The sequence below is a fragment of the Zootoca vivipara genome, chromosome 12, assembly GCF_965207765.1.
Source record: "Zootoca vivipara chromosome 12, rZooViv2.hap1.1, whole genome shotgun sequence".
Classification (NCBI taxonomy): Eukaryota; Metazoa; Chordata; class Lepidosauria; order Squamata; family Lacertidae; genus Zootoca; species Zootoca vivipara.
This window is the reverse complement of record NC_142595.1, coordinates 8480014-8594891: the sequence shown is the minus strand read 5'-3', so window position 1 is coordinate 8594891 and position 114878 is coordinate 8480014. Positions and strand designations below refer to the sequence as shown.

The following is a 114878-nucleotide window of genomic DNA, read 5'->3' as shown; positions in this document are numbered from 1 at the left end:
GTGCACTTTCGCTTTTGCAAGAGGGAATATTTGGCTGCACTTGAGGGTCGATTCCAAAAAATTCCGCTTGAAAAACACTTATGTCCCTGTGGAGATGACAGTATTGGGTCAGTGTCTCATCTTTTACCTTGGAAAATGTTTAAATACTTGCCATTTTCTTTTTTCTTTTGCTTGAGATAATGTGCTCTAGATGCTACATTTGCAGTAAATTCTAATTCTGTACTGTACATTTAGCAACTTAATGGACTGGATTTACCTTTTTCCATAGAGTTTTGTGGCAGTGTAGTTGGTGTCAGTGAAATCTCATGGAATGCACCTTAGCCTGCTAGACAACTATTGCTGCGCCATACTCTTGCTGAACAAATCCTGAATTGAGATTATATTCACATACTGTATTACTGCTTAGTCTAGACCTGCTGCTAATTTTTGTAGTCACATTGACACGTTTGCATCAGTCCTGTAGTTTCTTGACAAATACCGCTGTTTCATGCCTTTTCCCTCAAACCTACTTCAATCAAACTAGAAAACTGGGCAGTTGGATGCTGTGTGAATAACTTGTATTAGAAAGATAAAGTGATGACTGCTTAAGACAAAATGTAGAAATCCAGGACCAGGTCATTAACAGTGATTTTGGCAGTGTTGTCCCCGTTCCCTGATTCATTTCAGTAAGACTGATTCATTTCAGTAAGACAGAGAAGCGGACACGGAGCAATGGATTCAAACTACTGTACAAGAAAGAAGGTACCACCTAAACATTGGGAAGAACTTCCTGACAGTAAGAGCTCTTCGGCAGTAGAATTTGCTACCAAGGAGTGTGGTGGAGTCTCCTTCTTTGGAGGTCTTTAAGCAGAGGCTTGACAGGCATATGTCAAGAATGCTTTGATGGTGTTTCCTGCTCGGCAGGGGGTTGGACTGGATGGCCCTTGTGGTATCTTCCAACTCTATGATTCTATGATTCTAAGTTACTGTCATTGTGTTATGTATTTGGGTGGCCAGGGCCTGAGACTTGCAGACATAACTCTAAAGTCTTTTAAGAACAATCACTTGGGGTGCTTCTAGACAGAGGCCTTATCTGTGCTGTAAGCTGGCAAGAGTGGCTGGGATAACCCAGTCAGACGGGCAAGGTATAAAAAATAAATTTATTATTGTTGATGTTATAATAATATTGTGAGTGGACCATTCAGATCCTATTTGTGTGTTTTTGGCACATTGGCTTCCACACATTCCCCTTTTTTCAGTCTTGGTTATTAATTGCTAATCCACTGTTCACACTCCCACACTCTCCACTGTCTTTTGCTTTTCTGGAAATTGCATGCAGATGTTTCTCTGTGTGTTCCTTTTTTAAAAAAAATGCCAAAATGCCCAGGAAGTGTACATGTTTACATGGGACAAAACAGAAGCTTGTTTTTTATTCTTCCTTCCTTCTTGGAGGTCGAGGGACATTATTCATTTCCATTAAAAAAAAAAAAGAAGCTTGGTTTTTTTATTCTTCCTTCCTTCTTGCAGGTCCAGGGACATTATTCATTTCCATAAAAAAAGAAGCTTGTTTTTTCTTTCTTTCTTCCTTCTTGCAGGTCCAGGGACATTATTCATTTCCATAAAAAAAGAAGCTTGTTTTTTTATTCTTCCTTCCTTCTTGCAGGTCCAGGGACATTATTCATTTCCTTTATAAAACAAATACTAAGGTCTTGCACAAGTGTTATATTTGCCTGAGTAAGACTTGCGAAAGAATGATAGAAAGGTATTGCGTAAGACGTCTCTATTTTTCCCCCAGAGCCAGATGTATGTACTGTACAATACTGAATTTACAGTTTCCAAGTTGCTGAGATTCCAACATGCCTTTGACAGTTGTTGTAAATGGGCAGACTTGTATCATTTGGGCCACTGGCAGAAACAAAATGCCTAAGTTGTGCTCAAGTGAGAAGCAAATTGAAGTAGAAGTCTGGCAGAAGCCACATGTATCAGAATGTCGCCACACATGACAATCTCCCTGCCAAATACATAGCTGCCAAGTTTTCCCTTTTCTCGCGAGGAAGCCTATTCAGCATAAGGGAAAATCCCTTTAAAAAAGGGATAACTTGGCAGCTATGCAAATAAAGAAATGTGCCAAAGAGATTCCACAGCAGCAGAAACTGCAGATTTATAAAAGTATGAGCAGGCATTTTGATGATGTCGTGTGAGTGCTGCAAAAAACGTGCATGAGCAGAAACAATTTCACAATAAGCAAACACCTGGAAGTGCACTGATTTGATCTTTATTGGCAAAATAAAGGGCTGCATATGCGCATTTCCTCTGTGGTGCAATGGATCCGTATGCCTTGCTGCTAACCAGGAGGTTGATGGTTCAATCACACCCAGGGATGTCTGTGGGCAGGATTCCATTGCAGGGGGCTGGTTTAGATGACCCTCGGGGTCCCTTTCAACTTTACAATTCTGTGACTCTATGGTTCTAATACTATGCAGGCTGCAGAAAACTGTCAATAAAACAAAACACAGTTGAATGTCAAATGAATCCATTTCACATGCACTGCTCACATGCTACCAGAATGCAATAAACTGGTGACTGGGAGCGGTCGCCGGGACCACATAACACCAGTCCTGAGAGATCTCCCAGTATGTTTCCAAGCACAATTCAAAGTGTTGGTGTTGACCTTTAAAGCCCTAAACGGCCTTGGCCCAGTATACCTGAAGGAGCGTCTCCAACCCCTTCGTTCAGCCTGGACACTGAGATCCAGCGCCAAGGGCCTTCTGGCAGTTCCTTTATTGCAAGAAGTGAGGTTACAGAGAACCAGACAGAGGGCCTTCTCGGTAGTGGCACCCGCCCTGTGGAACGCCCTTCCATCAGATGTCAAGGAAATAAGCAGCTATCTTAATTTTAAAAGCCATCTGAAGGGAGCCCTTCAGATTTAGGGAAGCTTTTAATATTTAATGCTGTATTGTTTCAATACTCTATTGGGAGCCGCCCAGAGTGGCTGGGGAGACTCAGCCAGATGGGCGGGGTATAAATAAATAAATAAATAAATAAATATTTATTATTGCTTCCAGAAATCAAGCAAAAGACACTTAATTCAAAGCACACTTCATCCTGCAGCCAATGTAAACCTGGTTATTTCCCTCACTGTTCCCCTAACATCAGTAGCAATTGTTAAATGCAAGCACGATTTCTTCCCCATTCAAATCATCACGTTTAGCTTTGCCCCTTCCCGAGGCTGCGAAATGCCAATTCCAAATTCAACTCTACCCTCTTATCTCTATGTGCAAAACAGGAAAGGCGTCACGTGACTCGTGTCAGGTGGTGTCGGCACTGTCATGGCGGCTGCCAGCTGATGAGAGTAATGCACAATAGTTCAGGGTAAGGTAAGCGTCGTTCGTTTGAGCAGCAAGCTGCAGAGTTAGGCGCCGCCGAGGTTGTTGCTGGATAGCAAAAGTTATTGCGAGGTGATGCTGAGATCTTGAAACGATTTTCAGTCTTTTTCTCCTGGCTGGATCTACTGCTTCCTCTTTGTTTGGAAGTATATACAGTGCGACTCTCTGCCTAGAATTGTAACCTTATTCCAGGCATTGGCAAACTCCGGCCCTCCAGATGTTTGGGACTACAGTTCCCATCATCCCTGACCACTGGTCCTGTTAGCTAGGGATGATGGGAATTGTAGTCTCAAAATCTCGAGGGCCGGAGTTTGCCTATGCCTGCTAATCGCTCTACAAGAAGACGGGCTTCCTATAATCAAGACATGAATGAAAAAGCCTGCAATACTTTAAACAAATTTTCAGTTGTTGTTATACATTTATTTATACCCCACCTTTTCCCCTAACAGATTCAAGGCGGCTTGCAGATAAAAATAAGAACAGTTAAAAACAGGTGGGGGGGAATCATTAAAAACAATTAAACACTGGTAGAATAAGGTAAAAACTATATATAAAAGTATACAGATAATGACCAAAAAAACTCAGTATGGCACCAGCCCTTTCATTCAAAGTGTCAGTTCCCAAAAGCTTGTTAAAACACTTAACTAGAAAATCTGAAAATACATTTCTTGTGTTTTACTGTTTCTGTTAGTTTAAGGCTGTGACCTTTTTGCCATGCTACATGGCTGAAAATCTAGCTAGAACACTCAGGCAAATTTTTAGGCTGCTGGGATAAATTCAGGACTTACACACTTGCTTGCACATTTTGAGGTGAAAGGCTATGTCTAATATTAGAAAACATAAGATATAATTGTGGGAGTTAATTTATGCCTCCTTTAGTTTTGTTATTTCAGTATCAAGCATAATGTATCACATATTACACATAAGTGGAGAATAAGGAGAAAGCAAAACAGTCTTTGATGTGGAAAAGGGAAATTTATCAGAAGAGTATTGTGGAATTTTTTAATATTCATTTTAAAAATTATATTATAAATACTTTCTTATTTAGTAGTTATTCTGTATTAAATTGATTATCATACATGATACATTAAAGGTAAAGGTAAAGGGGCCCCTGACCATCAGGTCCAGTCGTGTCTCATCTCGCTCTATAGGCCGAGGGCATAGCTGCCAAGTTTTCCCTTTTCTCGCGAGGAAGCCTATTCAGCATAAGGGAAAATCCCTGTAAAAAAGGGATAACTTGGCAGCTATGGCCGAGGGAGCCGGCGTTTGTCCACAGACAGCTTCCGGGTCATGTGGCCAGCATGACAAAGCTGCTTCTGGTGAACCAGAGCAGCGCACGGAAACGCCGTTTACCTTCCCGCCGGAGCGGTCCCTATTTATCTACTTGCACTTTGATGTGCTTTCGAACTGCTAGGTGGGCAGGAGCTGGGACCAAGCAACGGGAGCTCACCCCGTCGCAGGGATTCGAACCGCCGACCTTCTGAGCCCTAGACTCTGTGATTTAACTCACAGCACCACCTGGGTCCCTACATGATACATTACTTGTGTTTAAATATGAGATCTCTCTCACACACATAACTATATACACACAGTAAAATTTAAGAATTAAAATTGGTGTATGGTTTTTCTTTATAGCTTTTACTTTTTTAAAAATTCTAATACAGTATCTCATATTTAAACATGATACATTACTTGTGTTTAAATATGAGATACTGTATTAGAATTTTTTAAAAAGTAAAAGCTATAAAGAAAAACCATACACAAATTTTAATTCTTAAATTTAACTGTGTGTTATGTGTGTGAGAGAGATCTTTGGGGGGACTAGGTTAGCAAAAAGTACAATGCTTCATCATAACTGAGGCATTTAGTTCAATTTGAACCAACCCAGACCCTGTGATCATAATCTGAGGTCCTGAGTCTAATAACAAGAGAACAAGCTTCCCATTTGTGGAATGCTCTCCCCAGGGAGGCTCGCCTGGTGCCTTCATTACATATCTTTAGGCGCCAGGTGAAAATTTTTCTCCTTAACCAGGCCGATTTAACATTGGCTGATGTAACATTCTATATCATTTTAAATGTGTTTGTGGGATAAGAATTATTGGTTTCTTTTTGTTTTTAGTATGTATTTTGGGTTCTCCTTTTGTATTTTTAAATTGTGAACTGCCCTATGAATTTTGGATGAAGGGTGTTATAAAAATTAATAAATAACAGTAGTAGTAGTAGTAATAAACAGATACTATGTTGTGTTCATTTTATAGATGTTTTGCGTTCCACCTATAAGTTTTCCCTACAATTGCTGTATACCAATTTTTTTAAAAAAATTCTAAATCTCTTTATTTTCAGAGGGAGAGTTAGTTACATGCTTAAGGCTGCAGTTCTCTGCAAACTTACTAGAAATAATCCCTGCTGAACTCCATTGATCTTCCTTCTGAGTATACATGTGTGGTATATGATTGCCCTGTAGAGATCTCCCATTGAAATTAATGGATGGTATCCACGATGAGTAACTGGTTTTTATCAGGGGCCCACAAAATTGTCTTATTACCAAGTGCTTTTGTGAAAACAAGTGATTCTTAAATTACTAGTATTTCTGGTCCAAAAACTTACTGGTCCTAATGGCAACCCCTGAAAAGACTAGACTTCTTTCCTATATATCCAAATAATATTGGCCATTGCATGCTTTCTCTCTCCATGTCTGTAAAGCTATTTGCTGGATCTCAGTCTATGGTAGGAAACCATCAAAATGGTTAGCAGAGCTATTAATCTGCTAGTAGCATGTTTCATGTTTAATGCCTGTTTGTGGCATTGCTATGTAAAGTTAGGAGAGTTTGACTGTGTTGGAATCTCCGCCCCGCCCCCCCCAAAAGAAGTGTATCTCAACTACCCCTCCCCCAGAATTGCTAAATTAAAGTAACAATTTATAACTCTAATGTCTTGCAGAAAATCTGAAAGATGACTGTTACAACATGGAGAAAAAATTGTATGAAACGAAAACTGATCTTATGCAAAGGCTGATCCCTCCCGTCTTGTATCTGATTTTGGCTGTGCTGCTTGTGAACTTGCTGCTCTATCAATATTTCAGCTACGTATATCCTTCCTATGGACAGGCCGATGTTGAACATGACTCTTGTCAGCACGGTTACTTCAGATTAGGAACAGAGAAGAACTGTTCACCATGGTTGTCTTGTGAAGCGCTGAAAAGAGAAGTCCGCAAACTGAAACTCATTGGTGAAGGAGCTGTGAAAAGGGTTGGTTTACCATCATGAATCTTGAATATAATAAAAATGTTGCTCTGTAATTTTGCCTTCAGTAGCACCTTAAAGACCAACTAAGTTTTTATTTTGGTATGAGCTTTTGTGTGCACACTTCATCAGATACACTGTATACACTTTTTTTGTTCGTAATCCAAAAAAATGGGTTGTAATCCAAAAAAGGTTGCAAACCGGGACACACACTTCTGGGTTTGACGTGTTTGTAATCCAAAACGTATGCAAACCAAGACGTATGCAAACCAAGGTACCACTGTATTTCCTCATGTTGCGGGAGCACAACACCAAGTGAATGCTCACAGTTAAGTTTGAGTGACTGTACATATTCACCTCTCTATTTCCATACACTCTGGGATTTGTAAACATTACCAATTTTCAGATATTTGCTGTGACATAACTTGTTTTGTTGTGGCATAGACTTTGTATCTATTCATCTCTCTCTCTCTCTCTCTCTCTCTCTCTCTCTCTGTGTGTGTGTGTGTGTGTGTTTAACACATAGGTATGGGTTTGCATTTGTCAAGACTAAACTGTTGTCCCCCATATTGAAAAACAACTTGGCTTTTACAAACTGCATTTCAGAGTTTGGATCTCAAAGTTTTTTAACATTGTTCTCCTTGTTCTAGGTTTTCCTTTCTGAGTGGAAGGAAAACAAAGTTGCCCTTTCCCAGTTAACTGTGCCGGAGCTTCAAGAGGACTTCATCCATGGCTTACAGATGCTGAAATCTCTACAAAGCAGGCACGTGGTCAAGCTGATTGGATATTGTGAGGAGGAGTTCACCGTTCTTACGGAGTACCATCCATTCGGCTCTCTGAAGAATCTGAACGAGATATTGAACCTTCCAAAGTACAAGAGCTTCAACACATGGAACATCAGGTTCCTGCTTGCCATCGATTACGTGAGCATCCTCCATTACTTGCACAACAGTCCCCTGGGCACCCTTGTGATGTGTGACTCCAGCGACTTGGATAAAGTTCTTTCTCAGTACTTGCTGACTAGCAGCTTCCATGTTATTGTGAATGACTTGGATGCTTTGCCTCTTGTAGACAAGAATGCTGGCGAACTGATCAGATGTGGCCATCAGGAACTTTGGGGTGACTTTGTTGCTCCAGAACAGCTTTGGCCTCATGGAAACGAAATGGCTTTTGAAGACAGCCTCATGCCTCCTTATGATGAAATGACAGATATATGGAAAATCCCCGATGTTTCCAATTTTATCTTGGGGGATGTTGATGGGAGTGACCTCGTCAGGTTCCACCTCTTTGACATCCACGGGGCGTGCAAAAAGAGCCCAGCTGAAAGACCTTCTGCTCAGACTGTTTTGGATACATACAAGAAAGTGCTAGCGTCGCTTGCGAGAGAAACAGTTATGTCAAGGACTAGGGACATATTATAAAAAACACCAAAAAAAAAAACCCCTCATGGACATGCCTTGGTACATATTTAGCACATTTGACTCTTCCTGATCTGAGAAGTACAATACAGTGGAACCTCGGTTTATTAACACCTCGGTTTACGAATTTTCGGTTTACGAACGCCGCGGACCCATCTGGAATGGATTAATTCACTTTCCATTACTTTCAATGGGAAAGTTCGCTTCAGTTTATGAACGCTTCAGTTTATGAACAGACTTCCGGAACCAATTACACCCATGCTTCGGCTTAAGTACGCTTCAGGTTGAGTACTCCACGGACCCGTCTGGAACAGATTAATCCACTTTCCATTACTTTCAATGGGAAGGTTCGCTTCAGTTTATGAATGCTTCAGTTTAAGTACTCCGCGGACCGTCTGGAACGGATTAATCCACTTTCCATTACTTTCAATGGGAAAGTTCGCTTCAGTTTATGAACAGACTTCCGGAACCAATTGTGTTCATAAACCGAGGTACCACTGTAGTGCTGGTGGAAACATAAGCATAATTAGAAAAACTCTAAAATGGCTTCTTAAAAATGACTCCCAATTGCACCTTCTGTGACAAATTGTTGAGAAAAGGGGGGGGAGGGATAGTATGTGTTGTGTGTGGTACATTTCTGAATGAGCATTTCTTCCTAAATCAAGTTGGCATAGGCAGGATAGATGTAGCTATATGATAGGAGATATAATAGAAGTGTTAGTATTTCACGCCTCCGATGATGCAGATGAGATTGGTGTAATTCACATGCCTGTCTGGAAAGAGTGTGGGAACGGGAAGACAGTCTTATCTCTTAAGCTGTATGTACTGTTGTACTGTACTTTTGCTTTCACTTGTTCCTTTTTTTCTCTCAGCTGGAGAGAGAAGACGGCATGAATCTTTTGTCTGTACATAGTGTGTAAATAAATACGTAGATTAGCTCTACGATGTCTCACGCTTCTTGCTGTGTTATGCTAGAAGATTAGTGTGCATATATCATTTGATATACGTCGCTGAAGCGCACTGGAGAAGAAGGGGAATGCCTTTTCCAGAGCTGCGCATACCGGAGGACGCTTGGGAGTTAAGGGCTGCAGGCGTTCCAAGGCGTTTCCCAACAGTTCTTGTTCTCTTTGAATTATTGCCTACTGTGTTTTTCTTTTCCCCTCCCTTACAGCATTTCTCGACTCCTATTTACCCCATCTCCTCCAGCATAATAAAATTGCTCCTTGGAACCTAATTCCATCCAACCTAACATTAAGCTGGTCCTGAGTACAGCTTCTACAGTTTCTTCTTATCAATAGACATAGTCAAATAGATTTTGAAGAGTGGCAGACAAAAATGATTGACTATGCGGAACTAGCAAGACTGACTAGCAGGATCCGGAACCAGGGGGAAACAAGGTTCCAAAAAGACTGGAGTAAATTTGTGGACTATATGGAAAAGAACTGTAGAAGTTTAAAGACACTTGCAGGACTGAAATAAATCCTACGAATTGACTTTAAATGGTTGGAATAAAGGAACTGCGAGATAAGAGTTGAAAAGAAAACCAAATGAGGGGAGGGAGGGAAGTCAAGCTCGGCAGAGCATTGAGAAGGAGAAATGTAGAAATAATGGTTAAAAAGATATTTTTGTGTGTTGTATTTGTTTTTGAATGTTTGTTTGTTTTGTTTATTGTCTTAAATGTGTTTATTTGGAAAATTTAATAAAATGCTTTTTAAAAAAAGACATAGTCAAATACAGTGGTACCTCTACTTACGAATTTAATGCGTTCCGAACGCACATTTGTAAGTAAAAAAAAATTGTAAGTCAAATCCCATATTAATGCATTGGGAGAAAAAATTCGTAAGTCGAAGCAACCCTATCTAAAAATTCATAAGTAGAAAAAATCCTATCTAAACCGCATCCAAGATGGTGGACGGAGCTCTGTTCGTAAGTAGAAACATTCGTAAGTAGAGTTATTTGTAAGTAGAGGTACCACTGTAGATTATATAGAGCTAGAAGAATCAGGAAGTGAGGTGAACTTGTACTTTTGTATCTAGTTGGGGTTACTGCAGGAGTAAGTTATGGGTTCAGAGATGACTGCCGTGTCCCGAGCAAGCAGTGCTCTTCACACAGGGAAGGCATGTTAGATGCTCCAAAGCAAACACCAGGTTCCCAGTCCCTTGTAACGCTAATGTAAAGGAAAAGGGACCCCTGACCATTAGGTCCAGTCGCGGATGACTCTGGGGTTGCGGCGCTCATCTCGCTTTACTGGCCAAGGGAGCCGGCATACAGCTTATGGGTCATGTGGCTAGCATGACAAAGCTGCTTCGGGCGAACCAGAGCAGCGCACGGAAACACCATTTACCTTCCCACCGGAGCGGTACCTATTTATCTACTTGCACTTTGATGTGCTTTCGAACTGCTAGGTTGGCAGGAGTTGGGACCGAGCAATGGGAGCTCGCCCTGTCGCGGGGATTCGAACCGCCAACCTTCTGATTGGCAAGCCCTAGGCTCTGTGGTTTAAACCACAGTGCCACCCACGTCCCCAACGCTAATGTACAAGTGAGGAATTGTTGGCTGTGCTTTCTTGAAAAGGACCCCCTCCTTCAAAGACATACTGTGTTCTGTAACTTTGAATGAGCCCACTAGGGGTGATGATGGGCGAGGAATCCATTTGCAGGGGAGAACTGGTGGGTGTGGAGGAGGTTTAGCAAGCACCCCCCCCACCTGATCTGACAGATATCTGCACTTCATCCCCATCCTTGAAGCAAATGCAAGTTTGGAGGCATCCTATGGGCAGACACATACATTTGCCAGAATGATAGAAAGTTTCACCTTATGCAAATGGAAGAAATGAGCCAAATTTTGGGTCTAAAGGCAGGGGGGTCCTTTATAGCTGTCTGCCCCCCCCATGGGAATATCTGGATGGAGCAACAGGCCAGGAGAATTCCATGCAGTCAGCTTCTTTCATACTGTCATCCAAACCCCCAGACCCCCTCTGGGGTGTTACCTACGTGTTCGAAGTTTGACATACACAAAATAGGTCAGATGTCCTTTCTTCTGGGACCATTGTTTCTAGGTATGGGAATGCAGAGTTTTGAGTCCTGAGTAACTTCAAAGCTTGTGGCAAAATAAACGCCCTTGTGAACGCCCTTGCCAAACTAAAGCTTTTAAACGCTGATCATTTTGGCATCTGCTGTTGGCATCCACCTGTTTCAAGAGACATGGAGCGTGGGGGGTGAACTCAGATCCTTGTGTTCGGTAAAGGTAAAGGGACCCCTGACCATTAGGTCCAGTCGTGACCGACTCTGGGGTTGCGCGCTCATCTCGCATTATTGGCCGAGGGAGCCGGCGTATAGCTTCCAGGTCATGTGGCCAGCATGACAAAGCTGCTTCTGGCAAACCAGAGCAGCACATGGAAACGCCGTTTTCCTTCCCGCCGGAGCGGTTCCTATTTATCTACTTGCATTTTGACGTGCTTTCGAACTGCTAGGTTGGCAGGAGCTGGGACCAAGCAACGGGAGCTCACCCCGTCGCAGGGATTTGAACCGCCGACCTTCTGATCGGCAAGCCCTAGGCTCAGTGGTTTAACCCACAGCGCCACCCGCGTCCCTCACTAGAGATTAAGTCTGATAAATAATTCTTAACGTGCCAGCTTATAAAATAAAAAAATGTGCATCCTTGTAAGAAATAAATTTTAAAACTTACATGCATGTTACTCATAAAAATGCTGTTAGTTCAGGAAAAATAAGTGACCTCCCTGGGGCGCAAGCTTGGGGAGTGTGTGTGGAGGTCTTGAGCTGCCCAGACAACAGACTCTCAGCCTTGTTGATGTGGTCCAAAGGAAAAGAAAGCAATATGTTTGGCACCAGCTTGGCTGCAGGAGTTGACGGAGGGAGGCGTGCAAGACGCCATCCAACCGTTTTAGGGACTCCACTCTGGATTTGGGTAGGGTTCACTCTTCTTCCGAAGATGTCCCGCAAGGCAGCAGAGGTTTCGGATCAGAGTTTTCCTTCTCCTAGACGGGATAGAGATGATGGAAATCAAATTCAATAACATCTGGAGAGAAACCTGTTGGCCTCCACCCCGGTCCATTTTTTACTTTACAGAAGCTGAATGGGAGTTGTTTCTCCATGGGTTCATATCATGTTGCTGCTGTAAAGTGCGGATCAGTCATGTGGGTGCTTTACATGTGATTGTTAGCTGGCTGGGATTGGGGATGGCAATCAGGTGGTAGGGATCAGCACAATTGGTCCCGCCCATCTAGTGGCAGTGAGAGATTTTACTTTCTTGGGCTCCTTGATCACTGCAGATGGTGACAGCAGTCACGAAATTAAAAGACGCCTGCTTCTTGGGAGAAAAGCAATGACAAACCTAGACAGCATCTTAAAAAGCAGAGACATCACCTTGCCTACAAAGGTCCGTATAGTTAAAGCTATGGTTTTCCCAGTAGTGATGTATGGAAGTGAGAGCTGGACTATAAAGAAGGCTGATTGCCGAAGAATTGATGCTTTTGAATTATGGTGCTGGAGGAGACTCTTGAGAGTCCCATGGACTGCAAGAAGATCAAACCTGTCCATTCTTCAGGAGGTCAGCCCTGGGTGCTCACTGGAAGGACAGATCGTGAAGCTGAGGCTCCAATACTTTGGCCACCGCATGAGAAGAGAAGGCTCCCTGGAAAAGACCCTGATGTTGGGAAAGATTGAGGGCACTAGGAGAAGGGAACGACAGAGGACGAGATGTTTGGACAGTGTTCTCGAAGCTACGAACATGAGTTTGACCAAACTGCAGGAGGCAGTGGAAGACAGGAGTGCCTGGCGTGCTATGGTCCATGGGGTCACGAAGAGTCGGACATGACTAAACGACTAAACAACAACAACAAACATCTAGTGGCAGACTTCTTAATGTTTCAGCAACCCAATGAGATGAACCTATCAAAATGACTAAAGGCACATTGCCCTAGCTCTGATTTGCAGAATTGCCTGAGATACCCTGCAGGAACACTAGATGACAGTAGACAGTAGAACATATGCAAACCTCCTGTGGTTTCTAACTCCAAAATCCCTTTATCCATTCCCTGGTGAAGCGAAACCTGAACATGAGTAGGGTATCAATGGTCACAGAGCATAAACTGTAAAATACACTTTACTATCAAACAATGACTTAAAGGCGGGTGTGTTTGTATGTGTGTGGTGGCTGAGAGAATAAACAGCATTTCCCACCAGTGTTACCAGTGAAGTTGGCTTACTGGAAAAAGAAGTCATTGAAGGGCTCTGACCACATGGGTAAGTGATAAATATTGTTTACGATAGCTTGGTCCTACCGGGTATTGTTGCAGACACTGGGGCACAATGTACAGAATAGCAGTGTGCTGGGAGAGGGAGAGAAAGTGAGAAGAGTTCTGCTGGATCATCCCAAAGGTTTTATCTACTCCAGCATCTTTCAGCGGTGGCCATTTAGATGCCTCTCGAAAGGCCATAAGCAGGGTGTGAAGATGGTGACCCTTTCCCATTGTTTGCCCCACATCAACTGGTTTTCATAGGATTTCTGCCTCTCATTCAGAAAGTTCTCTTTAGCTATTTGATGAATAGTCATTGATAGATCTTATATCTATAGAGGCTCCCTGTATGTTTTGGAAACAAAACGTCAGCCGTAACCCTGATACCCAAATGGACACACACACCATTTCCCCATACAGTACTTCCATTCCTCAAAGGCAGGTGAAACGGTCAAAGAAGCAACTCATACGAACCCTTCCAACCACCTGTTGGTTCGCTTCATAGAATCTGAAAAGGGGAACTCGTGTCTTGATGCAAGTTCCTTTGTAGGGCCGCAGTGAATACGTCGCATGAAACTCTCCAATGGTGCCTACTGCTTTTGCCCATAGATTTCAGAACATGGGGTTCTGTCTGCCAATAAGGACATATGCAGCTTTATTATGGTGGGTGTTGAGGTCTAGCTTTTCCTTCTGACCCAGGGTGAACTTATTCCACAGGATACAGGAGTTAATTCTCATTATATTAATAAACTATGGTTTATGGAGCCATGGACTAGTGCCATGGCCGCACACTCCTTCCTAAGGAGGTGTAAGGGTAAAGGGGATGGCCAAATAATTTCACTGGGCTTCTAGAACCTCAGGGATGAAAGGGAGCTGGGTTGAATTGAAAGGCTGCCCGTAGAGCTTTCAAGGATCATCATAAGTAAGAAGAAGGCATGAATTTAGTTGGAAGACTGAAGACCACGTCCGTCAGGTTCAGGGTTGTCTTAAGCAACCAGGATGCAAATATCCACCCGGCGCCCCCCCATTGTTGACCTTTTTTTTAAGGAAAGGTTCCCCAGAGTTGTCGGGCACCTGGGGGATGGGCAACCAACGCAAGCAGCAGAGGAGCCCAGCGCAACAAACCAGCCCGAGGTGTTGGTGTCGGCAGCGGAGCGAAGCCGGGCGCCTCGTGGTGTAAGCAGCTTGTGCTGGGTGGGACTCTCCACGGCCCTACGCCAATCCCAGGCGCGCAGGAGGGCAAAGCTGGCCAGCCGTCTCAGAGCCTTGCTGGCATGCTCGCCCCTGAGCTCGCGGCGCAGAGCCACCCGCAGCAGAAGAGCCTGCCACAGCACTCCGACAGACGGGCGGGCTCTTCCCTGGACTCAACTCTTGGGCCCCTGACTCTCGGCCTGGCGCCCCTGAGAGCCCAGCGCCCGGGTGCCCCGCACCCCAAGCACCTATGGGTAAGACGGCCCTGGTCAGGTTGTTTTGACCATCTTCTTTAGTAATTATCCAGTGGGGAGAAAAATATTTGATTTTTAATGTACGGAGCTGTCTCCATTCAGCAATGCAGATTCGACAGGCTGTGTAGAAGGGAAAGGGGCGGGGGGAAGGACCAAGCCTCATGGCTGCATCCCATTTTATTGCTGCATGAAATGAAAGAGGGGAATAAGTAGCCACAGCACTTGTCCATGGTTTATGAAGCTATGGATGAATGCCAGAGGCAGCCATTATATCCTTGGGAGAAGGAAGCTCTAGGAAACAGAAGACAGCCTGTTTCCCACAAATTCAATCAGAAAGAGGGGACTGCATTCTCAATGACATAAGTGAGATAATTTTGTTGGGTTGAGTTCCTGTGTTTTATTCTTTAATGGACCAGCAGTTATAAGGGTTAACATCACCATTAAAAAATAACATAGTTAAAGCTTAGAAATTGGTTTCCTCTGGCATCTCAAATTAAGCAGGCTATTATTACGCACTTTATCCAGCGGAAGCAGCTGTTTCAAGATGCTGCAATTACTGTTTAGCAGAATTTCCTGCTCTGCTCGAAACCTATGGTTATAGACTCGGCATCCAATCGAAAGTGAGGAGACAGTGGGAAAGGAAAGCTTAAAACACATGCATCCTTATTTTTTAAGTATGAATTAGAGGTTTTCCTCACATTTTTCAACAAGTGGAAGCTATTGGAAAATTGCCATCTAAATGGAAATACTATATAGCAGTAATAACAACATAAATGTCAGGCAACAAACCTGTACACACTTACCTGGTACTGAGTCCCATTGCCATAGAGGATTCCATAGTAATTTGGGCATGTAGGTACACCAAAGAGTATGTCTCTCTCCCCCCCCCTTTGTTGCTTTATTTGGTTTTTCCAGTTCCATAATACACAAATATATATAAAAACCCAATAAACTAAGTCTTTAGCTTCCTGCTTTATATTGCTTTATATTGGTTCAAAAGCATCAAAAATAGGAACCTTTTCCCCCCTGAAATAAATCTCCACCAAATGAAGCTATCCCCTAACTCCTTAGGGCTTGCTTTTTTATCCATAAGAGATTTTCCTCTCCCCAAGATCTGCTGTTGGTACAATATCCACTTTTCACATCTGAGCTATTAAAAGCCAAGCAGGTATCAACATATGAGAGACCAAAGAACTTGGAGGAATCTGCTGTTTTGTATATTGCCCAACGTCTCCAAGGGGCCTGAAATGTCAATTGGCGCCTGCTATTTTGCTGATTTCCTCAATGATTCTCATTTAGAAATATTAAATCTTAACACAGTTCCACTATATATGTGCAAAGGTACCTCTAGAGAATTCCCCCCCCCCAAAAAAGCTGCTACATTTCTGGCCATATCCACCTTTCTCAACATGGTTTGTATATAATGTTTTATTTGTAAATGTTGAAAGAAGGGCAGTGCCTTGTGACTAAAGACTGAGTCATATTAGATCATGGGTAGGCAAACTAAGGCCTGGGGGCCAGATCCGGCCCAATCGCCTTGTAAATCCGGCACACAGACGCTGTGGGAATCAGTGTGTTTTTACACGAGTAGAATGTGTCCTTTTATTTTAAAATAACCTCTGGGTTATTTATGGGGCCTGCCTAGTGTTTTTACATGAGTAGAATATGTGCTTTTATTTAAAATGCATCTCTGGGTTATTTGTGGGGCATAGGAATTCATTCCCCCCCCCCAAAAAAAATAGTTTGCCTGCTGAAAAAGTTTGCCGACCCCTGTATTAGATCCTCAGATCAAAGGTCCATGGAGGTACGGGTAGCCAGTGTGGTACTCTCCAGATCAATACTCTGATCAGTCCCAGACAGCATAGACCCCCCCCTGAGACCTCCAGGTATAGGGCGATATATAAATTCATATATTCAGTAGCTTAGGTTTGATGAGGCCCTAAGCTACTGAAGGTAATGGGGCCCTTTATATGTCCAGCTGTTGTTTGTCAACAACAAATAACCTTCTGGGTCAGTAGCCACACCAGGATTTTGTGGCAGCAAATGCCATATGATAAGCATGTGCTGTGTGAGGAATGTCATTTTGGATGGCACAACCCCATGAATGGTAATGTCTGAGTGAATTTAGAAAGCTTCTTTGTTGTTACTGCTTCGATTCCTTTTTTAGTTTCCAGAGATTTCATTTTTCTCACCCTTCTTTTGCCTCTTAGGGCTTTCCCCCTGGAAGAACAAAACACAGTTCTTTAGTGCTCATTGGAACAAATGGTCATTCGGGTTTTATCCAGATGGATGTTTGCTCCAGTTTACAGCTAAAGAGCTCCCTAGAAAGGAAGAGGGCAAGGGGAAAAGCAGAAAACTGCTTGCCGAGAAAGCATGGGGCAAACAGAAGTGTGGAAAGCCCCTTAGCTGGCAGTGTGTGTGTCACACATAATCCCTCAGAGGGACAGAGTTGTTCAGGGGGACCCTTATTGATTCCTGCAACAGTCTATCACATGCCACATTGCTTGGTCATATCTCTAATTCCCACAGGTCCCACATCCTTAATTTTAAACTCCATTAGTATATTGCATTTGCTATACTTAAGAACTAATCTCATGTAGACATTCTCAGTGCTGCAGAAAGGAAAGAGGCTCCGGACTATGACTCCACAAGGGAGGTTTGTTTATTCCTCCCTGGATCTCCCTTGAGAACAGGGATGTTCTTTTGGCAAAATGATCTCTGTAACCTTGCTAAAAGAAAATTAAGCCCTATTCTACTCTAATTTACTCGAGTAGGTCAAGTTTCAATTCACCGTTTCAAACAGTGTGTGTGAAAGAAATAGGGAACTTTGTTTAGTGATTCCCATAACATTATGGTGTTTCCTTGGTGTGCTTTAATGAAGTATTATTATGCCTAACTGATATTTATAGTTTCCTTGCATCATTTAACTCTCCCCACCCCTTAAGGAAAGGAAACACAGGTATAGCAATTGGAAGCAAGTGTATGTTATTGTAAATCTGTCCCTGAGAACTTTCCAGTTGAAGACCGCAGGAAAGTCATGAGTCAGTGTTTAATTTGCTGTTTACAATTTTGCTTGTTTACGGTTTTCCAAAAGTAGATTAAGCAATACCCTTAAGTATATGCTATTATGGATGAATGAAGCATAATTACATATAATATGTATTTATTAATTCCTACCTCTAATCTACATAATTAGATCAATGTAATTTATTCCACACAACAAATGCCCAGAGCTGTTCACCCATCATCCAGAAAAAAAAGAGATCATGTCTCCACAACTCTTATAACTTCCTCACTTTTGAGAGATAGGAGGAACATACTGTGGAAAGAATTGATGGAACCTCAAAAACTGGAAAATTTTACTGGAAGCTGATATAGTAGGAGGCATTAAAAAAAAGGCTAAGGACCCTTGGATGATTAAGTGCAATCAAAGGTGACTATGGGGTTGCAGCGCTCATCTTGCTTTCAGGCCAAGTGAGCCAGCGTTTGTCCACAGACAATATAAAAAAAATCCTTCAGTAGCACCTTAAAGACCAACTAAGTTTTTATTTTGGTATGATAAAATAAAAACTTAGTTGGTCTTTAAGGTGCTACTGAAGGATTTTTTTTTATTTTGCTTCGACTCAGACCAACACGGCTACCTACCTGTAACTGTCCACAGACAGTCTTCCAGGTCATGTGGCCAGCAGGACTAAATCGCTTCTGGCGCAATGGGACACCGTGACGGAAACCAAATCGCATGGAAATGCCATTTACCTTCCCACCGCAGTGGTACCCATTTATCTACTTGCACTGACATGCTTTCGAACTGCCAGGTTGGCAGGAGCTGGGACAGAGCAATGGAAGCTCCCTCCATCGCGGGGATTCGAACTGCTGGCCTTCTGATCGGCAAGCCCAGGAGGCTCAGTGGCTTAGATGACAGCGCTACCTGTGTCAGTAGGGGGCATAGAACCAAAATGAGACATGTCTCCTTAAAAAATCAAACTAGATTTGAGGCGACACCAATATTGGGAGCCGTTTAAAGATTTCCATCGTTTTTGCAACACACACATGCATGCAGTGGAGATTTAAAACCAGGGTTTTTCTTCTCTGAGATGGGCTGCCTTCCCAGGCTGAAAAGCCCCATCTGCCCCTCACTTCCCTACAGCACCTGCAGACCCATGGAACCCCTATTGGTCGTGTCTGTTTGGTCGTGTCTGTCTCTGTATTAATTTTCTGAGGGTTTGAGAGCCATTGGCTACCCTCACCTGCTTTACCTGGCTGGTCAAAGTCTTTCCTAGGGTGTGGCTGCTGTTACATCCTGACGGCTTTTACAGACCCTCCAAGTGTCCCTATTTTCCAGGCACATCCCTAATTTGGAGAAGCCATCTCGGTTTCTGATTTGATCCCAGAATGCCCCCCTTTTCCTTAGGATGTCCCTATTTTCATTGGAGAGATGTTGGCGGGTATGGAGTTATCCAACTCCTGAGCTGTCTGAAGACAATCCTGTACATATAGGGAAGGGTGTTTTTTTTAAAGAAGTTTAATGTTTTATTATGTTTTTATATATGTTGGAAGCTGCCCAGTGTGGCTGGGGCAACCCAGTCAGATGGGTAGAGTATAAATAGTAAAATTATCATTATGGAATGGGACATCCCTATTCTCATTGGAGAAATGTTGGAGGGTCTGCTTTTAAGAGCCACAGATGACACTCACAAGACATTTGTACTGACAGTAAACACAGAACAAAAGTAATATATTTAAGCATTTAATGTACCTTTTTTCATCAAAGTCAGTAAGAGATTGTGTATCAAAATAAGTGCGATACAACTACAGTTAAATTTGGTTTACTTGCACATAAAGGGACACAGGTAAGAAACATTTTCATGAACAGAAGGATGGAGTATGTGTGCATTATAATAAACCAAGTTTGTGTTCAACCAAAAGATGAGGATCTCCCATTACTTCACTCCAGGGAAAAGTTAGAACTAGGAAGGAAAGAAGATGCTGGACCTGCTTCACTGCTTGGAATTCCACTTGCAGCTTCAGCGGTCCATGCAGCCTCTGAATATTTCTCAAAGTAGAAAAATTCGTCTTATCTTGATTTAACAACAACAAAATTATCTGGTATCTCCAAAGGATGAACAGGGAAAAGTTCGCTCTTCACATTTGTAAAGCCTCTGTTCATCACATCACAGCTTTCAAATGCTTCAGCAGCTGAAAAATCAGAATCTGGAATACTGTCCTTCAGCAGGAGGGTGGGGAACAAGGGAAGGGGCATGTCCCCCTACCTGATCTTATCAGTGCTCCCCACTTGGCCCCCGTACAGGCGTCTTCCGGCCGGCCTAGCACAGAAGCAGCAGTCAAAGTTTCCTCCCTCTCTGAAATAACTTCAGATGATGTTTTAATGGGAGGAAACTTAGGCTGCTGCTTCTGTGCCAAACCAGGCCGGGAAGGAGCCATGCCCGTACGGAGAGGGGGCAGTGGGGCAGCACTGCGAGGGATCACAGCCGGTAACCGCCAGGATGTTGTCTGCTTCTTCATCCCGGGAGCTAGATCTGGAGCCTCATACAGTTCTTCAGCTGAGATCCAGACGATCTGAAATTCATCTTTGCACCGTCACCCAATGCCTCTTCCTTCCGCCAGCTGGCATCACTGGGGAAACATCAAGCTGTTTTTTTATATAAAAAAGAAGGGGGGAAAGGACAGTGGTCAAGGACAATGGGAGTTATAGTCAAACAACACCTGTAGGAAGGCTTTCAGTTCCCAAACCCGCCTTATTAGTGTAACCTTTTTTCTCAGAAATTCACTGAGAGCATGAACACGTACGCTCAACTTGTAGGGTGTTCTCCCCTCCCCAGGCAAAATTCCCCATCCTCTTACCTGCTCTCTTTGGGGGAGGCTTGGGCAGCAGCCACAGTGGTGCCGACAGGAGACCCTGCAAGAAAGAAGGGATCATTGAAGCAGGGGAGAACGGGACGCTAGGCACTGCTTCTTGGGCTCAGATCCTGTTTGCTGCTTTCCCAGTGGCATTTGGGTTGCCCCTGGGAGAAGAGGAGGCTGGACCAGGTGAGCCCTTGGCCTGATCCTGAATGCCCTTCTGGTGTGTTCCCTAAGGCTCCCCTCCTCCCCCCTGTCCCCGTACCTCACAGGCGAGAGGCCGTTGTCTGGGCTCCAGTCCCTCCCGGAATGTGACGGCTCCCCAGCTGAATTTTTCCCTCGCTGCAAAGGAAACGGAGACATCAGCCGGCGCCTGGCTCCCAGCCACGTTAGCCCCAGTCTGGGGCAGGAGGGTGGGGGACAAGGGAAGGGCATGTCCTCCTACCTGATCTTATTAATGCTCCCAACTTGGCCTCCGTACGGGCGTCTTCCGGCCGGCCTAGCACAGAAGCAGCAGTCAAAGTTTCCTCCCTCTCTGAAATAACTTCAGATGATGTTTTAATGGGAGGAAACTTTGGCTGCTGCTTCTGCGCCAAACCTGGCCGGGAAGGAGCCATGCCCGTACGGAGAATGGGCAGTGGGGCAGGACTGCGAGGGATCACAGCTGGGAACCGCCGGGATGTTGTCTGCTTCTTCATCCAGGGAGCTGGACCTGGAGCCTCATCCCTGGAGGCGTGGCCCTGTGGAGGAAGAAGGACATCATATAAGAATGGGGGCACATTCAGCTGTCTTAGCCACACCAAAGATTGAAAGGCTTCTCTCTCCACTTTCAACGGCCCTCCCTAAAAAAGCTCAACAACCTGAACCCCCCAAAATGGGTTAGATCCCTGCCTGTTTTTAACTCTGTGAGTAGATTGCAGTCTCTTGGGAGTTGGCCACCCCTGTCTTATGGGTTTCCACGTTCTCACCTTTGGAAAACTCAGTCATAGTTGTAGAAAGAAAACAGTTGTACAGCAGTCCTTTCAGGCTTTGAAAGCGAGTTTGAATGTTGGGCGGGGGGCAGTTGAGAGTTTGTTGAGAGTGGTGGGTTCTAGAAGGGGGGGCCAAGGAGCGGCTTCTGATTGGCTGCAGGAGCTTCCTTCACTCAATCAGAAGCCGTGTCGGACCTTCGGCGTCCAAAAAACGTTCGCAAGCCGGAGCACTCACTCCTAATTATTTTATTTGTTGAATTTATATTGCACTCTTTCTCCCGAAGGAGGCCAGAAAGACATGGGATGTGGGTCTATTCTTGGCAGTTTCCCGTAGATATGACACAGCTGAGGCGCAACTGGAAACATTGTGTGAATAAAAACCACCGACTTAAAACTGCTGAAACTTACCTGCTTCTTTAGATATGTGTCAGCAATGCGGACCATAGTAGCTAGCTTTCTTATTCTGTTGGGTTGCTGCTAGATTTTGGCCTCCTCATACATAAATGTGGCAGAGACACTTAAAGAACAAATACTGTTGCTTCCATCATGCCTACTTGGACCCATCAACCCTTACATCCGGGCCCTATTTTGCATGCTTAAATAATTCAATAAATAAACTAAATCAATAACAACAACAACTTTGGGGCTGTGAAAAATTCACTCTGTGTGTTTTGCTCTCTTTTTGTTGGTTATTCCCATTGTAGAAGAAGAAGAGGGTAGGGCTCTTTCTCTCGCTCCCCATCCCTTTCCCCACAGTTGCAGCCTTCCACTTTCCTTTCACTTGGCTGAATCAGGCCCCACAGGTTTAATCAGATGTGCATCCAAGGGCCAATTCTGACTATCTGTACTATCTGCACCCCGTTTACCGTACGGCCCTCTAAGGAGGCCTTTCCCATCCACTGTCCTGTTTTCCAAAGAACGTTGTTGGTAGCGATGGATTTGGCTATCCATGCCAATGAGCCTTTGATAGTATGTCCACCGCATAGGAGTCCCAACAAAAGCATAATGGAAGGGATGATGCTGCCGCTATGAAGTTCATGGTAGGGCTAAGCCTCTTAACTCTTCCTTTAGCACCATAGGATTGTAGAGCTTGGAGGGACCACAAGGATAATCCACCCCCTGCAATGCAGGAATCTTTCAACCAAAGTGGGGCTCGGACCCACAACCCTGAGCCATGATTGGTGGTCAGCATTTAATCTCGGCCCCTCTGGCAGTGAGCAGCATAGCACCCCTTTGCCACATTTGGGGGTGTTTTGGGAAGAAGCCAGAGGTCACCACTGTATAGTCTCCCATATTACATATTTAAGGTTGCATGTTATCTTATGATCTCCCGTTATAAATCCGAGCTTCCCAATTTTAAACACAATATATGCGGAAGAAGGTCTTGGGGCTTAGTGCCATATGAAAAGATTTTAACCCTAAGATATTGGAAGTAATAGCTTGTGTATATATAATAACTACCCTCTAATAACTTAATAATCCACCTTCCCTTTTTCTTCTTCATTAGGATTCTTCTGGAGACTGGAGGGGTTCTACCTCAGAACATACAGGATGATTCTGTAACAGACCAGAACCAAAATGTAAGTGTCTATGTTGTTTCTATATTGCACACTACTTGGATTTTTTTTTAATTAAGAAGTTCATAAATGCTTTTAAATATATTTAAATAAATAAATAAATATGTGGCATAAATGCTACAGAAAACTCTTTTGGCGCTTAGTGTTTAGGTAAAGTTTGTGAGTTGTTTTTTACAACTGTGATCAGTATTCCTTGTCTGTCTGTGCTAGCACTGTGTTGTGTTTGTGTGTGTGTTGTGAATACACTGCACACAGTCCAGTACTGTATTATTATATTCAGTCAGCTCCACAATTATGTTTTTTCCTGACATTATTATTTATCGTTTCCAACTGCTTAAGCAGCCACCAGCCAGCAAGCAAGCGATACAACAACCTAGTTGTGTGGTACACAATTTTATTCTCTACTCATTGTAAAAAAAACACCAACACTATTATTGCCACCCAAACCTTGTGGGCGTATTAGCAAGCCTTCTGACTGATGCAAAAATTGGGGTTCGGCTTTTACTGCCCATCTCCGCATAAGACTCTGAGACCCCTAAGTCCATGATGCAATGCAATCATAACTCTGCTACATGTGTGTGCCCAGGGCCAGATTTAGGTTTGACAAGGCCCTAAGCTACTGATGGTAATGGGGCCCTTTATATGTCCAGGTGTCCTTTCTGAACAGCAAATTGTCGCTGTTTTTTATGTTGAATATGTACTATATGGTAATTTATGGCGCTAATAGGTATCTAAAGCCATTTGTACATAACAAAATATGTATTTTATCAGAGTAATTGTTGAACTGAAATACAATTAAGAAGTGATATTTTAGGGAGCAAGCTAGCAGGCGGGGCCCATTACTTACATCATAGGAGCCTACACAACACAAAACACTGTTGCTGTATGTAGGTTTTATTTTATTTGTTTTTTTATCTTATATTTTGGAAATGTACATCCAGTTGTTTTTTCCTTTAAAATTTTTGCCCCCCCCCAATGTTTTGAAGAATACATGGATAAACACGGTTCAAAAAAGAACATGACGATATGCTTAGACTAAAGGAGTGAAGTGGGAAAGACAACATGAATAAGGCACGTTATAAAGAGATTAAATCAAAAGCCTAATGATTGCAACGATAGCATTGACTATAATATATGAGAAAGTCGAGTTGTGGAGGGGAGTCGTGGTGGGTGTGGTGATGGGAAGGATCTTTGTGTAAATACAGTGGTTTATTTTTGTTTGTCTATGTATTGGTATTGTGTCCCCCCCCCTTTTGTATTATCAAATCTCAATAAAAAAATTAAAATATTTTTGGAGGTCCTCTAGAGCCTGGGGCCCTAAGCTATAAGTTGTTTAGCTTATACTAGTTACAGGTAGGTAGCCGTGTTGGTCTGATGCAGTCAAAAAAAAAATTCCTTCCAGTAGCACTAGCACCTTAGAGACCAACCAAGTTTGTCATAGGTATGAGCTTTCGTGTGCATGCACACTTCTTCAGATACACTGAAAGCTTATACTGTACGTCAGGCGTGGCCAACTCCCAAGAGACTGTGATCTACTCAGAGTGTTAAAAACTGGCAGTGATCTACCCCTTTTGGGGGTTCAGGACAAGGTTGTTGAACTTTTTCTATGAAGGAAAGCCCTGTTTTTTTGGGTTCAGGTCAAAGTTGTTGAGCTTTTTAAAGAGGAGGAAAGCCCTGTTTTGGGGGGTTCAGGTCAAAGTTGTTGAGCTTATTTTAGGGAGGAGGAAAGCCACATTTTTGGGGGATGCAGGGCAAAAATGTTCAGCTTTTTTTTAAGGGGAGCTAAAGTTGTTGAGCTGCTTTGAGGGGAGCCAGTGATCTACCAGTGATCTACCACAGACGTCCAGCGATCTACTGGTAGATCTACCTGTTGGACGTGCCTGCTGTACGTAAATCCGGCACCGCGTGTGCCTATTTGCGTTTGCAAACCTACCGGTACGTCCAAAGCCACCCGGAAGCCAGCAGCGGCGCGCGATGGCATTGCATTTGCATTTCTTTGCAAATCCAGGGCTCTTTCCGCAGGATGTGACATCAGGCGCCGGCCTCTTCCTCCCTGTTTCCCTGCATCCTTTCCGCGGTGCGGTGCGCGCGGGATTCCCACCCATGGCCGGTGCGCGCGTGCTGGGCGAGAGCGGGGGCGGTGGGGGCGCCGCCGCCGCCGCGGCCCCCATGGACTACTCGGTGCACGAGGCTTGGAACGAGGCCACCAACGTCTACCTGCTGGCGGTGCTGGCTAGCCTGGCCCTGCTGGTGTACGCGCGCAGGTGGGCTCCCCCCATCTCTCTCCGTGCTAATGTAGATCGGCATCGCAGAGACGCCCGCTGCGCATTGTTGGGAAACTTTAGCGTGGCGGCGCCTGCCCTTTGGAACTCCCTGCCACTCGGGATCCAGCAGGGCGCCTGCCAAAAGGAAGCCCGCTCAGGCGCGGTGGAAGTCGAGGTGGCTTGAATCTGCTTTAGTGTTTCATTTTTTGCTTTGCATGTTTTCGAAGTAGGGGGTGTGGATGTTTCTGGATCTTGCGGTTTTGAGTCATTTTGTGAGGTTTTTTTTCTCCTTCTTTTAACAATCAAGCGGTGGAGACATTTTGTGGAACAGGTGAATAATGTATAAAAAGGCAGGTGTGGATCATGGCATGAAGTGCATGGAAGGATGGGGTGGAGCAAACAGGAAGTGCGACGTTCAGAGTGGGGTTCAGCCTGTGTGGTCTTACAATATAGTCCAGGCACCCCCAAACTGCGGCCCTCCAGATTTTTTGGCCTACAACTCCCATGATCCCTAGCTAACAGGACCAGTGGTCGGGGAAGATGGGAATTGTAGTCCAAAACATCTGGAGGGCTGAAGTTTGGGGATGCCTGAATAGTCTCTGAATGGGATAGTGGTGGTATCCTGCAGTGGTGGTAAGACTTGCCGCCTAAAGGAACGGGCTAATTCTTGTGCTATGGCCGTCTAATAAATGTCCCAAGCAAGCACAAATTTCATGGTTCTGCAGATTGCTTCCCCCCCCACCCCCATTGGTGGCTAATCTTGCCACTTACAACTGGAGGAGACATGATATGGCACTTTATTATTTATTACTTTGTTGCTTACATGTTGCTTGTCCTCTTGGATTTTAGAAATAAAAGGAAGATCATGAGGATTTTTACGCTACCTCCTGCTGTAGAAGTACCACCTGAGCCAAACTTTTATGATAGTGTGAAAAAAATTCGTCTGCGACAGCAGCTAGAGATGTACTCTATCGGTAGGTATACTTTATCGGTAGGCTCCCAGTACGTTTCTGAGCACAATTCAAAGCATTAAAGCCGTAAAACGGCCTTGGTTCAGTATACCCGAAGGAGCGTCTCCACCCCCATCATTCAGCCCGGGCACTGAGATCCAGCTCCGAAGGCCTGGCGGTTCCCTTTAAAAATGTGTTGGGGGGGGGGTTATTGGGTTGCTGTTTTAGTTTATGTATTTTGTGGTTTTATATTCTGATTTTATTCTGTGAGCCGCCCTGACACCTGCGAGTATAGGGTGGTATATAAATTCAATAAATAATAATAATAAATAACAATAATAATAAAAGTTGCAGGGAACCAGGCAGAGGGCCTTCCCAGCAGTGGCACCCTCCCTGTGGAACACCCTCCCATCAGGTGTCAAGGAGATAAAGAACTACACAACTTTTATAGGACACCTGAAGGCAGCGCTGTACTGTATTGGGAATTTTTTAATGTTTGAAGTTTTATTATGTTTTTATCTTTTGCTGGAAGCCACCCAGAGTGGCTGGGGAAACCTAGACAGGGTGTTGTTGTTGTTGTAGTAGTATATTTAAAGATACAGAGCTTCTAAAGATACAGAGCTTCTATTCTTTATTGCAATTCATAACTGAATATATGTCAAAAGGAGACTCAAAATAGAAATAAACATTCAGGATATTTCAAAATTCTTAATAGAAAGATGTTTCAAAAGTTTCCAAGCTTACGAGAGTACAGCTCTCTTCCTGCATGTTATACAGAGAGGTGCAAGGGGAAAGCCAAAACTATAGTATTGTGGGATGTCAGTATACAGAACGCAGCATAGCTTGTGAAAAAGGGGAGTCACAAATCCCAATGGATGTTCCAGGATTTGCAGTTGGTTAGCAGCTATGCTGGTGAATCTTGTCACATTACTGCCTACCGTAGATGGGCAGTAGGCTGTTATGACCATGTGGTCATAAGAGGGCATACAACTGTTCATATGTTTCTCCTTCTATTTACTGTTAATGAGAGGGGAGTAGCCTTCATTTTAGTTATGATGTCCTGGTAAATGGATGTTCAGCCAGCCTAGATCAGAAACAAGTAGGTGGGACTTGCAAGTAAATGTTGCAGTGTGTTCAGGGTGCCAGCCAGCCATGCTTTTTGCTAGGATAATTCCTCCATGGGATTTCCATGTGTCCAGCCACCCCACCCCACCTCTGCCCTAACAGATGCTCGGTGTTCTGTAGTAGCTTCATTGGGCTTTTGCGAGAAAAAGGCTTTTTTGGGGGTACTTCTGCAGACTTGATACCTCTCTGTTTTGGTGTTGCTTTGGTTTGATGTTAGTATATAGGATGACAGTATTTATCCTTTGAAATCATGGTCCAGGTACTCTCCAAAGGAGGTTCTCCTTTCAGTATAATGGAAACAAAAAGAATACCTGCTAGACTGATGTGCACAAAGGTTTGCTCAAAGCCAAACACAGAATACAAAACAAGAAGTTGCCAGTGTCCAGGTTCCCCTGTGATAGAGAGCAACATGTGGGTTTTTTTTGGGGGGGGTACTCTTGGCCTTTTTTCAAGCTTCCCATTTTTTATTCTAGGGATGTAAAACCAGTTTACAGAATCTAAGTTGCAGAATTACAATACGTTTCTCATTTGCGAGTGATTTTTCTTACTTGCAGTGTCCATTACATCTCCCACTTTTCCTTCCAAGCAAACCCTCTGAAAAACAGCACATCATTCCATGCATAACCTTAGTATCAAACTTTGTTAGCAGGTTTGGGGTGTGATTCTGCAACTTCTTACTGCCTGCCATTGTTGGGCATGTGCTTATATCTATTGCTTCTATGATGGTAAATCGAAAAATGATGTGCCAGTAACAATTACTATTAAATGTGGCCATTTTGCACTTGTGACAGAAGGCAAATTTTTATCCTAAAATGTGTGCATTGGAATTTGCTGAATGTGTATCGTGCTAAATATGTGCTGACTTAGTTTGTTAGCTAACAGATAAACAATGGATTTGAAGTAACTACACGTTGTTGCTGTTTTTTGGGGGGGAGGGAAAGAATCTTATAATAGGAATTTAACAATTTCCTGTATGTTTACGTGGAAGCAAGTCCCACTGTGTTCAGTAGGGCTTAGTTTCTAGTAACATGTTTAGGATTGCAGTCTAATATATCTAAATGTGTTTATTTTTCTAGCAAGGAAATATGATCACCAGCAGCAACCTCAGAAGCAGACTGATAGTGTACAGCTATTGGTGGAATGAAGTCTTTAAACTCTGAAGCTGAGAGGATGACGGAAAGTTTGGGATATAGTCTTTTTCAATGCGACTTGAATAGTATATCAATTTGTATTCGTAATTATTGCCTTGAGAAGACGTATGTAAATGTACAACGAGCATTTTCTGAAATCGGGAAAATTAACATGGCTGATACATATTGGTCCTGTTTTCCAGTTTGCATTACAAATGATTTCCAGTAAGAGTTGATAAAGTGAAAGCAGGACTGCTGGGACGTTCAGTGTGGGTATCACAGCTATTCCCATTCAAAAGGGATGAGAAAGGCACATGACATTTGATGTGCCTCAGTGCAGTTAATAAAGTAGTTGGTGCTGGCAGAGAACAGAATATATATTGAGAGGCTCACAATAAATACCAAATGTCCTGTTTGGGTTATAGAATATAGATCAAGAGATAAAAATATTAGAATGTACAAATTTTCCTTTTTGAACTGGTAAACAGTGGTAGATAAAACAAGTAGTTAAGAAAGTCACTTATTTTCAGGTGGAGGCTCCGCAGGGCATGGATATTTTTTTTACCTGTTTTAATTGTCTTCCTGGTGTTTTTTTTTTAAATCTTGTTAAGTTCCATTGTTGTTGCATCTGTTGTTGTTTTTAAGCCAGGATACTCGCAGTTAAAATGGCTTAGGACCATTGAACTCAATGGAATTAAGCTGTTTGAAGTTTAGGCAGTTGTGGCTAATTAGGTGGTCCTAATTAGAACTAAAATAAACTTAAAATGTTTTTGGGAAAATGCCTATTTGACTAAGTCAGTAGCAAAGCTGCAATTCTTTATGGGCTGGGGGAGCATGTTTTCTTCTTGGGTTGTTAAATGGCACTTTAATGAGGCACTATTACAAAGAGGGTTACATAGCTGGAGCACAAGGTAATAAAAACGTTCTTAGCGATTACAAGCTAGAACTGCTTGGAATCCAGATCCACCTTTAATGGTCAGTTATAAATGTATTTGCAAATATGTCAGACATAACTGATTATGGTGGAATTATGGAGTGATTAGGTGATGCAAATAATTTATATGTAGGTGCTCATAAATACTTGAAGAAATGTGAGATAATTGTTCTAGGCACATTTGAAAACATAAACGTGATGAATTAAACAATGAATTCCATCCCTAAGTAGGCGGCGACTTTCCAATTTTGGTTAAAAATAAAAAGAGAAGATTAACAAATTTCTGTCTAATGTTAAATAGCCATTTCTGTCTAGTGTTAAATATACAACTACATGGTATTATTGTAATATAATATATCACTTCAATTGGACTGTCTGGTACTCTTGTGCCCTGGGTAGCAGCTGTAAACTTGCCCTTGCAAAATGCTTCTGTACTTTCAGTGTATAAAATGTTTTTGTATTTTATTTTTAACAGTAAAATGCATTTAAAGTTGGGTCTGTGTGAAGCTTATTTTTCCTGAACTGACAGCATTTTTATGAGTAACATGCATGTAAGTTTTAAAATTTATTTCTTACAAGGATGCACATTTTTTTATTTTTTTAGCTGGCACGTTAAGAATTATTTATCAGACTTAATCTCTAGTGAGGGACGCCGGTGGCACTGTGGTCTAAACCACAGAGTCTAGGGCTTGTCGATCAGAAGGTCGGCAGTTCGAATCCCTGCGATGGGGTGAGCTCCTGTTGCTCGGTCCCTGCTCCCGCCAACCTAGCAGTTCGAAAGCACATCAAAGTGCAGATAGATAAATAGGTACTGCTCCGGTGGGAAGGTAAACGACGTTTCTGTGCACTGCTCTGGTTTCGCCAGAAGTGGCTTAGTCATGCTGGCCACATGACCTGGAAAAACTGTCTGCAGACAAACATCTGCTCCCTCGGCCAATAAAGTGAGATGAGTGCCACAACCCCAGTCGTTCGTGACTGGACTTAACGGTCAGGCATCCCTTTACCTTTTTAATCTCTAGTGAAATCTGTACTTTGTAAAAGTTTCTCAACTCTTTTTGGCAGTGATAAAGGTTTTCTGGGGGGGAGGGGAATGAACAAGGGAGAATCGTGGAAGCGCTGCCTTAGCTTGGTAGGCTTTTCTCAGGTGGCAATTCCTGAAGCAATTCCTCTGAAAGCAAAACAGGGCTACCAGCTCACCACAGAGACGGTGCTCCTTGCTCAGGGGAAACTTTCCAACTCTGCAGCAAACTGCAGCAGCAGCCCGAGTTTGCTCCCTAAGGAACCAGCTTGGGACCACCTGTTGAGCATCAGCAGTACATCACTTGGGAAGACAGGTGAACTCATACCAGTGTACTACCAGTAGAAGAAGCAAAGGTCACCAGTGCCGAAGCAATGATTTTTCAACAGGGTGGATAAAAATCAATGATTTTTTTAAAAAAATCAAAAAAATCGGATTTTTTGATTTAAATCAGATTTTTTTGATTTAAATCGATTTTTTTTGATTTAAATCGATTTTTTTTAAATAAAATGCTTTTTGAGGAAAATATTTTACCATCCAAAGGTTATTCCATCATGAAATAAAGATTAGTTTTTTAATTATGTAGAATAAGGTTGTATATGTTTAATTTTTGGGTAAATTAATTCCATTAATCCATTCACAATGTCATGCTCTTCCAGAGGTTTTTGTAAGATTATTGGGCAGTTTCTCTGCCTACAAGATATTATCACAGATGCTTGGTTTACTTTTGCAGTTCTCAAAACTGAATTTGACTCAACAGAGATCACATGCCTCTTCTTCACAGCAAAAATGTTATAACATGAACAGAGTTGACAAAAAGACCTTAATCCTATTGTTCTACAAACCTATGAATACAGAAACAACCCCTTCAGTGCTAAGTTTCAAGAAGTTCAGTGAATAGAATAGAAACAATATTTTTCTGATTGTTTGGAGTGGACAGTATTTAAGTTTTTCATGTGTAGGCTGGGCTGACAGTCTAAGTTTCTTAAAATATATATATTTTGTGTTTGTTTAGCCAAATTAGTTAACAAACATGGATGTTTGTTTAAGCAAATAACATATGCTGTAATGTTATTGTTTCAGTTGAATAAATCTATTTAAATTGTTATTATTAAGGTAATGATTATTTTTCTCCTTCCTAAGTACAACAGTAAAGTTGTCCAAATATGAATGATTAACTTATTAAACTGGGGATAAAAAACTAATATGAAAAGTTGTTATTCTAAAAATCTTCATCTACTTGCATATTAAAGTTATACCAGCAAGAATTAGTCTTTATGTAGAAAACTATGATTTAAATCAAGCCTTACTGATTAGTGATTTAAATCGTGATTTAAATCAGTTTGATTTAAATCAAATCCACCCTGTTTTTCAACGTCAGCTTCGTTGGACTGGTCATGTTGTGCGGATGCCTGATGATCATCTTCCAAAGCAACTACTCTATTCCGAACTTAAAAATGGAAAGTGTAATAATTGTGGTCAACAAAAGACTCGAGGCAAATTTTAAAAAAATGTAGTATAAACGCTGACAACTGGGTAACACTGGCCTGCGAGCGCTCCAGTGGGAGAACAGCCTTTACCAAAGGTGCCATGGGCTTTGAAGTCACTCGAAATCAGTACGCAAGGGAGAAACGAGCTAAGAGGAAGGCACACTTGGCAAAGCCACACCGTAATCAACTCCCGCCTGGAAACCTACGTCCCCACTGTGGAAGGACGTGTGGATCCAGAATTGGCCTCCACAGTCACGGGCTCATTGTGAAAACCATGTCTATGGAAGACAATCTTACTCGGCTATGAGGAATCGCCAAAGAAGAAGACTTTTAGAAAAAGCATGGACCACACCACATGTCGGTGGTGCCCAGTCCCAGCGATGGCAGGAGGAGCCTGGATCTCTTGGGGCAGCTCTCACTTCTGGCCCAAGGGCAGCGTGGGCCCAACACAGGAGGTGCCAGTCACACATGCCTAGAGGCACAATAAATAATAATGTTGTTGTTCAGTCGTTTAATTGTGTCCGACTCTTCGTGACCCCATGGACCAGAGCACGCCAGGCACTCCTGTCTTCCACTGCCTCCTGCAGTTTGGTCAGACTCATGTTGGTAGCTTCAAGAACACTGTCCAACCATCTCATCCTCTGTCGTCCCCTTCTCCTTGTGCCCTCAATCTTTCCCAACATCAGGGTCTTTTCCAGGGAGTCTTCTCTTCTCATGAGGTGGCCAAAGTATTGGAGCCTCAGCTTCAGGATCTGTCCTTCCAGTTGAGCACTCAGGGCTGATTTCCTTCAGAATGGACAGGTTGGATGGATATAAAAATAAAATAAAAATAATGCCATTTTATTATTTCATTTATTCAAATAAACCACCCCCAAGCTCTTATCCGCGCGAAACCTGCCCGTCCCCCACAAAACCAGAAGCACCCAGGGGGCGGTGTTACCCTATTCGTCTTCCGCGGTTGTTCCGCTTCCGGCGGCGCTTTCCTATTCCCCCCCTCCGCGATCTTATTTTCCTGGTGCACATCCGGGTCCTGCCGGCGTGCCTGGCGCCCGTTGTGTAGGAGCGCGCGCGCGTGACACAGAGAGGCTGAGAGAGGAGGCGGGCAGGCAGGCAGGCAGGCGAGGCGCCGGGTCTGCAGAGCGCGTGGCTGGACGGTGAGTGAAGAGAGCGGGCGGGCGCGCGCGCGTGTGTGGAGATGGCGGTGTGTGGAGACGCGGTGGGTCGGGCCGCGTTCCCCCCTCGGAGGCTCCGCCGACCCGGTCACGGTGACCCGAAGAAGTCGCGCGGGCTTTGGGACCGGCCGTCCCCGCCGCAGCCGCCGCGGCCTTCCCGACCCCCGCCAGCCGCTTTCCTTTCCCCCTCACGAGTTGAGGCTGAGCCCGCGGGTCGTGTGACAGCGAGCGGCGCGGGAAGAAGGCGGCGAGGGGACCGGGGAGCGGTGGGGATGGGGTGGGGTGGGGAGAGGAAATCACCACCACCGAATAAAAACGGAATATAATAACGCCTTACCTGTCCCGTTGAAGCCAGGTGCACCTCCTCTCCGCTTCCCCCTCCATGAAGGTTCGCGTGACGCTTCTCTCCCTTCTTCGGTTTAAGAGAACTTTTTCATGTCAGTTGCCTCGCCGGCCAGGATGCACATGCAGCCCCCCCCATCCCAAAAGTTCAACTGTTATCACTGTTTTTTATTACCATTTGGTAAAATGTCCCCTGGTTGTCCGGTCTGGCTGGGACGAAGTCCCTTCTTCAGTCAGCTCATACCCAGCGTCGAGGTTGTATCGACTGTTCTCTCTGTGTTTGTTTGTTTGTTTGTTTCCCCTTTGTTTGTTTGATTCCCCTTTTCGTCTTGAAGGAGAGGGTGAGCAGCAGCAGCAGAGATAATCTCATTTATGTTTGTTTCATTTCTCAAGTTCGTATGCCAAAGGTTTCAGGGCCGTTTGTAGTATAAAATGAGAGGGGGAAAAAAGATGCTAAGGTGGGAACTGCGTGGTAGGGTGAAGGGGGGTTTTCTGGTCAGAAAACCTTGGAAGGCTGCTTAGCTAAACATCCCTGCACTAGTAAAAAATTCCTTCAGTAGCACCTTAAAGACCAATTAAGTTTTTATTTTGGTATGAGCTTTCGTGTGCATGCACACTTCTTCAGATACACACTAAGTGACTCATTTTCTTTTAATCTTATGTATGATCTTAAGTATGTTTGTTTAAAAATAAGGGCACGTTACTTCATCCAGGATCGTAGCTGTCAAGTTCTCCCTTTTTTAAAGGGATATTCCCTTGTGCTGAATAGGCTTCCTCGTGAGAAAAGGGGAAACTTGACAGCTATGTCCAGGATTTAAAATGCCTGCAGTCTAGGGATTATAGCCCTGCTCCCCCCTCCCTTTCTCCATAAGGCAGTCAGGCCAAGATTTGCTTTAAAAAGGTACCTAAATTGTTGAGGAAGTGGTACACTGCTGTATCTGGGAGGGGTTGTTACACATAAAGTAGAAAGTGGGCATGCCTGAACTATTCCTGTGCTGCTTTGTAAAGATAATATTTTTTTATTTTATTTTAAGCATTGTTGCCATGTTATGAGACTGGACGGGCCAGACTAGGCTTGATGTCAGTTATTTGGCATGCATGAGTTTTAATACATAAATATGCACCAATGGGAACTTTTCTCCCCATGCCATTGTTCCAATCTGATTTAGCCCTGCACTGATTATTTATGTCAAACTATGCACAACATTACTAACCACTAACATATCTAAAGGTAAAGGTAAAGGGACCCCTGACCATTAGGTCCAGTCGTGACCGACTCTGGGGTTGCTCGCTAATCTCGCATTATTGGCCGAGGGAGCCGGCGTACAGCTTCCAGGTCATGTGGCCAGCATGACAAAGCCACTTCTGGTGAACCAGAGCAGCACACGGAAACGCCGTTTACCTTCCCGCTGTAGTGGTTCCTATTTATCTACTTGCATTTTGATGTGCTTTCGAACTGCTAGGTTGGCAGGAGCTGGGACCAAGCAACGGGAGCTCACCCCGTAACAGGGATTCGAACCGCTGACCTTCTGATCAGCAAGCCCTAGGCTCAGTGGTTTAACCCACAGCGCCACCTGGGTCCCTCACTAACATATCTAGTTAGGCCCTAAAATATATTTACAAAGAGGTTCAGAAGTGCAGTTATTACTCTGTTCCCCTTTAAGGTTAATGCCTTATTTGAAGGACACACAAAATAATACTGCATTCCTAAGTCCTATTTAATTAAGTAGGACTTCTGAGTAGGATTGCACTGTAAGGAAAGTTTGTAGGCAGTTCTTCCTTTGAAGACCTATTTTACGTGTCATGGCCAAGTCTTTTATAGACAAGTTTCAGCTAATATTTTTGGGTGGGTCCTGAAAGTACTTTTGTAGGCATGTTCGCACATAAGGGAAATGAATAATGTCTAAAGTACAATACTTTGCAATACTTGTAGTTATCTATGCTGAATCAAATATCTTGGTTGAAGAGGGCAAAAGAGCAACAGGTTACATCTAAGACAAACTGGAGTGGCTGTTTAACAGACATTTTGGGAATGTTAAGCATGTAACAAAAGTAATATGGAAGATATGTGGTCATTCACATCCATTAAAAGCTGATGGCAACATTTTATTGATGGCTCTGTGTTGCCTTGCAGCTAGGCACATGACTATGAGAAGAGCAACTGACCATTGTTAAATAAATATGCAAGTGGTGATGGGTGTGGTAAGTCCTCATTGACCTCAAATTAAAGAAGGTGCTTGTGTGAAGTAGGGAGCCTCCTGAATCTGTCGAGGCTGCCTGCATGTTCTTCAGCCTTTATTTTCCAAACAGGTTCAGAATGCCCCTTGTTTTTGATCAGTCATTAAATTTCCATCTGTTCACACCATGAACACCACTCTTAGTGTGATTCCAGTGCATTCCAGGATGACTTAACTTTGTACTACAGTACTGTGAGGATACTGCTTTTTTGTAGGCTGGGAGGAAATGGGATAGCAGTAGTAAATAATATCTTAATAGGTAACCCACTCCTGTCTCTTGCACTGCTGGTACAGGCATTGTTTCACAGTTGGCCCTTTGGCTTGTGCCAAGGGTGCTTCCTTTATCTAGCGGGGAGAAGAGATAGAGCAACCTCACTGAAGATCCACAGGCAGCTATGGGTATGCAGACATTGTCCGCAGAAGAGGATAAGAGTACATATTTGCATTATCTATTTGAAATTTCACAATCTTTTAACTTTAGGGTGGTAATGGCTTCATATTTCACCGGATATAACTTTTAAAGACACACAACTTTGTCTTCAAATTCCTGCTACTGAGTTGCTAAGATCTTGCTGCCAACCCCAACCCCTGTGCTTTGGATATACTGTATCAAGTGGGAAGTATTATTGGCAGAGACAAAGCTGCCCAAAAGGCAGTCCTGACTCTGCTTGGTCCTGGCTTTAAGGTTTTGTTGCTGACTTAATAAAACACTGAATAATTTTGGACCTGGTTTTCTGTGCATATAAAATAGTATTTGTTCACCCAGGCCTTAGCTGGTCATTGAAACCAGTGCCATTAAGAATTTTCTAGTGGCTGTGATTGTTATTGGTTTTAATGTATTTATTGGATTTTAACATCTTGCTTTTATTGTTGTGTTTTAAATTTTCCTGGAAGTGTGTGGTATTACCTGCCAATAATAAGATAGTGTGGTTGCAGATAATCCAGACGCCATCTGTGAGGAGATGAGGGAAAATGTTTGCTGAATGGTGTTCTTTGCCCATTTCTGTGTGTGATGTTGGTGCTAGAGTAGTATGATGATTTGGGCATGAATTCTGTTCTTTTCTCTCTCCACCCAACATACCTCCACAAGTCAGTTGTGAGGAGAAAATGGCGAGAGGGGTGCTCTATGCATGTTTTTCTGAAATCCTTTGAGCACAAGCTTGTTTTAAATGTAAAAAACAACAACAGATTAGTGACTGGTTTTGGGTGCTTCTTGCTGTGCTGGATTGCAACATGGGTCACCATTAGTTCCTATAATTCTCGATTACATTTAGAAAAGCAGTGGCTGAATCCTGAAAGAGACCAATGTATAAGGGGATGTTGTAAAATTGAATATCTCATTAAGAGATTTAATTTTCAGGTGAGATACATACAAGATGTTAGTTAGACATATCCTTAACTGGGTTTGTTACTTGCCTCACTGGTAAAAGAGAATGTGGCAAACGTTTGTGATTTAATGAAAATTCAGGCAGAATGCAAAAGCATGGGTTGCTTCTCAGTTCTGCACACATAAAAGGATGGATAAAGCAAGCACTAATTTCAGGTGCAGTATTATTCCAGTCATATCACAAGGTTCAGGCCATACTGTTGGGCTTCTAGTAATAGGCTATTATTCTTTGGATAGCTCCTGCACAGAGTTTCCTTTTTAGGGCAAATACTGAAAGACATTATAGCTGCAGTGGGTGGAAGGAAATGTTCGGATAGAAGTGCGGTAGGAAGTCTGATAGTTTGTGATTGTTCAGTTGCTTCCAGTTAATGTATACACATATGAATGACTGATATAAGTACAGTAGACAGAAGCTTTGCTACTGCCTTAGTGAATATGTTGAACTATGGTAGATTTACCAGCATGCTCTGCATCTATCACTGTTTATGTCTTGTTTACCAAGGTAGTTGTGGTGATCTAACAATGTTTTGCATACAGATCTAACAATGTTTTGCATACATGGGAAACATTTTCCCATTTAATGTACCAGAAAAGCTCTGAAGTTTTAATTAGCTCCATGTATCCTTTCCCATTTATAAGAATTTACCTTACTAAAGCTATGTTCTTTATCTCTAGGGCTGTTATAGTGACAGCCTTTCATCTCTTGAATGCCATTATTATTTATTTATTTAATTTCTATACCACTTTGTATTTTTAAGAAAAATCTCAACGCGGTTTACAGCATACTGTATTAAATTGATAAAACATAAATAAAACAATCTTAAGAAAGTCAAATATAAAATATACAGTCAAAGCAACATAACAGAAAACTAAAATATTATCTTGAAGATTTCAAAATAAAACAAATGCAGTGGTGGCGATGTAGAGAGGAAGGGATTTTGCCTCATCACTAATGTTAATTAATTTTGTTCTTTATAATTATTGTGCTTCGAGGGCTGTTGAAAGAGAAGGCAAATGAGGGGCAATGCTAGTGAATGAGAGACCATTTGCTGAAATGCACCAAAATTGGATAAGCAGTTCTTGGCACTGCTGAAAATGTTAATTTGAAAACTGAATAGTTCAGTTCAGATGAGCTGAAAACACAATAACTAATCTCTGTAGCTGATTATCATCCCCTCAGTGCACACCTGATGGTTGGAGCATCCTGTTCTATGGGGTCCTGCTGATAGTGATCAAAGGCTATGCCCATACGCAAGAGGCAAATGTGTACACCAAATTCTTTTGGGGGTGTTGACCTCCAGTGAGCCATATTCAGAAGTTTTACTTGGCTAGGCATGCTATAGATGCAGATCTGGGATCGCATTATAAGGAGATGAGGATCAGACTGGGCCCCGACCAAAGGTCTGGCAGAACAGCTCTGTCTTGCAGGCTCTGGAAGGTTGTCAAATTCTGTAGGGCCCTGGTCTCTTGCGGCAGAGCGTTCCACCAGGCCGGGGCCAAGGCCAAAAAGAGACCAGTCTAACCTCCTTGAGGCCTGGTACTTCCAAGATGTTATTGTTTGTGGACCGTAAGGTCCTCCGCGGGGCATACCAGGAGAGGCGGTCCCATAAATACTATGGCTGTATAGGGCTTTAAAGGTTTAAACAAGCACCTTAAACCTGACCCAGTACACCACTGGGAGCAAGTGCAGATGGTATAGCACTGGATGAATGTGATCCCACGGTGAGGACCCCGTAAGGAGCTTGCCGTGGTGTTCTGCACCCGCTGGAATTTCTCCGTCAGCTTCAAGGGCAGCCCCTCGTAGAGAGAATTACAATAATCGAGCCTAGAGGTGACCATTGCATGCATCACTGTGGCAAGATCAGGGCAGGAAAGGTAAGGGACCAACTGTTTAGCACAGTGGAGGTGGAAAAATGCCGCCTTTGCTGTAGCAGCAACCTGCACCTCCTTAGAAAGGGAGGCATTGAACGTTACACCCAGACTCATGACAGAAGGCTGTGGCACCAATTGAGCCCCCGTAAGAGATGGGAGTTGGCCCCCCAACCCCATGTCATCCTGACCCAGCCAGAGGACCTCTGTCTTTGAAGGCTTTAACTTCAAACGGCTCCCACACAACCATCCAGCCACAGCTTCCAAACATCTGGTCAATGTGTCTGGGGCTGAGTCAGGGTGGCCGTCCATCAACAGATAAAGTTGGGTGTCATCAGCGTATTGATGACAGCCCAGCCTGAAACTCCAGACAAGCTGGGCAAGGGGGCGCATAAAGATGTTAAAAAGAATTGGGGAGAGGATTGTGCCATGTGGCACTCCACAACACCAAGGGGTGCCGGGACATCAACTCCTCCCCTAGCGCCACCCTCTGTCCCTGACCTGAAAGGAAAGAGTGCAGTCATTGTAAGACTGTGCCCTGAATCCCCACGTTGGCAAGGCGGTGGTCCAAAGGTTTGTGGTCGACCATGTCGAAGGCTGTTGACAGATCTAAAATAATCAGCAGTCCTGACCAAACTCAATCCAGCTGCCTACGGAGGTCGTCTGTTAGGGCGACCAGAGCCATCTTGGTACCATAACCAGGGCGAAAGCCGGACTGAAATGGATCCATTATGAAGTAGTCAGTAAGCTGTGGCATATTTGATTCCTGCATTGCCTGTAATATTTGCAGAAAAATAATGCAAGCTCTCAAACTGACACACACATATTCAATAAATAGTCCCCTGAACCCCCCCCCCTTTGAGCTGCTGTTTCCCTATAACGTGAAGCTCATACAAGTAACTGCAGGATAAAATGGTGGGGCAAGATGTTACATAAGGAATGGAATGAGTTGAAGGATCAACCATTTCTGAAGCATGTCTATAAATTGCCAAAAGTGATGTGGGACTTTTATTTTTCTGTAGAAAGTTTTCCAGTTTCAGAACTTCATTGTTAGATAACATTAATTAGTAACATGATGAACATTAATTAGTAACATGTTGAACACAAGGTCAACTTGGGAAGCTGGAATGGATGCAGGACATACCAACCTGAAATCAATGTTACAGAGTTGTGTCCAACTAAGTTTTACTAAGAGTAGACCCATTAAAATTAATCGGCACCAGTTATTTATGTTATTATTTTCAGTGGGAAAGCAGGTGGCACCTGTGGTCTAAACCACTGAGCCTCTTGGGCTTGCTGATTGTAAGGTCGGCGGTGCGAATCCGCACAATGAGATGAACTCTTGTTGCTTTGTCCCAGCTCCTGCCAACCTAGCAGTTTGAAACCATACCAGTGTAAGTGTAAGTAGATAAATAGGTAAAGGGACCCCTGACTGTTAAGTCCAGTCACGAACGACTCTGCGGTTGCGGGGCTCATCTCGCTTTACTGCCCGAGGGAGCCGGCGTACAGCTTCCGGGTCATGACTAGGCTGCTTCTGGCAAACCAGAGCAGCGCATGGAAATGCCGTTTACCTTCCCGCTGTAGCGGTACCTATTTATCTACTTGCACTTTGACGTGCTTTTGAACTGCTAGGTTGGCAGGAGCAGGGACTGAGCAACGGGAGCTCACCCCGTCACAGGGATTTGAACCGCCGACCTTCTGATTGGCAAGCCCTAGGCTCTGTGGTTTAACCCACAGCGCCACCCGTGTCCCATAAGTCGATAAATAGGTTTAGTCATGCTGGCCACGTGACTTGGAAAGTTGTCTGCGGACAAATGGTGGCTCCCTTGGCCTGAAAAGCGGAGATGAGTGCTGCACCCCATAGTGGACTTCAAATGGAAATAACCACCCAGGGGACCTTACCTTTACCTTTGCCTTACTCAGGGCTAGCACTGATAGAATCCATAATGTTTCCTCTCTCCCCCTCCCATGACTATTCTTAGGAAAAACATATTTATGTGCACACCTCTTCTAGCATGCGAAAATTAGTATGTTAATAGTTCCTCGGTCCTTAAAATTGAAGGCTCCAAACCTGTGCTCGCTTAACTGGGAGCAATCCCCAATTAACTTGCAAGTAGACATGTATAGCATTGCACTGCAACTAATATATGAAATGGTATGCTATTAGGTTGTCATATCCTAAAATACTTGCAGGTGTTCTAACTATTTTTAACTCAGTACCATATTTGCTGTATTGTAAGCTATTTTATAAACATGTGTAGCCTTGTAAAGCTGGCTATGAATACATTAATAAATTTCCAAGCTTTGAACTTGTGAACATAAGCATAATGGATCAGTTTTGCATTTTGTGAATGGTGATTTTTGCCAGTTTCTCTCAGCACCACCTTTCACACAGTTCTGGAGGAACCACTGCCCTTTCTGAAGATGAAAAGGGCTGCAGGAAGAAGGATGAAATAACTAAAATTGCTCTTCCTTCTTCTCTCTTTGTGGAGGTGTCTGCTGGATCACAATGTACAATTGATTTTACAATTAATGGAGTTGTGCTGATAAGGGAACTTGAAAAAGTATGATTTCTCCATCCCTGTTCAATATACTGTATGTTATGCCTTTTAGACTGGAAGCAGTGCTTTTTCTGGGGGTAGTCAAGGGTATGCAGGGTACTGGCACCTTTTCCCCCCAGTACAGGGGTGTCCAAACTTTTTTCAAAGAGGGCCAGATTTGATGAAGCAAACATGTGTGAGGGCCGGCCAAAGTTGTTGAGCTTTTTAAAGGATTTTGCCCCAAAGAAGTTCTTGAGCTTTATTTTACTAAAGGAAGTAAACTGCCACAGGGCCCGGATTTAACCGACTGGCTTTGGACATGCCTGTTCTAGAAGAAAGGCACTGGTTAAAGGTGTGGCACTTACTGTAACAACTTCAGCACCATTTTTTCTAGAAGAAAAGCACTGATTGTAAGCATGCCTTGTAAGGGTTATCTTAACTTGATCTTTGTAAGCAGTTCTGGGAACTTTTATAGCTGGGTAATTTTTTTAAATAATTGGCTAACATAAATATATAAAAAAACTTTCTAATCTTCATGTTCCTTTCTTTTTATTGGATGAATGATTCTCATTTGGAAAATAAAGTTTATATATAGGTAAAGGTAAAGGGGCCCCTGACCATCACGTCCAGTCGTGTCCGACTCTGGGGTTGCGGCGCTCATATCTCTCTCTCTCTCTCTCTCTCTCTCTCTCTCTCTCTCTCTCTCTCTCTCTCTATATATATATATATATATAAAACTTTCACACCAGATTTTCTGGAATAATTTGTTGCAGAGTGGTGCAGGGGATGGATCATTATTTTCCTGGAAGGCTGCCTAGACCTTCAAAAATGATAGCATGAAATCTCAGTATAAGTAAATTATAAGTAATAGCCTAAAACCTATGAAGAACAGCTTTTCTAATCATGACTTTGTCATCGATCATAAATTTATGTTTCAGGGTTATGATTTCAAAAGATAAAATTGTTTCATAATTGGGCAATAAGAAACAAAAATATACCCTAACATGGAGTTAGAAGCTTAAATTAGAACTATAAATAGTGTTATCCTCAACACTTTTAAACTAGTAATGAACTGCTGTGCCACCTTATTAAAATGATATAGTTTCCATCACTGGCTGCTGAACAAAGGTGCTGGTGTGTGGGGGACTTTTGGGTGTTGGGTATTACCGGTTAGGTGACACAGTGAATGAATGTGTCTTGAACTGAACTCTTGTAATCTGAACTAAGGAGTTGCTGTAAATCTTGTGAGAACTTGGGGTATCGGACGGCCCATATCTTAAAAGGCATTTTGCTCATTCCATGACATGTCCCCTTAATTCCACTTTTATGTTTCCATAAAATGCATTGTAGTGTATTCGGTTAGGTCCAGTTGATCCAAAATGGTCCTTTCATTTTGAATGGTCATCATTATATCTATGACATACCGTAAGTTTTGCCTGGTAGGCCACTGGAGGAACTTGCCCTTTAGGACTGCAGTGGAGCTAACCCTGCACCTCTAACGTTAGTGTGGTTGCTTTAAAGCAGGGGTCCCCAGACTTACCGCGCAGCAGGCCGGTGCCCGCCATGCCGACCGCGCGGCGGGCCGGAGGGCGGGGGAGTGCGCGCCCGTGCGCATGCGCACACGCAAACGGTCGGGGAAAAATCGCCGAAAATCGCTTGTGCGCATGCGTATGGGCCTCCCCCGACCCGGAAGTGCATCGGAAATGACCTCTTCTGGGTCAGGAGAGGCCCATACGCATGCGCACAAAGGATTTTCGGCAATTTTTTGCCGATTTTAAAGATCGTCGCCGTGCCCTGCGCCGTAAGAGCGGGCGGCGGCAGCGGGCGGCGGGGGTCGTTGCGGGCCGGATTGGGAGGCCAATTGGGCCGCATCCGGCCCGGGGGCCGTAGTTTGGGGACCCCTGCTTTAAAGACAGAGGATGAAGAAGAGCCATTGTTACAATAATGATAGTCTTGCAGGAGAGGGAAATGATAGCTACTTCTTTATGGGGAGTTGCTTGAGGAGGGACACAGCACTGATTGATTGATTGGTGTTATAGTCTATTTCATACCAAGGGTTTGGGTTGGGCAAGGAAACAGTGTATTTAATCTAACAAAAAATTGACTAGGAAAGGTCTTCTGAAAGATACGTCAAGTCTCAAGGAGGAGAGTATTCTTAAGTTGCATGACAGCCACCGAGGTTTCTTCATTATGCACTAGAACTCATCTGCAAGTGCCTATAAAAGTTTAAAAACAGAAGAAGAGCCCTGCTGGTTCAGACCAAAGGCCCAGTTAGTTCTGGCATCCTCTGGGAAGCTCCTTTATTGGTCCCCAGCAGCTGGTATTCAGTGGCTTATACTGAATGGGTGTTGTGTATAGCCAGCATGATTAATGGGGACACTGATGCACCCTTCTTTCAGAAACCTTAAAGCCAACTTAAGCTGTTGGCCATTACCACATAGTGTGTTAGTGACTCATATAAATTCCATATTTATATGAAGCTGCATTTGCCTTTGTCCAGCAGGTTCTGATTAGACATTTTTTTTGGATGCACATGAGTTCTAGGATTATGAGAGAGAACTCTTCCTCATATACTCCATACTCTGCTGATCAGAAGAATATTTCACATGATTAACTGGTCATGATTAACTGGTCATGATTAACTGTGCTTTGGTAGCCCCTAGGCTAAACAATGCAGTTAGTTGACTCTCAACTTGTGCAGGGGTTATGTTCCAAGTTAGCACTTAAAGCTATTACTGCGTGTGGCCGATACAACCATTAAAAAACAAAAGCACAGCTCTGCACATACTTACTACTTTCTTACTACAGACTTGACCTGCACTCTCCCAGGGTGAGTGTAATGGTGGGTGGGATTGCCAGTGGTTTACCCCTGCTCTACCGCTCCTTATTTATTTTTGTGTTTTCAGCCAAGCGCGTAAAGATATGATCGTGCAAGCACATAAAACGATATGATCGCGCAAGCACATTAAATGTGTGTAATTTGTGAGTCTGTCTTATTTGTATTTGGAGTTACCTTTTGAACTTTCTTCAGGAACATGCAAGGCTGGGGAAATAGGACATACCAGTTTAGCATGGTGCACAAATTGGGCCAATGCGTGCCAAGGATTTTGAACACTTTCAATATAAAGACAACATATAAATACTATGTCTTGTTGCTCACACTAAGCTACCTGGTGGGCATCCATTGAAGTTGTGCCATGATCCCTTCATTATTGCTTAGTGCCGCTGGTTACAATCTCTGCAGTCTACATTTGTAACATAATGATGGGAAGAGAATAAAATGCTACAGGGTCATAGTGCTGATTGAAATGTCACCTGTGTGATCCCCAAAATAGAGATTGCAATGGGCTTTTGACTGTGAGTGTAGGGTGTCAATTCTGAGTTCCTGTGTAAGAACGATGCATGGTGTTGTGTAAGGGTTCCATGTGATGTTATTTATAGAACTTGTCTCAGATGTCTTTCCATGGATAAATCAGCTGTCAAGAACTTTATACAGCTGATAGCAACAAGCGTAAGAATCCTGTACTACTTGGTCTGGTAAGCTATATGTAATTTACAAAGCACAAATACTTGGCTTTTTTTGTTTCGTTTCCCCTCATGAAAAATGCATGTTAGAAGTCTACACATTGTTTACTCTAAAGCAGTTGCTACTGATTTCCTGAAAATTTCCAAAGGAAAGAACTTGGAGTTTAGTAAGGCATTCATATATGCAGATAAACCATGCAAAAATTTCAGACCCACCACCTATCATATCTAAGCATGTGTTCTTATTGGATTTAGCTGTTAAGGAAAGGAGATACATAACTATGCATTTTGGAAGTTAACATACCATTGCGTCATCAATTGTTGAGGCTAAAGTTAAAATAAGCAGAGAAAGCTGTAGATATCACCCATTTACAGGCTTAAAAGTAGCAATTTTAAAATAGGGATTTTAAGCAGCAAAAGACCCAAAATGAAATAACTTTATCGGTTCCTAATAAGTTTCCAAGTCAGGGTGGATAAAAATAAATATTTCTAAGGATAGTTTTCCATTTAAGTTACATTATAGTGCAAAGGCTCTTCATCAGGAAATAAGGATTTGTTTTAAGTTTTTCATGTGTGCTAAAACTCAGTCTGGTTTATTTATTAAAAAAACACGTTCAACCACATCAGTTAAACAAACATGGATACATATGCTCTAATGTTATTGTTTTAGTTAAATAAATTGTTTAAATTGTTATTAAGGAAATGATTCTTTTTCTCCTTCCAATAGAGTACAGCAAATAAAGTTGTCCAAATATAAACAGTTAACTTATTAAACCTCAAAATAATTTCATAATTATCTGTCTATGTATTTCTAATACTGTAGTATAACCAAATCAGTAATTTTTGATATAACTGTAAAAACTACTCTGAAAATTTATTATTCCAAAAACGAAACCTTCATCTGGTTGTAAATGTTAAGATTATACCAGCAAGAATGAGTCTTTTTGTAAAAATAAAATAAAATGATTTGAATCAAGTCTTACTGACTAGTGATTTAAATCGTGATTTAAATCAATTTGATTTAAATGATTTAAATCAAATGAACCCTGTTCCAAGATAAATTCAGAGTGCTGGTCTGAATGTTCAAAACCCTTTGTGGTTTAGGATCCGGGTATTAGAACTACCTTCTCCTGTTTCAATTTGTCTGTCCCCTGAAATTCTCGCCTGAGGCCTTTCTCTGAAGTGTGGGGTGGTGACCTCACTTTTGGAGTGCCCTTCCTCAGGAAGGTCTGCCTAGAGCAGGGGTCAGCAAACCTTTTCAGCAGGGGGCCGGTCCACGGTCCCTCAGACCTTGTGGGGGCCGGACTATATTTTGAAAAAAATATGAGTGAATTCCTATGCCCCACAAATAACCCATAGATGCATTTTAAATAAAAGAACACATTCTACTCATGCTGATTCCCGGACCGTCCGTGGGCCGGATTTAGAAGGCAATTGGGCCGCATCCGGCCCACGGGCCTTAGTTTGGGGATCCCTGGCCTAGAGGTCTTGTTACTATCATTTAGCCACCATGCAAAAACGTTTCTGTTTTCCCAGGATTTTAAGAACTGGTAATGTAAACCTTTTAAACTTGGAGTAATTTGATTTTTCGGCCTATTGGACTATTGCTACTTAGTTTATTTTCTTTTCCTCTCTTAGTTTGTATGCTTTTTATTTATTTTAAAATTGTCTTTTTGTTTCTTACTACGTACAGTGGAACCTCGGTTTACGAACACCTCGGTTTACGAATTTTCGGTTTACGAACGATTGTAAACCGGAAATAAGTAAACTGAGGTTTCCGAGGTTTCCGATGCCTCCCGGAGGCCGGGCCTTTGCGGAGCCATGGGAGTGCTTCGCAAGCTTGCCTGGGCCCAGCCCAGGAGCTCCCCCTCTTCCCTGCTCGCTTTCCTGCAGCTGCGATGGGGACGGCGGGGTGGACTGCTCCGGGAAAGGGCTTGCCGCCGTGCCTGAGGCGCTGAGTCTCTCAGGCACGGCGGCGAGCCCTTTCCCGGAGCAGTCCACCCCGCCGTCCCCATCGCAGCTGTGGGAAAGGGCTCGCCGCCCTGCCCGAGAGACTGAGCGCAAGGCGCTGAGTCTCTTAGGCACGGCGGCGAGCCCTTTCCCAGAGCAGTCCACCCCACCGTCCGCATTGCAGCTGCAGGAAAGCGGGCAGAGAGGAGGGGAAGCCCCAGGCGAAGAAGAATCATCTCTCTTCCCGGAGCCATGGGAGCGCTTCCGTGGCTGTGCCCCAGTTGCGGAAGCACTCCCATGATGGCTCCGCGAGTTCAAGTAAGAAAAAGAAAATTAATTTTAATTTTTTTTTTACAATACTGTACCATCTTATTTATTTTATATTACAGTACATTAATTATTGCCACTTTATGGATCAATGGTCTTGTTAGACTGTAAAATTGCTGCTTTAGGGGGTGTTTTTCATCGTCTGGAACGGATTAATTCACTTCCCATTACTTTCAATGGGAAAGTTCGCTTCGGTTTATGAACGCTTCGGTTTATGAACAGACTTCCGGAACCAATTGTGTTCATAAACCGAGGTATCACTGTATTCTGTTGGCTACCTTGTGGAGAAAAAGATACGTTGCAGGTGTGGTATATAAATTATGTAAATAAAGTTTCCACATGGTACAAATGTTGCAAGAAAAATTCAAAACTTTATTTTAGTATCTTATATGAAAACTGTCTTAACATTATCTTGGGATGAGTCATATTGTGGAAACAATACCTATTTGAGCTAATGTTCTCTGGGACAAATTCAGATCCATGTCTAGTTATTTGATAAATTTATTTCAAATAAAAGCCTATTTTGCTACTACAGTGTGTTGGTGTAATTTTATCTTGGGGTGTGTTGGTGTAATTTTATCTTGGGGTGAGGGTCCAATGCTAATAGGTTGTTTCTGTTCAGCCATCACAGTGCCAAATACGCAAAGCATACCATTAGGTTTCTGTCTTTATAACTTCATGAACAAAAGGAAATAAAATTTGTTTGTAGTTATACTGCAAAACAAGACCATGATGGTTAAGAGTAAGTAATTGATCCTTGACCCTCTATTTTTATTATCATCAAAGACCAAACCAACATAAGGGAACATGCCAAACCACCCTGAATTCAAAAGCAGCATCTATTTGTTTTGAGACAGCTGTCTGTTTATTTAAGGTTTTGCTCTTTACATTTTTTTTTATTTCTTTAACTAAATTCCCCCCCCCCCCCGCTCTTCAGTGGGCAAGGGACCCTCCCAGAGTGCCTTCTAAGTAAGACAGTTCATGCCCTTAAGGGTTATCATTTGAAAGGCCTGACACCATAGGAAAAGAGATTGGGAGGAGGAGGGGGGAAAGCACATTGGGACACTAGTTCTTAGTCACATAAATTCCATAATGACCAGTTGGACTGGGGAAAGTTCAAGGAGAGGAGGAGCCAAATGTTGCAGATCTCACAGCTAAGCGGATGATGAGACCTTGCAGTTCCAACTCTGCCTCTAACCTGTTGGAATGGCTATAGAAAGCTATGTAATGTGATACTAGTTGTGAGCTGGGGAGGACTGTACTCTTGTATTTTGGCACATCATTCAATACTGCAGGCTTAAAGAAAGACAACCTTATAGTGGATCAAAATGTGGTTGTTTTATATTGAAGATTCTTAACCAAATTGTAGTAATCTCACTGCATGCAGTGATAACCATCCAGAGAGCTGGTTCCCTATAGTTCTCCATTACAAGGGAAGCAAATGTCATCCATTCCTCTGCATGTAATATTCTAAGTGTCAGCCATATAGCAAGTGGTTGCCATAACTTAAGCTCTTAAAGATACCTCCTAAATTTACCTTCAACTACGTTCAGTAGTTGTCATATAGCTTGATTTGTTTCCTCCCTTAGCATGCAAGAAACTTCTGCTGAGTTAGGAGGACATTCTTCAGCACCTGTGGGAAGGGGTAACATCAACTGCAATTCTGTTCATAGAAACTCTGAGAACAGAAACTCGGGCTGGGAAGCTATATATGTGCACAATTATGTGGGGTTCACTGTATTTCCCCCTAAAAATGTCAAAAGATTGTTGCAAGACTCAGAGACAAGAACCATCCTTCTTTCTGGTGATGCTTCCTGTTTTGCTTCTTGAGATACAGGTATCATGAAGGGGAGCGCCTCTGGAACAAGTTGGAATGGAGAAGCACAAAACCAAGAAGCTGATTCAAGCGGTCATTAAACGCACTGGATATTTTGGGGATCACACTGAGAGGAAATCGGCAAAGTGGAGACATAGAACTCCAGCTATTGAGCAGGGACTTCAGAATCTGTAACACACTGCACTTTTTAAAGTTGACTCTTCATCTTTTATGAATGGTGGCATTTTCCTTTGCTCTCTGGAAATTCCATTTATGCCTTCTGCACTGTTGTGTATTATCTGCCATTGCTTCAGGGGGGAAAACAGCTGTTACTCTTGTACCTCGGACAACTTGGTCACTGCAGTTGGCAAATCTCATTTTTATGAACATGCAAAATCCAGAGAAATCAATGCATCCCAAGTACAGATGGAATATGGACTTGTGCACAAATAAAGCATGTTGTGATCCGAATGATTAAATATACACCAAGAGTTGACAGAACAGCCAATTGGCAATATTTTGCAAATGCAGTGCATGTCCTTCACAAATAGGTTTCATCCAAAATTCTAGGGTGCATTTAAAACACTAGAAAAATGGCATTCATAAACTGACCAGAAATCACCGAATGAATATTCCCCCCTCTTGTTATTTAAAAAGCTTGGAGGTAGTGAGTGCTCTCCATTGACTGTAACTTTGGATGGTGCCTTTCTTACATTGAACTAAAGGAGCAAAATATTATGTTGTTGGGGATATCCAAATGATAACAGTTTTGCAGTGTATAGGAAACAGTAAGGTTCTGTTGGAAGCTGAGAGTCATGCAAGGTTTGTTACACATGCAAGCCTCCGTAATCTGTTAACGCTCTGATCTAATGGCATTTTTGTGAAAGAAAGTTCTGTATTTCTTTGGAACTTTGAAGCAATGTGTGTTTGATAATTCTGCAAGTTGGAGTCTAGAGGGGGAGTTCTGTTAACACAATACAGTGCTCTTGTTTTATCTTAAATACTAAAAAAATCATTGTGGCATAGGCTTTTGTGCACCAGACACCATACTGTCAAAAGCTTGAAGGATTGTGCTCAGTGGCAGATCTGTCTTTTCATCTGTTTGATGATAGACTTGAGTCCGCACAAATTTTTGCCACAATAAATCTTGCAAGACTATGTGTGAGCCAAGTTAGCAGGAGATAACTTTATTTTTGCTGATTAATGTCTGCATTTACTAGTTCTATGAGAACTTTTACCCTGCACTTCCAATAGACATGCATCACTCAGGGCAGCTTCCAACAATTAAAATCACAGCATCAAGGAAAATACAATGGAGGCAGGAAGAACGGATAAAAGCATTATCTGTTTGGTATGGAAAAGGCTGGCTTTACTATCCAGGTTGCAAGGGCAATACTGAGGTGTGTCGTGTTGGTCCCCAGAGCATAGTCCAATTTCCTGGACCAGTTTGTGTTGCCACGTATGTGGCAAGTACTGCATTATAGTACAAAACCTGCATCAGTTAAACAGACTTTGGGCTAAGAAGGTATGCTCTGCTTTCTCTTTTCCTTTAATAGGTTAGGTTAAGTAAGCAATGTTAAAAAGTTAAGGCTATCAAGCCCAGGAACTGCTGCTGCTTTTAACAGCTCCGTAGAAGAAAAATACTCCGCCTTCCCTTGCCTTGAAAGTAACCTGCTTAAATAATCTGTCATCTTATTTAAATGTTACATTTATATCCCATGTTTCCTTCTAGGAGCTCGAGGTGTATATGATCCTCTTATCCCAATTTTGTTTTCCAAAAAAACACGATAAGGTTGGTTAGGCTGAGAGAGGGAGACTGCACCAAGGTCACCTAGTGAACGCCATAACTGAATTGGAGATTTGAACATGGATCTCTACTGTCCATTACCATCTGTAGCAGGTGTAAAGGAATCTTTGACCCTCTGGTGTTTCTCAGCAACAAATCCCAGGATCTCTAGCCATTGGCCATACTTGGTGGGCTGGGGATCCTTCAAGTTTTAGTCTAGCAGTATCTGGAGAGCCAATGGTTCCCCACACCTGATCAATAGGCTTGATGCTAAAATGGCCCATGTCACCTGTCATCATGCATACCTGTTCTGCCGTACTTTAGGAGAAGTGCAATTTTCTGACCTTATCCTGTACTCCCTCTTTGTGTGCCAAAGAACCAAGAGTCTTTGCTGGTCAATAGCCCTACATTGAATTGGATCCCCCTGGTTCAGTTTAAGGAACATTGTTGGGCGATCCACTTTAGTGGATTATCTAGAACTGAAATTGTACCTCTGCTGAATGTACTGTACCTGCTTCCAATGTAGGTTGTTGCAGTGACTCTGGAAAATGTAGTTGTGCCTGTTATAAATGTAGTAAAAGGTAAAGGTAAAGGGACCCCTGACCATTAGGTCCAGTCGTGACCGACTCTGGGGTTGCGCGCTCATCTCGCATTATTGGCCGAGGGAGCCGGCGTATAGCTTCCAGGTCATGTGGCCAGCATGACAAAGCCGCTTCTGGCAAACCAGAGCAGCACATGGAAACGCCATTTACCTTCCCGCTGTAGCAGTTCCTATTTATCTACTTGCATTTTGACGTGCTTTCGAACTGCTAGGTTGGCAGTAGTAGGATCCCAGAATAGATGAGTCTGCCATAGGGATAGCAGCTGGATGCCATGGGACCAAATCTAGTCCTCTGAATTCCAGTACCTGAAACCCTAGTTGCCAAACCAGCATGAAGAGATGTATTCCCTGGCTCTGTCAGTAGTGTGTGTTGGGGGGCGGGGCGGGTGAATGGTTTGGCTGACCATTCCCTCGTCAAAGATGCACTCCTACAAGTTGATAGGTGACTTAGGATATGGCTTTAAGCAGAGTGGCAGGATCCCTGCTGAAGGTTATCGGGGCCACATTTTAAATTATTCCACCACAAAACCCTGTTCTACATCCTCCACTACCTAAATGTTCTTATATGTATTTCCAAAATTCACACACTGTCTGTTGAATCATTCCTCATTATACTACCTTGAATATTTTTTTCTAGAAATGCACAATAATAATGGAATATTTTTAATGAGAAAATAACACATGTTTATTTTAGGTATGTATTGAAATAAATATATATTTTCTGTAAATGTTGGTTGCTGTATTTGCTGTAGATTGGCATCAGTTTTTGAGTTCTACATTTTGGCAGTTTCTTCCTTGAGAAACCTGTTTTATGCTGCATTATCAGAATATGCCTTCCTGATGTACTTTCCCATGTCTTGGGGTCTGATAATTACAAACTTCTGAAATATTTTCATTCCCTGTTTGCTCTTTGATATAAACGTTTGTTTTTATTTTGATGTACATGTAGTAATTTTAGGGATAAAACTAAACCTTGATATCTGTTGTCTGTGGGAACTTTTTAGAGTCTTCCCACAATACTGCTATTAAAGGACTAAGTGGGTTCATGTGGCTGAAGTTTGTCTTGATTGGTTAGAATTAAACACATTCTTTTAAATCAAACAAATGTTCTTTTCTAGCAACATAGTCTCCTTTGATTGTTGGTTCTGTCATTGGATTTAATGACCAGATGGACGAGTTGAAGCTTGTGGGAATTTAGAGCCTGAATAGGGCTTTCTCACTCTTTAAAAGGGAGGATGACTTCATTTAGGGATTTAATGTTGGTAGTGGAAGGTTGAAAAATTGTTTTGAACTCTTGGCAGGCTGAAGCCGAAGATCTGTAGAAGACTATAGTAAACTACACCTGTGTCAAAAATACCATTATTTATGCACTGTCCTTCCAAGTGCTGGGTTGCAGCATTGCCTGAAGTTTGATGTGGAATCATTGCTGCTGCTTCCTTTTCAAAGAGGCAGTATTTGTGTTATAATTCAGTCACAAAGGTGTGCCTCGGTACCACCTTGCAACACTAACGTATAGAGTCCGTCCCTTAGCTGAGACTCTTGTGTGTCCTCCAGGATGGGATACAGTAGGGGGTTATTCCACTATATATTGCAGAATTTCATGTGGTGGTGCAGAGTAAGGCTACTGATCCATGATAACTTGTACACAGTTTGCAGCCTGATTTAACTGTAAGAGAGAGAATCTGCAGAAGTCACAGACAGTCCTGGGGCAGGGAGAAGAAAAAAGGAAACAGAGCCACATGTGTGAGGATTCAGATCCTATGTTATGGGTAGGGTTGCAAGTGTGTCTCAGGTCTTGAAGCCCGCTGCCTGAAAATAATGTATTGGTTGTAGAGCTGAGCAGCAATACTATACAAATTCTCATGCACACACAAAAACTATGAATTTCGGTTTCCTCAAGGAATATATTGGAATGAGATATAAACCTCCTAGTGAAGAGAAGACATTTTCACATGCAGGAATGTGTCTTTGGTTGGATACTAAAAGAACAAATTGCCTTTTTGTTGCTTCTGTTTCTGCTATAGATGTGCTCCAACTTGCAGTATGTGTGCTTTGGATTTATTATCCTAATTCTGTATACAGAATGTGGTACAGTTAAAACATGTCAAGGAATGTAGTATTTTTTGTCAAAATATTCAGTTCAATTTTGATGCACTAATTGTGTCGAGTAGACCCTGGTCCATGACAGTTTATGCTGCAAACATATTTGTTGGTGTTTTTTTTTTGCTGTGAGAGACTAGCATGGTTACCCCTCTGCAAATATGTACCTGATTATGATGCCAAGTTAACCCAGGAGCAATCAGTTCGTCTTGAAATGGCCACATGATGCTTGTGAACCTCAAATGGTTAACCAGGATTTCAACTGGCATGATGTGTGTTAGGCCTACATATTCTTCATTGGCAATTTGAAAATGTCAGTTGTCATGCGCATTTTAATAGTATCATGTTGTTGTTTAGTCGTTTAGTCGTGTCCGACTCTTCGTGACCCCATGGACCATAGCACGCCAGGCACTCCTGTCTTCCACTGCCTCCCGCAGTTTGGTCAAACTCATGTTCGTAGCTTCGAGAACACTGTCCAATCATCTCGTCCTCTGTCGTCCCCTTCTCCTAGTGCCCTCCATCTTTCCCAACATCAAGGTCTTTTCCAAGGATTCTTCTCTTCTCATGAGGTGGCCAAAGTATTGGAGCCTCAGCTTCACGATCTGTCCTTCCAGTGAGCACTCAGGGCTGATTTCCTTAAGAATGGATAGGTTTGATCTTCTTGCAGTCCATGGGACTCTCAAGTCTCCTCCAGCACCATAATTCAGAAGCATCAATTCTTCAGCGATCAGCCTTCTTTATGGTCCAGCTCTCACTTCCATACATCACTACTGGGAAAACCATAGCTTTAACTATACGGACCTTTGTCGGCAAGGTGATGTCTCTGCTTTTTAAGATGCTGTCTAGGTTTGTCATTGCTTTTCTCCCAAGAAGCAGGCGTCTTTTAATTTTGTGACTGCTGTCACCATCTGCAGTGATCAAGGAGCCCAAGAAAGTAAAATCTCTCACTGCCTCCATTTCTTCCCCTTCTATTTGCCAGGAGGTGATGGGACCAGTGGCCATGATCTTGGTTTTTTTGATGTTGAGCTTCAGACCATATTTTGCGCTCTCCTCTTTCACCCTCATTAAAAGGTTCTTTAATTCCTCCTCACTTTCTGCCATCAAGGTTGTGCCATCTGCATATCTGAGGTTGTTGATATTTCTTCCGGCAATCTTAATTCCTGCTTGGGATTCATCTAGTCCAGCCTTTCGCATGATGAATTCTGCATATAAGTTAAATAAGCAGGGAGACAATATACAACCTTGTCGTACTCCTTTTCCAATTTTGAACCAATCAGTTGTTCCATATCCAGTTCTAACTGTAGCTTCTTGTCCCACATAGATATTTAGATTTCAAAATCTAAAAATGTGTAAAAGTGTTCACTCACTAGAATTCCCCTTTGTGCCCCCAAAGCATTGAGACAGCTATGATGCTCATGAAACTTTTATTTTATTATTGCATTTATTGCCCGCCTTTCCTCCAAGGAGCTCAAGGTGACACATTTTATCCTCACAGCAACCCTGTGAGGTAGGTTTGGCTGAGTGACTGACTCATCCAGGGTCACCCAGTGAGCCTCATGGCCATTGTATCACACTAGGATTTGCTACCACTGTGACTTAGCAAGAACTTTAAAGACAAAGGCAGGTTTTTTTTAATAATCTGTGTTTGCATGTGCATTCTAAACATTTTCCTTTTATTAAATTAGAATAATTCTGACTGTTAAATACTAATGTACTGTAATGTTTGCAACTGCATGTCTGGACAAAATGTAAAAATGTGCATTTTCCTAGCCTTTTATTTTGTGCAATCCAATTCAAGCACTGAATTATTTTTCTGCATATGTAGTTTCAGTATACAACACTTGGTAAGTATTGCTAGTCTGTGTGAACTGATTTTTTTTCTTAAAGAAACCCTAAACTGAGAGGCACAATCAATTGTCCCTTTTGTATTCATGCTTTGTGGGGTGGAGGTGGGGTGGATTGACAGGAGTTCTCTTTAAATGAGCTTCATTTGGATTGGCTTAACTCAAGCAATCATGACGCTGTGCTGTGTTTCAGGAACCACCCTCAACAGAGTGTCCTGTTAAGAGGAGGCATGTTTTCATCTTGAGTAGAAACTCTTGGTTGATGCTTATGAGTGTTGCCTTGTTTTGCAGTTCTCTCGGGAGTTTTATCTGGAGCTCGCTCTGTAAGTTGTAGAACAGTTCACTTTGCTTGAGATCTCTGCTCTTGAGGTGTGAATATGATAGGGTATCTATTTTAGACATAAGGAATGCATTTGTGACTAGCAAGGCAGAGTTACTTGAAGAATTAACTTTGCTTCTCTTTGAAACAGCTTCAAAGCATTGAGTAAGTTTTTAATGGTTTCCCTCCCCTTGATAAACTTTTATGGAATTTCGTACACCTCCCGTGGAAGTAGAAAAGAATGAGAGGCAGTTCTATGACACTTTTGTGATTCATGATGGGGTGGAATCTCCCCTTTGTAAAAATATTTCATAACATCTATTAGCAAGAAATAAATAGAGCTGAAAGGAGGCAGATGTGATCTTCTGTTTTCAATTGTTGAAAACTACCTTAACCTCAAGCAGCACTGTCTTCTTATTGGAGGTAAACTTTACTCTATCAGAATTCAAATATGTGTAGTATGTATCTGAAATATATACTGTAGCCTATAGTATGTATAGTAAATTTGTTTGTATAGTAAATGAAATGGGTTTTATTCAGGGAAGATAGTTTTTACTGCCAGGTTTTTCCTTATAAATGATAGTGTTTCTGTAGCTGAAGGTAACAGACGCCAGCATGAGTTTTTGAAATGCAACATACCAGTGCTTGTCGTGCAAGATGGCTTGCAATTAAGCAAGCTATATAAGGATGTGTAGGGAAAGTTGGAATTGGTTGGTGAAGTAACCCTTTTATATAACTGATATTTATTAGGCATTATTTCCTTCCTGGAGTATAAAACTTTCATCCTCCTTGGTCTTATTGCAAGCTTTGTGCATGTAATTTTAGAACCATGTAGGGATGTAATTTGCCCAGAACTATTTTAATTATCCTGCCTGCCATAACAGGGTATGTTAAATTTTAAATACTTCCATGACTTTAACCTCTGGGAGGGAAAAAGCCATTTTATCCAACTTGCCTGTACCTGGCATTACAAGCCAGATTTGATAGTTAATTCTACAATACTTAATAAAATATGCTATGTAAGAGGGGTGTGTGTGTGTATGTGTATACACCCCCGCAAACAAACAAAAAGAATTGCTTGCAGGTTGCTGTGAAATAATCTGTTGTTGTAAACGAAACCCCAAAACCCATGTTATTATCAATTAGAAACAAACTTTGTCTTTATGGCTCTATTTGATTGTTTTGTAGGAAACTATATGGTTGTGGTTAGTAGTACAGTACAATCCCGCTGGGCTTCCTTTTTTGAAGGTGTGTGTGTGTGTGTGTACAAATTTTGTAACATTTGCCTCTTTGCTTTTAAGCAGCAAAAGAAAAATTACCAATTTTAGATGGATTCCCATGGGTAAGGTGAGGTCCATATTAAGGAAAACTAATATTTGCTGGTTGGCTTTCCTTGTTCCTCTATCACTAGTCCATAATAAATGTCCAAGTGATCTGATGCCGCTTAGGTTTACATGGGCTAAAGTTCAGAGTTCTTTCAGGGCAAGTGCCTTCTGACCTATATTGTACGGGTTGAGTTGCATCTGAGACTTTCTTAAATGCTGGCAAAGTACTGGCAGTAATTAATCTGCCACATGTAAACAAGCTCCGTAAGTCAGCAGGGTTTGCCCTGGATTCTATCACAGAGGAAATTTAAGGATAACCCATTAGAATTCCCTTTAAAGTTCCTTATTTCCATTTGTGTACACTATTCTGCTGTTGGCTGGGAATAAATTGCAGTTTCCTTGGAGTTTGAACTTGACTCTGCAAGTGTCCTGCTTGACCCCTCACCTTTGTTTTCTGTGATAGTCTTTCCTTTGGATATACTATTTGGCTGGTTAGAAGGGTATAAAGTATTTTTACAAGCCTCTACTACAAATCTGCTTTTGGGGATTGGGCGTTTCACTGTATAATAAAGGGCCTACTCGGCTTCTGTTTGTAAAGCCATCAAGGCTTGGCACCTGCTTAATGTTTTCTGATTTTGGAGATTATTATTTATTTGAGTAGTGTTTTGAGTAGAGCGCTTTACAAAATATTAGTTTAGTCTCTACCCAAAGATTTCTAATCTAACACAAACAGAAAGCAAACAGATTAGTTTGAACGGTATACAGAGGAAGCCGTTGCTAATTGATGGAAACTCATCCTTTCTTTAGTTCGGTAAATCTGCAAACGGGTGTGTTAAATCTGGACTAGGAGGTGGGATGGAATGATGGCACCAGCCCAATACTACCCTTTCCATTGACCTACATAGCAATATATTGGCTGAAGAAAGCTGCAAAGAATTTCCATAAAACCAAATTTAGTTTTCTATTTCATAAACTCTATTGAGGAACCCTGTTATTCAGTAGGAAAAGAGATTTTGAGTCCTGTAGGTAATACCACTAGTGCCTTTGTATGAGTGTGAAGAATAGTCCCCCTGAAAAAGATTTGACACAGTCTTTCAAATAATTTATGTAGTGTCTTAATGAGATGTTGATGTGAAGTTGGTATTTAAAGTCAAGAAATTTGGGACATTTATTGTAGTTTATTCTCAAGACTTATGTCTTTTGTGAAGATATGCCTGGAACAACAACAACAACATAAATAAATAAATAAATAAATAAAATATTTTATAGCACGATCATAGTGCATTTTTAAGTAACAAGAGAGATCCCTGGAGTGAAAAGCTTTCAGTAAGAAATTTGAAGTGATAGATAAACATTTGGAATCAGGTGGAGAAGAGGGTAAATGTGCTGAAGACTATGGATAACATGGGCACTTAGAATGGGTTTGAAAGAAGACAGAAGGCATCATCTAGAAATTCAAGAAAGCCATTCTAGCCAAAAGGGGCAAGAGGGAGAAACTGTAGGCATCTAAGGATGTTTGGAGACCTTCAGATGGCTGAGGGTGGCAGAGGTGGAGGAGAAAAGGAAATTGTTTGGGATGGGGAAAAATTAGTTATTGTAATAAATCAGAGTCAAAGACCAGGATACAAGAGCAAAGAGAATGGGATTACAGTAGGGGCATAGCTATGGAGGTTTTTGAAGCCAAGAATGAGGAGTTTATCCTGGGTTTGGAGCAGACATGGACCTGCTGAAGACGGATCATGTGATCAGAACAATGAGTGAGCTAAATGGTTTTGGTGGCAAAGTTCTGGATAGAAGTGAAGAGGCTGAAGTGTGACAGTGGAAGACAAGATGAGAAGTTACTCGTGTGAGAACTAGAGTTTTTGTTGAGACAAAGAGAAAGGGGTTTATTTTTGTGTTTGTTGTAAAGTGACATGTTATGGTGCTGAGCTGAATGTGAATGCCAAAGGAGAGGGATGATAGTGAATAGTGATGCTGTTGGTGGTTATAGAAAATATGGAGTGGAGGTCTTGGAAGGAAAGACGACGGAGGTTAATTCTCAACCCTCACTGTGCTTCACACCATGATTAAATATTAAGCAGAAATAGCAGACAGGTAGGCCGGGTTCTGAGATGCAGGAGGGAGTTCTGATGTGGAGGTTAGGTGTCATAAGCACATAGGTCTGGAGTGCTTATTTCAGACCAGTGGCCACATTCTCATCTGGGCAACTTTCCAGGAGTCACATGGCAATGGTGGGTGGCACCAAAGCCAAAAAGTGTAAATTTTAGCATTGTACCATAGGTTAGTCTTTAGCCTCCATCCGGGCAACCAAGAAGCATTGTCAAAGTTCAAGGACACATTTCAGCCAGGAAAAAACACTTAAGGGGTAGGTGAAGCAGGGCTGGTGAGGGATGTAGCCTGGGGAGAATGGGTGTGGCTGAGAAAGGGGAGTGACCTAGGCAGAGTCCTGAGGGTAGGTTCCCCACCCCTGATATGGTTGATATTGAAAGTTTTGGTATGTGATGAGGTCACCCAGGGAGAGTATATGCGGAGGTCACAACAGACCATGATGGAGAGGGGGAAAGCAAAGGAAGAGCTTCCCTTCCCTGTGGAAAAGTTGAATGAGCAATTGCGTCAACAGGAAGAGAAGCAGCTGAGGGGAGTCATGGGCACGAAGTGAGTCATGCAGGGGAGAATCATCAGTTCCAGAGATAGTTGCCAGTGAGGAGATCATCAGTAAAGGGCTGATCTACTGGTATGCTGAGGGCAGAAGTCAGATGTTATGGGGTCAAGAGAAGCTGTGGTAGAGAGAGTTGACAGTAGGTGTGAGTGACACACCCCAGGAGTTTAGAGATAAAGAAGACAAGAGAAGTTGAGCAGTAGCTGCAGAGGCAGGATGGGTCAAGGCGGTGTCCTTTTTGGAGAGGGTGGAAAGTGTTAGTGTGTCTAAATGCAGAAGGGAAGGAATGTGCTGATGAAATGGGGGAGGTGGAGAAAAGTGGTTTATTTATTTATTTATTTATTTATTTATTTATTTATTTATTATTTATCTCAGGACAGTTTACAGTGTATTTGATTGAGGAGGAATAATGGGAGGAGGTAGATAGAATCTAAACCACAGAGCCTAGGGCTTGCCGATCAGAAGGTTGGCGGTTCGAATCCCTGCGACGGGGTGAGCACCTGTTGTTCAGTCCCAGCTCCTGCCAACCTAGCAGTTCGAAAGCACGTCAAAGTGCAAGTAGATAAATAGGTACCGCTCCAGCGGAAGGTAAACGGCATTTCTGTGCCCTGCTCTGGTTCACCAGAAGTGGCTTAGTCATGCTGGCCACATGACCTGGAAACTGTCTACGGACAAATGCCGGCTCCCTCAGCCTATAGAGCGAGATGAGCGCGCAACTCCAGAGTCGTTCACGACTGGACCTAACAGGGGTACCTTTACCTTTTTTAGATAGAATCAAAGGGGAGGATAACAGTGGAATAATGAACTAGATGGGAGAAAAGAGAAAAGGATTCAGGGAGGTGTGGACTTCAAGGAAAGAGAGTTAGAAAGGGGGTTATTTTATTTTTATCAGGCAAACTCTTCAATGTGGAGGGAGAGCATGAAGGGGGTTCCTAGTAGGACGTCAAAGAGGTGCTGGAGATTCCTAGAGTTGGTGTGGATCATAACAGTATTCTTGATGAGTTATATGGCAAGCAGAAAGGAGAGGATGACTTTTACAATGGACAAAACAGCTCAGCTGTTTGATTCTCTCCCAGAGGCATTCAGCTGCATGAGAGCAGGAACACCGGACCTGAAGAGAGGCAAAAGGGCTGAGGATTTGAGGCGTGAATACTTCATTAGTGGAGAAGTACAAATGAGCCAAGAGAGGGAGACAGGCGCAAGTTGGGTGAGTGAGTGAAAATTGCAGGTTCTGAGGAGCAGATAGAAGAGAGCGAGGACTAGATCTGAGAGGGCTCTGAATGAATAGACTGCAGGCTGGGGGGAAAGTAAGGATGGAAATGTGGTTTGGGAAGAGACTGTACAGTGTTAAGGGTGCTGTGGTCAGACTGAGAATTCCACAGCTGAGGGATAGATTGAGAACTGTTCTTGGTGAGGACAAAGTAGCATTTTTAATGTTAAAACGTCTCAGAAAGAGACTGTAAGTGGAAACTCAGATTTTGAAGTGTCGTGGCTTAAGTGGCTGATCATAAACTCAAATGTTAGAAAACCTCATAGAAGTGAAAAAATATGTCTACTTTTCACAGTCCTGGCATCTGTTACGGTAATGCAAACACCAGATATTGTTTGCCAAATACATGCTGATTAGGCTGCAAAGCCCCACCTTGTGTTTCAGTGTATTTCTTTGTGTAGAATATTTTGCCTCTTGAATTTTGGGTTGCCTTTGTTTTGAATATAATTCCTGGAGGTCTCTCCCCCCCCCCTATTAGTTGCCAAATTGTATGTCAAGTTCTGGCAATCATAACTGTCAAGCACAGAATAATTATGGCTTTTATGTTTTTGATTTAAAAAGTGAAATAAAATTTGATTTTTAGCAGTGTCTTCTTATATTATTGCCTTTTTGAAAGCACTCATGGTACTTCATAGAACTGCTTCAACAATATAAACTATCTAGCCATTTGGTCATTAGGTGAATTGTCACTTATTAGATACTGTCCTCGCTCGGGAGCTATAGATGTAAGCTATGAATGGATAGCAGTTTCCAGTGAAACTGTGAGCATACACTTGTGTAATGAAGACGATAATTTGTTCCGTAAGCTTTTCCATTAAGGCAAATTCCCCTTGATACCATTGATTCATGTCAGATAAACTTCCATTCACAACTCCAGGAGAGTGTGCTCTGTGACATGGAAGTGAATTGTGTATGATCCAGCACTTTGCGTGGATGCAAGGCACTGTCAGTGGTGTGAACTTAAGCCGACAACAGGGAAATACGTTTTTTAAAAGGAGGATTAGGGGTGTGCGCCTTAGGCATGTTTTGTGACTGCCACAGGTCCAATTCCGACCACATGGAGATCTCTGGATGCCAGGTTGGTGGCTGACATCTGCATCTGGCTGGCCCCTCTAGCTTTCTTAAGCAGGTAAACAGAAGAGCTTATTTATTGCATTTATATCTCACCTTTTTCTTCAAGGAGTAAATGGTTCACCTCAGTTAATCCCTACAGCGACCCTGTGAGGTAGATTAAGAGGCTGTGACTGGCTCAAGGTCAACCAGTGAACTTCATTCATGACTGAGTAGGGATTTGAACCCTCATTTCCCAGGTCCTAGCCCAACACTCTAAAAACACAACACTGCCTTTCTAGAGTCCTTTTCCTATGAGGCAGCTATATAAATTAAGTACCGTAGCTAGCTAGCTAGCTAAATAAATAAATAAACAAACAAATAAATATGGAGCAAGCCAAATGTCACTTAGAGAAGAATCTGAAATATTTTCCTTGAAGCTTAAATTTGTTTTATTCTGGATTGTTTTATTTGATGTTTTAATGTGCTGTAAACCACTTTGAGGTTTTTTCTTTAAAATATAGAAAGGAAATCAACAGCAATAATAAAATCCACTGGGGAAAAATTGGCACCTAGACATTTTATTGTGGTGACCATAACCCAGGTTTACAGTGCCATTTGCCAATTAGCTTATATATCTGAGTTTCCAACACTGAATGTGTACCTCCACAGGAATCCTTGGGCCACCTCAAACCATACATTCACACCCCCAGGAGAGTGTTTGTGCATATTTTTGTAATTATTGGTGTGGGCCCATTTACTTGTTAGCCTTTTGCACTCAAAAGAAAGTACTGTATATTCCTGCATATAAGACTACTTTTTAACCCAGGAAAATCTTCTCAAAAGTTGGGGGTCGTCTTATACGCCGGGTCGTATTTCTTACACGGCGAGTATATCCCAAACTCTAAATTTTAATTGGAAAAGTTGGGGGTCGTCTTATACGCCCAGTCGTCTCATACGCCGGAATATACGTATTGGGTTGGTCTTAAATTGATGCCACCTCATCCTGGATATATGGTTTGTGATAGGCCTAAGTTTACTGTGACTATGTGAGGTGCACACCCCAGTTCCTAGTTCTTTTTGACATACTAGAACTATACAGTATTTTGCTCCCAAAGCATTGGACCAGGCACAATTCACTCCTATCTCTCTCTCTCTCTCTCTCTCTCTCTCTCTCTCTCTCTCTCTCTCTCTCTCTCTCTCTCTCGGAGGTGAGGGTATGTAATTTGGGAGGCTTAATGATTATTTTGGAAAATGGCTCTCACAGACTTATCTGCAATTTGTTGCAAGGAATTTCAGTTCTTGGCAGGAATTCTCTAAATATATCTTACTCAGGATTATTAAAGGTAGATCTTATGTAATGTAAGGTAAATGACCATTTGTACTATGATTTTCTGACCTCAGAGCAAAAATTTGGTTTTTGTGCCACCATGTCACAGATTTTATTGGGTTGCTCTGAAGTGTGTTTACCTCTTGTATTAATCAGAGGATACATTTTAATTGTTGCTTAGCACTCATTATACCTTTGGTCTCTTTTTTTCTGCATTACATTACATGGTTCATATTTGTGGCCCATATTGGAATTGAGCAAGTGGATTTGGGGTTATGGAAATGGGTCTTACTGTGGATGCTTCCCTAGAAGGTGGGGTTGTTTACTGTACAGGCAGCTTACTCACTGGGAAATAGAAAAAGAATGTGCTCTGTTCATCAGTGTTCTGGAATTGAGAGCAGTAAATAATGCAAAGACATACAGTTAACTGCAGGCAATTCCACCAGCAGATTATTAGAGTAGATGAAAGTGAATACTATACACCACAGTGCAGGGAAGTGATAGTGATTGATTGACGTATCATCCTGAGGGAAGTGACTTTGTGACATCTGGTTGACCCATTCCGGTTCTTTTTTGTTAAGTCATCCTGGGGTGAAGTCTGTGCATTAGAAAGGATGTTTCTTCAGTGCTTGTGTGTGCAACAGTGTTGTAATTTAACAAGCAAATTGAACCTTCCTTTCATGTGCCTAAACCCTGTAGTTTGATCTGAATCCCAAGTACATTCTGTAGACATGATAAGAATTCTAGAATATAACCACTATGGAGTAGTGGTTAGGGAACATTAGTGGGAGATCAAGGTTCAAATCCACACTTGGCAATGAGCCCCTCTCTGTGTCCATCCTTACCTCACAGAGCTGTTGGAGGAAGGGGGGTGGGATATAAATTAAATAAACACATGTATAAATATGTCATCCATCCCCAAGCATCCATTGTGCCTACTGACTCTGTTTCTTTTCTATCTCTCCATTGGGATGAACATATGTCTCCTGCACTTGCATTACTGAGTAAAGATCAGCTGACTACTTAGCAAATCTTCTAACACTCCGGGTAACTTTGTCCCCAGCAGCTGAATAGATGACAGACATAGAATCATAAAATCACAGAGTTGGAAGAGACCACAAGGGCCATCCAGTCCAACCCCCTGCCAAGCAGGAAACACCACCAAAGCATTCCTGACAGATGGCTGTCAATCCTCTGCTTAAATACCTCCAAAGAAGGAGACTCCACCACACTCCTTGGCAGCAAATTCCACTGCCGAACAGCTCTTACTGTCAGGAAGTTCTTCCTAATGTTTAGGTGGAATCTTCTTTCTTGTAGGTTGAATCCATTGCTCTGTGTCCGCTTCTCTGGAGCAGCAGAAAACAATCTTTCACCCTCTTCTATATGACATCATTTTTATATATTTGAACATGACTATCATATCACCCCTTAACCTTCTCTTCTCCAGGCTAAACATACCCAGCTCCCTAAGCCGTTCCTCATAAGGCATTGTTTCCAGGCCTTTGACCATTTTGGTTGCCGCCCTCTGGACCCGTTCCAGCTTGTCAATATCCTTCTTGAACTGTGGTGCCCAGACATGAGAGAAACAGTGAAAGGTCTCAGTCTTATGACTGTTGCTACTCACATCAAGGTATCCTGTGCCATTCAGTAGGAATGCCTCCCTGTATCAATAATATGCTTCAATAATTATGACTGCCCATATAGCCAGTGTTAAGCAACTAAGATATGAAAGGTAGGAGCCAAATGGCACCTTAAACCTAGGTTATAGGCGCAACAACGAAATGTCTAGGCACACTTTTTTAATAACAAGAATACAAAGCTGAAAATGAATGAACTGCAGCTAAAATATTATGTTCATTTTTTTACATGGTCTAGTCCTTCCCCTGCCCACTCCCCTAATATTCTCAAGAGGCTCTCTTCTCCATTCTTCTGAGAGTAGCTGGAAGTGGGGAGACAGAAAAAGTCCTCCTTTCCTTCCACTCTGCAGTTTTAATCTGAAATCTCAGGCGCAGTACTGCACCCAGAGCTCAGAAACTGCTCACGCTAATAGAATTCCCTGTCGCAAAATGCGCCTAGAACAATGGGATTTTCGAACACTGCATATAGTATCCAATATATCTGCCAAGTTTCACCATCCAGGGGTCCTTTACTTTTTCACCTTTACCTTTTACTATCCTTCATTTGAGGATCGCAGGGCAGTTTGCAGTACATGAACACCAAAATATACAACATAATAACAAAACAATAATTTCCCCAAAGTCATAGCTTTCAAGGGTCATAGATTGTTTAATTAGCCAAAGGCCTGGGAGAAAAGGGATGTTTTTGTCTGGTGCCTAAATAGCTGTAATGTAGGCTCCAGGCGAGCCTCTCTGGGGAGAGTACATTCCACAAACAGAGAGCCACTGCAGAAAAGACACATACCTGTACTTGTGTTGCTTCCCTTCAGACCACTCATGGATACACAGAGAAGGACCTCAGATTATCACATGGTCTGGGACAGTTCATATGGGGAAAGGCAGTCCTTGAGGTATTGCGGCTCTGAGCTGTTCCAGGCTTTATAGGTCACAACCAGCATATTGAATTGGGCCTGGGAACTAATTGGCAGACAGGGCAGTTGGGCCAAGATTAGTGTTGTGTGTTCAAACCATCTTGTGCCGGTGAGCAAACTGGCTGCTTAATTCTGCACCAGCTGAAGTTTCCAAACTTTCAGAGGCAGCCATCCACATATAACATGTTGCAACAATGCATTAATGTCTGTTTCAGTGCTGCTACCTTAGATAACAGGAATTTTAACTAGGAGATCTTTGCATCACCACCATCAAGCTTTCTTAGTTGCTTTACATAAGCACCTCAGAGCAATTTACAAATATAGTAAAATATGCAGTGCCACTCATGACAAGCAAAGGAAAAAGTAGAGCACAGTAATCAAATCATAAAACAATCATTCCAGCCTCTAATATAGGCCTTACCGTAGCAGATGACCAAAGGTAGATGGAGCGATGGAAAGAGATAACCAACTGCTTCAAAGAAAAGTTTAACACTTGGGAGAAGAAAATGTTGGTGCAGAGTGAATTTCCCTGGGAAGACCGTTCTGTGGATGGAGGCTAGTTCCTCATGATCACCCTCCAGACAACTGCCTGCCTCTCATTCTCACTTCAGGACATGGGCAGGCTCATATAAGGGCCGGGAAGGTATTGAGGTCCTGAGTCATCTAAGGCTTTATAGGTGAATACTACCAGATTGAATTAGGCTGGGAAACAAACTGGCAGTCCAGAACAGTTGTTATATATTTGGACTGTGCTGTCCCAGTTAATAATCTGACTTCTGAATTTTGGACCAACTGCAGTTTCTGAACCATATTCAAAGCCAGTCCTATATGTAACATTGCAGTAATCCAGCTGTGAGGTTACTTGGTCATAGAGCTCTGAAGCCAGGCTATGCCCATCCATATTGGACCACCAACTGAAGCTGGTGGAAGGTGCTCCATGCCGTTTAGACCACTTGTGCCTCCATTGACAGTGATGGATCAAAGGGTATATCTGTGCACCTGATCTTTCATGGGCAAATGCAATCCTAAAGTAGGCTGCATGCCACCTGTCCAGATCAAGGAACTCTTCTCTAACCATCTGTCTTGTCTGGATTGTGCCTCAGTTTTTGGCTGTCATCCAGTTCATTGCCACAACCAGACACCTGTTCAGCACGTGCTCTGCTACACCTGCTGAATATTAAAGTGGAGCCGTGTGTCACCAGCTTACTGATGACAACACCCTCAAAAAGACTGGATGATCTCACTCAGCAGTTTCATGTATATTTAAATAGCATGGGGGATAAGACTTGAACCCTGTGGAACGCCATACTGAAGGCTCCATAAGACCAGGCAAAAATCACACAGGATCACCTTCTGAAGCCCAAGTAGGAGCAGAGCAACCACTCCCTCTGTCTCTCTCCTAACAAAGGTGGTCTCAGTATAGCTTGAACCCTAGTTGAAATGGATCAGGGTGAATAAAACTCAATGATTTAAAAATATATATATATCAGATTTTTTTAAAATCAGATTTTTTAAAATAAAATGCTTTTGGAGGAAAAATCTTTATTAAGTTAGTTTTCTATTTAAGTTACTGTACTTTTCCGTGTATAAGATGCCCCCGTGTATAAGACGCCCCCTATTTCGGCGGGACTCAAAATTAAGAAACTGGGGGGGGGGGAGAGAATTGCCCAGAGTTGTTGAGCTTTTTTTGCCGGGGAGGGATTACTCACCCACCTGGCCAACGCTGCCAGTAGCACATGTCACAGAAGCCGCTAATAGCCGCAACAACAGCCAATCGACAGCAGCCCTTGCTGCGCCACCAATCAGCCAAACAATCACCACTGACAATCTCCTACTAGCTAAGTGTGAAGCAGTAAAAATGAAAGTGCAACCTTGTGAGCAGAATACTCCACAAGTATTGGGATCTTTGTGTAACAATTGTGCAAGTCAGTTGGGTGTCTCTGCAACTCAGATTTCAGACAAGTGCTGAAGGCTGGCAACCTCTTCCCAATCCCACTGGATTCCAATAAGTGCACTAACACTTAACTTTACAGAATAGGCACCTGAATGTGGAAGCAAATCCAAAGGGGGGTGGGTGGAAATAGTAACTGGGATCTGTAAGTCCTTGCCAGTCAACTAAAAAGAGTTCACTGGTTCCAGGCCCTTCTTCCCAGTTGTAAATATTAAGATTATACCAGTCTTTCTGTAAAAAAAAATATTTAAATCAAGTCTTACTGACTAGTGATTTAAATCACACTTTGAAGCTTATATTGTCTGACAGCAGCCACTGTGGTGCCATGGGTAGTGTTGTCAGACTAGGACCTGGGAGACCAGGGTTCAAATCTCCACTTGGCCAGTCACTGCCAGCCTAACCTACCTCTCAGGGTTGTTGTGAAGATAAGGTGAGAACAGGATTCGTGAGGAAAGAGGTTTAAATCAAATCCACCCTGAAATGGATCCAGAAATTTGATATGTGTTCCAGTAGCCCATCCCCTTCATAACTGGAGGCTAGACTGATTGGGACAAGGAACAGGGCATTTCCATTGATGGTGCTTTTCTTTAGATGATCCTCGCCAAGGTCATCTTTTCCCTTACTTTACAGTTATGAGGTTTCAGATGGTGAGATATAATTCTGTTTTAATAGAAGTGGGAGATAGTTTTTGTACCTGGTTCATTTTTTAAATTGGGGATTTCATGGTAACTGCATTTTTGTAAGCTGCTGGGGCGCCCCATAGGCCATTTTGGCAGGGCATAAATGCAAAAATATGCCTGCTGGTGCTTTGTGACTAGCATCTGGGGCTAGTCCCAGTTGTATTGCTCAGTCTGCCTGGTTTACGGCAAGAGTGTTGGCCCAAGGGATATGGGGTGGGTATAGTGGTGGGTCTTGCATCCCTCATTTTTCCAAGTGGAACCCTGTATACTCACAATGGTGGTTTCTTCCCTGGAATTGTGGACACTTCTTCATCTCTCCCACACACAATGCTCTCTTATTTGTCCTCTTCTGCTATGCCTTGCATGTGGGTTATTGGTGCCTCCTGTCTAAACACGGTGAAACTGTTTAGGGAGGCTTTTAATGTTTAATAGATTATATTATTTCATTTTTCTGTTGGAAGCTGCCCAGAGTGACTGGGGAAACCCAGCCAGATGGGCGGGGTATAAATAATAAATTATTATTATTATTATTATTATTATTATTATTATTATTATTATTATAGTAACGTGGTGCTGCTTCATGCTTGCTGATTGAACGTAGCACAGCAGCTACCTATATTGCATGAGCAGAAGGAGGCTTAGCTTGTTCACGTGCCACATTGCTAACATAATCCTATTCCCTGCTATCTGAAAAGCTATTGTGCAAACAGCACTGCAGATTTCTGCAAAGCTGTGTTCCAATGACTAGCTGTTTAGAGGTACCTCAAACTTTGGATATAATTTTTGCTTCGGTATCTCGATTTCTTCCTTATTTGCTGGAACCTTGGGTGCAATGTGTAGAAAAACAAGAAGAATAAGCTCTACTTGCTCACTTTTGTCACACCAGATTCTAACCCAAGTTAAAAACACACACAGCTTTCAGATGTTGGGGCTTTGCTGAAGCTCCAAAAGAAAGGATCAACTCCTGAGAAGAATGCTAGGAGGAGGGAAGCCAGGTAAAGGGGAAAGGGTGGGGAATGAAGGTTCTCTAGAACTTGTTGCTTCCTCTGCCCACATACCAATCTTTCTTCAAGGCTGGTTGCTTTTAGGGAATCATTAGATTCTGAAGCATGTAAAACTCTCCCTTTGATTGCTGGGTTCAGCAAAGAATGTGAACAGTTGGGAAGGGATGTTCTTGTCATAGCTTCCATGACTTACTGCAAGACATCATATGGAGGCCTGACATGGAAATGTCTCTGAGAGGTTGAAGTGGTGCAGAGTATGGTGGTCAGGTTGTTAACCCATACCCACAATAGTGGGTAGTATATCTCCTATGACCTTAAAATATTTCCACTGATGTCTAGCTTGTTTTCAGGCACAGTTCAGGGTTTGATCCCAGGGTTTATCAGATCCCACACCATTTATTGTAAGAACTGCTTTTTAAAAATTAAAATTAAAAAACAAGAAGCTGCCTGTTAGGGACAATATTAATTGGAGAGCTTCCTCTGATCGTCCTCTGCTTTGCAAAATTAGGCAGGTTGCTACCAAAGAGAAGGACCCCTTTCTGTGCTTTCCACATGACTTTGGAGCACCTGTCTTTTAGGTGACAGGGAAAATCCTTCATGCTTGCCCAAGCTTCTGGTAGGCTGCTAGTTTTTATTGCTGCTTTGACTACTGTATTGCTAGCTTGGTTTTACATCTTGAACGGTATGCTTTTTCCTGACAGCTCATATGTCTTCAGCAGTGATTTGAATGCTGTTTAAGGTGTTATTATGAATTTTGTGAGCTGTCCGAAATCCTGTAGCAGTAGCTGTAGAAAAGGGGTAATTAAAAGAAATTGATAAAGTATGATAAAGTGCATTGACACAAGATTTATGTGAACTTCTGTGGCACGCAACACTTTGTGACTTTCTAGATTGAATTAATTCTTTGAAGAAGGCTATGTCCTTTGCTTTGTTAAGGCCATGGTACTAATCTTTGTTGCTGATGCATTTATTTTTCTTCCTTATGGGGTTGCAAACTTGTGCCATATTCTTTCTTTAAAAGAAACTCTAGTTTCACTCAGTTACAGCAGACGCCCTAAAATATGCTCCGACTTTGCAGTTGGCAAGGAAAGGTATTGTCACACTGTGGACTAGCTGGGCCTGAGAGAGATTGCAGCCAGGGGCCCCTTTTCTCTGAAAATAAAATACGGTAAATGAGCACAAGGATTTGGCACGGTGTCAAATAGTTCACTTATTTATGAGATTCTTATCCCTCCTTTCATGTTAAGGTCCTAGGGGGAGGTTACAACAATATAATCAAACAATTAGAATGGTGTATACAGTTATAAAAACAAACCAATTCCAAGCGAAAAGTAACACAGTATAGGTTAAACAACACAGCAGAGGTTGCCTCCACCAAAAAATGCTGTTAAAGATCAGGGGATAAAGGGTTGCATTTCCATCATATGGTGGAAGCTAGACAACAAGCTTAAAGATTTTAGTACCCCTTCACTAGGGCATTACGTTCCATGTGAAACAACCCATCAAGAAGAACAGAATGCAAAATGTGTGACTTATATGAGTTCTTTCTGCTCTTTGCTGTGACAATGTGTAATTATGAGCTGGTTACAAATGTCTAGCTTGCTGAGTTCACCTCATCCAGGACAGTTGGTTCTCCCATATTTGGAAGTATATATTGGCTGCTGATCGCTTAGCCATCCCAGCTTCAGCTCCAACTATTGATTGCCAGTCTCTCTTCATTGTTAAATTTGGTATGGTTTTTGAGGAAAGCCCTTGGTAACTTGGGAGAAGGGTGGAAAACAAGGTGCCTGGCATGTGACAGGCACAGCGTCACGTCAGCCAGCCATCCCAAGACAGTATCTTGTGCCTGCCTTGTCATACTGAAGGTCTACCACCTCATTGTGAACCCTTTACATCAGCCTTTCTCAACCATGGGTCTCTAGATGTTGTTGGACGACAACTCCCATCATTCCTAGCCAGCAGGGCCAGTGGTCAGGGATGATGGGAGTTGTAGTTCAAGAACATCTGGGGATCCAGGGTTGAGAAAGGCTGCTTTACACTTAACAGTACAGTATTTTAAACAATGGTAACAGGGGAGCATGACCAGAATGCCGTAGCATAGTATCTCTGAAGCAGGCATATATATTTTTCGCCAGCAAGTACTGCGATTAAGATACTGCTCTGCCATATTCTTATTTCGTTCTTGGTTAATCTTTGCCAATGGATTCAATTGGCTGCTCCTGTGGCAGAGCAACATCCTGTCCTTTCCCTTGCACACTGTTTTGCAGGGTCAGTTCACCATCAGTTCAGGACAGCAGCATCTGTCATCAGTTTTCTTGGCTTTTCTAAGGCTTGCCGCTGGGCCTCTGTTTCAGTTCTCTTTTGTCACTAGACAGGCTGACACTATTTCCACTGAATGAGGACAAAACCTAGATGGAAGCTTTATTCTTACTACCGGGGTGGATACACACACACAAACACGCATTATTATTATTTTGCAATTTTAGTGATCCCATGTGTCAGTCTTTAAAAGTAACTGAAATGTCAATATAATATAAACATACTTCATTTTATACTTACCGGTAATTCTTAAAGCTTAATTTACAACTCTGTCAAACGTGCCTTTATCATTCAGTGTGTGAGTAAGAGAAGCATTTATTTATTATATTTTAAAGCATTGATCATTAGGAACATAGGTAGTTGAGTGTGAGCGTGCAGACTAGCAGGGTGAATTGTCTGCCTGGCATGAAGATTGCGCATGTTGCCAGTCGCCAAGTTAGCAAGGGAGATTGTGCTGGGGCAAAGTCAGAACTTGGGGGCACATTCACACCCATGCTAAGGGCAAATGTAGTTCCGAGGTCCAGGAAGCCAAATTTAGGTTGGTAGGTAGAATGCTGAAAACCAGAATCTCCAAGGTATGCATGGATGAGACAGTGGTGCTGGGAGGAGGGGTTTGGATTTATTAGTCACTGGGGTACATTCTGGGGCAGGACAGGCCTGTACAAAAGGAATAGGCTCCATTTGAACTGGGCTGGGAGCAGACTGTTGGCATTTAAAATCAAAAAGGTGGCAAAGCAACGTTTAAACTGATTCGCAGCAAAAGGCAATGGGACCTGAGGGATGAAGATGATAAACGGGTGAATATTTAAATTGGGTGGCAGCAAACTCAGCACTGTGAGTGCTGGGGCACAGGATAGCAATTCAGAGAAGCCAAAGCGCCACAAATCAAAATGCAAGCACCAAAGACACTTCAAGAGAGAGACTGTGCAAGTGTTTATATGCCAATGCTAGAAGCGCCCAAGCCAAGATGGGTGAACTGTAGTGCTTGGTTTTAAAAGGTGGCATTGATATAGTTGATGTTACAGAACCCTGGTGGGGCAGAGAGAACCAGTGGGAGACGGTTATCTCTGGATGTAAACTCTACAGGAAGGGCAGAGAAGGACGTGTTGCTCTGTACATCCTGATCCTCAGGAGAGACATTTTGGGGACTGTTGAAAGACAGTAGGTGTGAGCTTTTCTCTGGATCCAACTCAACATCTTTTCAACAACTTTTTCAATTGTGCTTTGACTGATTGTGACCAGGTATTCTTGCTTTAAAAAACCAAAACCAAATAAAACAAAGCGTGAGTGCTTTGGTTGACTGGTGCAAGGATTTCTCTTTAAATGTTCTTGCAGCATTTCTTGAAAGCATCCCAGTAACCAACAGGCAGAAGGACTGTCGGTCTACTTTCTGCCATCCCTGATTCTGAGTTACTTTTAAACTGACTCTGATAGTCTTGTGTGCATTTATTGTTGTGAGTGTCATTCCGCAATATCATCAGTTGATTTTAACCACTTGTAAATCTGTTGTGTTTTACCCTCAAAAATTGTTCTTTTACAGGAGAGGTCATCGCAGCTTTAACACTACTGAAGCAAAATATGGAATGTGTTTCACTGGTGACTGAATCCAGCCAAACAAACAGTATTGACAGTAGCTTGAAAATCACCAGTTAGCAGTTTCTTCACGCTCCAACACTGCACAGCACTTTCCAGAGAGAACTCATTGTGTGCAAGAAATCTGCTTTACAAATCTGTCCTGGTACCCTACAGCTTTGTCTGGTTAAACACTTACAAAAGGCGAAACCTATCTTTAAGAGCACCCGGAGAAACATGGAGGAATACCTGTGGATGGTCATTGTTGGTTTTATAATTGCTTTTATTTTGGCATTCTCGGTTGGGGCAAACGATGTTGCCAATTCTTTTGGTACTGCCGTGGGCTCTGGTGTGGTTACTTTGCGCCAGGCCTGCATTCTCGCTTCAATTTTTGAAACTACTGGCTCAGTGTTACTAGGAGCAAAAGTAGGTGAAACAATTCGTAAAGGTATCATTGATGTGAACCTATACAACAGCACTGTGGAACTACTGATGGCAGGAGAAGTCAGCGCAATGGTTGGTGAGTAACTTTTGTTTTATATTCAATGTCAGTTTCTTCAAGCAGTTTTGTGGTTTTCCAATCCTGTTAAGAAATGTGATCAAAGCCTTTTTGACAAACAGTAACACAGCAGCTTGAGTCTTGGAGACTAATATTTCTGAATGCGCAAATTTGCTTTTCGCTATTGTTAGGAACTGCCAGGGTTGGTGTAGATTCTACCCTATATAGATGTTTAACTGCTGAACTCTCAACCATGCTTAAGAATCTGGGGCCTGGTGCTCCCTCTCACCCCCTGTACAAATTCAACCAGCTCCCCCCCCCCTCGTTGGTACCACGATTGATTGAAGATTATTCCAACCAGGTTCATCTTAAACAGAATACAGTGGTACCTCGGTTTATGAACACAATTGGTTCCAGAAGTCTGTTCATAAACTGAAGCGTTCATAAACTGAAGTGAACTTTCCCATTGTAAGTAATGGAAAGTGGATTAATCTGTTCCAGACGGTCCGTGGAGTACTTAAACTGAAGTGTTCATAAACTGAAGCAAACTTTCCCATTGAAAGTTATGGAAAGTGGATTAATCCGTTCCAGATGGGTCAGCGGAGTACTCAACCTGAAGCGTACTTAACCTGAAGCATGGGTGTAATTGGTTCCGGAAGTCTGTTCATAAACTGAAGCGTTCATAAACTGAAGCAAACTTTCCCATTGAAAGTAATGGAAAGTGAATTAATTCGTTCCAGATGGGTTCGCGGCGTTCGTAAACCGAAAATTCGTAAACCGAGGTGTTCATAAACCGAGGTTCTACTGTATCAAACGAGGGTTTAGAGATAACTCAAAGAATCTGGTTAGTGTTGGCTACAGATAAAATCAGTGCTGTCATGGTGAGAGGGAACTTTCATGCCCTTTGCTGCTTCTTTATTAACCAAGTTTAAAGGATTGGAAATGCTAACATCTGTTTCAGTTCTTATTAAGGCTGCTAGCCTTTTATTACTTCAGTAGAAATATACCATGTGCATTGTAATGCATATAACACCAAACTGCTAAAATAAATGCTTGTGCTTATTTTGACACGGGTGTTAAAATTGTGTGCAAGAACAGAGAAAGATGACCATACTTGCCAAGTTGCTGTCAGAGAAATAAGGGACTGGGCTGGAAATAGCAGACCGGAAGTAGCGCTGCCGCCATTTTGGAACTGGGCGGAGCATGCTCAGAAGTGACTTTTGATGCTGCTTTGCCCAGTTCCAAAATGGCCGCCACGCCAGAAGTCGCACTGCAGCCATTTTGGAACTGGGCAGAGCAGCATCAAAAGTCGGTTCTGAGCATGCTCCGCCCAGTTCCAAAATGGCCGCCGTGCCAGAATAAACCGGGGAAAAACAAAAAAAAATCCGTTTTTTCAGCTAGGATCAGCTGGAAAAACGGGGATTTCCCGGGGGAAACGGGAAACTTGGCAGCTATGAAGATGACACAATTGTGCAGTTTTAAAAAGGATGATCTTACTAGGATGACATAACAGGTTTTTGGGTAGCGCCCCCCCAATCCAAAATAAAGCTTAGGAGCAAAAGAATTTCCATAGCTTGTGGTCTCACTAGCTAATGCCAGTTTGGAGATATGTGATGTTCCAACAAAATACATGAAGGGAAAGGGTGAAGAATAGAAGGAGTTGGATAAGTCCAACCATCATCTCTCTGGGCTGGCTAAATAAAAAATAAAAAGGTTCCCACTTCCACAGAAAAAAATCTCATCTGCTCTGAAGAAATAAGATGATTGATCAGTGTCCTGCAGCTTCCTTTGTTCTTTAAACTTCTAGCTGTTTTGTTTGCATTTATAACCAGACAGTATGGCAAGTTTGTATGTTAATTACCGGTATGCATACTTGATTGAAAAGTCCATTAGATCCTACTCTTAGTCCCTGGGATCTAGCGTCAGTGCTTGTAAACACTCTAGAAACCAAAGGCCTAACTATTATCGGATGATCATATATCAGCTTATTAAGCTGAGATATGTGTGGGCTTTTTGCCCACACAGGCAGCCCCTTTGCTCAAACTGCAGAAAAATCAAGAAGCCTCTTTAATCCAGAGTTTGCTGTTTTGTCTGAAATGAGAATCTTTGGTTACCAGTTTCAGAACACGTCAAGATAAACCACTGTTTGAAGTTGGTTTTACTATCCTGGCTTGTTCTGAAGCTGGGACCTGTATTTTCCCAGGTCAGATGAAATGAGGAGCTATTGCTACTAAAATACTTGTGTACATTTCTGCTTAATAAGCTGAAGAAATATTCTTCGGAACTGGCTCATTGGTTTGCATACGTTCTGGGGTTTGTAAATCCTTATCAGGATTGGTTCCCACTGTGCCTGGGATCACAGCTTCACCGGTTATTATTAGGATGTTCTCACCTTCCCTTCTGCTAGTCAGATGTCACATCCTCTTGACTCCTTGCTGTGCACAAAGGATGCCAAAATGAACACCCGGATATAGTTATTGAGAGCTGTGTCACACGGGATGATACACTTTCTCTCTCTCAAATTGCAAGTCCTAGATTCTTCTGTACAAGTGAATTTTCTCTTCCTGTTTATAGAGAAGACCTTGTGCTGGCAGCTAACTGTCAATATTGCTTGCTCTGCTTCTGATTGGCTCCACCAAATATCACAAGATTATGGACACCCGACATAGATGCAGGGAAAGAACATTGCTTAAGCCGCCCAGAGTGGCTAGGGCAGCCCAGTCAGATGGATGGGGTACAAGTAATAAATTATTATTATTCTAGAAAAAGAGGTGCCTCTCTTGTTCTCTTATAATGGCAGTGGCGCCCACATGAGAGCTGAGTTCTGACTGAAAACAAGCCCTGGCTACACCACACTCAATAGCACATGCACATAATAACTAGTGAAACTGTGGTCCTGGGCAGTGTGAATGGAGGTCCTGGGCTGCCCAGACAACAAGACCCCCCTCTCAGCCTTGCTGATGTGGTCCAAAGGAAAGCAGAGCAATACGTTTTTGACACCTGCTTGGCTGCAGGAGTTGCCGGAATGAGGCGTACAAGGTGCCATCCAACCATCTTAGGGACTCCTGATTGTGTAGGGTTTACTCCTTAGCCTTTTCTTCTCCTGAAGATATCCCACAAGGCAGTGGAAGTTGAGGATCAGATTTTTGCTTCTCCTAGATGGGCTCCTAGGTTGATGAGCCCCATCTGCCCCTCACTTCCCTCTACAGCATGTGCAGAAACCACCTTCTTGACCTTTGGGCCTGTTATTGGTCTCGTCTGCTCAATCCACCAGAGCCTGTCTTTACATGCAGGGGAAGTCCCTAACTCACCAAGGGTTTAAGACCCATCAGTTATCCTCACCTGGTTTGCAGGCCAGTTGAAGCCATCCCAGGGTGTGGCCGCTGTCACATACATCTTCTAAGAGCCACAGGTGAGAGGTGAGTGCAGGGTGGGGACCAAAGCAGGACAAACCCAGAAGAAGCACAATGTGTCCCTCACCTGAGGGTACCACCCTTTGCCAGAAAAACGAAGTGTGGTTTTCGGAAAAGTGAGTTTCTGTCCTATTGTTCGGATTCCCTTTCCCTGCACTTTCCATTGGGAGAATCCTGCACATTTTACTGGTAGGCTGAGGGGGCAGGGCATATGACCACACCATTTTCTGTCCCCTTCTCAGTATCAAGTTGATTGTGTCTCCCTCTCCTTGATCCATGTGCAAAGCTACTCCCCTCATTGAGCCTCTTTTGCACCCTTCCCCAACTTCACCGCCCCCTGGAACTTGGCAGCAGTAGCTTTAAGAGCCTTTGAAACTGCAGTCTCCAGCCCTGACCCTACAAATACATTCCAAATACCAACTAGTCGGCCAGCTTCTGCAGATTTTCAAGGAACAAGTTTTGTTTTGTGAAATGATTAGGTAGAAATGCTGGAATGGATTTTTGTGTGGAGTGACAGCTATGGTATTGAAAACAAATAAAAAAGAAAAAACAAATTCCTAGACTGAGCACGGGTTCATAAGCACCACATTCCTCCATCCTAAGTGTGTAGCAAGAAAACAGGGTGGAGTGGGTGGAGAAAGAATTGTGGGAAAAAATTGCATAGTTTCTAAGAAGGTTGAAAGGGCCTGTGTCTAGTTTCAACATAGAATTTTGGGGCTTGTGTGTACGCAAGAAGTACAGTCACCTACTAGTCAGCCCTTAATTTCAAACGTGAACGGCTGTTGGAGAGCAGTTTCTCATTAATGAGCAGTTTCTCATTAATATTTGGAGGGAAATGCAATCTGCACATGCTCAGAGCCTGAGTTCAGCTCATTTCTGATGGTCACCTGTTGGTCACCATAGGCAACCAAATGAGTGATTACTTACATATTTTCTTTACTTTTTTATTATGGTGGAGTAACTGGGGCAATCCAGTCAGGTGGGCTAGGTGTAAGTAATTTATTATTGTATTATTATTATTATTACAGTGGTACCTCGGTTTAAGTACACAATTGGTTCCAGAAGTCTGTACTTAACCTGAAGCGTACTTAACCTGAAGCAAACTTTCCCATTGAAAGTAATGGAAAGTAGATTATTCCGTTCCAGACGGGTCCGCGGAGTACTTAAACTGAAAGTACTCAAACCAAAGCGTACTTAAACCGAGGTGTGACTGTATTATTATTAAGCATGCTGGTGTACACTGTTGAAATTGTGGACACTTTGCTTTATTCCTGCTGCTGCTGCACTGCTAATAAACAAGTAATGGTACGACTTGTGCTGTCTAAACCTGGTACGTTTCTCTCCAGATAAACCACAAAGAACAAATCCTGACTTATGCTCAAGGTTTGAAGAAAAATGAACCATGAGATTGAGTTTGGATTACATAACATGCTAGACCATAGCTTTTTTTACATTAAACCACAGTTTATTTTAACTATGGCATATTGTGATGTACAAACCAGGTCTATGTGTATATTTGGTCTCAGATATTATGTGAATACAAGAATGCTCCTTTTCATTATTTCACAACCTTGTAAAAGGCAATGAGTGCACACATGCAGGTATATTCTGCCCCCTCCCTCCCTCCGCACAATGATCATTCAAATGCCCAACACAAGCATCCCTAACTGGAAATACAGAGGAGTCTGAATGCTAGAGGCATGCAGTTTGTTTATGGTTAACTTGTGCATTAGTAATATTGAAAACACTTTCTGTCATTCTGGCCAGGTGACAATTTAAGGTGCACTTGTGTATGTCATTGTCCTGTGCTCGTGAAGAGAACATGTGGATTATTTGAAAGAAAGGCAGAGCTGAGTTAATGTTGGATAGCTGAGCAAATCCGCACTCATAACAGCTGCATGTATGAGATCCACAATTTTTTAGCACCTACTTCATTGAAGAATCTAAGATCTGTGGCTTCCAAGGGGAACTTTTAAACCAGTCCATCCACGTGTCTTCCCTTTCGGAATGCATTCCTCTTGTAGGGCTCAAGGTTGCTTAGTTAGGCTATTCTTAGCCTAAAACAAGTCAATCAGAGGCCTAAATTACGCAGCAGGTGGCTTCACTTTGTGGCTTGGAGGGTAGGCCTCAGCTAGGAATAGAAAAGTCAGTAGTTTAGGAATGGAGCGCCAGGAAAGAATTAGTTTTATTCATTGGCTTCCTAAAGGAAGTTGTATGTGGTTCTAATGGCTCGCTCTTAAAAGCAGAATAGATAGGCTCTTCTGGAAGGGAAATTGGGTAAGAGCTTTACCGCTTAGAAAGTAATAAATCTTGCTCTGCGCTGTACATATAATGGCAACTTGCACTGTGCCACTTTGTGGAGAATTAATTTGGCAAGCCTCAGCGGGAACTTCATTAGGAACCGGATGCTGAGGGCCTCACACTTTGAAGTTCGCACCTACGTCTGCAGGGGCTTGACGGTCCTGCCTATTCTGTTAAAGCACAACTTCAGATTCCGCTTCCCATACATATATTTTAGCTTGCCTAGTGCTTGACAAACAACCTGTTCTAACAGTCCTGGGCATGCAGCAAAACAAAAGCTTCACCATCCTAGCTGATGGGATGTGTTCATCTTGGTAGGTCATAAACTGTGAAGGTTTTTTTTATAAACCATTTGCATCTACTGTTATTAATGTATGAGGGGCATGTGTATGTTTTTCAATATATTGTGGCATTCTATGATTTTTTGGGGTGGGCGTGCTATAGATCTTAAATTATATATTATAAAAATACAATCCCCCAGGGAGCTAACACCTGGACCAATATTCTCTTGTTTAAAGAGCACGACTCCAGCATACATTCGTGCCCTTTTAACATACTTAAATTTTCCACTCCAGGTTTTATGCACTCTGATGCTCTTGACAGGGATGATGCAGAGCTAGTACTGAGAGGAGTGGATAAATCTTATTAATAAAGCTGTTTTCCTGGCTAAATTTCTGAAAAGTTCAGTTATATAGTCCGAATTATTAACATCTCTCCAGCTAAAGGTACTTTGGTGCCAAAGGAGAACTTGAGACGTTTAAAAATTCCCCAAAAACTTTGGTTTGAATCTAATGGGGAATGTAAATTTTGTGTTCTTTTAAAAATTAAATACGGTAGCAAGTGAAAATATAAAATTACATGAAATCGTTTTCCATTTTCTTTTTCTGTGCATATTGTTCAAAACAGAACAAAGAAGGATTGTTAAGATTGTAGAAGGCAGTTGGCAACTTCACCAGTTTTGATAGCTTGCTCTTTTTCTAAAGGACTTGTGCGTATTCCTTCCCTTGCAAGACTATCCAGGCACCTTAGAATTCTACGAGTCCAGGTTTCTAAATTGCTATTCCTTGTCCTGTTTTGGAGATTGAAAGCTTAGAATGTAGTGAAGGGGAGGTGAATGGTTAGGCTGCAATGACAGTGTAGCAAAAAACCATTATTCTACCTCAGTACTGGGCTAACATGCGTTAAATAGGGCAGAGGTTCATTAAGGCGAAAGAAGCATTGTGGCCTTTATACAGTTTAAATCTATTAGGAGTACGATTTGTAATGCAAAATAAATAGAAGCAGTGTTGGATAAAGCTTGTACTTGAGTTCTGTAATCCTTTCCAGAAATGTTTTGTGACAGTCTATGAGCAAAAATATGCCGAAAGACTGGGTTGGTGTGCCCTCAAACAAGAATGCTAACGTAAGTGTTTGGCCATTAATGTTTATACTAATTTTTTTGTCCCCGCTTTAACTTTTAGGCTCTGCTGTTTGGCAGCTGATAGCATCATTCTTGAGGCTCCCGATATCTGGAACTCACTGCATTGTCGGTGCCACTATTGGATTCTCATTAGTTGCAATCGGCACAAAAGGAGTTCAATGGATGGAACTTGTCAAGATTGGTAATTGACATTTCCTTTTATTTGTGAAGGTTTGTGCACAAACATGCATTGACTGAAAATAGCATTATAGAAACACAATCTTACAATTTTGCTATACTTTGGGAGCTATAGCCAAATGTTTTTACAAACCTTAGTTTGATATCCTGGTTTGGAGGGCTCCCTGGCCAGTGTAATTGGCCAGTTTGGACATAATAGCAAATTACAGTTTGATTAGACCCAGAATAAATATATTAGGTTGAGCCCATGGCATTCTCTGCCTCTGTAGTATGATGTTATTCTTTCATAACAAAGGGTTGGGCTGTGACAAAAGAAAAAAGAAAAAAAACTATCCCTATCTCACATGTCCTGGGATCTAATTTCTAAACCAGATTTGGAGATCTCCCCCGATTCTTCCCATTCCTGTAATCCTAAAGGTAAAGGTAAAGGGGCCCCTGACCATCAGGTCCAGTCGTGTCCTACTCTGGGGTTGCGGCACTCATCTCGCTCTATAGGCCGAGAGAGACGGCGTTTGTCCGCAGACAGCTTCCGGGTCATGTGGCCAGCATGACAAAGCTGCTTCTGGCGAACCAGAGCAGCGCACGGAAATAACTTCCCGCCGGAGCGTTCCCTATTTACTTGCACTTTGATGTGCTTTCAAACTGCTAGGTCGACAGGAGCTGGGACCAAGCAACGGGAGTTCCACCCCGTTGCAGGGATTCGAACCGCGGACCTTCTGATCAGAAAGACTCTGTGATTTAACCCACAGCGCCACCTGGGTCCCTTTTCCTGTAATCCTAGTTAGCCCTAATTCAGATGCCTGAAGTAGAACCCCTCTTCATGTCATGGTTTTACAGCATAGTTTCAAGCAGTCCTGATACCACAGTATCTGAACTGAGGTTAATTATGGGTAAAGGTAAAGGTAAAGGGACCCCTGACCATTAGGTCCAGTTGCGGACGACTCTGGGGTTGCAGCGCTCATCTTGCTTTACTGGCTGAGGGAGCCGGCGTACATGTGGCCAGCATGACTAAGCCGCTTCATATCAAATCACAGAAGGGAGGAGGAAGCATGCAAGTGCCCCAAAGTGCAGTTTGGAAGTCAGGTTCCGTGAAGTCTGAACTGAGCTCATGTGCACTTTAAATACTGACATGGAGAGAGATAACAGTGTTGTTATGGCTGCTTTCCTTTTCCTTTGCACTGGAAGTCAAGCTCTGGTTTCACGTCTGTTTTATTTCTCAGTTTTTAAATCCACCCCAAAGTTATGTGAGAATTGATAGCTTTACATTTCTAATTAAAGTGATCACAGTTAATACTTCAAAGCATAATGTGCTGTGCATGCTTATTGGGGACATGCACATTTCTTAATCCCTCCAGAGCTGCAAGACATCTGACCTAAAGTAGAATTTCTTTATTTTTTAATTCAGTGTATTTGTGCTGAAAAATAACACAAATTTAAATGACATCTGAAGCTGTGGTGTTCCAAAGTACTCTGTGTTGGTGTTAGACCAGGCATCCCCAAACTGCGGCCTTCCAGATGTTTTGGCCTACAACTCCCATGATCCCTAGCTAACAGGACCAGTGGTCAGGGATGATGGGAATTGTAGTCCAAAACATCTGGAGGGCTGAAGTTTGGGGTTGCCTGTGTTAGACCATCATTAGGGGCATAACCATGGGTTTTCCTACTGTGTTCAGCAGAATGTTCTTTGTATTTTAAAAGACATACAGAACAGGCATGATAGCAATCATTCTTAAAAACTTGAGTTTTTTGTACGAATTAAACTTTTGTAACTCCCTTGTGTATTTTGGGACTTGCAAAAATGCTCAATTCTCTTTTAAATGCCAGTGTTATCTATAGAGTATCCGAATACTGAGTTGAATTATTTTTCTATCATCACTGTCTAGCTTCTACAGATTTTTATTTATATTTTTCAAATAGACATTGAGGGATGAGTGAATGGGTGAGGAGATGCCATTTTTTTACTTTTACTTTAACAGCTGTTAAGGCAGTGTGGTAAGCCTTTCAGGGAAAAATATGCTAAATATCCAGCTTAAAATATTCCCTTTTCATGCAATTTCGCACTAAACACTCACATTGAATTCAATGAGACTTAAACATGCCTAATTTCAGGAGGATTGTGAGTTGGCGCACACTTCTTTTTTCTTCTAACCTGTAAGCCAACTTTTTTAGAGTATCCAGAATCAATACAAAATAAATGTGCATTGTCAAAAGCTTATATTTTTATTGGATAGGATTTTAGCACACATTGGAAAGTATATATTTTCAATCTTTTCTTCTTTTGCTTTTATTCAGTCGCTTCTTGGTTTATCTCCCCACTGTTATCTGGTATGATGTCTGGTGTGCTGTTTCTGCTGATTAGATACTTCATCTTAAATAAGGTTAGTGGCGAAATTTGTGCTTCCTGTTTTTGTTGCTGGTAAGACTGTAATGCTAGTGACAAATAGGCTTTGCTGTTCCTCACCGCCAATTCCCCCCCCCCCCTACTCAAAATGCACTCCAGAGGCTGTCATGTGCCCTGTTCCCTTAGTGATCTCAGTGCCTGTAGATTTTCTTTAAAGTCTGCAGAAGGTACATTTGCTTATTCAGGTTTCAAAGTGTAGTTCAAGAATGCTAAGTTCATCTTGAAATGGCTTGATATCCATGCAAGTTATTAGTTTCTAGGGTTCCTTTGGGTTCTAGTGTTCCACCAAAAATGGAAGTCAAGGTGTTACTGTGTAGATGAGGCTGGATTTTACTAATGGCTCTAATTGGATTATGTGGATCAAAGTAAACAGGCTGCAGTGTGGTACACAGGTGATAGGGGGCAAAACCTGTCCCAGGCAGTGGAGATTTAGCTCTCATTTTATTTTGCTCCCCATTTTTTTTACTCCCATGTAATCAAATCACTCAGTTCACTTATTTCAGGGAACAGTAAAGTTTTTTTTTTGTGGGGGCAGGATCCATTTGCTACCCCAATATTGGTTCAGCCTCCACTAAGTAGTACTGTTTGTGATGTATCACTGTGCACAGAGATGCATTCCTACACATAACATGCACCTTCCCAGTAAACAGGCCCTCCCTCCATACATCACCTGCCACAGTCACTAGCATTTTCTGATGTCATTGTTAAAATGGGTTTTGGGATGGTTATACCATTGTTTTGACTTTTGAAATTTAAATTGGTCAGTTTCAGTCAAGACACCCAAGACACAATTTTAATCAGATACACCATGTGTTCAAAGAGCAAAATTATTTTTGCTGTAAGTTTAGTAAATGGTTAAAATACTGAGCTCCCATTGTGTAAGGTTCTCAGGAAAGATGCAAACATTTTGTAAAGCCCCAAAGGGACTCAAATCAGTCATGAAGTTTCAGTAGCCTGTGTTAAGGACATCGGCACTCAAGTGATAAATTCATGGGTTCTAATTATGGAATTTGAATTTGCCTAAAAGCCAACGGCGTTTTGAAATTAGAGAGCGACATGCATAAGTTGAACTGACAGTAGGTTGCATGTCTGGCCCTCTTTTGGACTAGATCTGTCCCCAGAAGCAAATGTATGGGAGGAGAGCTGAAAGAAAACACATCATATTGGTTCTTACTCCCACTGATCGTGAGTTGCCATTTCTCACTTTCCATGTTCCTTTTTCCTTATTTTAATATTGCAGAGAGCTAAAAAGGACTCTGGAGTAACTCTCAAACTGAAACGTAATACACAACTACAAGCTGTAGAGGATAATTTATATATGCCACTGTTTGTGCACTGCTTCTCTCTGTTGACTAAATAAAGAAAAGTTTATTAACTGCACCTACAGTTCAGAGTCTGAATCTGAGGTCTGTTTGTTGCTGAGTTGCTTTAGGTGTGGGCATCTGTCTAGCAGCGCTGAAGCATCCAGAGATCAGTGTGTGCTTTCAACACTTAAATGCAACACATTTTACTGGAACACTGCTACATCGCTCATCAGAAATGCTTGTAAAACATTCCTCTCCCCTTTCAAATATCTTTCAACTTGCCAAAGCTTCAGAATAAGAGACTGTGAAACTTTAAACAGAAATTACCCACTCAGGAAATCAAAACAAATGATTCCAACCTCTTTCTGTAACCCTGATCTGATTGCCTGTGATATCCACAACTTTGATGTCCTGTAACATTTTTTGTTACAGGTGGTGGGTTTGTTACACAGCGGGTGGCACTGTGGGTTAAACCACAGAGCCTAGGGCTTGACGATCAGAAGGTCGGCAGTTCGAATCCCCGCGATGGGGTGAGCTCCCGTTGTTCGGTCCCACCTCCTGCCAACCTAGTAGTTCGAAAGCACGTCAAAGTGCAGGTAGATAAATAGGTACCACTCTTGCGGGAAGGTAAACAGTGTTTCCATGCACTGGTCTGGTTCGCCAGAAGTGGCTTAGTCATGCTGGCCATGTGACCTGGAAGCTGTACGCCGGCTCCCTCGGCCAGTAATGCGAGATGAGTGCCGCAACCCCAGAGTCGGTCACGACTGGACCTAATGATCAGGGGTCCCTTTATACTTTACTTATACCCACACAAAATCTTTATTTAAAAAGTTGCTTCCAACCTTTAGAAATGCCGGTGAAAATCTTCCTATATTACTAGAGGCTGTGCCCTGCTCTCTGCGTTTGCCAACTCCCCTGCCACTTTCCCTCACTCAGTATTGCCCTTTGCTCACTCAACTCAAACCTTTGCCAATGTTTAAAATCACTACTCCCCCCCCCAGTTATCTTTGTTCAAACTTCTTCAGTTGTTTACAACTGCCGTTAATAAACCTGTCCTCTCTTTTGCTCTCTGCCACCGTGACTTCATGCAAATTGAGGGTTGTGGTGATAAGAGGCATCACCCCACTTATGCACGATCATGTATTTCCATGGTGCTGGGAAACAACCAGCCAAACAAAGAAATAAATTCAAACCTGGAAACGACGGGAGAGAGCTGGAGAGGCCTCGAGGCTCACAAGGAGACCCCCTCCAGAGCCCAAAGAGGATTTCAGTGAGGAAGTTCCAAAGAGATTGGAGGGGCAGCAGGGCTTTTGTTTCCACTGCTCAGCCTCCCCGCCTAGCAGCTGACACGTGCGGTAGCGCAGCAGCAATGGCCGCTTTTCTGCACATTCTCCTGATTCCAGGTAGCTCTAGAGCTTCAATTCTAGTTGAAGTGAGAGTTGTGTAGAGAGAGTAGGAAGAGGCTTTTAAGAGGGCACTTTCCACTTACGCAATTTTTACTTATGCGCACATTTATGCGCACTTATGCGCACACTTATGCGAACGTAACCCCCACATAAGTGGGGCGGGAGATGCCTGTACACTACAAACCCTCCAGTGAGGGGTGATTGTCGATAGCTCTGCATTTTTATGTATATAGGGAGGCAACATTAAATGTTTATTTCAAAGTCCCTTGAGGTTTAAAGTTTCAGCGCAATTAATTTTCAAATGAAGGCTTAATATGGTGGTCACCCGTAAACAGTGTTTACTCCCATGGTTCATTTCATTGGGTCCTGTGGTTAATCTTAACTGTGGCTTGATTGAAACAAGTCAACTTCAAATTGGAATAAAAAATATGTCTCTTTTAGGAGCACAGGGAACTACCATACTGAGTCAGGTCATTGGGTCCGTCTAGCTCAGCATTGCCTGCACTGACCAGCAGCAGCTCTGCAGGATTTCAGATAGGCGTCTCTCCTAGCAATGGAAATGCTGGGGATTGAACCTAAGACATTCTGCATGCAAACAGATACTCTGGCAGTGAACTTATGACCCTTCCCTTAGGGTTGTTTTGCTTGCTTGCTTGCTTGCTTGCTTGAACTTCCAGTTAAACAAATTCATTAAAAAGAGAGGTGGTTTCCTGGCAGCCTGTGTTCTTACTGTTAACCTGGAGGAAAGCAAGGGATAGCATGGTGAATGTAGGAAGACGGAAATTCGAGACCAGCCCTGAAGAAGCATTTATTCTTTGTGGTTCCACTCCTCCCAGCAATTACTGTATAAGGATAGTGAACATAGATTTCTGTTTTGCTGTGATACTGATATGTAGTTTGGCAGCCTGCCTCCTGCTCTAATCAAAACACTGCCTTTGGTTATGAGGCAAGGAAGGGTAAAGCTCAAAGACCTCCTGATAATTTCCCTTTCCTGCCAATTCTCCCTAGGGAGGTGAAGTGCTTTAATCTTTCTATCTCCTAACAAGATAATTTTCTACACTCCTAAAACTGTGTGGGTCCCTGAATGGGCAAGCCAGTGAGAGGGAATGACAGACTAGGGAACAGAACGGACTCATAAGGAATATAACTCAGACTGTCAGATAGGGCCGTCTTAAGCATATCTGGTGCCCTGGCGCTGTGGTGTGAAGATCCCTCCGGCACGCCCCCCGTTTCCCAGCGTGGCGCCCCCTGGCGGCCCGGTGCCCTGGCGCCCTGCGCCACCCAGCCTTGCCTTAGGGGCGGCCCTGCTGTCAGATCCTGTCTGCCTAGAAATCTGTCTGTACAAATGAAGCGACGTACTCCGTCCCCAGGATCTAGTGCAACCATTTTCACAATTGGAATTAGGGCCCCTGTCTAGCAACAGGGTGACAGTTGTGTATCTTTGTCTGTGACAATACTGTATTTGTTTGGGTGTTGTTACCTCTTACAGTGGGGACAACAGAACCAGCTGAAGGTGCTTCTTACAGTTTTAACTCATCCAGCCGTTTGCTGTTGTCTGTCTTCATTTTTTAATTTGGGCTGATTTCAGAATTCAGAACCACATTTTCCTTTTTTGCTTCGTGCCATATCTGGGTAATAAAGGCTGGATTTTTGCTAGCAAATATTCAGGGCCTCCTCATTTGGAGTGAGTTGAATTTTTTGACTGACTGTATCGGAGGCAGTATCTCCAAAGCTGTGATATTTTATCTTCTTTTATTCTTTATACAGGAAGACCCTGTACCCAATGGTCTTCGAGCCCTTCCAGTCTTCTACGCTGCTACCTTAACAATTAATGTATTCTCTATAATGTATACAGGTGCCCCTGGTGAGTATTATCTGACTTACAAAGTCCACTATGCTACAAGCCAGCTGTAGTCAAAACACTCTGTGAAGGAGGACAAAGGCTTCAAAAATTACACAAAGTAATAATTCGTAGGGAAATTTTGGGACTTCTCTCATTGTGGATGCTGGATGATTGGTAAAGGACAAAAAGAGATGATAAATGTTACAACTGACATCTTATTTAAGGCTGGTTTTGCTTTCCATAAAAGAAGGAACACATTCAGTTCAGAAAGCAAGACAAACTAGTGTGTTTTCACCTAAGCCATTGTAGATCTGTGAGGGCCACTTTGCACATCATGTGTTTGCTACATAGGATTCACCACCAAGAGTACACCCCGCATGGATTCACAGCCAGCCACAGTCTCTTGACAAATGTGCTTGCATGACGTGCATGTTTCAAGACACATATTTGTTGCACTTGATATGCTCACTTTAAAAAAACCTTAGGCGCATACCAAAGTTTAACGTCCAAAGTTGCCCTGATTTTGTTTCTGTCGAAAGCTGAAACTTCATGTTCTAAATATGCACATTTTCTAGTAAAGGGTAGCTGAAAAAAGGCATCCTTCTTACTTTTTATTTTTTTGTGATCAGTAGAACCAGGCAACACACCACTGTCCTGTACTGTGGACTGTGAGGGCTTCAATGACAAAAGCACCAGAAATTATGACCATGGCTTTGGACTCCCATGCTGTTTTTACCAATTAAACCCACATTTTATCTCCTGTCAATTGACAATGCTGGCTTGCATGACCTGTGTACAGAATTGGGCCTGCAGGTATTTAAGAGTATGCATGCTGTGGGTTAAACCACAGAGCCTAGGGCTTGCTGATCAGAAGGTCGGCGGTTAAAATCCCTGTGATGGGGTGAGCTCCCATTGCTAGGTCCCAGCTCCTGCCCACCTAGCACGTCAAAGTGCAAGTAGATAAATAGGTACCGCTCCAGCGGGAAGGTAAACGGCGTTCCCATGTGCTGCTCTGGTTCGCCAGAAGTGGCTTTGTCATGCTGGCCACATGACCTGGAAGCTGTACACCGGCTCCCTTGGCCAATAACGTGAGAGCGCCGCAACCCCAGAGTCGGTCACGACTGGACCTAATGGTCAGGGGTCCCTTTATGCTGTGACGGAACGCAGATAATTATATGTGCAGCAGTATGGCAAATTCAATGGCCCATGTTGGAGTCATAGCTGGTGAGCAATCATCATGAACTCTGTGTGGTAATTCTTCTTTAAAAGCTGCCACGGAGTGTAATAGGTGTTTTCTTGGTGTAGAGGTCAAGCCAAAGGAGATGACCTTTACAGTGGGGTGGAAAGCCTCATACCCATTTTTCAAATGAACAGAAATGCAGAGATGCCATAGTGAACTTCAGTGCTGAACACAGTGGCAACTCAAACCCTTGTGATCTGGGCAGCTTACATAAGAGCGATAAAGATCTTGATGGACTTAATAAGAATGGAAAGGGGTGGTGGTAATTGGGTACTGCATTTGAATACATTTGCCACCTTGCTTCCATGACATGTTGTTTAGTCATTTAGTTGTGCCCGACTCTTTGTGACCCATGGACCAAAGCACGCCAGGCACTCCTGTCTTCCACTTCCATTTTGCCGGATGTTGTGATGTCTAGATGGAATACAGATTCTCTGTTTCAATATTGCTTGTGAAGGTTGGAGAACAGATGAGCACCATGCCAAAAGCAGGCTATTGATGTAGATAACCCTACATGAGGTTCAGAACTTGTGTGCATTGATGGCAATGCACTTAATTCAAGCAGCAGGGAAGCCTCAGGAGTTCCTGACATTTTGTGAGCGTGCTGACAAATTCTTCTGCTCTGTGGTCTGACACTTTGGGGACAGTACTGCAGTCATTTTTTGATGGATGCACTGGAGTCTGTTCCACAAAGGCTGACACACAATCCAAACAAATAGGTTCGAAAGAGGCAGTACTAAAGCATGTTGATGAGTCTGATGCGCTGGTGTGAAGTCACATCATTGCCACTTCCCCCTCAGCACTGGGCAAAAAAAATGTTATGGTAAATGTTACAAAACCAATATGGAAGGATGTGATTTTGTTTCTTTTTTCAGTCCTAGGAATCGTTCTTCCTATGTGGGCAATAGCGCTAATATCAATTGGTGTATCAGTAATATTCGCTATCTTAGTGTGGATATTTGTGTGTCCGTGGATGAAAAGAAAAATAGCAAGTATGTATTGGGGGATGAGGGAGGTCAAAATGTGTGTAATTTTAAATCCCATGTCTGAGGAAATACCATTCCAGTGTTGTTTTCTAGAATAGTGATGCTTTAAATATAACTCTGACCGATGACCTTTTTATGTCTTGCATAGCATGACATTTTGGTTTTTAGTTGTTGTGTTTTAAAAATGCAGGCCATGATTCAAAGTATAAAAGCTCACTGTGACGTCATACTTTTTAAAAAACAAAAACAACCCCCCCCATGAGATTCCTATTTCGTATCTTAAATACCTTTGAAACGTAACTTATTTCCAAAAATTACTTACTGTGTGACAAATGGGGGAAATGATACTTGAGAAACAGAAATCCCATTCAGCCAAGGTATTTTATTTATCTAGAACAGCTAGGCTGCTTTGAGCTCAAGGAAGTGTAGAACAGAATTTTAAGATTTAGTGATCTAAATTAGATGGATGTGTAGGTGGAAGGAAATGTTCTGTTTCCTTGGTCTCTGGAGGGAGTTTAATCTTACAGATGTGGGCAACTTTCTGGGTTTCTTGACAAAAGAGCAAAGCAGTCAGTTCATTTATTTAAGTGATGCTAGTTATTTCTGTTGAGTGGATAATTAACCCATCCTTATAAAAACTCTGTATTTTCCCTAGGTCGGTTAAAGAAAGAAGGGGCATTATCAAAGATATCTGACGAAAGCCTTGACAAAATACAAGATGAAGATACACCTGTCTTTAAAGAACTTCCTGGTGCCAAAGCAAGTGATGAAAGTACTATTCCTCTTACTGCCTCTGGAACAGAAGAGGCTGGTGTATCAGATAATATAGCAAATGGAAGCCATCCCCGTGTGCCATATGGTGAGAAACCAAGAGCACATAAATTATTTTCTCTGTTTTCATGTTGCTGCCTGCTGATATCTAGTGGGCAGTTCCCTTCTGTGCAAAACCCCTTCCCACCCCAACTTTTTTGATGTACAGGGTGAATAAAAAGAGAGAGTATATGGTTTCATTTTGCTTTTTGGGATAATTGCTCATGCTCTTTTTCTGTGTGCTTATGCATAGCAGTTTTTTTAAAGAACAGCACACAGTTGTATGCTACACTGTAATTGTGTATTGTCTTCTCAAATAGCTACCTGTTCGTTTACCACAGTTTCTCTTAGTGGGTGATGCATTTAAGGCTGCTGTCAAATCAATTTCTGATATACTGGTAATGAACAATAGAAATGACATAATATTTTGGCTGAATTTTTAAGTGGCATCTTAATATTTGAGATACCGAACTATGTTTCACCAATAGACAAGTCTTTGTTTTCAAAGATTGAGAGTATTTTACTCCAGTAGCTGAACAGGAATAAATATTTATTTGTTTGTTTGTTTATTGCATTTATTCCCCACCCTTTCCTTTAATGAGCTCAAGGTGGTGTACATGGTGTCCCCCCCATTTAATTATCACAACAGCCTTGTGAGGTAGGTTAGGGTGAGAGGTAGTGATTGCCCCAAGGTCACCCAGTGAGCTTCATAGCTGCCTGGGGATTTGAACCCTGGTCTCCCAAGGTCCTAGTCCAACACTCTAACTGCTATACTGCAATGGCTCTCCATATGCAGTTATTTATGTTATTATTACACCTAAATTGATAACTTGAAATAACATGGTTCCTGCCTGCAGACTTATAATCTGAAGGTAAAGACAAGAGAAATTGGGGAGGATAAATCAATTGGGGAAAGGTGGGTGGCTACGACAGGTTAATAGAAGGGTTTCTTTCTTCTGACATTCAACCCAGAGTGGCTGGCTGATGTTGGAGTCCAAGACAAGAAGGTGTTGGCAGTTGGCGAGGAAAGAGCCTCAGTCTGTTTCCCAAGCAACAAAGTACTTGGCTTGATCATTCCTGAAGGCCACTTTCCAACTCTTTGACTAGCGTGGATTCCTCTGAATATTCTGGGGTTCTCTCCCTACGTCTCTCTGGCCAATTTGGTCAGGAGAAAGTGGACTTGGAGCAGCAAATATGCTCTGATGGAGCATAAATGCTCATACAAATTATAAAAAGAGTGATATTTCTTTGGAGTTTCACTGTTCTGTTGCCTTTAGGTCTTTAGCTTTCTCTGGAAAAAAAATACTTTTCTTTGCTGTTTTAGGAAGAGCTTTTTCAATGACACAGACTATGGTGAAATCTCCTATTTCCAATGGCACCTTTAATTTTGACGGCCACATGAAGAGCGATATTCATGTGTATCACACTGTGCACAAAGACTCGGGATTGTATAAAGACTTACTGCACAAAATACACCTGGACAGAGGCAGCGACAACCGGCCTACGCAAGAAAACAACTACAAACTGCTGCGGCGCAACAATAGTTACACTTGCTACACCGCTGCCATCTGTGGGGTGCCAGTACATTCGTCCTTCAAGGCTGCTGATACGTCAACCCCAGAAGATAGCGAAAAGCTAGTTACAGACACGGTTTCCTATTCCAAAAAGAGGGTTCGTTACGACAGCTACTCCAGCTACTGCAACGCCGTGGCAGAAGCAGAAATTGAAGCTGACGAAGGTGGCGTGGAGATGAAGCTGGCATCTGAGTTAGTAGATCCTAGCCACCCCCCTGAAGACCTTGCAGAAGACGAGAAAGATGAGAGGGACTCCTCACAGGTTCACCTCCTCTTTCACTTTCTTCAGATCCTCACAGCTTGCTTTGGATCGTTTGCTCACGGAGGCAATGATGTCAGGTAAGTGAGGAGAGCTTGCATAGGTGAACGATGTCATCATTTAAAAATTCTGTTGTCTGTTCCAGCAGTCCAACAAGGTAAAATCTGCTGCAGAATCTTAGTAATGCTGATCTGTTTTAAAAAGCAGGCATTGCTCAAAAAGTTCCTGGATCTATGGCTGTATCCTCACACTGTGTGTAAATCCTCCATTTGTGTGAAGAACAAGTACAGAAATGAAACCCATGTACCTGAGATTGAGGGCTCCAAGTCTGAACTGTTTTTGTTGGCTTTATGCTGGATTTCATCTTCCCTCTTGGTGCCATATTGCTTATGTACAGGTCTAGCTAGAATTTATCAGCTCTATTTGCGGAGTACTGTATTTTTCTGTGTATGAGGGTTTTTTATTTTAAAATATTGTTTAAAATTTGGGGTTGCCTTATACATGGGTAGGGGACATGGGTAGCGCTGTGGTCTAAACCACTGAGCCTCTTGGGTTTGCCGATCAGAAGGTCGGTGGTTCAAATCCCCACACTGGGGTGAGCTCCCGTTGCTCAGTCCCAGCTCCTGCCAACCTAGCAGTTCAAAAGCACACCAAAAAGTGCAAGTAGATAAATAGGTACCACTCCAGCGGGAAGGTAAACGGCGTTTCCATGCACTGCTCTGGTTTCGGTGTTCTGTTGCGCCAGAAGCGGCTCAGTCATGCTGGCCACATGACCCAGAAAAACTGTCTGCGGACAAATGCCGGCTCACTCGGCCTGTAAAATGAGATGAGCGCTGCAACTGAGTCATCGGCAACTGGACTTAACTGTCAGGGGTCCTTTTACCTTTTTTAAAATACACGGGTAGTGCATAGGGGGGATGGGTGATTGTTCGTAGCTGCGAGTAGGAGATATACAGCGGTGATTGGTGCATGTGCCAAGGGCTGTTTGGGATTGGCTGTTGTTGCGGCAATTGGCCGGGCGATTTGTGGCTGCTGGCGGCGATTGGTCAGATGAATGTTGTCTTCTGTGAGGTGTGTGATTGGCAGCTGCGGTCAGGCGGGTGAGCTCAACAAGTCACATTCTCTCCCCCCCCAACCAAAAAGCTCAAAAATTGTGGGCAATCCCTCCCCCAAAACAGCTCTACAACCCTAGGCAACCCCCCCCCCAAAAAAGCTTAACAGCTCTGGGCAATCTCCCCCCATTTTCTTAATTTGGAGTCTCAAAAAATAGGGATTGCGTTATACACGGGAGCATGTTATACACTGAAAAATACAGTACATTTTCAGCAAGTTTTACCAAGTTGCTGGCCAGTTTTGTTGTTCATAAATTAGGAGAACGTTGCCAGGCACATGTCGGTTCAGTGCCTTGGAAAATAACCTCCTAGGCAGGCTTAGTTGTATTGTGCATAGAAACAAAAAACAGCTACTGTAAACAAATAGCCTGTTGTAATCCAAGAGGTTGCTTCTTGCACTCCCCACAAATCCATTCTGTTTTTAATGAAGCGGAGCTTGTACAACAGGCTTGCTTTTATTGGGCCAATTTTGGGTATCTGTAATCATATCCCATTGATTTTTATACGCACCCATTTGCCACTTCTGGCTCACCGCAAAGCCTTACAGTTTTTAGAACTTCCTGTGCTTCATCATATATCAGATTAATAAGCTGAGATATGAATGAGCCTTCTTGTCTGCGTAGACAGTCACGTCGCTCCACCTTTCAGCAAGCAAATAAACCAGGAAACCTTCAATTGAGTATGGTGTCCGCACTGGATAACAGCTTCAGCGCAAGCCAGTGCAAGCCAGCGCATTGAACCACAACTTCAAAGCATGGGTTTCAAAACCTTAGACTCGGGTCTGTATGCTGCCCTCCAAGCCTCTCTATTTTGCACTCAAGACTCAGCCCAGTGTCCCCACCCCCTCTCTCCAGCCCTGCTTTGCACCCTCCTTGAGTGCTTTTGCCTGGTTGGAATGTGTCCGTCAGCTGTGACATTGCATAGAAAGTGGTGTGTGAGCATGTGTAGAAACTAGCTCACTGTACAAAGGTAACATATGCAGTTGGTGCTATGCTCACTTTTCTCTCTGGCCCTGCTTGCTAAGGGTTCCCAGAAGGGAATGTGGCCTCCAGCTGAACAAGATTCCTCAACAATGCTGTAGTTCATTGAGGACTTTGTGGTCACTCACCTGCCAAAAGGAAGAGCTTAAAGGGCTGTCCGTGCATGTGGCCAAGAAACTTACTCATCTCTTAACTTATTAAGCTAAGAAATGATGTCCGAAGTCCCATTGCAGAAGTTGGGGCCATCGGAGAGGTTGTCCTGCCTGAATCTACGGTATGCCAGTAGCAGAGAAACATGCTCTGTTTTGGCACTCACTCATTGAGTGAGTCCAAATAAACAATGAAGCCACGGATGGGAAATCAGCTGTGAGGTTCAAATCCCTCTGAGCATGAACTGTAACCAAGTTCTCAACTGGAGGGTAGGCACTTCCTGGGTTAATTATACAGTGTTTACTCTTCCTTTGTAAAGGAACACTCCCAAGTTATTTGGCATGGCAATGAAGTTTAGAGTTTTATGGTCAGGTGCCCTGTTAATTATTTAACGTGAAAATAGCAGCCAAAAGCAAAGACCAGTTGTACGGCTGACATTTCATTGCCTATTTTTAATACAACTGATAAATAAATCAAATACACTGTTTTGCATAGTTCAACATTTAATGAAAATGTATGCAGCACTTAATGCAGTGCTCAAAGGCATTGCATTATTAAAACATATTCATCACAATGGTACCGTATATAAACAAGAATAAAATATGTCAGGTATTATGTAAAAGTGAAGGTGCTACTGACAATGGAATGGATGAGCTTTGGCTAAAAACTGCCATCACAAAAGAGAACCACATGAATAGCTCTTCGTATAGCAGTGCACAAAAACGTCAACTTTGTCCAATTACAATATAAACATAAAAGATGTGAAGAAGAAGCAGGAGCTGTACTTTTGTGTGATATACTTTTGCATAATGCTGTGGAGCATTTATATACATTTGTATGTATTATGTATTAATGCAACAACCGTATGCCCAAGAACATTTAATTATCTATTAAACTTGAAAATAGAACCAATTCTGAAATGAGTGGAGATTTAATCTTGTAGTAAAGCACTTGTAGATATCAATGAGTGCTTGAAGCATAGTGTGCACAAATAAGGTCTGCCTCAAAGGTTCACAGAGAGGAGGAATATCTGGTGTAGCACAGTGGCTAAGAATGGGAGTCAAAAAGTCACAGGTTCAAATTTAAGCCGACACACGCTCATCGAGTAGTCCGCTCTCTCTCAGCCACAGCCTGGCCTCTGCAACGGGAGGTTAATAATTCAGGCCTCATTTGAAAACTGGAAATATTTTTCTTCTTCCAACTTTGGTGTTATCATTCTCATTCCAAGTGTGCCCGTAAGCTGTGTAGTTTGGCTGAAGGTGCCATTGCAATGGCAGTTCTCCATGGGTCATTGTCAGATTGGTGGGTGGGGATAGGGAGTGCTGAGCATTCCTCCTGCATGCTCCTTGATGTGGGCTGGTTGCTGGCTTCCTCTTTCTTTGCTACTTATAATCTGCTCCACAGTTTTATGGACCTGAATTGTGTTCTAGTGTGAGGAATTGTAGCTTTATTTTCAGCTGGAATTGTGCCTGTTGCAAGCAAAGTCCTCTTGAGACTGGACTTGCATATATCACAGTGCCGCTTCCTCCAGGTGGCTGCAGCTTCCCTCAAGGATTGTCCCAGTGATATCTTAATTTCCCCTGCTTTTTCTGATAAAAACACAAAGAGATAAAAATGCCCTTTCTAAGTTAATGGAGCACAGGGTGAACCAGCAGCTTCTTTTGTCTATGCTGAAAGCATGGCAAATCAGGTTCTTTGGCTGATTCTGAGCTCTTTAATGTTGTGGAAGACCAAAAAAAAAAAAAAGGTTTCTCCCGTCAGAGAAATTATTGAAATTACAGAATGAAAATTGAAATGTGTGAGAGAAGGGCTGAGCAGGTGAAGGCTGGAATGTGAAGGTTGTGTTTGCAAGACAACCATGGTAGAAAGACGGAATGACACATATGCAAGAGCTGTTGCCGTAACTGTTTAGGGCAAAGGAAGGAGGGAAAGATAAGAGAGTTGCTATGCCTCGTGATTAAACCAGTAGAAACTGGTAGAAGGAAGTATTGCCATATTTGGACATTACTACCCCTTTGCTTGTAAGTGTGTAAATGCTTGTGCAGTTTTTGTGCAGTTTTGGCTTGCCTCCTTCCAGCTACCTGCTGGTTGAGGTTGCTTCACATCGGCCTTGCCACGCCTGAATCAGCATCCTGTTTGAGTGACAATTTGTGTCTGGATTCTGTTGGCTGTTTCAGGCAGCCAATAGAACCCCAATATTTCCCCAAACTTCACTTGTGTGTGTCTGTGCCATGCACAGTTTTAGAAGCCTCTATCAAGTCCCTTCCCTACTCTGTCTGGCACTTGGAGCTCAGTCCATGCCACAACCTCCCCCAGCCTTGCTCCCCACCTTCCTTGAGTGCCTCTTCCTGGCTGGAATTTATGCCTTCAAACTCCAGAGGAATGGAGAGCAGGCAGGATTGCATGGCTTTGTAGAAACCAGTCTACTCTATAGAGGCAACTCCATAGGTTGCCCGGAAGGGAAGGCGTCTGTTGGGCTCAAAAGGTTTTCCAGCTCCTAAGTCTTGTAGGGAAGATTATTCAGTCCCTGAGTCACATTGGCTTTGCTTTCTTGTTCAGTTTCCTGCTCTATAATATCCTTATTGACATGAGATAACCAGAGCTTGTACATGCTGTATTCCAAATGTGGCCAGTGCGTACAGTTATATAGACCTGTATGCCTTAGTTGAAACATTGCAGAACGTCCTGTCAAGAGAGACCCCTGGCTGAGCAAGCAGGCAGAGGCTTTCAGCCCAGGCCACTCACTCCAGTAGGTAATGCTTACATGTAGGCACTAGAGCTGCAGCATTACAGCATTTTTCATGGGTGGATGGGAGCAGGTACCAGGTGGAGCAGTGAGGGAACAGTGGCAAGATGTTTGAGGCATAGCTGCCAAGTCTCCCGTATTCCCCGGGAAACCCCCGTTTTTCCAGCCATTTCCCGCTGGCAACCTGGATTTTTAAAAAACCCCATAAATCCCCTGGATTCTTACCGGCTCGGGGAGGCTCCTTCTGCACATGTCTGGAGTCTCTGGACATGCGCAGAAGCGATTTCTGGCGCTGCGGCCATTTTGGAAATGGGCAGAGCATGCGTAGAAGCGACTTCCGGTGCTGCTCTGCCCAGTTCCAAAATGGCCACAGCGTGACTTCCGGTGCCGATCCCGGATTTTTCAATCTGGGAGTTGGCACCTATGGTTTGAGGGTAGAGCTGTGTGTGCCCTGCGGCCTGCCCAGTTCTCCCTCAGCTAACCTGCTGCCCTTGGGTGTTGTGGAAGACCCAGTTCCATTGCCAGTTTTAAATTGGATCCAACAGCATGTCTGGTTGACTTCTTTCTGTACATGATTTTTTTCCCCCAGGGGGGAGGAATCTTGTCTTGGACTGACCCTGGTCTAGTGACAGGAGACCTGGATAGGTTTGAGGTCACATACTGGATCAGGCAGTCAGGGTAGCATGGGAAACAGGACAGTGATGATTTGCAGCTGATTCGCCTGGAAAGTTGTGGGTTTTTGTTAAGGCTGTGGGGTCAGCTGACAATACTCAGATAAGTACTGCAGTCAAGAGAGCAGCCTTGAACCACAAAATTGGGACTGCCTGGCAGAAGAGTTATGGTTGTAGGCCCCAGTTTGAGACATTCCTCATCCTTGGCACCTTACCCTTACATAACGTCAGCGTGAGCCAGAAGCGATCAGATTTCCACAGCACCTTTTTTAATAGTTCCCCACTGAGCATTAATTGGAACACCCAGTGGGTACTCTGTTGTAATGCTGCCAACATTTTGAGCATGATTGATTTTGCGTGGTGTCTTCTGTGTCTGCGATTGCATTCACTTGTGCTGTTTAGGTTTCTTTCTTCATACCACCCACGACATTTAAAATGTCGCAATAGACTCTTCATTGAGCACCATGCAGCTAGGAATAAAGCTACCAACTGGAGGGCTTGTTTACTTTATGAATCAGGTGGCAAGTTGATACCTGTGGTGGAGGCAGCCTGACCTGATGAATTCCCCTGGATAACTCAAGCCTCTTACTTCCACAGTCATCACGGCTGATGATTGCCCTGCCTGGGTGTTGGTGTGTCCTTTGGTTGTGTGTTTTATTCATTGGGCACTGGCTCCTCCAACATTTGCTCTGTTCTTTGGAAATAGAACAGTAGCTTTCAGATTGTATTTTGTGGGTGCTTATTGGGGGTTCTGCACCGAGGACATAACAAGAGCCTCCCGGATCAGGCCAATGGCCCATCTAGTCCAGCATCCTGTGCTTATAGCGGCTGAACAGTTGCTGGTAGGAAACCAGCAAGCAGAATCTGAGCACAAAAGCAATCTCCCTTCCTGTGGTTTCTACCATTGGAAACATTGCTGTTTCCAACTGTGGAGGCAGAACATATCATGGGCAAGTAGATTGAAAGACTGCCTGCTATTCCTGACCCTCCCTTGCTATGCACAGCAGCTAAGGGCACACTATCTGTTTTGTAAAGTAGGCTCCACAGGCTAACTTGAGAGTACATGTGTGTTCTTTGACTTGGTTTTCTTGGTCTTACAGAGCATATAGCTAGCTGCCTGTCTTTATATTCTTGGACTTCTTTCCCCTGCTTATCTTATGTAACCATGGCATGGTAAGGGTCTTGTGGATGCTAAAATCTTGTCCCCAAGTTTCTTTTACTTTCTTCCATGAAGCTGAAAGGCTGCCATTCACTCCTAATTGAAAAATTGTGATGTTGCAGTTGGACCCTGTTGTGTGAGCCGCATCTGTTCTCTCCTTGCACTGGGCAGAGGTAGGCATCTATCAACAGAAACGTCTCCTGGGGGTGGGGTGGGGGAAGGGCTGTGTGTGCTTGCGCAAAGCATATAGAGATGCACTGCACACACCCCCTCAGGTCCCTACAATATACAATAACACCATTGTGAAGTATTTAAAGGATTAATTTAGCAGAAAGATGGTAGGGTCAAAAGCCCAAGCTGTTGGGAAACAATGAAAATAAGTGTTCTGTTTCAATTCAAGCCTGGTAATTGGATCATTCCTCGCAAACAATGTTTGTGCAAATATAAATCTAAAAGGCCTGCAGTTCAGAGAGGGGGTAGTTTTTCTTGGCTTTTGTCATGGCACCCTACAGGGGCAGCCCAAGGGGAAGGGCTGCTATCTTTGTTGTAAGCAGCCCCGAATCCATCTAGAGCTCCTCTTGCTCCACCTTCAGATCTGGAGCCTGGATTTCACCCCTGTAACAAACAAGGAGGCACTCCTGAATGAGCTGGATCTCTGTTTTATTAAAAACCATTTAAGAGCCTAGGAATACAAGGGAAGAGGAAGAGGGAGCAGTTCAGAAAGCTAAGATTAAAGAGATTATTATTATTTAATTAACAAATGCAGACGTTTAAATTTAAAACGGCCATTAGTTTGGGCCAGGCCAACTTTGTACCTGGTGGAAGGCACATAATCTCAGGAGCTCTTTACTTTGGCCAGTGACTGGTGCCAAAAATATGGGCTCGTCAAAACCTGGGGTATTTTTAACATAGAGGGGGGAAGCATTCATTCTAGGTAAGCGTTTTTTGGCTTGTTGGGTGGCACTGGTAAATTGTAAGCGGCAGGTTGTACAACACTGGATTTTAAATTAAACTGCTTATCCACCTCCTTGGCCCTGATAGCTCAACTGCAATTGGGGTTTAGTTGTTATTGAAACACCACATTTCCTTGACTCTGCTAACAAAGCTGCTTGACAACCTTCTTCTACGCCATTTCAGTATAAACCTGTTTCCTACTGAGCCGTAAGAGTCACTCGAGTTTAAGGATTTCATTCTGGTTGGCAGCTAGTGTGTTTCTTTTTTTCTTTTTGGGTAAGTTGATGGCTGCTTAACTCCTAGGGAATGTGTCAGGCACAAATTCGCAAGATTTATATCATTTGAAAGCTGGGGCTCCGTTTTTCAGAAAACATTAACTTCTAGACCTTGCCTTCTTGTTATGCACCATGTCAGACAGTGCCACTGCCCTTGTTACAGCTGTGTATTTTGGCAAGGTGCATAGACTAAATATAGCCAATGTTAGTCCTTGTATCTAGCTGTCAGGTCCCGGGTTATGCATTCTGTGCATGCCATTCTCCATTGCCAACGTCCTGAGAAAGCTTTGGCTTGTTAATTCATTAAACTTGGATCGTTAATACTGGCTATTTTATGTATTTCTTCTGGTAACCAATTCTTGCTTTCTGTGCTTTCCTATTATTAGGTAACAGATAGCAAAATCAGTGCCATAGAATATTGCACGTGGCCACGCGTGATTGGCCTATTCATTCTATATTTGGCTTGCAGTGTTCTTGCTGTGAGCTTGTGCTTTAGAAGTGCGTGTCACATAGAACTTCCATCCCTGTACAGTATGGTAAAGAATAAAAATGTGCTCAGCTCCGCCCTGGGGAGAGAAAACTAGATCAAATCAGTGTGCTTCTGAAATGTCCAGTTTTGGCTACCAGGGCCAAAAACATTTAGGCAAGTCACTGCATGCCTTCAAGAGCATGATTTTATACCACTAAGCTGGTCAGACATTTCATTAATATAGTAGTTTCCCCATGTTTTGTTTAGCAGGAAACTAGGTTTTGTGACCAAGTCTGCATTCAATAGGAATCTGAAGCTAGTCTTGACTTCCTTAAGTATTCCTGTATCATATCTGTATTTCCAAATATGTGTCTCTTTTGAGATGTACACATACAGTCACGGGAAAAAGAAAGTACACCCTCTTTGAATTCTGTGGTTTTACATATCAGGATAAAATAACAACCATCTGTTCCTTAGCACGTCTTAAAATTGAGTAAATACAACCTCAGATGAACAGCAGCACATGACAACACACATGTGTTGTTGTTCATCTGAGGTTGTATTTACCTAATTTTAAGACCTGCTAAGGAACAAATGGTTATTAGTATGTTCTGGTCATTTGTTCTGGACATTTGAATGTTACTGGACTACAATTGCTGTCAATCATACTTGAGCTCATGGGTGTTGTATTCCAACAATATATGCAGGGGACCACAATGGCTACCCCTGCTGTAGAGATCTTCCAAAAATAAAGGTGAAAAATGTGTAAAGAATGTATGCTATTAGGTGTGTGGAAAGAGAGAGAGAATGACAGATCATCCCTGGTTATTCTCACCTCTCCACTCCTCCCAAATTTCAGGTTAAGAATTACTGAAAATAAATTGTAACTAGGAACCTATTTCCCGTAAAGCACATGGTATCATGAAGTGACAGTATTAGTACACTTTCTTCAGAACTCACAGGGCTATTAGGGTTTATAATTGTTCAAGGAGGGAGCTGGGGGATCATGAACTTTCCCCTCCTCTCCTCTTTCAATGCAATATCCTTCAACCTACCCCATTGTAACCGTGAGTGACTAATCCGGGGCATCCTTATTTCTGCTTATGGAACCCAGTATCAGATTTACAATGCTTAAGCTAGCAATGCATAAATGCCAGCAAAAAATATGTAGAAAAGTGGTCATAGTCTGCAGTATGTTGTGAATGTTGTGACTGCAAAGGAAGTATTTCATAAAAGTGCATTGGGGTATCTTCTGATTCTTATATTTTGCTAACTAAAAAATATTCAGCCCACCTGTCCTGTGATTTTTCAAAGTGATTCACAAGCTGACAAGGAACAGAACAGTATCCTTTAAAATATTTTAGATACCAATGAAACACCAGATTGTAGCTGAGTACCTTTGAACTCCGCAAGCAGCAGGAACTGAGAAAACGGTTCCTGCTTCTTGTTGTCCCCATAGTGGATAAAGAGGGAATATGAAACATGGTCTCTTCTGAGGATCTTGGTGTGTGTATAGTGAGAGAGAAGATAGTAACCAGAGCAGCAGCCTGTTTGGAGTTTTAAAACCAGCACTTGGAATTGCATCCAGAAGCCAGTTGGGAAACTACCGGTAGCTGCGTTCACAATGGATCGGCCCATTAACCCTCATATTGTCCTATCTCTGTGACGTAAGAAAAAGTTAAAACTCCAGTTTTCTGTTGTGTAGTAGCTTCATGTCTATGAAAGCGCCACTCTGGTATTTCGTTGTAGAGGAAAATAGCATGTCTCAACACCATGGGCGCAATATGCAGCAAGGAAGGGTATAAATTGTAATACTGTAAGTGAATGGCTGTTTTTGTAAGTTCAGGTAGGTAGCCATGTTGGTCTGACTATCTGAAAAAGGGTGCATGCACATGAAAGCTTATACCCAGAACAAACGTAGTTGGTCTTTAAGGTACTACTGGACAATTCTTTTAAAAAATTTAGTAAAAATTTTTGGAAGGATTTTTAAAAAGGAATTTAAAAGAAATTTCTATTTTTTTAAAAAGGATCTTTTAAATATATTTTTTAAAAAATCTTTTTATTTCAACTGTTTTTGTAAGCTTCTTCTGTCCTTGTTCAGTGTGACTAGGAGGGTATTGAGTGAAGCATTTAGGATTTGACAGTATATTTTCACTGCTATGTTTTCCAGCAATGCTATTGGCCCCTTGGTTGCCCTCTGGCTTATATATGACAAGGGTGGCGTACTGCAAGAAGCTCCTACCCCCGTATGGCTGCTCCTTTACGGGGGCGTTGGCATCTGCGTGGGCCTCTGGGTCTGGGGGAGAAGAGTGATCCAAACAATGGGGAAGGACCTCACACCCATCACGCCATCAAGGTACGTGCCCATCTCCTGCATTTAATTGCCCTGGCATCTCGTGCTAGCTCTGCCGTAGCATATGTGTGCCTAATGATTTCTGGTTTTGATCGGAGTAGTGACGTTCGTAGCTCTCTCTTTAAACTAACGGCAATGTTGTTTGCATTGTTGAGGTCTAGTTGGGCAGAATAGCCTACCAATGTCTGAATAGCATAGAGAGGCATAAATTAGGAAATGGCAAAAAAATCGAAGTAGCTTTCCATGTGCTTCTGAATGATTAAAAAAAAGAAACCAAACCTGTGATTTTTTAAATTTGCTTTTAATGCATACTAGACCTCTGCTGCTAACCTGTTTACTAATTGAGCATGATTTATTGGAATGTAGTACAGTGGTGCCTCGCTTAACGAATGCCCTGCTTAACGAAATTTCCGCTTAACGAAAGGTTCTTTCTAGTGGAGGTTGCCTCGCTAGACGAATTCGTTTTATGAAAAATTCGTCTAGCGAATCGCGGTTTCCCATAGGAATGCATTGAAATTCAATTAATGCGTTCCTATGGGCAAAAAAAAACCTTTAAAAAATTTCCAATGCATTCCTATGGGATTCGCTAGACGCATTTTTCGTTATACGAATTGACCCGTGGAACGAATTAAATTCGTCTAGCGAGGCACCACTGTAATAGGTTGTCTGTAGCAGTGAGCTGCTCAGCTAATTTAATGTGGATGTGTGTGTCCAGTTTTTGTTATTCAGCAGCTCTTTGTTCTCTCACTTAATGTAACTCAATGACCAAAGATCAGTCGGAGGGGACCGGTTGGAGAAGATGCTGGTAAGACTTTGGCATGTTGCATGGTATCAGCCCAGACTGATTGATTACACTTTTTTTAAGGAAAGAGTGACTGTGAAGTGTTTTTTTTATGCTTCCTGCAGTGGATTCACTATTGAGTTGGCCTCGGCGTTCACAGTTGTGATAGCTTCCAATATTGGACTTCCTGTCAGTACTACACACTGCAAGGTATGCCTTTGCCATGTGACTGCAGCCAGGCCGGTCTGGACTGTTCGTGTTTTAACTCTGCTGCCCAGATCAGTTTATAGCGGCATGACACCACAATGAGGAAATGCACACGTCCATTTCACATCCAAGAACTCTCCCCACACCCACACCCGTCACTCCACTCATCTGAATGGACAGCCCTCAGGTTCCCTTCTCAGACATGTCACCCTTTTTGCACACTGTGGAATCAAAGTATTCCCCCTCCCCTACAAACACTTGTTAGCAGATTCTTCCTTATGCATCCACATGGAATTTGGCCTAGTGGTGTGTTCCCCGAAAGATCAATCCATCAACCATTGGCCTTTTACATTGCCCATTAATTTCAGAGGGCCTTGTGCAGAAGGAAAGATCGGTGGGGTTGTGCACCAGGAACTGCCTAATCTCGATGTTTTCACATGGTCATGGAACACATGAGAACATTTAGGAATGGTGACACTAGCCCAAATGTTTTAGAGTGTAGTAGGGGGCGGATGGCCCGAGGCGTTTTGATGCCTGAGGCAGGAAATCCAAGCAGCACCCGCCTATTGGAATTAAAATAACAAACTAAAAATCTACATTGTGCTGCCCTTGACTGGTACACCAAAAATTGCTGCCGTACGCAGTGGAGTTGGCCCCGAATAGCAGGAACTTTTTCCTCAGGTCATGCCATGTGAACGTTGATCTGCTGCACCCTTCTTTGTCCGGAGGTTCTGACACTGTTCATCGTTCATTCTTCTACTTTCCTGATGAATGCATGGCATGGGATTTCCTGTGTGTCGCTCTTACACTTCAAATTCTCCATCTGTCTTTTTTTTATTTCTTTACAGTGGATTTTGCATTGAAGTAATGTGTGCGCTAACCGTACTTTTAGCCTCAAATGTGGGTATTCCAATAAGCTCCACTCATTGCAAGGTATTGGAGTCTGCAGTGGTCACATCGATTAAACACATGCTCAATCTTTAAAGAAAAGAAAGAAACAAATAACAAGTGCTGATCCCCCCTCCCCCATTTTGCCTTCATTAAGTAATATACCAAGCAAGTTTTGAAATTAAAAAAGCAACAATTAAAATATGGAAATTTAGTTATTTACAAAATTATACAGAACATATGAGTTGCAATTCCCCCCCTATGTCAAAATGTTGGGTTTTTTTTCCTTTTTTTAAAAGAAGAGAGCAAAAAGAAAAATATATATATTCTATTATTATTGCTATTTATAAAACACATTGTAGTATTCATTTTGTAGTGTATTAACAAGCAACAGTCACCATCTTAATTTTTAGAATCCTTGCTTCTATATGAACTTAAACTTCTTAGTATTAGCTTTCAACTAACGGTTTCATACATTTTATTTTCTTCCCCCAAATTTGCAGTTTCTCATATGGAACTTTCATGGATTGTGGTGTGCATAATTTTAGGAGTATACATCACAAGTCATTGAAATACAGAACCAAGCATTCATGTATCTGAAGGCAAATGGTATTTGATTTCAAGCGAATCGGAACTAGACGCTCTATACAGATTGTAGCTTTTCAATGATTAATCTGCTTTTCTAACCTGTATTCTCATCAGAACGTAGTAAGCTAAACTTTGATAATGCTTAGAAATGGGTTAACTAATGCCAGTGTCACTGATACCCTCTACAATTGGGAAAATTCATGAAACAAAACAGCATAAGTTGAATCTTTTTTTTTAATGGTTTCAGACCTGTGCCCCCTTTTTATTTTAGCATATATCATATCTCCACCACTGCCCTCTTTCCATTTCTCTAATTCTCCTCCCCCAAGTTCCCCCCTCTCTATAAAAAAACACCCTAACAAATAAAAAAGAGAGTTGCAGTGGGTGACCAATCTGCTGGAAGGAAAATCCTTAGCAAGTAATGAGGTAGAAGAATGGCCAAAAGCTGGACAAAATCTCTAGGAGCTGATAACAGTTCATGTATGAACATATCACTATTCTCCTTGAAGAAGATTGCAAAATATTGTAATATCAGGTTGAGTTAAACAATGTTTTTAGATACCATGATTACAGTCACATGCCCATTACCTTCAGGGCTAGAAAAGAGTGCTACCACACCCCTACAATTTTGTAAACAGAAGCCAACCCCATCCCACAATCCAGGCAAAGATTCCATGTACAGAAGCCATCTGGACTAGCAATTGAATTTTACATCCGCATTGGTGACAGAACCGTGTTTTCTGCTGCACCTAAGAGCAACAGGATAACTTAAATGGTCTTGGAAGGCTGCAGGGCACACAGAACTCTTGTAATCCTAAACATTATCACTGCTCACTCACCACTTTGCCTGGTGCCTGCACAGATAAAAGTTCCAGTGTTGCTGCACTAGTGTCAGCAATCGTCATGTGAGCACAGCCTTGCATTTGCACACATGATTCCTGCTGGTGGGTGTAGGTCCTGTTCTGGAATGGATCAGGTGAAACTTCCCCAGGCAAAATGAAGAACAAAGCATGTTCGTAACTATTCATTTTTATCTTCCGGTCTAGGGGCAATGACTGACAAGGGGGAAAAGACATTTATTATAGACGTTGAATGTTAGCCAGTAATTTCTTACTGTTACTATGATCAGACTTGTGGTTTTCAGAACTGATTTGATCAGAGATAGTCGTATGACTAACTCTTGGTTACTAAGACTGAGCTATGCCACCAACACTAATTGGATTGAATTAATCCTTTGGATTGTTGCATCCTAGTAATTTATCTGACAAACCATAAATCTCTAGAACAGGCATCCCCAAACTGCGGCCCTCCAGATGTTTTGGCCTACAACTCCCATGATCCCTAGCTAAGAGGACCAGTGGTCAGGGATGATGGGAATTGTAGTCCAAAACATCTGGAGGGCCGAAGTTTGGGGATGCCTGCTCTAGAATATTTTAACAGAGGGGGGTATGCCTTTTTATTTGCACAGACTCTTCAGGAGGCAGAAGGGATATAGAAGTGAAGCAGTCATTATCCTGATATAGTTTTTATTTTTATATAGCTGCCATTGCCACTATAGGATATATGGGCATTTCTTATATTAATTCAGCAATGTTCAAATCTGTGGACAGTCATTATAGTAAGAAAATGTGGTTTTCCCTACTGCATCCCTTTTGAGGAGAACCATAGCTTAGTAGTAAGCACATGTGCTGCATCTAAGAGGTCCTTGATTTAGTCTCTGCCATTTCCAGCTAAGAAAGATCTTGGATAGTTGGGCTGAGAATTACTTCTTTCTGCTTGAGGCCTTGCTGGTTGCAGTCAAAGAAGGCCAGATGGACCAGTATCTGTTTCTAAGGCAGCTTCATATATGTGAGAGCAACCAAATGTGTTGTTTCAGATAATTCTGTATGTTACTGTATCACTTAATTTGGTGCATCTGATCAGTCAATTCCAGCCAGCTCCAAATTTGCTTGGATGGCAATACGATGCATTCTTATTTAGTGTCCTTCCTTTCACAAATGGCTTCCTCTTGTTTGCAGAATCTCTTCTCCAGATGCTCTCTGAAAAGTGGAAGGCAGAACATGATAGTGTCTCAGTTGTACTCAGCCCTTAGGGAGAAATGTAGGGTCATAAGAGGAAAACCTTGGCAATACAAGGAAACAAACTGTGGACTTAATGGCACTTAGAAGGGAAATTGGGTTAAGCAGTTAAAATAAATGGCAGTTGCTCACATAAGACGAATCACAATCCATTATTTAAGACGCAAAAACATAGTTATTCTTTTGAGCAAATGTATTGTATTAGAAGCCTTCTTCCAGAGAACAGCTTCAGGCAAGCCCTAAAATGGCAGTGATCAGAACAGGAAAAACACATGCTTCTCTTTGCCAGAGTGATAGAAGATTTGTCAGCCCCTTTGGCATATCTGAGATAATGTCCCAATAGGAGGGATGGAAGAACACTAGATTTGCAGCTTGCTAGAAAAATAACTCTTGTTCTTTCCAGGATGGGGCTCAAAGCTGGAAAAAAATATCTAAGCTCCAGCCTCAAACCACTCAAACCATCTACTCTTCGCTTATGGAATCCAGCTTTACCACCAATTTCCTATGTTCTGCCACATAATTAATTGCTACTTTCTATGCCATGTGTAGCAAACTTCTAGGCATTTTATTTGTTATAACTTGCTAGTTGTAGTTTTTGTTACTGAGTGGTTTTTTTTTTGCTTAGTGTTTAAAATCGTTTCATGTTTAAATTACCTTGTTAAGTTGCTTTGGAAATGGTTCGCCCTGAAAAGCAACATATATTACTTTAAACACATAAAACACGGTTGATTCTCTTATTTGTAATGGTTAGCCTTTCCCTTGAAAGGGGCCATGCCTCAATAACTGCTATCATAGGCCTTAAATTAAAGAGAATGTCATGGAAAGCTAGGAATAATAAGAATAAGAACTGCCATGGAATCCAGATTATGCAAGGCACTAATAGTTTCCCTGTCCCATCCCAAATAGTTTTCAGTTTGTGTGATAAATTCATGTAGAGCTCTTCTCCTGTGTGAAAAGGAAGCAGGAATTCCAATTTCAGATACTTTGTAATTCTGGGTTTCAGCTGACTGGCATTGGTTTTGTCATAGATAGGGGTCCATAAATTTGTTTGCTGGTTGGTCAGCAGTTGCCACAAGTCTATCTGGCAATTGCAAGTCCCTGGGGATACACAGTTCAAAGTGGGAGGCTTGCATTGCAAAGAAAATGGAGGGGGATTAAGCATCTTGTTTTCATGCCTGGGATTCATGCAACTCGTGAAAGGGATTGATCTTGCTTAGTGCCCAGGCTTTGGAGATAACTTGGTGCACCTTCTGCTGCTTCCGCGTGCCTCCAAAGCGTGGTTTGACCCAGCCCTTCCCCCGAATCGTCTTACATGCCAGAGGGGGATGGTAGGGCGACGGTGATCACAGATAATAGCTGGCTACTAAAAGCAAACCCAAATTTATGGACTCCAGGCCATAAAGCATCTGTTGCCCATGTTAAGATGCCTTTAATTCTGAGTTCCTTCTCAAACTTCCAAGGTTGGTTCTGTGGTTGCCGTTGGTTGGATACGCTCCAAGAAGGCTGTTGACTGGCACCTCTTCCGCAATATCTTTGTCGCCTGGTTTGTGACTGTTCCCGTGGCTGGCTTGTTCAGCGCTGCCATCATGGCTCTCTTCATGTACGCCATCCTGCCGTACGTCTGACATCGCTGCTCCTTCCATGGAAGAAGGGGGTGCCTCTGAGATAAAAGAAGCAAAGCTCTCCCCTCCCTATTTAAACCATGCAGTAACAGCTAATCAGCAAGGATTTGCCGTCAGAATCTAACATCTGCTGTACATAACATCTGTGTCATTGGTGACATAACATGTGGTGCCGTTTTCTTATGTATTAAAGAAATATATATATATGCTTACAGTAGGTGACACTACCTTAAGTTATAAGTGAGGTGAAAATAATTGCCTAGAACATAATCCCTAGTAAAATTTGTACATAATGTATCATTCAGTAGCCATTTTTTAAAAATCTTTTAAAAGAACCTGGGATGTGTTTTATCAGTTTGATAAATGATGAAGCAATGTGCGAAAAGATGAGATTCTTTTTTGTAAAAAAAAAAAAAGTGCTGTTCAATGATACTGGAAGCAAACTGCAGAAGTACATTGGCAAAAACTCTGTTCATATCATATTGTTGTGTATAATACTGTATGGACATTGAATTTGTAAATACTTACAAATATGTAACTTTTTAATGGTGCATTTCCCTCATATATTTTGGATAAGAAAGTTTAGAAAGTACCAAAGAAGGAGGGATAGCTTGTCAGTATTATATTTGTCTATCTGTGTGCTGTTTCTCTCTCTCTCTCTCTCTCTCTCTCTCTCTCTCTCTCTCTCTCTCTCTCTCTCTCTCTCTCCCTCCCTCCCTCCCTCCCTCCCTCCCTCCCTCCCTCCCTCCCTCCCTCCCCCCCTCACCCTGCAACCCATTTAACTTTCTAATTAAAGTTATTTTCTACCAGTCAGCCACCAGCAAAGCCAGGATAGCATCGCTCATGTTTTACTGTAGCAGGTAAAGTCTTGCACTGCTACAGTCTATATAAAAAAATAATAACCCACAAAGGATTTTAGAAAAAGCTCAGCTTCGTTATGTGTCAAACCTCAAATCAAACAAGTATTTTCCACCCCTTGTATATAGGTCCAATTCTGCTCTCAAAACAGCCATCCATCAGCAAGCTCAAGGGGCGTGGGGGAGAAAGATGGGGTTTCAGATAGCTTTTGCATTGCTTTTTCCTGATGCATCCAGTGTCAACCGTAACGTGTAGATTGGCGGTGTTATGCCCAGTTTCTGAAAGGGAGCAATCTAGGATAGCTTGGGGTGCTAACCAACAGTCAATGGACAGTGTTTGGTGGTTAAGATTTTTATACTACAGTTACCCTCATAACTGGAGGAGGAGTGAATACAAGAGCCATTTCTGGTCAAGTGTCGGAACATGCGGAAGGAATCTAAGCTACAGTTGTTCTCTGTGCCAGTTCAGTGCTCGCAGAGGAAGGAGCTGCAGTGTGGAGTCTCCTTCTGTTGCCTGGCACTTAGGACATTGCCAAGGGTGCCTGGGGAAAATCACATTGCGACAGCTTCGGAACTGCTAAAGGCAGTGCCCGATACTCAGAAACGTGTTGTCTCTTTTTGAAGAGGCATCCTAGTCTGCCAGTCATATGAAGACACTACTGAAGAGGCCTACAAGGTCTCTGGCCCTAGGACTGCAATTTGTCATAATTTGGTAGATACACATTGATGGAACCCCCCCCCCCCCCAAAAAAAATATTTACTAGTATAAAGGGACCGTATTAACCTGGCAGACAGTGGATTGAATCCGGTTCCCCTTGCTATGGGAACCTTTTGGGAAGCCTTGTTGAAATGAATCTGTGTTCTCGAGCAATTCCCGTTTTTTTTTCTATTGGGCTCATAAATGAGCACTTCCCAGAGGATTTTGCTCCTCGACTTGCTACTTGTAACAGTGTCCAGGTTGGATTTACTGGAGTGAGCTTGAGGAGGTCACGCTTGGAGAATGTTGGGAGCCCTAGGACTGTTGAAATGCTGCTAAAAAATTTTTTGATACATGAGCTTTCTTGGTACTCCATTGTGATCCTTTTTCATTGGTCATTCATTCTAAATTTATAATAAAAGAATACATTGCCCTAGAACTGCTTTCTTGTTGGGTTGTTGTTGTTTTTTAGATACCGAACCATGTGTTTTTACTATTTGCAACCTAAGCTGTGGGCGCTTCCTATCTCAAAGCATTCCTTGCTTACTTTGCATTTGTTATAATCCTTTCGTTTGCTTTCCCTCTGTGTGAGTTCTTGTTTAGAAATTTGAAACAATGGCCTGGGAGGGGGGGAGCAGAGGAACACACCCATTGGCAAACCCCAAATAAAGCCAAGCTCTGTGTAAAGCAAACAAAAACTTCCATTTATTTCACTTGGGACTGTTTGTCCCAGGATGTTAAGATCCCCTTATGAATTACCATAGCCCTCTTTCGGTAGTAATCCTGTAATGAACATCTAATACATAAAGATGCAAATGAATGTGTTTCCATGAGTCTAGAGAAAGCGATGCTTGGATGCTACTGTCACAAGCACACTTGTGCAAAGGAAATCCAAGGAAAATATCTCCTCCTTATCCAAGGTCCAGTGTTGCAGCGGTTCTTGGCTTTAAAACTCAGCTTGCATTGTTTTAACGACACAAAGCACCTGAACATTAACTCATGGCTCATGACAGGATGATATAACCCACTAATGACACAACCAGCATAATTTAAACCCTTGGTGAACTTTATACAACAATTTGAGAATGCTTCTCTGCTTGCACATAAAAAGGAGCATGTTCATAAAGCAAGCAGATTCTTTCCAGCCCGAAACATAGTTTTTAAGGCTACGGCAGGTGAGACGGAGCTTGACACCTGTTTGGTGTTATTTATTAGGACAAAGTGCTCCATGAGCCGAGGATGAGATCAACCAGCCTATATTTGAACATTCAGTGTACCTTAAAGTCTGTTGCAATTCCTGACTTGTGTGACTGTCCATGAGGATATGAACCCCAACAAAAGATGTGCTCCCTCTTTTTGGTGTGTTTTGGACAAAAGTGACCACTAGCAAGGTAAAGGTAAAGGGACCCCTGACCATTAGGTCCAGTCGTGACCGACTCTGGGGTTGCGCGCTCATCTCACATTATTGGCCGAGGGAGCCGGCGTATAGCTTCCAGGTCATGTGGCCAGCATGACAAAGCCGCTTCTGGCAAACCAGAGCAGCACATGGAAACGCCGTTTACCTTCCCGCTGTAGCGGTTCCTATTTATCTACTTGCATTTTGACGTGCTTTCGAACTGCTAGGTTGGCAGGACTAGCAAGGTACTGGGTGCTATTATCATGTTATCCAGTTATAGCGAACAGTCTTGCCCCCCCTCAACTGCCATGGCAACAGGAGTTTACTTCATTGCAGTCAATGGGCATAGGTTGCCAACATCTTATCAATAGGCATATGTCTCAACAGCTGAAGGTGTGCTTGGCATCGAAGCAAACAAAGCCCTTGGCTTTCAATTATGTTTATTGACTTGACCCCCACTTTAAATCCTGCTCCAAGTTTCTTTCCAGCAATGCCAGATATTCAAATTGCAGGGTATCATTTGCTTGGTGTGGCTTTGAAAAGGCTGCACTCGTGATTCATTTTTATTCATTTAGAACCTTCGTATCTTGCCTTTTCACACACGTGCGGAAGGTGTCAAATATAAAAATGCAGTAAAAAGAAAAGCAGAGCAATGGCAAACCAGCAGCAGAAAAAAAGCAATCATGTTAAGAGTCTGATGGTCTTCACCTGTTGCCTCAAAGAAAGGTGCAAGACCTTGCCAGGGAGCGTGTCTTAGAGACAAGGTACCACTACAGAAAAGGCCCTGCGCCCATTTTGCCACCCACACACCTGGGGCAGTGTGTTCAGGATTTGGATAATAGCAGAAAGCTTGGCTGTTTCATGTTTCAGTTATTGCAGCTACCAAAAAAAGCAGCAGAGCAAGGGAATATCAAACCATGCAGGTATCATCCCAGCGTTCTGTGCTCTTGCAATAGAAATGCTTTGCAATGGACAAGAAACCAGCCAATTGGATGTGGCTTGCACAAAGATCACTTGATTGCTGGATATGTGAAGTTTGGTACCTAGATGTATAAATGGGCTTCAATGAAGGACCCTGAGTACAAAGTGGTGATGAAAGTTCTTTCTGTGGGGGGTCTATTGACATATAGGCAAAATTCTGAAAGTTTCGGTACAATAAAATCACTCGGCAACATCGGCATCTAACAATTAAAATGCTGTTGTACAACATTCATGGATCCTCATTGCGTGTTGCAGAAACCTGGCTACTAGTTTTCACATGCAGCATATGAGGTAGTAAAACTCTTTCCAGGCAGTTTTGCTATGCCATAATAAATTCATTAGTCTTTTAAGTGTCACTGCAGTTCGTTTTTGCCGTAAAATATTAATGTGACAACTCCTGGTACCACGTCTGGTTAGTATTTGGGGAGAAGGTGTCACACGATTGAATATTCAGCTATATAAACAACCTCTTGCCCATAGAAAGCTAAATATCTGGGAGAACTAGCCCAGCCCTTTCATTGATGTGGTAGCTTCATATGAAGTTTCTTTCATGTAGAAGGATTCAGCTGGGAAATCTCCTACAGGTAATGTTAACAGGTAACAGTCTTAGAACATTTTTACCACCATATCCACATTTTCTTTTGTGGACCTGCGACTCGATTTCTATCTGGCTGCTGTTTGAACAAAGTGCTGTGTATTAAGCACCTGAGATT

General features: G+C 42.6%; 4 protein-coding genes and 1 long non-coding RNA gene across 11 annotated transcripts; 3 read left to right on the top strand and 2 right to left on the bottom strand.

The window, feature by feature from the left end:
• Window positions 1–3302: 3302 nt before the first annotated feature.
• POMK (protein O-mannose kinase) lies at window positions 3303–8967 on the top strand. Of its 3 annotated transcripts, none has more exons than XM_035135565.3 (3): window positions 3303–3351; window positions 6306–6613; window positions 7258–8967. In XM_035135565.3, the coding sequence occupies exons 2-3, from the start codon at window positions 6332–6334 to the stop codon at window positions 8026–8028; spliced, it is 1053 nt and encodes a 350-aa protein (XP_034991456.3). In that variant the 5' UTR covers window positions 3303–3351; window positions 6306–6331; the 3' UTR covers window positions 8029–8967. The 3 variants fall into 3 exon arrangements, with proteins under 3 accessions (XP_034991456.3, XP_034991459.3, XP_088512310.1); XM_035135568.3 differs by having other exon boundaries at window positions 3303–3356; XM_088656184.1 differs by having other exon boundaries at window positions 3303–3437.
• A 10494-nt stretch (window positions 8968–19461) lies between these two features.
• LOC132593143 (uncharacterized) lies at window positions 19462–25188 on the bottom strand. The gene is made up of 5 exons (XM_088656182.1): window positions 25068–25188; window positions 21032–21326; window positions 20852–20928; window positions 20590–20644; window positions 19462–20377 (listed from the first exon to the last, which is right to left on the bottom strand). Exons 1-5 carry the CDS (start codon window positions 25164–25166, stop codon window positions 20373–20375), a joined length of 531 nt encoding a protein of 176 aa, XP_088512308.1. The 5' UTR covers window positions 25167–25188; the 3' UTR covers window positions 19462–20372.
• A 16-nt stretch (window positions 25189–25204) lies between these two features.
• Window positions 25205–30031, top strand: SMIM19 (small integral membrane protein 19). The gene is made up of 3 exons (XM_035137098.3): window positions 25205–25398; window positions 26248–26372; window positions 28550–30031. The coding sequence occupies exons 1-3, from the start codon at window positions 25238–25240 to the stop codon at window positions 28615–28617; spliced, it is 354 nt and encodes a 117-aa protein (XP_034992989.1). The 5' UTR covers window positions 25205–25237; the 3' UTR covers window positions 28618–30031.
• A 1052-nt stretch (window positions 30032–31083) lies between these two features.
• On the bottom strand, window positions 31084–34099 carry LOC148683771 (uncharacterized). Its single transcript, XR_015946688.1, has 2 exons — window positions 33555–34099; window positions 31084–32831 (listed from the first exon to the last, which is right to left on the bottom strand). It is a non-coding gene; the product is annotated as an uncharacterized LOC148683771 (long non-coding RNA).
• Window positions 33128–111833, top strand: SLC20A2 (solute carrier family 20 member 2). 5 transcript variants are annotated; one of them, XM_035134319.3, is made up of 11 exons: window positions 33128–33199; window positions 73537–74088; window positions 81242–81382; window positions 83671–83756; window positions 88257–88353; window positions 90448–90564; window positions 91214–91417; window positions 92693–93281; window positions 103888–104073; window positions 104977–105061; window positions 110073–111833. In XM_035134319.3, exons 2-11 carry the CDS (start codon window positions 73806–73808, stop codon window positions 110235–110237), a joined length of 1953 nt encoding a protein of 650 aa, XP_034990210.1. In that variant the 5' UTR covers window positions 33128–33199; window positions 73537–73805; the 3' UTR covers window positions 110238–111833. The 5 variants fall into 5 exon arrangements, with proteins under 5 accessions (XP_034990210.1, XP_088512306.1, XP_034990212.1 ...); XM_035134321.3 differs by lacking the exon at window positions 33128–33199 and adding an exon at window positions 55740–55864; XM_088656179.1 differs by lacking the exon at window positions 33128–33199 and adding an exon at window positions 55976–56025.
• Window positions 111834–114878: the final 3045 nt, after the last annotated feature.

Coding starts and splice junctions, on each gene's coding strand:
- SMIM19 (XM_035137098.3), top strand. CDS start 25,238: ATGGCCGGTGCGCGCGTGCTGGGCGAGAGCGGGGGCGGTGGGGGCGCC. Junction 25,399..26,247: donor CTGCTGGTGTACGCGCGCAG/GTGGGCTCCCCC, acceptor CTTGGATTTTAG/AAATAAAAGGAAGATCATGA. Junction 26,373..28,549: donor GCTAGAGATGTACTCTATCG/GTAGGTATACTT, acceptor TTATTTTTCTAG/CAAGGAAATATGATCACCAG.
- SLC20A2 (XM_035134319.3), top strand. CDS start 73,806: ATGGAGGAATACCTGTGGATGGTCATTGTTGGTTTTATAATTGCTTTT. Junction 83,757..88,256: donor GATACTTCATCTTAAATAAG/GTTAGTGGCGAA, acceptor TTCTTTATACAG/GAAGACCCTGTACCCAATGG. Junction 91,418..92,692: donor CCATCCCCGTGTGCCATATG/GTGAGAAACCAA, acceptor TTGCTGTTTTAG/GAAGAGCTTTTTCAATGACA.
- POMK (XM_035135565.3), top strand. CDS start 6,332: ATGGAGAAAAAATTGTATGAAACGAAAACTGATCTTATGCAAAGGCTG. Junction 6,614..7,257: donor GTGAAGGAGCTGTGAAAAGG/GTTGGTTTACCA, acceptor TCCTTGTTCTAG/GTTTTCCTTTCTGAGTGGAA.
- LOC132593143 (XM_088656182.1), bottom strand. CDS start 25,166: ATGTCACATCCTGCGGAAAGAGCCCTGGATTTGCAAAGAAATGCAAAT. Junction 21,327..25,067: donor GGGTGGCTTTGGACGTACCG/GTAGGTTTGCAA, acceptor CTTCCTCCACAG/GGCCACGCCTCCAGGGATGA. Junction 20,929..21,031: donor GGGAGCATTAATAAGATCAG/GTAGGAGGACAT, acceptor TTTCCTTTGCAG/CGAGGGAAAAATTCAGCTGG.